The sequence below is a fragment of the Tinamus guttatus genome, unplaced genomic scaffold (genome assembly GCF_059628265.1).
Source record: "Tinamus guttatus ecotype Peru unplaced genomic scaffold, ASM5962826v1 Tinamus_guttatus_pri_ptg000753l, whole genome shotgun sequence".
Taxonomy (NCBI): domain Eukaryota; kingdom Metazoa; phylum Chordata; class Aves; order Tinamiformes; family Tinamidae; genus Tinamus; species Tinamus guttatus.
This window is the reverse complement of record NW_028289287.1, coordinates 117,349-261,527: the sequence shown is the minus strand read 5'-3', so window position 1 is coordinate 261,527 and position 144,179 is coordinate 117,349. Positions and strand designations below refer to the sequence as shown.

Sequence of the window (144,179 nt, the reverse complement as noted above, 5' to 3'; positions counted from 1 at the left end):
TTCCTTTTGCCAGCTGAGGATTTTTCTGCCACTCTAGCATCTACACTAGGTGAGACAAACTGACTCTTCTCTGTGGTAATATTAATGCGTCGTTACTTGCTCTGCAACATCAGAGATTAAACTGAAACATTCCAATGCTAAAAAGAGTTGGTAAATGCACGATGTATTATATACAACTGTATTTTTTCATTAGGAAAGCAGCAGGCTGATGTGCCCATCCTTTTCAGTGAAAATAAAATATATGCTATTTCTTTAGACAATTACTTACCAGCAGCTATTAAAGTTAAATGTATTTTTATCTACAAGAATAGACAATTTGTAATCAAAAATATTAAAACAATTGGCCACTGAGATCCTAAACCACTTTTTGTATTGTTTTTAAGAAAGATTAGAACATCAGAAAAATGTAACACATTGAAAAAAAACAGTCATTGATATTAGTTAAGAAGTCAGTTGGGGCAAAAATAAGAAGGTGAGACTGACATTGACCTTAGGCTATGGGATACTATCCATAAAGAAGAAACTGTAATATCAAGATGAAATATATGTCATGTTAAAAGCTTGTTTATTACTATTATTTTTATTTCCTTTCTTTTCAAGACAACAAATTTGAGGATAAAAATACAAAGAAATGTTATTTAGAAATAGCATTTTTAGCACTCTGTAAAGCATTTGATGTAGTCCTGTGTAGCATTCCAAAAGGAAAAAGAAATAAGTAATGGTAGAAAAAATGATCATCAGTGCAGCTCATGTTAAATATATCAAACGTTAAGAGATTACAGCAATTAAATGTATCCAACGGTGTTCATCGTACAGAGCTGTTTCTACTCTCATCCCATAGGCTTTTCTTTCTGGCTGAATGCTGTTTAGTATCTTTTTCAAGGATCTCAAAGGGTATATGACAAGCAATAGGTAGTAAAATTTAAAAATAATATTAAAAACTATTGGAACTGATGTATTGTCAGGGAGAAGTCATATTAAACCGGATCCAAATCGTTAGATCTCATGGTGAAATGGACTTAAAACTTCTGAAGAAATGGACACCATGACTATAAAATGAGAAAGTGGGGTTGCAAAGTAGCAGCTCTTAAAAAAACATTGTGGATTATTGCATCTGGTGAGATGTTATGACTGTCATGGTAGACATAATGTTAGGTTACAAATATTAAGTGGCAAAAGAACATGAATATTATCCCTGTATCTGGGACCAAGGAAAGCATTCATGCTGCCACCTATCGAGTCTGATATCTACACCTCCAAATTACTGTTAAAAAACTGAAAAGCGCTGAAAGAGCTAAAAAAAAATACCTGATACTGCAAATACATGGCTCACAGTGTGAGACTGGTTTAGATCGGGATGAAAATAATTTCTGAATATCAATAGTTTTCTAATCTAACAAATGAAAGTACAAATAAGATTCTGTGACTGGAAGTCAGTTAGTCACAGTCATGTAATCCAAATTAGGTGTAAGCAAACATGTTCTTTCTCTATCAGTTGGACTCTTGAAATCAAATCTAGATTTAGACACATAGAATCAGCCAGCTGCAGCTCTGGGACTGGGGTAAGAATATCTGAGTAAGATGCTATACGGATGAGTAAGAGTTAGGCTAGATTATAATTGTGCTACCTGGTTTTAGAAATGTGTGAAAAACTCAGTTCTCTTGTTATGGAAAACTGGTTGTATATTTCCATGTCTCCATACTGAAATTCAGTCTGCAGACTTAGAGATGCAAAATACTTAAGGGAGAAAGGTGCACCACTGGATTGCTTATATTCACTCTATCTGTGGCAGACCTAAAAGAGGTTTTAATGTGCTTTAAAATTATTGCCTAGGCAGTTACATACTGTGAAGTTAAAACATTTCCTTTCTTCCACCTCTCTGCCCCCCGAGTCCTACGGTTTTCATTTACAGTAGAAAAATGGAGCCAGTAAATCTATACTGTTCTATAAACAGGGCAGAACAATGTCTGTTAAAATTCTGTGCAATTTCTTGTAATCATATCTACTTAAGTAAAATTTATATGAATATTATGAGCTGCTCTTGGGCAATGACTCTTTGTCAGTCTATAGTGATTAGCTCTGCCATTGGCATTGCCAGGACAAAATTCTGTCAGCACCACAGGGAAGAATTTCTTTAGATTTCTTTTTAAAAGGACTTGACTCACAAATCATACTGACCCTGCAGCCTAATTCTTTTTTTTAATCTTCTGTCCAGCCGTGCAGTTTGACTCTCCAGATGGAAATTAAAACAATTTCAAGAATGAAGAGTTTTTAGCCTGTTTCTAAAAATAGCCCTGATCTTCAGCAGGGGATGTGATTCCTCAGCCATGTGCAAAAAAGATGGCCTCTTTGTCAGGTCTAGCCTGCAGCAGGAGGTGTCTGCTCCTGGTCTACTTTTACATTGGTTCGAAAATAAACATCAAGTTCCTCTGGCTGGCCTCCCTCACCAAATGCAGACATGGAACATTCTGTACAAGGACACACTCACAATCATTTGAGAGGCCAACTCTAATGAAGTTAATTGATGTGTCAACAACGTGTGCTAAATATTAATGCTTTTCTAATGTTCATGAGTTGTACAGCTATAGATTATGTTATTGCACAGTAAACATAGTACGGTGCATTTGAGATATCCTACAGACGTGAGCTGAAAGAGAATGCATTTATTTTTGCAAAATAGAGTCTTTGTGCTCAGATCTGAAACTTATGTAACATGCCAGGGACAGCAGAATATATCACCTGCTTCTCTAAAAGCAGTTGAATAAACCGGAAATGTGCATAATATTTTACAGCAAAAATTATACCAATAAACAAAAAGTCACTTGAGTTCTATATGAATTACATCTTTTAGAAAAACAAAAATAGGAAAGGGAAACAAATTAAAGCTGAAGCAACATGAAAGTCATTAAAATGTGGGCATATGTTGAAAACCAACCACTGTTTTAACTATCATCTTATATATCCAGGAATTATAAAAGCTACATCGCAGTGCAAGGATATTCAAAGAATTAACTACCAGGTAAAGAATAGGCTCTCATTTCCAGCAATGTTAAAGTGTTAAGATGGGAATAAAACAAAAGTGTACACTAAGATGTGTTTTTCTCTGCGAGACAACTGTGCAGGATTGTTAGGATAAGAATTTAGACCTATATCTTTGACCTTGAAATAGCACAGACAACAGGGAAATGAATGAAGTTGCAAGGACTGCACACAATTCACCCTGTTCCAGCTATATTACCATGTAGTGATTAATGCTTTGAAACACATGGCATAACACTTCTGATAATGCCTTGGCTGGAGTGATCATTTGGGTTTAGGAGAGTAATATCAGAAGATTTGCAGTGCAGTGTCTCTCTGAAATTGTATTCCTCTGCGACAAGATATCAGCAGTTTAGATATGTCCTCCATATAATGGTCTCCATCTCACTGGGCGAAGAGACGAAGTTATTTGGGACATAGAGCAGGATCTAAAATCACAGTAGCAGCTCATACATTGGGCCATTTGTTTGGGCTTCTAGCTGCTTTAAAACAAATGGTAGCACTAAAAATTTGTTTAGTTCTTATTGTTATGCTGCAGGGAAATTGTTTCCATACACTCAGAGGAGCAGAGTGAAACAGTTTGGGAAACCCAAACACCTCACCCCAGCTACTCCCGGACCCATCACTAGGGTGCGCTCAGCTCATCAAGACTCATCTCTGCATCAGGCACAACAGAAGGTGAGGGAACCCAATAACCCACTTAGAGACATGGGACACAGGAATATATAACTTAGTGGCCATGAACCTCATGTGCACAGTCTGTCCTGACTTCTTGTTAAACTCTCTTTCTGAAGGTCTCTCTATTCTGCGTGTGTGTGTATATGGAGGTCAGGGTGCCAGCACCTGGAGCTGAGACTACAGGTCTTGGGGCTTGTGTATTTCTGGTGACAGCAAAAAGAGTGAGTGAGAGTGCCACATGTCAGTATGTGATTGCTAGTGAATATCAAGCTGGACTACCCAGCATGTAGGTCAAGTGGCCTAAGAGTCAAGCCTGTGTATGTGTATGGAAAATATGGGGTGGGTGGAAGAATTTTGGCTCCCAGAATATAATTTCACCTAAAGATTAAAATTTCCACCTGATTTGGGACTGTGCAGTTGTGAGACCCCTCTTCAAGCTCATCTCTGCATTCATAAAATGGAATTAATGATGTTAAATTCTTTGCGCAGCACTAAATGGATGTCACCATGATCACTGTGTTATGACTTCCCTGTAGGTTACTGCAGAAGAAACTAGCCCAGGAGTAATAGAGACCTTTAAAAAGCAGCATGACATTTTGGTAGCAGAAAACCTGGAAAATGTATGTCTTGAAGAAGCTTTTTTAAATTCTGGCTTGACCTTCTGTGCAAATCCCTGTGTAGTGATGACGTAGGGCCAGGTTTTCATGCTGTCTCTTTAGCTGCAGGCATATAAATATTCTAACTTTGAGATCTTAATGTACTAATGATTCTAAAGTGTGAGGTTTCATAGTGAATAAGACAACTACAGTGACATCTAAGCTCTGAATTTGGATGTGGAAAAAATAACAAAGCAGAAGTGAAAACAAAGAAAAGAAACGAAGTCAGTGCTAGAGCCTTCCTAAAAATCAATGCAAGAATACAGGATAGAGTTCTGGAGGCTATTCATTCCTAGCACAAGCAGCAGATAGATGAGTGGCTTGGAAATATAAAGAGTAAATGCATTAGAGAAAGTGCCAGACTACCAGCTAGGATTTCAGTTGTTTGTGATAAATAATGCTTCCTATCTTTTTTTTTTTTTTTTGGTCTGGCCTGTGTGCTGCCTTAGAGACTTTAAATGGAAACTTAAGGACCAAACATTTTAGGACTAGTAATGAACACATTTTCCATCCAGTAAGCCTCTTGAGATTTGTGATCATCACTGGATGAAAAAAACATGCCTTCAGGACAAACCATTCTCTCTTCACCAAAAGATATATAGCAGGCAGACCATAATATTAACAAAGGGAGAAACAGCTTCCAATTTTTCTTGCAAATGTTATTCAGTTCTCCTCAGCCTTAACTTCTTCATGTTTTTGTTCTGGGAAAATACTCCTTTCATGTATCTCATTCTGCATTCCCTTTTTTTTGCCCTTTTCCCAGCTGCTAATGCCAACACCCTCAGCCTCCCCATCATATTATCTAAGTAAACATTTTATGTTTTGATGGTCACTTTCAACCTGTGAAATTCAGCCCAGGCTTGTCCAAGCAGTTTAACTTCCTTCTTTTCCTGTTTTACTGTGACTGATTATTATGTAAGGGGACAGTGTTTGCTACTTCTCTAAAAGAAAATGCTGTAAAATTGCAGCTGTGAACATGTGTGGCCAGGCTTTTGTGGACAAAAGTGTTGGTTTCCCATTCTCAAAGTTCTTGGAGTGCTGAATAAAAAGCATGAAAGACCAAAATGACAATGTTTATGCTAAGCAAATCATTTCAATTGTTTTGTTTGTCAGATGCATTGACTCAGTAACAGACTATTTTTCTTACATGGCCAAAGAGATGACCTACAGCCACCATCTGAGAGATAATCATGATGCCACACTTTCTTTCTCTGCTCTGTGGAATAGCTAATACTGCTCCCTTAGACTATGAAAACCTAATTTACTCATCCCTTGCTACACATTTTGTGCCAGTCTGTCAGCATTACAATATGGTCTGGAATGAATTATTTGCTTTTCTGACTTGCAACAGAACCTGAATTTACTCAGTAAGTGACCTTAAGCTTATGCTTTTTAATCTGTTCAAATACATATATCATCTGCTCAGAAACTTTTAGCAAGTGGGAAGCACCAAAAAGGGGAAGGTTTCCCAGATGTTGGAATGATGATCTGGAGCCTTAAGGGGAAAAAAAAAAAAAAAAAAAAAAAAAGGTTATTTAGGCCTGAATATGTATTGCAGATGTCATTTTGTTGTATAGGTTTGATTCAAAACCCACTGAAGTCAAAGAGAATCTTTATATTGTCTTGGATGGGGTTTGGATGAAACCTATGGCTATAGAGGGATCTTGAGTGACAGTTAGCCTGAGTAGAAATGGTAGTAAGCCACTGGAAATTGACTATTATGTAAAGGAGATTTTTAAGCAGAATATTCATGAAAATGTTGTGCATCTATACTTATGCCACAGGTTAATATGTGAACTACTCCAGAATGGTGCACAGCACTCTGTTCCTTTTATTGCTCTTACGTGAGCAACAAGCTGGATAGGGAGAAAAGCCCTTTTCCGGTTGGATTTCCCCTTTAGCACAGCTTTATGTGCTTCTATAATATGAAACAGTCTTTTCTATTTCTGTTAAAGCTCTGGAGGCTTGGATTTCCCCCAGAAATTTTGATTAACAGCTGAGCCTAAATCAGAGATGCCTGGGTCTCCTTTGCCTTACTGACACATCGTAATATCCTTTCATCTGCTATTCCAAGCCAGTTCCTTGTTCTCTCAAACAGCTCACCCCTCTGAGAGAGAGCATGTCAATCCCTCTTTCTTGCTGTTACAGCTTTACTGAGCTGTTTCAAAGCTGGACTTCCAACACTGTGGGGAAAACCTCTTTGTTTGACTGAAAACTGGACTGCAAAGGCCACTAGAATGGGTTGCAGGACAGAAGATGGATTATGCTAAAGGTGATCAGCTTCTGTTTACTTGGGCCCACTTTGAGTTTTACACAAGTTGTTCAAACCATGAAATATGAAACCATCCCCAAGCTAACTGAATCACAACGTTTTTTTTTTTCTATTTCTTGTGACTTAGTATAGTTTGACTGAACTTAAAATGTAAATGGCAAAAATGATAAATGGTAAAAATGGCAAGATTGCAAGTGCATTTTCTGTACAAGTAGGAGTGCAGTCAGGAAAGCCAAAGTTTAGCTGGAGTTGAGGCTAGCCAGGGAGGCAAAGGACAGGGAGAAAGGTTTCTGTAGGTTCACTGTTAGAAAAAGAAAGGCTAAGGAGACAGACCCATCATAGGCATGGGAGTTAGTCACAAGCAACAGGGAAAAAGATGAGGCACTCAATACCTCTATTTTACCTCAGTTTTCACAGGTATGGTTTGTCCTGAGGCCTTCCAGGTCCCCAAGCTGCCTAGAGATGTCTGTGAGAGTGCCCACAGCATAAGTTTACCCATTTGGACAGTACACAAGTCCGTAGGAGCAGATGGGATGTGTCTAAGGGTGCTGAAGGAGCTGGGCAGTGTCTTCATAAGGACCATCTATATTGTCTTTGAAAGCTTAGACAGTCAGGGGAGGTCTCTAGGGAGAGGAAAAAAAATCAGATACTGCACCCGTCTCCAGGAAGGGCAAGAAGGATAATCCATGGAACGGCATGTTGATCAAATTAACCTTAGTCCCTGGGAAGTCCCATGAAACAAATCCTCTTAGAATCCATTTTTAAGCACATGAAGGACAAGAAAATGATTGTGAGTAGTCAGTATGGATTTATCAAGGGCAAAGTATATCTCATCAACCTCAGTCACTGTTTTCTTTGATGAGGTGTTGTGGACAAGGGGAGGGCAGTAGATGTTGAATATCTTAATTTTAACAAGATCTTTGGCATTGTCTTCCATTATCACCAAATTGGTGAGATATGGGCTGGATAAATGGAGTGGAGATTCAACAAGAGCAAGTACAAAGTCTTGCCTCTGGGATGCAATAACCCTGTTAAGTGACACAGTTAAATGTTACAGGCTGATCGTCTAGAAAGCAGTTCTGCAGAAGAGCATCAGGGGGTCCAAGTGGGCAACAGGTTCAACACCATTGAGCAGTGTGCCCTTGCAGCAGAGAAGGCCAACCACATCCTGTGTTTTATTAGGAGGAGGGTAGCCAGCAGGTCCAGAGAAGCGATCCTCCCCTTCTATTCAGTATTTATGGGACTGCACCTGGAGTACTGTGTCTCCAGTAACAGAAGTATGTTGACACCTTGGTGAAGTGGAGGGTTGCTAAGCCGGTCATGGAGCTGCAGCACATGGCATATGAGGAGGAGCTGTGGGTGCAGAGCTGGTTCTTTGCAGCCTGGAGGAGGGAAGGAGAAGGGGGGATCTTACGGCCTTTTTGCAACTATCTGAATGTAGATAGAGTTGGACTTTTCTTGGAGGACGATAGGAAACAGGAACAAATTGGATCCTGGAAAATTCCAATTAGGTATTAGGAAATGATATTTTTATCACGAGGCTGCCCAGATACATGAACACATGCCCAGAGAGGAGGTGGAAATAGCTAACCTCTTGGGGGTCCCTTCCAAGCTATGCTATGATTCTATGATTCTGTTACCCTGAAATTGACTATTCCTGCACAATTTTTCTTCATAATAGTTCTGTGGACCACAGAACTTAACTTTTCTAGGTTCTTATTCTGAGGATTACTGGGCATAGAGCCCATGACCTTCTCTTTTAAGTGAAGAAGATTGTTTAATATACATTGATATCAACAGTTATTCACCATGCAAGATTTAACTTTGTATAACTAGGGTATGTTCATCTAAATCTTATCTTATATGCTGCTTATTTTTGTTTCAAGTGTGCAAAAATATAAAGAAGCTGATCTTGTTCTAAGTGCCATGCAATTTGCTGTCTCGTTTTAGAAAAAAGTAGAAAGAAGGCTTTGAAATTTAAATCCCAGGGGTTATCTCCGTATTCATTTTGAATAAGTGTGTGTAATGCTATAACTTCAGGTTTATACTCTGTTGACATTCTCAGGAGACTCTCACTCCTTTGTAATAACTCACTGTTATTACAGTGATGTTTAATCAGACTAAGGAAAGACTCTCTTCCTCTGAAAAAAGAGCAGGATTTTCAAGCGTCATACTTCTTGCACTGTTGCTAAGGCTAAATCCATAATTCTTCTTCAGCTCTCATTTGCTCTTTCCAAAACCCCCCTCCATAGTAATTACTGACAAATATCTACTGGCTTTTAATAATATTATCCAAAGTCTTTTATTTTTCCACTTTTTTGGCAATATTTTGTGTATTTTTCACCTGATAGATAAATCTCATAGACAAATTATGGAGATATTTGTGAGTTACAGCTGAACATGAAATTTAAGTAAGTAAGCTTCTACTATTCTCTTTAGCTTTTATATATATATATATATATATATATATATATCAGATATCAGATATCAGATATCAGATATCACATATCAGATATCAGATATCATATCAGATGCTGACAGTTCCTTGAACAACATACCAGAAAAGTTCCCTTTGTGCTGCTCATCTCTGAGGGACAAAATGGACAGTGAACGCTCTAAGGAAAGCGAAGACCTTCACAAATATAGAGCCATTATAGAAAATCTACTGAATATGTCACCCATTATAGAAAATCTGCTGAATATGTCACCCAGATGAAGTGACCTGGATACAACAGTGGGTAAGACTGGAAACAGAAGAAGGGATTTAAAGTGTGTGGACCACTTATTATCATCAGTGAAGAGACTGATTTGAAAGACCGCTTGTGCCAAAATAATTTAGTAAAGCGTTGAAGCCACTTTAAAAGTCTCCCAAACTGAACCCTGTATCCTTTTAAGTACCAGTTGAAGTGGGGAAACATGAAGATGAAGCGGAACTACCTTCCTTCCTCTCTAACATCTCAAGCTCTGTCTTGAGTACAACTCAGTCAATCCCAGAACTGTTATCTCCATTGCATGGAGATATGTCGGGTTAATGTTTTCAATGATGCTCCCCACATTTTCTGGCATTTTTACTTACGTATACATAAGCTAATAAAAATCCTGCAGCATATCTTTCCATCTTTCTCTGGTGACTCTTGGAAGCTTCAGGGATTTCATTAATAAATCTGTAATTTATAATTATACTTTTCCATTTAGACAAAAAAAACATTATGAGGTAACTGACTTCAACCATCATATAGCTCAAATTATCTGGAATGTAAACAATGGAGACAGGGGACAAAACTGCGGAGAGGAAGAGTGGGACATTACTGTAGTCTTAAATTTTGCCTGAGTATGTAAACAAAAACTTTTTTTTAAGAAAAAGTTTGACTTCTCACTTCCTATTTAATACTTCTATTGCATAATGTAAATATGTCAAAACATTGCCAGATTCCTTCATGTTGAAAATCACGTTATTCTTAAACAAAGTTTGTGTGTGTCCTTCTCTGGCAGCTACCGATTAAACGTCACTATTTTAAACACCATTTCTAGAACCTGCTTATATACTTTACCAGATGAAGTCACAAATGCTTCCTGTTAGAGCTAGGGATTTAACTCAACTACAGAATTGATGGTACATGAGTTTTCTGCTCTTTGTTTAATTGCTTGATCTAAAAAAAATATGTGTGTGTGTGTGGGGAGAAGGGGAGTCAGAGACACTGATCATGGGAAATGGAAATGGTCAACATTTTAAGCAGTCCCTGCAACATAAGACAATTTCAGTCATATGCATCCCCTCGCCATATGACCTGCATTACTGCCGGGGGAGCCATGTGTCCCCATCCTGTCAGGGCTTCCACACCCAATTACTGATGCTTTCCATTTTTTTTTCCCCCACAAGGCAGGAATAGAGGAACATGAGGACCCTTCTGCTTGTTCTCTCTAGACTTTCCATGTAAACCAACACTACCTCATGACCTCTTGTAACACAGGCAGCTAATAACTTTGACAGGCGCAGGAATGAACACCACAAGATCATTGACCAGCTGAACCAGCTGATGTCCTGCATCAATCCCACATTGTAACTCTGACTATGTATTGTAACTCTGGTCAAATAAGATACTGGACTCTGCCACACCTGCAAAAGTTGTCACAATGCTTTAAATAATTTGAGCCATCAAGATCAGATGCTAGATCAGTGGGGTAAAGGAGAAATAGCACTTTAAAAGACACAATAAAAGCAAATCTTTTAAAGAAATTTAGAAGAATGCATCGCTTTCACTAAAAATGTACCAATTATTTCCCTAGTACTTTACTATCTGAAAAGGACAGTTAATCAAAGCACGCTTCCTTGTACAAAGTACAAATCCAGACTTCTCTAAAAGCAGTCATCATGAGATCAAGTCATTCTATATGCAAAATAACATGAAATAATCTCCAAGTGAAAGCTGTTTAAGTCAGGAAATGAATGGAGATAGCACAAATTATTTTGGTGACCACTTAATCCAAATCAGTCTAACCATACCCTATCGTGGAGACAGATGGCCTCCTATCCTGCATTTTTGCAAGTGTCATGCATATTCTTCCAAAATCTTAATGGTACCATTGCTCAGCATCAGCCTCTGTCTTTCAGTAGCAGAGCCTTGATTGCATTCTCCTTCATTCTTTTTATAACTTGTGGTCTTTGCAAGAATAAGGTGAAGGAGCTTTTTAAGTAAACAAAAAAAATGAATCATTTTTTTTTTGCCATGATGCATAGCAGTACTTTTCCTCTTCATAGCCTCCTGAACACCTTTGCAGTAAATTAATCATCTTTCCAAAACTAGATTTAAGATCAGATGCAAGACCAAAACCAGCAACCACATCTAAGACTTCACACCTTGAAGAAGAGGTTGTGAATCCAATCTCACTCTGAAGCTTAGAAATAAATATTGCTTTGTATGACTACAACAGGCAGTTCTTTAATCCCTAGCCCATCCAACAGGCAGTCAGGCATACAAGATAATCTTTCACAGGAGGGATCTAGGTCTTTAAGAAACTACCAGCTGATTAAGGACAATTCCTACCTCTGCAGATGTCAAAGAGGTCTTAGGGTTTGATGCCTCTCATGCTGCTGAAACTCTTCTCTTCCTCAGGTCAAATGGACACTGCACCAGCACAAGCCCCAGCTCACTGTCACCACAGGATTTGTTTATCACATGGCACTCCTAAGTTTTACGTGAAACACATCATCACCATGTTCCTTCTAATTCCTTGTTAGTTTCCAGATGCACAGTGTTTGTGGCAGGTGTACACTGATTATTTAAGGACCACATCTAGATGGCTATGTATAGATATAGCAGGTTATAAATCAGATTAACCTTCTTTGCCTTAGATATGTCCCAGGGTTTTCAAAACTGTACTACAACACATCGTGTATCTGGGATTTTGGGAATAAAAGGGATTCCCATGTCAAAGTCCTTCACTAACTGCCTATCATTACAGCATTTCCTATGTTAGAAGGTCTCACTAACCCCTTTCTGTGAGCAATCATTAGAAATTTAGATTCCCTTCACTTTCTCACATAGCCTGTGGTCATACTGGAAAAAAATATATATATATATATTCTAAATATAGTTGCCTTGAATTTTTCTTCCTCACTTCATTGGCATTTATATCTGGCCCTGAATGCCCCTTGGAGGCATATGCACCGACAGTGTGACTGAAGGAAACACCCCTGCTTGTCTGAACATCTGCTAGATGTGAGCAAAAAAACCCCAGAAAGTTCAGATTACCCTTCTTAAAAATATGACAGATATGAGTAAGAGGTACCGCTCATTAGACACCTCTATGGAGTAAACATTTTGGAATAATATTCCAGGCAACAACTACAGAGGCTCTAACAACAGATTAACCCACCATTTATTACATTTCAAACAAAGTGACTCAAAGGAAAATGTTCTAAACAAGCACCACTGGGCATTAGACTCAGCCCAAGCAATACTTTAACTGTTGCTCAGCCAAGAAGAGAGTGTGACTTCTCTAAACTATGTGCTGGTAGCCACTTTTGAATAAATGAATAGCATATTTGACCTTTTATTTAATTAATTAATTTATTTATTTTCCCCCTCTAACCTTTTAAAGGGAGAAGCCATTGCAGGGTTCTGCTTTTTCCTCGCTGTGCGTAATTGCTTAGATCATTACAAACATTTTCTCCTCCTTAAAAAACATTAGTTTTTTTGGGCTAGCTGAAGGCCTAAAAGCTGTTTTTAATTTAAATATAAATAATATCCTGAGTGACTGCATGATTGTTCTAAAAATAGATTGTTTTCCATCCCTCCTAAATATTTTGATGATCTTAAGTAGAATTGGAACTGGCAGAAGACAGGATATCCAGGTCTGTTTTAGGCCGGGGGTGCCTCATACCGGTGGCATGCTGACTCCAGAGAGACTGGTGATGTCTGACAGACCAGTAGTTTAACTAGAAGTGTATTTATGATACTTCACTACCAACAAGTTTATTCAGAATGTGGCTCAGAAATCACAACGGGAAGTCCCACACTGTTAAGACTAAACATTAATGAGCGAGCCTCAGTTATGACAAGTTCAGCAGCAGAGACTGAGGTCAGCCCAATTATTGAAATTTTCCAAAAAAAAAAAAGCAAACAGGTTGCTGCAGGAAGAAATTCATACCTTCATGATTTATAACAGTAGGAGTTGGTCCATAAAGCAGGATAAACCCAGTGAACCCACAGTCATAGGCCACCCATGTGCTTCAGTATTGCCTTCAATGTCTTAGCTTATTCTAAGTGGTCCATAACAATCAGTTTGGACCTCCTTTGTTCTTAGGAGTGTGCAATATTCAGCAACTTCTTTTGTCTTAAAGGCTGCTGCTGCGTTTCAGTGTGAGTTAGCATCAATAGGAGTAAAAGTATAGGGAACCTATTTACAGCCTACTGGCAGCAGACAGGTAGAAAAAGGAATTACCCCTCCAAAATCAATGTTTGCTTTACAGAGAGGGCCTCCCTAGGTGTACACTGGAAACAATTCTGTCTTCCACCACAGTTAAGTCTCCCTACAGTTCGGTGTGCCAGTCAGTAGTAGTTAGCAATCCAGAATCAACAGGTTTCTGCTGTTGAGCAGTACCAGACCCTATGGCCAAAAGCAGATGGAAAATATTATATGTGACACAGCATCTGATGAATGATTGTAATGAACAAAAACTATAGTGGGGACCAGTGGGGATCTCCTTTTCCTCCTGCTTGTGACATGCTATAGCAGTCAGCACCACTGATGGGAGAAATATTTTTAGAAGTGGGCTCCTCCTCCTATCTAGCACTAGCCAGCCCTCTTGTTCCTTCTCATCATCTAAGCTCAGTCCAAAAGGGGTCACATCATGCACCTGCTTCTTTAGTCAGTGGCATATGTAGATTCATTAAATCCTGTGAAAAGTTGCTATAAAACACAACTGCTGAGAACTCTCAATTAATTTCCTCTGATAGGAGCACCCTTACCCCTACTGTTATGACTGGTCACACAGTGCACAGAGCAATGAGAAGAAAGTGCAGCCACTGAAAGCACCTTGAAAGCAGGGCCCATGAAATTTGCCAGCTTTCTGACTATCCTTTCTATGTGTAGTTCTCTGTGCGTTGGTCTCTGCAAGGAAATTTTTTTACTATACGTTGTTCCCAGTCCAGAAACTTGGTGCTACTAAGTCACTTATCCTGACATTCTGATTTAAAACTAAAGCTGTTCCCCTTCTCTTCACCATTTCATGTAAAATAATAGTGACTCAAGTCTTACATAATCATTCTAATGGGTACTAAGTGCCAATGAAAAGGCACTATTAAAGTCTTTGCTACAGGGTTCCAGTTTTCCTTATTATGTCAGTGGAGTGGCACTTTCAAACCATGAACTCTGCTGTATCACGGTTACTGCTTGACTTTTCAATCAGCAGATAGAAAATGTTTCTCAAAGATACTACTGTAACAACACAGACAAGCACAGCAACCCTGGTGGCTAGCAGAATGCTGTGAACCAGCAAGGTGCTTGAGAACCAAACAGATGGATGATGTCAAAGGTGGTGTGTTATCTGCTGCAGGCCTTGGTGCAATTATGTGCCATTGTTATTCAAAAGCATGCATGTAAAAAATATACAACGTTCTATGCAATGTAGTTCATGAAACCAAGGAGAACTGGGCAATGAAAGTAAATACTGGTTTTGACTGATGCAATTTCATCAAAAGCAAAAGAAAATACTAACTTGCTACCTAAAAGCTTTTTTGCTAGCATTAGTTTCTTGTCCTAGAGGCTACCCTAGAGCTAGTGACTTTGTGCACTTTATAGTCTGACTAAAGTCAATGGGACTCTACTTTTGTACAAATCCATCCTAAGGCAGATTGAATTGCAGGATCAGGCTAAAAGAAGGTGTTAGTGCCAGCAGAGTTCAGTGCAGGAGACTGAAACATAAATTTCTTGAGTGAGAAATACTCCAAAAACTGCAGGTTGCTTTTAGTGGTATTGTCCTCCACTATAAAGAAATTCTGCCTTAAAATGTACCGCCAAAGAAGCAAAAACACACTCCTGTAGATAGAGATGTTGCGCTGATTGTTACTTCATCTTTTGCTCACTGTGGGCACTGCACCCACCCCCAGTGTTCTGCAAGAGCTGCTGCTAACAAATCACATGCACTTCAGGGCCTAACCGCCTGGAGGCTTGCCAGGTCCTCCAAGGTCATGTTTACACACTTGGCATATACTTCAACGAGACACACCGGAGCAGGCAGCTTTGTAGTAGTTTTGCTCCTGAAAAACAACAGAAAGGTTATATTGCAGTTCTTGTCCTATCATAGCCATACCATATCCAACCCATATTCAAATCTTATGTAAAGAATCTGCATATCTCTGATAACCATTTTTAGTTGTCATAATTATATCCTGAATAGAATGTGAAATGTACTTTTCCACATGATTTACTCTTTTCCTGTGATTCTTGAAACCTCTTTTTTGCATGAGTAATTGGTCACTTCTTGTTTATATATCTCCATGGTACTCAGCAGCCCCCTCCACCCCCCCCAAAAAGACACAAAACTAACATTTAATCATTACATCCACACCTCCTTCCCTTGAACTCCTTCCTTTTTATGTACCCCCAGAAGGTGCAGAATTTCTGACAGTGGAAATGTTTCCTAAAAAAGATTCTGACAGTTTTACCTTTTTTAACATTCATTAGTTAATTGTTTTGCTTCATGCTTGTTTTGTGCTTCACATTAAAAAAAAAAAAAAAAAAAAAGTGCCAGAAGTAGCAATGCTTTGGGCACACTGTTGTCTGGAATGGCATCTTTCCAAAAACAAATTTGTTTATATTTGGGGTAGATGGTCACAGTTCTGCTATTGATAAATACTCATCTGAATTAGAAAGCACATTAGAAAGCATATCAGCTTGTTTCCAGAATACTGTTCCAGCCTTGAAACACTTTGGAGATCACCAAGGGGCACATGATATACTTTTGGCAGTCAAGTAAACTGAGGCACAAATTACTTTATTTACAAGACCACTCACCGAATCACTGCTCAACTGACTTTGACTTTTTGATATCTAGAGCTTCTATTCTGCCTTCAGCTACAGCTTCCCAAACAGATTGCGTGATTAGCTGACATCTACCATAGATTAATGTGTATCGCTTTATGCGTGTGTATATAGCTAACACTTCCTGCCTTTAAATCTGAGGGCAAAATTGCAAAGTATTTTGAGAGTAAATAAAAAAGAAATCAAACAAACAATTTTATTTATGCTTGAAAGCATTGTACTGTGTTGATCCAAAAATATGTCAGAAAACAGAAGTAAGCAGGAACACTTAAGAACATTGGAAAAAACATCTTGGCTTAATACCAACTACCAATCTCATCCAGTAGGCTGTCTCTAGTAGTGGTCAGAACTGATACAAAAATTGAATGCAAAAGAAAAAGAAAATGTTTGTTATAGGGAAGACACAAGGACATTAATCTCCTTTTTACCACAAACCCAAAGCAATATACGGTTTTAAAACTGGGGGGAGAAAAAAAGCAAAAAATCTGAGTGTTTTTTTAGCTCATATAGACATGAGTCAAAACCAAAGCCTCAAAATCTGATCATATTAGAAAAAAAAAGGGGGACAAGCCGTGAGGCATTTTCTTTTTTTTGGCAATGAGTAGAGACAGAAGGGAGTGAAACTCCAGCAAACGGTAGAGGTTAGGACAGTGGAAGGAGAGAAAAGGCAAAGGAGAGAGAAAAACAGCTGCTTGGAGTCTAATACTATGATTCAAACACACCTTAGCAGCACTGGTTGGAAAGCAGTCTCAAAAACAGAAAGAACTTTTGGGCCTCAATCAAGATTACAGAAATAATTCAATTTTTGCTCGACCATAATCTAACGAGAAGGCTTGTGAGAATTTGATATTCCAAAACTAGAACCTTAAAACTGATTTGGACCAGAACTACGGTTGGCTTGAAAATGCTTTACTTCTTCCTGTGGAAAAAAAAGCCCCCAAAATGGAAAAAAGATTCAGCCAAACCCAAAGTGCCCACACTCATTACATGCTCAGGAAATCAGCTCTATTTAAATCTCTTTCAACACCGCTGTCCAACTTTAATAGTGTGTGTGGAAGCAACAGTTACACAGAAGCTCATCCTCCCCTCCTGATTTCTCTCTCTCTCCCACTCTAACCTCAACTCTTTTTCTCTAAATGGTCAATGTTTGCATTTTTTTCTTTCTGATGAGTCTTTTTAAGGTTTTTTTTTTCTCATTAACCACTGTTTTCATTCTTTTTAGCATCACTCACTCCACTACCTCTATCTGTGATACTCGTTATCTCACCCTTCCAGCGTGATGTTTAGTTCAGTCCTGATTTTGGTAACTTCTTTGTGACAAATTTGGGGTTGGCTCCCAATGTCACTGCTTCCTCTTTTCTTGGCTGCCTCTACTCTCCCAACCCCCCTCTTATTGTCTTCCTCTCTCATCCAGTCTTCTAACTCTTGGAATGCAGAAAATGTTTTTATGACACCAGCATCTAAAGTGCTAAATGAGTTCACCCAACTTTCTGCCGTAATCTTACCTTATGCTGCTGGGACTCCCGTAAGCAAGTGTACCCTTGGGAAGGTAGGACTTCTTTATCCCATGTCTGTTGTTTCCTATCCTATGAACACCAGTTTCTTTCTCTAGATTATTTTCTCTTCCCCTGCTATGACGCAGTATTATGCTTCTAGCTGTTGTTAACAATTAGCAAGTTGTGAGGTGAAGAAAGACCTCCAGGAGATTTGCACTTTTTTTCTGGACCCATTTACAAGGTTGGAGTGGGCCACTTTTAGACAAGTTCTGTCACTGTAAGTCCAAATTCAGTATTGAATTCTATCTATCCCTTTTGTTTGCATTTACTGCCATTACAAAAATGTTCACAGAATTACAGAATGACTGACGTTGGAAGACACCTCTAGAGTGGTGTCTAGTCCAAGCCCCCTGCTCAAGCAGGCACACCTAGAGCATGTTGCACAGGATCACACATTGGACTTATTTTTAACAGTGAGGGTGACAGAGCACTGGAACAGGCTGCCCAGAGAGGTTGTGGAGTCTCCTTCTCTGGAGATCTTCAAAACCCGCTTGGATGCAGTCCTGTGCCACGTGCTCTAGGTGACTCTGCGTGTGCAGGGGAGTTGGTCTACATGACCTCTAGAGGTCCCTTCCAACCTTAAGCATTCTATGATTCTATGGTTCTATGATTCTATATCTCAGATTTTTGTAGGTTCAGGTGAGTACTTTCTAGAGGATTTAGAAACTAGCTTCTGTGTATTACTTATCCAAACTTGTCATCCTTCTGTTCTGTGAAACCATCTCTTTTCTTTCTCTTTATATACATCAGATAAAATAATGTTCAAACCATGAAAGCATACTTACCTATTCTTTTTCACCAAGTCCATTCCAATTCATAAGTGGTTCACAGAACTCTAATTTTTTTGGCATGTAGAGAATGTATCTTTCTTCTAACACCCTTCTCTTCAGTAGCAACTTTGTGAAGAAAATTAATTCCATTATAATTGCTCCTTCTCTACGCTGTCAGCTATATGTGGTCATCATGATCATAACGATGTTCCCTTTGCCCTAGACCACGGAACATGAGACAAATATAGAAAAACAAAAAATGAACCATAAGGACACAAGAGTTTGACAATTGCACATGGGCAGATTTCTGAAATAATCATGCTTTCCGGTGTCAATGATACCATTTCAAACAGACTCGGTGCAGTGCTGCCGCCTGCAGACAGAGCACCTGTTGAAAGCCTTGAGTGCTGAGACTCCAGGAGAGATTTTTGTCCTGTTCCATATAATAACCCATAAAATAGAAATGTTTTTATTTACATGATCTATCGACCCTGGGAGATTTGTTGATTCTTAATTAGGATTTTTATCAAAAGACATCCAAGTGTAAAGCTCGCAGATGGCTTATATTTGCAGAAGATACAGCATTCACGAATGTCCACATGTTCCTTGCCAAGAAAAACTAATAATCAAAGGGACATATAAAAAAAATGCTAGTATCTTATATTTGCATTCATGTTTTCCACCCATGACAAGCGTGATGCTAAAATGAAGTAATTTGCACCTTTATGATGGTGACTTCACTGACACGTCTAAATGTGTATGTGTGGTTTTTTTTTTCCTAGACTTTTCAGCAGGGGATAATACAGAGATGCTATTAGTTCTGGTGTATTGATGGAAAAGCAGCTTATTTCAGCAAATATATGAAAATTCTTAGCAGTAGTTTAACATTATTGAGACACAGATATAACCTCATCAAGGTTTCAGCTCTTCCCCATCCCCAGGAATGGAACAAATGCATTTTTTCTTAAAAAAAAAATCAAAAAATCTGCTCTTGACAGAACTTCAAATCAACCCAGTTTCTGTGCACATTTCTGACCCCACACAGAGCTGTGTATGTTACATCCGCTACAGATGCAGTCACAAAACATGTGAGGAAGGGTGAAATCTTGAGCTGGAAATAACCAACAGCAGAACTCTTGTTGACTTCATTAGAAGCAGAATTGCACAATCACTGTTGAAATATGTAATCTATGTTCACAGTGAAAGAGCAGGATGCTTAGTGATGGAATTTGTAAAATTACTGCAACAAAAATAGAGACTGGACTTGTATCATGGTGATGGGCTATCATTTAGAAAATTTATATACGGAGATAGATTTGAAGTCTTAGCTGATGTTCTAATTTAGTATTAATAAAGAAACTTGCAAGTATCTTGCAAAGTTAATGCATCAAAACATTCTTCTGATAAAGGTTAAAAGGCTTCTAACATTATGCTATACAGGGAATCAGTTAAAACCAACTTCTTTCTAAAGTCAGATTCCTTTATATGTGTGAGAAGAACACAAAATATTTGAATAACTTGAAAAAAAAAAGAGGATCTCAATGACCTGCAATCTGATGGGGAGCTACATTTATTGTTATAGATTTATGGTCAAATTCGAAAAGAAATATGTGAAAAACTGTAGCATTTCACTGATAATTGTATTTTAAGGAAATGTACTAAGAAATGTCCTTTTTCATTTTTTTAACTTGTTTTTTATCTTTAGCTGTCAACCTGTTTAAAAATGCCATCAATAAAAAGCAGAAAAGGCTGAATGTTTATTCAATAATCCTTTCTTTGTGTATCACATTATTCATGCCAGACAATGGAAAACATCTAAAAAATGTTTATAAGCCTGAAATGTGAGGATTATAGGCAACATAAACAAATGTGAATCTCTGACGCATATTAAAATAGTTATAATTAGCCTGAGAGTATGTGAGACATGGATGCAATACCAATACCATGTCTCTCACAGGAAATTATTGTCTTGAGAGGTGATGTAGCAAGTTTAAAATACACACTTTACGATAAACAAGATCAAAAGGAAAAACAAAAAAGAATCATTTTTATTTTGACTTGCCAAATACCATTCTGTCATTGGTATCTCCACTGTCACCACTTTCAGGACATTATGGCATGTCTTTATGAAGTAATGCTAGCAATGCTTCCCACAGAAATGTAATTAATAATGTACCAAGTGTTTCTTTGGCAAATGGCAAAAAGCAAGACCGACCTTTTGCTCCATGTACGAGGGAGCCTGATGAGGGCATTTTTAGCTACTACATCATTGTGGCAAGACTTCTTAGCTAAAGCCTGCAATTAGAAGTCAACACACCTCAGTTCTTTGCTTTCACTAGTGAAACATGCTTTCAAAGGCAACTACAAACCTTGAGCCAGAGTGCAACTCTGCTCATTTCTCTAAGAAGCTAAACTTCTTTGGACTACATGGGTCCCTAACTGCTATTCAGAAACAACTATATTAATTTAATGTAGGCTTAAAAAAAATACAAAAATGTGTTCTTAGCTCTACTAACGTTGATTCTTCAAGCCTTAGAACAGTATTACTGGACAGATCACAGCAAAGACAGTATTTGATTAGCCTGCTCCTGAAAGCACATGGACTTAAATTATACTCTGGTAAAAAGTGTTTCATACACCAGTGTTTCTTTAGCACATTTATGATCTATTGATGAAAAGGGAGTGTTACGAAATCTTTTCAGATGATATTTGGAACTACCATGTGTGTTTTTTAATAGCAATCTTGTGTACTAGTTACTTGCTGCTGCAACAAAGCTTTCAGTATCTAAAGTACTTAACGCACATTACGTATTTCAGGTAGCTTAATGTGGGCTGTCATGCTGCTCATGAAGCAGGGACATACAGACGGGAAGGTGGAACATGCTGGGCTCTGCATTTTAACATCTATCGCTCTGTCATAAAGAAAGTGACCTACTGGAAGCAAGATGGATTATATTATACCTGTTATAAATTGAGTCTCTCTATACGTCTCTATATATTGACTATAGTTGAACTTTCAGAGCCCATTTTATATTTGCACTGTTTGATATTGCATTGACATTGTACATGATCTGAACATGAGTATAAATTATATTGGTTTATGAATAATTTATAATCAGTGGGTATTCCCCGTTAGGAGAGAAGGTGAAATCTTGTCACAGACTCTTTCTGTCCAAGGGGAGAGGTCAAATTTTTAGCTCAAGTCTTTGGCGTATAAAATAACGAGGGGAGGAGAAGGGTCTAGATAGCTAAAAGAGAGTTTCAGTGTGAACAAGAATTAGGCCCTTTCAGGTCATGTCTACATGTGTAACTACAGACAGTCAGGAATTAATATTGCCATTTACTGAGGAAGTCGGACATGAGGCAATGTTTGACCAGAAGCCAATGTAAAGATGTACAAAAATCTCAAAACACTAATACAACCTCACCCTCTAGAGCAACTACTGCATTTTCTGTTTGGCCTTCCTATGATACAGACAAGGAATTCAAAGATTTGTTAATAAAGATGTTATTTGTCAATGACATTTCTAAAACAAAACAAATATTCAAGTATTTCCTCACTGATCTCAATTTTGGAAAGTGTATAGAAAGTGTGTGACAAATGATTTCTTCTTTATTAAAACCTTCTACATAAATAGGTTCAGTGCTAACTTAGAATTTTGTAATGGAAGCCAACAGAATCATATGGAAATATAATACAAATAAGTTTGACTATATGATAGCATGGCACCCAAAATTCCACAAATTGCACTGTCCTGTAGTTATGCAGAAATAATGTAAAATAAAAACAAGCTCTAAAGCTTTGACTGGAATGTGGAAAAGCAAGATATTATTGCATATGGCAAAGCCTGCATACTGAATAGCTTTTTCTGCTGGATAACAGAATTTCTTCTCAGAGATTTGAGGTTTGAATACAATCTGATTTTCTATGACTGTGGTCTAATTCTCTTTTATTGTCACCACTTTAAGTAGCAGACACTAAATCAGCAGTTTTACTCAGAGTGTAGAGAGAAAGATTAAGGGATCTGTCAAAGCAAAAAAAGGAAAACAAAACAAAACCCACCCTTTACAGCTTTCTGTGATAATCATAATATTCAAGAATTGACATTAAACAACACACAATGCTAATGGGAAAGATATACAGTAGTATAAATCTTATCCGGTGAGATCTTCTTCTCACCAATCACCCATCAGAACCCATCAAACACCCATCACCCACAAAAACTTCTGTAACAACTGCTTTTGCATATTATTGCAATTCAAAACGTAAAATGCTTCAGTACAAAAATGCTGGTAACACACTAGGGCTGTAGCTTTTGTTGCAGAACTTTTGTCGCAGTCTATCGCAGAAAGGTATACTGTTCCATGTATGGTCCTAGAAATAAAAAAAAGTGATGGAAAGAAATAAAAAAGATGGCTGAAGTTCATCTAGAAATCTATTCATATCACATCAACATGATTAAACACAGAATGTGAGACAGCAATATACAATAATCAACTTTATTTTACACCAACTCTGTTTCTCAAATGAGTAATGTGTAGAGCAGTGCCATCCTAACTGCAATTGATGAAGACATGAATTACACTTGCTTGGGACCTTTAAGCAAATGAAAGCCTGCAATCTGCAGGACAAGACCTGGAGATGAAAAATACTCAAATTCTCCATAACTGCATAGCCTTGAAACAAAACAAGACTTACATACCAAAACTGAGTGACAGAGTGGGAAAGACAGTCAAAAGAGAATCAAAATTATCCAGACGATCCTTTGTCTGTTCTCTGCAGGTAAAAAACATCAATTGTTCTGCCAGAAGAAATAGAATGTATCAGTCAAACAAGGTAGTATAAAAAGAAGACTGATTTTTCATTCATTAGTTGTGAGAGGTCCTTGTATAGTAAAACCTAGATTTACTTCTTCAGTGAATCTTTACAGTCATGCAGAAGATAAAAGAATTCATTTTTGACTACAAAACTGAAGCATTTAAAAAGGTTTAAACAAAACACCCTAATATACCCTAAATATGCTGTAATACCCATTTTATTTTGCAGAATACATTCACACCATTTGGAATTCCTTTACTGATGCAAGAAAGGGCATTATGTATGAAGAGTAACCCCAATGTAAAAAAAATCCAACCCTAAACACCAAATGATAAGCGTGTCTGCACTATAAAATGTCCATGAGTCCCCACTCAATCACAAGCCCAATACAAGAATATCATTGTCAATTTATTTACATTCATAAGCATGAATAATATTTTTATTTCCCCTTATTTCATTCAGAACTCTAAACTAAGGCTCCAAATCTACAATCAGTAGAGTGTAGGCACACTGCCATTAGCAAGACTGGATAGCCCTAATGATCCAAACCCAATACAATCAGTGGGGAATATTTCTACTTTCTTCAGTAGATTTAGAAAGGGCGTATGAGGTCAGCATCCTGCACTCATCCTGTCAGAAATTCCACTGAAGCAGTACAGTATCAGTCTCCACATAATTACATGCATCTTTTTACTGAAACTGAAGTCAGTCACATTAGTCCTACTTTCTTGAGAAAAAGATTTTTGGAATCAGACTTGCTTAAAAAAAAAAAAAAGAAAAAAAGCATATACCATACATTAGTTATTACAACAGAACACTTCTCAAATGCTTTGCTCTACTGTAAAAAGATGCAGTGTTTAGTTTTTAAACTTTTCTATTACTAGAGTTGTTTTTAAATGATTAAGGAAATGGCAGTCAATGCTCTAAAAATTCAGTATTTATCTTCTGTTATAAATCCAAAGTAATAGAAGGTAATAAGCTCTTCAGGCTCACTTGAGGCAATGCACTTGGGCATATACTTAGGAAATACACGTAGACTTGCACAAATACTTAATTAAATCTTTTCCTCTATTTAAAAAGAAATATCGAAACCATGAAAAAATTACTGAGACACATGATACCACTGTTTAAATAGTCGTAATAGGGAAATGTTTTCATTATTGCTTCAGTTACACAGAATATCAATCATGGACTACTAGGAAATGCAAAGAAACCACAATCATAAATAAAAACATACGTTTTTTTCAGTAATTTTCTTATTCTTTATTTTCTAATCTAATAACGGTAGCTAAAAGAAAAAAAAATCCAAGAACAAACATTCATAAATATTTCTATCAGCGATAGCTTCAAATCAATATTGAAATGATGATAAAATCTCAAATGATTACAAATGACGAAATTTGTCATTTGCTACATTGAGATTTGCTGCTCCACAAAACACACTGTATGGGTGCACTCAGAACGTCACTCTGTTTTTTCTTCAGAAGGCTGAAGTCCATCTTCCTTTATTAAAGTGTTTAATTGTTTCTGTGCACATGAGAGGAAGAGTTCCAAACTCAACAGATTTCTCTGACGGACAACTTGATCAAGCTGTTGAAACAGAAGAAGAAAGATCAATTTTAAGAAAACCTGAAGATAAATGCCAGAACTTGTCAGCAAAAATTCAACCACTGAACAAAAAATCCCAAATAACTTACATGAGTGCAATTAAGTAACATTTTTACTTAAGCATTTCTGATTCTCAAGAATGAAACACATGCAAGTTTAAAAATAATTTTTCAACACCTGCCAAATCCCACAAAAGTGTGGTAACAAGAAATTTGAAAAACATTGACAACACATTTTGTACTTTTTACCTTATAGACACTGGTGCAAAGAATTAAGCCAGTGTCATTGCTGTTTATCCTCCTTTGACCAGTTAGCCAAAGCATATGTTGTACATATTCTGATATGGTTATCAATAAAAGGGATAGGACTTTTAACCAATTCTAACAGAACACTATTTTCCCAACAAACCCATTAGAAAATATGTGGATACTAGTACGGAGAGGGAGATTATAACATGCGATAAAACCACAGCTCTGCGAAGTCTCTGCTATTTGGTATCCAGCAAAAAAGGGAGTTTTAGTTCCAAGGTTCACCTCGGAGGAACAGGCAAGGCTTTCGAAGGCTGTTTTATGAGAAATTTTTGCTCATAGGTAGCCAGCTGTTTTTGTCCTTCATTAATTGGCTGAATTTGCTCCACTACGCAGCAGCTATTTAATTTGATTTACAAAAATCACAAGGGCAACTGGTGCACTGGGTGAAATATTACAGGGGTATAGACTCTGGGACATGAAGATTTCCATGTTGGAGATGCATTCATTACAGCAATAACATATATTTGCTTGCAGGTTTTACACTTGCTACTCAGGAATAGCCTGACCCAATCCCACACATTACAGATAGAATTTGCTTCTGATAATAAATTTAGCAAGATTAGGGGTGGGTGAATTTGAACTCTAAAAATACATGCTACCTTTATCTACAAACCTCCCTATGGACACATAGTTTATGTGAACTGATTTCCAAAGCATCACGACGAATTCAATTTTTAGCTTTTATTAGCTGTATTCCTGATTGCATTTCCTACCCACAGCATGTACGCATTATTCTCAGGTGAGTGAAGTACTGAATAATCTGAGCAACATAATTCCTTCTGTTAATTTTGAGTGTCCTCATTACAATACTTCCTTTATAAGGATGCACGAAACCCTTAGATAGTATTTGTTAACTGCTTTTATATCAAGGAAAATGTAGTTTACTCAGCTCAGAATATGTCCTCATATTTTTTACTTAAATCTCATATTGATTTCCTAACTTCCCACTTAAAAATGTTTATTTGTTTATTTATTTATTATCTATTCTAAATAGAATCCAAATATAAATAGGTAACTAAAGAAGGTGAATGGAGCATTAATATCCTGGGGGACCAAGTAAGGTCAAAGGAATGTTCCCACTGCATTCAAAGCAGCAAAAAGTCCAGCTGTAAAAAAAACAGATCTTTATAAACCCTGTTCTCCATAGAATGAAATTTGAATTGAGCTGCATTCACCTATATGCAAAAAAGTAGATCAATTCAACTGAAAAGAAATGAAGGGAAAAAAATGAGTTGGATTGGCTAGTACTATCAGAAAAATATTAATATAAATTACTTTTCCTAAAGGAGTGATTTTCTGATTTATTTCATCAAACATTTTGTTCTTTCAGTTGTTGTTAGAATCTCGTATGGTAAGGAATTGTGAACTAAATACTTCCGGTAAAGGAAATGCACCCCATTCTTCTCCTCCCCCTCAAAAAAGATAACCGAACAATATGAATGACATAAAAACATAGTTAGGAAAAGGTATTTGAAGCTGCTTAATGCCATAATATTAGTATACAAAACATACAATAGCCTCCCTTTCACTTTAATTGAGTTCAAATGTCAAGTAAATATCACAGCAGAATGATTTTTTGAATCCTTTGAATCCTCTCCTTTGGTCAGCTACAGATACAACTGAATGTATATACAATAAAAACATAGGGTGAGACTGAGAGGTATAGGTACGCCACTCCTGAAAGTAAGTAATGGAATTTGGAAGCAGTCTAGCTTTGCACCACTGCAGTGCACTGCAAACTGTAGCATACCAGTGACTAACCAAGGTCTGGAATTCCTTAAATATAAGCAAAACAGCAGTGTGAGGCCACACAGCCATACAAGACCTACAGTGTCCAGCATCTGCAAATAGCCATGGTTTTTGAAAGCATGTTACATGTCCCATTTATAGAGAATTTGTGCTTTCATCAAAAACTGCTCTTGCAGTATGTTTAAACATATATAAGGACATAGTCCACCATTCGGCAGTTCCCATAATGCCCTAGCAACCATTTGAGTGGATATCCTGCCCTGTAAGAGAGATCCACTTTTTAGAATCAATACAACATGCAGTGCAAAGTTGGTTATACCTTCCCACTTCTCCTTGAAGATGCTATGTTTAAATGCATTTAAAAGAAGAACAAATTGATTACGAAAATAGAAACAAATCCTGTGAAGATTTGTTATGTAATATATTGTTTAACAAAGTGTTATCAACACAGTCAGATGAATGCTTTTGAATAGTGCCTTGATATGGCTGCATTTCTGCTTGCATAATGTACTATTAGACATGAAAATATTTAAGTAAGGCATACATGAAAATATTTAAGTAAGGCATTTTAAACTATTTTTCTCAACAGTGTTCTCTCTATTTTTAGGTCCTGTTCACTTCATGGAATGATCTCATTATTTAAACAAACATAAATGGACATCTGGCAAATTCAAAGTGAATATGACTCATATGCAAATGTGATCACTATGAATAACACATATTAGGAATGGAGCATTCATGCAACCAGGCCCAACTGTGCAAATTCTATAGATACTTAAAAATGCACTGTGCTAATCACATTAAAGGGAGATTTTTCTATCTCAGATCATCACTATTTTTATTACTAATCAATGTTTTTCTACCTCTATGTGAAATCCAGTTCAAAGTTGCCAGATTTGAAGACTGTATCCTATTGGCATAGATTAAATTAGCACAAAGTTTTAATGCTCCTGGTTTTCTGAACTCTGCATTATTTTAAGATGTTTAGTATCTTAAGACACTTAATGCCTTTTAAAATTCTCCAACATTTTTTTGAAGAACCAGAAGGTGTCTTTCTATGCACTTGTGTCGCACCTACTGAGGAACTGAATATACAACATATGGAAAAGCAGTTCCCAAACTGAGCAAGTGTCTATGTCATTCTTGCAGTTTCCACAGCTATAGAGAGCCATTCATTTTCCAAAAATGAGCTGATTACTGCATGGCATTCTAATTCTGAAATGATGTTTTATTCACTTGTGTTTAAAACTTCTGTCTTCTTTTGTGATCTAAGTGTAATTCTACCATTATTCTGGCCAAAGACGCCTGAATGAAACTCCCTGTGGGACCCAATCTCAGTCACGTCCTTAGGCCCTAACCCTAACTCCCCTCACCCAAATATGACAAGAGAGGCATGTCCTGAAGAGAGACACAGAACTGGAATTGCTGGAAGTGAGAATTTCATCCAAGAAATAAAACTAAAGATTCAGACATAACAATGCAGAATACTGCCACCAGATCATCGTTTTAATTCCAGGCTGCTCTATTTTATGTCATTTCTTTTTTCTCATTAAATACAATTTATGTTATTCACAGATCAAACTAAACTTAAGAATTATCTTTCTTAGGTCCTCATTTTCCTCAGTGTATATAATTAAGTTCAATGTTTCTGTAGAATGGAATGAAATCTACTGATGCCTCAAATAGAAAATACTCTGTTTCCTACAGAGATAGCTGAGCTTACACATCTTTAACATTTTCCCTTCTAACATAATTGACCACAAATAAAGGTATTCTTGTGACATGAATTTTTAGCTTCCTCTATTCACCATTCTCCACGCCTTTGGACATCTAAAATTGATTATAGAAAAAGTCACAGATCTATAAGTAATTTACATTTTACATTTGGACATTGAGGGTTGAAATTCTGATCTCAAAGTGAAGACAACTTTTGTTATTAATGTCCATGTAGCATGAACTTCATACATACAAGTGAAGACATGAAAGTTAATATTACACATGGAAGGTTAATGCCACCTTTCCTTTGAACATAAAGACTTATTTTTTGTCCACACTTTCCCAGGGAACATCATTTTCTACACCTTGAAATACAAATGTGTATTGAACAATTTATCTGGAACTTCAAATAACGATAAGACATTTCAACTCACAATTTTGGCTATTTAATACTAAGAGGAGTGGAAGATGTAATGCTCTTCATGGGGTTCAACAAATACAATCACCAGAGAATGAAAAGAGCAAAGTTGTGTAAAGTTATTGAGTAAAAAGTTGATAAATTTTACTTTTATTAGTGGTATTTTTTTATAGTTGACTATGTTTAAATAAAATCATGACATTTTCATTTGTTAATAAAGGAAAAAGAATTTTCCTTAAATATTATGAAATCAAAAATCAGCTTTTGAGTTGTCCAGATTTTTTATGAAACTCACAAAAAGAATTATATCATAAATCATTTTGTCCTGATGATCATAAATATCACAGAATGCTTAAGGTTGGAAGGGACCTCCAGAAGTCATCTAGTCCAACACCCCGGACACACAGGGTCACCTAGAGCATGTGGCACAGGATTGCGTCCAAGCGGGTTTTGAAGATCTCCAGAGAAGGAGACTCCACAACCTCTCTGGGCTGCGTGTTCCAGTGCTCCGTCACCCTCACTGTTAAGAATTTTTTCCTTAAGTTCCTGTGGAACTTTTGGTGCTTTAGTTTCTCTAGTTCTATCAGTGGCCACCACTAAAAAGAAGCCAGCACCATCCTCCTCACTGCCTCCCTTGAGGTACTAATACACACTGATCAGGTCTCCTCTCAGCCTTCTCTTCTCCAGGCTGAACGGGCCCAGCTCTTTCAGTCTTTCTATATCTTTTGATGTATATGTTTATATGCATCCATAAAGTAAAATAATAAGAAGTGGACTACAAATCCTGAAATGTATGCTTTATTGTTCATTTGAAATAATTATGTCCTTTCAAAGATGGAGCATTGATAATTTCAAGCCCAAACTTAATGGTTTAAGGAAATGAAAACATGGAGTTTGATGTATAAGAATGCATTAGGAAGCTTGAGTTTGGCATATCTAAGTTTGTGAAGCTGATATAAGAGATTTATATTATCTTACTCTTTACAAATAGCTGCTGGTTAACTGTTGGTAGAATTCATAAACCAGTTAATTCTTTCAAGTTGAATATTGAGCTGCCACAGAAAATTATAGACATTATCACAGAACAAATGCACACATTTTTTTCAAAGTCATTAGTACCAATAGAAATCCTACATATTTCAACATCTTTCTGTTTCTATCCAAGTAATTTTCAGCTGAAATATCCTAATCTTTGTAAAAAACGAAGCAATAAGCTTGCAATGAAGTGAAATGATATATTTTTTTCTGTGAAAAGACTGCTATAATTTTTCCTTTTACTCTACATTCCTAACATAAGACAGTCAAGAGTTAGGTGAATATCTCTAAAAAGAATATAATGCTTGTGAAATGCACTGACGATAACAGACTGCTTCTTCTAAATACCTACATATGTACTTATCAAATAAAGACTAGAGGGAAAAAACAATTAAGCTCTGCAGAAATCACTGGAATCAGGAATATACTTAAAGTTCAGTATAAGGAAGAACTTATTATGGCTCTTAATTTGTCCATGTACATATATGGTTTACAGAAAAAGTCTTCCAGTTGTACTCTTTCCTCTGTGCAGGAGCTTATGCTATCCAATCAACATGATATTAAAGAGTTGCTCATGTTGCAGTTTCTCCAGCTTATAGTCTTAGATTCTTGTAATTCTTGCAAATAAATTCACATTTAGGTATTTTCATTCTGTCCTACAAGTACATGCATAAATGTACTTAATAATGTTAAAAAGAATATTTTGGCATCAGTCTGCATTGTGACATACAGGTCAAGCTTGTTCTGAAGGACAGACTGAACTTCAGTGCTAAGTAGATTTTAGATCTGTTTCAACCTTAGCCACTTCTCAAATATTTTTTTGAAAAACTCAAGTTGTGGGCAGCACATTTCTGGAAGATTACAGGCTTTCTGGTGTGATTACATTTTTAACTTTTAGAGCTCCCCCCAGCATCCCCCAGTGTAGGTCCCCCTGAAAAGCACAGATGGAAATTGCTGTTCAAGTCTTTTTGCACATGCCATAGAGTATATTGGCTGATGAATCCATGATTCTCAGCAGAATATGATAGTGTAATTACAGAGCCATAAGTGTGTTTTCAGATTTACCTCTTGGAGGAAAAATCAAAGATGAGGGAGTTGTTTGGTAGAATTTTTATTAAGTTTTTTCCCACAACTAATCCACAATAACAAATGAGTTTGTCACGATTCTGAAAAATTCCATAGTTGCATAGGTTCAGCTATATCATTATACTTTCTAGTAAAAATACAGGGTCAGAAAGCTTTCAGGAAGTGCTGATCCTCTCCCCAAAGATTCAACAGAAGGCTTTAAAAAACCACCCAGCACATTAAACAGAACATATAAAAATTGTTACCTTGAGGAACCTGCAAATCTGTGAGTTGGATGAGAAAACAATGACCTACTTCCTCTCATTTCTATAATGGATGAAAAGGAAAACAGATCCATATGGTACATATGGGTAACAGAGTTTATTTTTGAGTTAATCCCACAGCAGGACATTTTTGTCTGTCCACCTGTGAATTTCTACTATTGATAACACTTACTAAGTATATAAAAACAAGATTCTTCATGGCTGCCATTTATACAGTATCTGCTGGTGTTCAAGACCGAACCTCTAGGAAAGAGTGATGTTTAATAAATTATATCACCATGTGAAAATGTTTGTTTCTCCTTAAATAAATAATGCTGCAACCTCTAAAACTTTAAGGTTTTTTTGCTCTGAACTTGATCAGTGAAACTAATAAAATAATACCATGTTGGACATGTCTTTAAAACAGATCTACCTGGTCTGCTGAAGGTGGTGGGAAAACACCCTGTCAACCCTCTCAGAATCTCTGCTGCCTCCCAGCTGGACACAGGAATGTAAGAAAACACCAACCTTCCTTCTTCATATAAATAAAACAAGAAATTTGCTTTCAATTAAGGAAGCTAAATTGAGTGAAAAAGGAACTAAAAATTGTTGTACCCTAGAATACTGTGAAAAGTGGAAAATGGGTATTATCCGAAAGCACACAAAAATAATAACGGAAACATTAATCAGAGGAGATATATGAGCAACCTATTTAATGACCTACCCACATACTAGATCAGAAATACGTGACTTCTTTACTATTTGTATTACTGACACACATTAAATACATAATTATTACCAGCATTTTCAACATACTTAAGACTGCATTCAGTGCACAATATATCTAAATAACTGTCTGAATATCTTGCATAATCTTACAAATTGAGGCTCCAAAAACAGCTTTAGGACACAGGTGGAACTTTGTGAACAGGATTGCTTGCACTGTTGAAGCACTCATGGATATAGTACAAACATACATCTCTGATATTTTTAAGGTTTCCAAAAAAAAAAATAATAAAAAAAAAAGTTTTCTCCAAACCTGTCTAACTTGCAGAAAATAAGTGCTTTGTTTACAGCTTACTGATGAGACATAAAAATGAAGTCAGATTTCTTTTATACTGAGGTTATATAGACTCTAAGCTGTATATGGAAAAGATTTTGTCTTACAAATGACAATAACATAATTCAAAAGAAAATGACTGATATCACACCTTTTTATTGTTGTAAGCTACAAGCAGTGCATCTATTTGTTGTATATTCTTTTCCAATCAATACTGGAGTTTTACCTGTTAGTATATGATGGGAAACTTCCTTGTAAAAAGCAGCCTCTGATGCTCTACCTTGCTACGAAACAGGCACAGTACCACCTAACTTAAAGAGAATTCATCAAGTGTTAGCAAGATGGAATTATCGTGTAAAGATATCGTGTTTTTGCCTATGCATGAGGCAATATTGGTTCATAGTTTTATGTCTATGAAACTTAATCTACAGGATTTAGCAACAGTCAACAGCAGCATTTGAACTTTCAAAGGATCACCTTTAAATATTGAGTACATATCAGTAGGAAAATCGCAAAAACAGGCAATCAAAACCTCACAGTGATGTTGGCAGCACCTTTCTCTACTATTACCATCTTAGGTAGATGGTAATCAAGGTAGAACTTGGGATTCAAAGAGTTCATTCATATTGTTAGAGAGAGATATTTCTGACCCTGGATATCAAATCTACAAGAACTTGATCTGAATTGCAATATCACAAATTTTGTGATTCTACCTTCTAACTTTTCAGTTTCAGCACATGATGATGATCTCTGAGTGTAATTCAGGATTCATTAGGGCCCACTGGAATTTTGTCACTAGCTTAACGTATATCAGGATTTTTTCCCAAAGTGTTGCTGGGGCAAGCATAGCAACAGCAAACCTGATCTTCCCCTTCCTCCTCACTGCTGAGGACTGGCGTTCTATTGCATATCTATCAATCACGCATCAGCCTTTGACTTTGACTGCTTACACAGCCTTTCCAAGAACACAGGATTTTATAACAGTGACATGAAAGCTTCTGAAGCTGTTAAATTGTTAATTTGTTTCAATTTATAGGCACTGAAACAAAGTGAGTTCTGCCTAAGTATCTATCCCTTTAGGAAGAAACCTCTACTAAAACACGCTGATACCTTCAGGGTATTTTCTGCTTATTTTTCACACATAGAAAAGAAAAAGCTCAATTTCTCAGCCTGTGTTTTTGAAGAACCATCTAGCTGTCCTAACAAAAAATTCTCTAAATCATTTCCTTTCTCCTTCTTGTTAAACAGACTACATACAAATTAGGTAATGAAAAAATCAATTCCACTGCAACAACAACCATTAATTTAAATTTGGCACTTGCATGTTACATGAAAAATGCATGCATTTGTATTAAACTGAACTGTAGAAACAAAAATTATTTTGCAGAATAGCTGTTGGTGTCGGAACGATGTTTGAGTAACACTGTCTTAGACTGGGATGTTTTGATAAACATGACTCTCGCATGGTACACCAGTGAAGAACAATTCATATTTTCCTTTGGGCACAATATTTTCCTCTATCTTTGAGAAGGCAAAAATCTTTTTAAAATATTTTATCATACTAAATGGAATTAATTTGTGCTGATACAAACCATGAATAAAGATGCTTATCATCACATTTATAAATATTTTTATATTGCCCTTGTTGCTGCTGCACTTAACTCATATGATATTTCTGAGTATGATTATGACCATTTTACAATTGGACATGTGAGAATATATGTACTGTGTATATTCCTGAGTTAAACTTGGCTTTACCCACCATGGAGGTGAGCATAGTTTTTAAAACCTCTAAAAGAAGAATGGTAAATTAACTCACATCTGGTTCTGTCAAGTAGCTGTATCTTGTGTTCTACACTAAATTACCATCTCTGAACTGCAGGCACAAAGTAGAAGACCAATAAAAGGATCAAAATCATCAGACCACCTCTTCTGGTATATAAAACAACTAAACAAAAGAGTTACAAATACTTCAGGCTACTTTCTATTCAGTCTTGTCAGACTCTGGGTCCTTACATAGAATGTAGAGGACTTTAGTGGTTTTCTGCCTTGAGCCATTTATATACACTGATTAGATCCCCTCTCAGCCTTCTCTTCTCCAGGCTGACCAGGCCCAGCTCCCTCAGTCTCTCCTCATAGGCCCCTGATCATCCTTGTAGCCCTGCGCTGGACTCTCTCCAATAGATCTACATCTCTCTTGTACTGGTGGGCAATAACCTTCCCCGCAGTCAAGCCAAAAGGATTAAAAAAATAATGCACAGCCTTTAACTGTCTTTCCCAAATAATGTAAGTCAGTAGTCAAGATGGTGATAGTAATAACAATATTATATATATGTATAGGCAGCTCACTAAAGCATCATGCTAATTCTCCAGTATTTGGAAAGAGATTAAGTTCTCTTGTGAATGCCTAGTACAACAGTGATGAGCTGGAACAAAGTGATTAATTCCACATATCAAATTAATAAATTTGAATTTTCCTTCTGTTTAATCTCAAAATAGACTTCCAGAAAGTTGTACAGAATGCCGAACAGCCCAACTGATAACCAGCTCATTCTCTAAAATATAATATTCCCTCCTGAACCTCAAAACAAATGATGTGGTTACAACTCAGAAGCACAATTTAAATACAGTTGAATTCTCAAACAAGGATAGATCAGGAATAATAGTAGTTTGTTTGACAGTTGTTATAGGCAGGAGACTTACAGGGCCCTCCTCTCCCATAGACTTTTCTCACAGGCAACAGAAAAAAAAAATGAAGGCCCCTCTATTTCTAAATCAAGAACATGCAGAATAGAGGGAAAGCATTGGCACAGTAACAGAGAAAGTAGGGGGAAAAAAAGGGAATCTTCCTAAATACACCATTTCCTTGGACTGCAGGTGTTGCTTATCACCCAGGGGTGGGCAAAATTCCAATACATGCTCATGGATACATACACACGGATGACTAACACTGCAAATTGTTATCAATGTGAACAGTTTGTATCTAGATGTTTGTTGCATGATTATGGGACTGCAGAGCAAAGCCAAAGTTTAGGTAGCTCTTAGAGTAATTATATCGAGGCACGTTGGATTTAAAAGACCATGTATATAAATAGCAAGAGAAGTTTTAAATATAACAACCAGTTACCTCATTGTCAACCATTACCAATGACCCTCTCCTCCTGTTCCTCCCCACTCTCCCCAATTCTTTTGGCTTTGATACTGCAATCTTTTCGCAGCAATAACACCCCTTGATTTCAGTTTCAGAAGGAATTCTGCCTGAGTAAAGAGTACAGGCATAATCTCAGATTTTGTAGATTTATGCAGTGAGACACACAAAAGAATATGAAATAGCTTTAAGTAACAAATTTCAAACTCTTGTAATTTGACTCTAGAGTAATTTTAAAATACATCTATAGGCTATATATGCAGTTTCAACTGAAGTCCTTTCATCAACATAAATGATTACACAAGTAGTCTGAAAACTTCAATTTGGGATATTTAATCAGGCTTTTTGTATTTTAATGAACCTATGTAAGTGATAGAGAATTGTATTCCTCTCTTTCCATTTTTAAATCCGGAGTACTACAATTTCCAGGAAACTTAAAATTCTCTTAAGTGCATGATGCTTCTGTACTGAAATGTGGCATAAAAGTGCCTGAGAAGCCTCTAAAGAAAAATGACTAATAAGATGTTTAGAATGAAATTCTACATGCCTCCATCAGAAACTATCATTTAATTTTAATATTTAGAAAGGATAATTTCAGAATTACAGAGACTTTACAGTTCAAAGGAACACCAAGCTCATTTCAGTATCATACGGAGTACACTGTTTCAGTCTGCTTTATTCACAGAAAAAAACGGACAGCCAGGTGCACCAACTCATCTTACACTACAACTTTACATAAATCCCCCACTTAATCCCTTGGATTTATACCGCTCTTTGAATTGGGTTAAGGAGCAGTGTAAAAATGCTCCTAAAGCCTCAATGTAAATGTTTCTTTAATCCTATTAAAGCCACAAAACAGGCCCAGCTGAATGAGTAGGAAACTGAGCTAAGGAACTCTCTGTGACCCCATCATTACTGTCTCTCTTGGCACTGACCCTCTGGTCACAAGTTCATCCTGGGCATGCTGTGGATGTACTGACATTGGACTGATAAACAACATCAGTATCTGGCCCCTTGGAATATATACATACATATCAGATGGCAGTATGTTTTGTAACTTAACAAAGTAACTTAAAGCTGAATTATTAAAACAGTTGATACAGACATAGTAGATGTAATTAAGTGCTTTCAAATGCAGCTTTATAGAATTACACAGATCTTTATGAAAATTTGGCACTGAATTTGGCCAAAATGATACAGCTTTTGTGCTTTTCTTTTTAAGTCAGAAGATGGGGTAAAAGTTAAAAGAAAAACATTCAAGGTGACACCACATTTTAAAAACTGGGAAACTGGTCTGTTAAAACATGTTGGTGGTAACATTTAGGGTTTGGACTCTCATTAATGCGGCCCCAGGGAAAATATAAACACTCTTTCTGAAATTAAATCTTGAGTTTGCCCACCACAGTTTTGTTTTCAGCTTCAGCTACTGGCACTTCAGCCTGCAATTGAGGCCTTGCATCAGATGCCAAGCCAAACATTCAGGAACAAGAATGGTAATGACACCCTATTTTGTTCTAGGTCACATTAAAATATAGTAAGTATTTGAAATTATTCATTTAAAAGAAATTGATTTTCTTAGTCTCTTCCACTTGCACTTGCCTTTAAGAAACCTTTGAAAGAAAATTGTTCTTGACTCTTGAAATTGAGCACACTTATAAGACAACAGTGAACTTCAAAATTCTGATATCCATTGAATAATACAGATGATCATGAGCTTTACCTACAGGAGCTCAGAAGTGAAGTCTCCGTTTTTAGGTGCATGATGTTGCAAATGAACAGATCAGTAAATCAAAGTCAGCAATCTGCAACATAAGCTTTTCAAGAAGAATTCTTCCTATTTTTTCCTATTTTTCCTATTTATTTTCCTATTTTCCTGTTCTTTCAGTCTGGAGAAGAGAAGGCTGACAGGGGACCTGATCAGTGTATATAAATGCCTCAAAGGAGGGAGTGAAGAGGATGGGGCCGGCTTCTTTTCAGTGGTGGCCACTGATAAGACTAGAGGTAACGGCCACAAATTGAAACACCAAAAGCTCCACAGGAACTTAAGGAAAAAATTCTCGACAGTGAGAGTGACAGAGCACTGGAACAGGTTGCTAAGAGAGGTTGTAGAGTCTCCTTCTCTCAAGATCTTCAAAACCCGCTTGGACGTTGTGTTGTGCCACATGCTGTAGGTGACCCTGTGTGTGCAGGGGCGGGGTTGGACTAGGTGATCTCTAGAGGTCCTTTCCAACCTTAACGATTCTATCATTCTATGACAGAACTATTCACAACAGTGGGGTATACTAATATTGTAACTCTACAAATAAAACATTTCATATGAAAAGCCATATAAGTTCTTCTCAGTCCTTCCTTCTGTTGCTTAATACACTACTTACAAACTTAGTGTGCTGCTCCAGCTATTCACTTCTTTTCTCTCTCTCTTTTCGACCTTCTGTAATCAAAAACAAGGTAAGTGAATCAAGAGTACCAGACAAAATGTCTGATGTAGCCCTGCCCCAGGTAAAGGCACTGGGATTTTCTGCATGAAAAGAAAATGACCAGTCTTGCTAACCTTCCTCCAAGCTTCTGTATTCCACTTGCACTATCCCCTGTAAGAGGAAAAGTTACAGTCTGGATCTAAGTGGGATGTATGGAATATCTTATGTAACAGTTCTCTAATACATTTTACTTTCAGGTAAAGGGAATCTGGGTTACAAATTAATCTATATCTTATCACTTCAGATCATTCTGATTAAAAGCAGTTACTAAACAGAGTTAACCTGCCACTGGAGAAATGGAAAACTAGAAAGATGTGGATAAAAAAAGAAAGAGGGGGACAGGACTTTAATAAAGTCTTAGTAAAGCCACTGCTAGAATTGCAAAACTGTTTAATGCAATGAGGGGAGCCATGCAGAAGTCTCTTGAATGAAACTAACATATACTCTACAGTTCTATCTAATATATTGAGAGAATATACTCAGGCACAGTCCTTCTTGCCTTTATTTTAAGGCGTAATTCATTAAAATCAACCCTGAGGTGCCAACTCACAATCTAGCCTATGTTGTCAGCTATAGAAACTTTCATTTTTATTTTAGAGTACCTTTATTTAGGTCTGGATGCACCAGGAAAGCAGATGCTGAATGCTTGCTGTGCCTTTCCTGAAGCAAATAACTGCAGAAAAGGCAGAGTGTTATATTGTTTAAACTACAGCTGAAATAGATATCAGCAGACATTTTCTGTGTGCAAGAACAGCAAATGACGTCTGTGCTCTTCTTGGAACAATAAAGTCAAGTATACATTTTAAAAATGGCAGACTATGCATGTTTTGTCTAGCTACTAAAAAGTTACAGGATGAGCTTGTGATAAAAAATATTTTCCATTCAGACTCAGGCATTAATAGGTAATTAAGAAGCACTTTCAAAGCACTTCATTCCACATTGACATACAGTACCTATTTCAGAAGGTGCTTCCACTCATTGTCATGCCAACTGCTGCATAAACATATATTTTACTAGAAATAGTAAATAGTTTTGCAAATTTAGTTAAGTGTAAAAAAAATATTGGATGGGCACAGCTGGGCAATAATAAAAATGAAATGAATGTTTAATCTAAATGCAATTATCATTCCAAGAATCTGAGCTCTTACAGTGTAATTATCTTGGATTTAAAACTATATAAAGATTCAAATTTCAAGTTTAGATTTTACTAAATTGCAGAAAATTGCTTTAGCCAATAGATGTATCACCAAAGTAGATACATAATGTCTAGAAGCACAGAGAGGAAAGCCAAGGTACAGTCTATGAGAAGATTGTGGAATTCCAAAAATAGAAGCTAAAATGAACATTACCTACATAAATGTCTAGAAGGCAACCAATTTAATAATTTCAAGGATGCAATACTGATAAAGCAACAGTTGAACTCTGTGTCAACTGTTGGCCAGAGCTAAACCAACCAGCTAAAATGTTATTAAAATTGTTTTAACTACAGTGTGCCACAAATATGTTAACAAGCTTGATGATTGATGCTTGTGTAAAATAAAAATGGCTCCAAGTGTTGTGACATTTGCTTGGTGGCACAAATACCAATTACATAAAATTACAAAATAATCTCACTGAAACTCGCAAATGGATTACTTCAAGAAACAGCGGAGTAACAGGTGACCCTACGTAAACGTGTATTATCAAATGCTTGTATTTTTCGAATATTTTTCCAATAGTAAATAACCCAGTCTTACTGTCCTAGTACACACCAATTCCTTGCCATCTCTCCAACTGCCCCAAGTTGAACAGAACTGCAGAGAAAGCACCTGGATGTTAAGGAGCAAATGGGACTGGAAGTCTAGCTTCCAAAAGTAATGGCATTACTACCAAACTAAAAAACCCCACTTTCTCTACAAAAAGACAGAGGAGAAACATTTCAGCTTGTTCTTCACTTTACAGTAAAACAGAGCTGGTTTACACCAGGTTGCCAGTGATTTTTGCCCTTAGCTTCTATGATATTAAAAAACAACAACAACAACAAAACCCACTAACTCCCTCTAGTCCCCTCAAGATCTGTTAAAAAACAAAACAAACAAAAAATCATTTGGATATTCACAATTTTAAAATGTGCACTTATATCTTGGTAAATATTAGTCAGAGAAATGCGGTGATTAGTTATGCTGTCTACTAAAGGTTATGAAGCACAGCTGCACAAATCATACGGGAACACACAGTAGTACCGTTCACTAACAATGATTATATCTTGCTCCCAGATTGTGTCACTTAAAACTAGATGGGAGTGCATTTATGATGAGAATATTTGTATGTCAAGGAGATACAGATTGAGCAAATACAAGTCTTTCATTCAAATGATTACTCAAGTCCTGACATATAAGCTAACTCATTTCCCCTCTAGGCCAAAATATGCCCTTTGAAAGAAAGGAGTGCTGCGTGCATGTATCAGAACAAAACTCACTGCCTTAATATAACTTGCTTTGTTGTCAGAAAACAAGCAGTAAATTTTCTTGAAAGAAGATGAAAGTCAATATAAAAATGAAAAGCTTGAATTTCCTAGCTGACGAGTATGAACTATAAACATAAAAACAAACAAACAAAAAATACACCCACACACGCTTACTTCTAGGTATTTCCATCATGAAGTAAATTTTTGTCATTTAAAATTTTATTTAGATGACATATTCAGCATGAACAGATTTAATTTGTAGAAAACTCTCTCTGTGGTGGCTTACTTCTGTAGATACTAAGTACAAGAATTATTTCATTTTTCCCTACCTACTGATATCCTCAAAAAAATTAAAAGTATATAAACAATAGAAAATGTCCTATTGCATTGTGCTTTTGCCTGCTGTACACACACGAACCATAACATATTAAAAGAATATTTTATGATACACTCAAAAGTGAATAGGCAATAATTTACTCAACTACGAACCGGACAACAGAATAACTTTATATATTTCCATTCTATAAAACTTCCTAACATTTGTAAGATCTTAAGAGTTGAGAGTATCAGATTTTGAATAAAAGGCAAAAAACATCTACAGATTATGTAGAAGCCTGAATATTGCACATGCTTTGAAGGAATCTTTTTGCTCTGCTTTATATTTCTGACCTTTGAAAACAACAAATAATTGCAAGCAGATCTTAGTTTGAAATACATTAGTGAGCAATTAACTTCTTTGAAGATTAAATCTTTTATAAGACATTTGCAAATATTTTGGGTTTTTTTCTTTGTTTTATGGAGTTTAGCCTGAGTCCATTTCTGGACAGTTTAAAAGGACACCATCAACACAGAAAAATAAAAAAAGTACATTTCTGTCTGTAAATTCCCTACCTACCTATAAAAAGTGACCCCTAAACTAAAAATTAGTTTAATTTTTAAACTAACTTGACTAAAAATGAAGGACGTTCGTAAGAACAACTAAAACACCACACTACTACTGTCAGTTTGTTTCTTCACTCCTGTTCAGAAAGTAACAGGAAATGGGTGACTGAAAGGTCATTTGTCTTTCTTTACCAAGATCAATGCGAGGCAGAAGAATGTCTGACTTCTGAAAAATATATAATAAAATATAATACCCAAGACTTTCCTGGTCTACGTACTCACTGAGGAGACAATGGCATTTTAGATGTAGAGAGACCTCACTTTCTGTGTAGTAGCCACTGGTAGCCCACTAAAGGGGCAAGTGTGCACACAAGAGGTAGCAAGCAGCTATGATGCTGACATTCTTGAAGCTTCCCATACAACAGACAGTGACAGAGATTAGAAGGAACTAAAGCACCACCATGTATTCTCTGATGATATTCAAGTTCATGCATGTCTCATCTGGAAAAGAGATGCTTAATTGCTTGCGTCAGTATTACAGGCACTTCATACTGAAACATTTAAATGGTGTGATGCAAGTTAGGAAAATAGCCTGGAATGCCTGACTGCATGAAACGGCACTCTTTAGGGGAAGATCTTATTTGGAAGCACAAATATTCCAAGGCTATTGAGTCTATTTCCTGTGGTCTTAATAAAATAATTCTTTTATTTTTTCCTTTCTTCAAATAGCGCTATGCAGAACTGCATGTGTTCTCTTGAGTAAGGCTGCCTTTTATGCAAGCAACTTATGTATCTCAGAAAGCCATAAACATTTTGTCAGTTTTAGCACTAATTGATAATGAAAGTATTTTGAAAACGGATTCTGGAGACCTTTTTCCCCTCCAAGAAATATTTCTCCTTACTTTCCATTAGAAAAATAACACACAACAACTACATAGCTTGACTAGAGAACTTAACAGGGGTAAAATATACCAAATATCTACTTGCTCCTGTGGCCAAAGAGTAAAAGAGAAAAGATGCAAATGTGTGGTATGCTGAGGCTGGCAGCTTAGAATAATACTCAGTATGTTTGTTCTCCAAGGAACCAAACCATCTTGCTATGTCTTTGTATCTTTTATTGAAAATATCTACAGAGTAAAATTTGTTATTGTATACACAGACATACTTGCAGTAATACTTCTGAACACTAATTCCTAAAAGTGGACAGATCTTCTGTTTGAAACTCACTCACACTGCCTGACAATCTTGTACTCTATACTATACTTCATGAAAAATAGTATTGCAGGAAAAAAAACAATATCTAAAATGGGCTGCCAAAATGATAAGCTTTTGCCATCATGTTATTTTGAATCCTAAAAATGCTTACACAGCAATGCTTTAAAGTAACATTTGATTCTCTTGAGGCATGTGATGTACCGAAGGTATGCATATTACCATAAGTTTTTACTTTTAAAAAACAGGTTATTAATTTTAATTTCTTTTTAAAAAAGTATCTTTTATTTATGTACTAAAAGAATGAAATCGATGCATGTGACATGAAAACATCATCGTGACATGAAAACATACTGGATTTAAGAGCTAGACTCTCACAAGTGTCTAAAGACAATTAAAGCAGAAATATTCGAAATTATACCATGACTCATAATTTAACTTTTTACCATCCTACCACTTTCCACAATTCGTTTTTTTTTTGTTCTTGTTGCTGTTGTAAATGCAGAAGTATTGATCATGCATACGCAAAAATAAAAATCCAAATCAGAAACGTCCATATTTACTGCTGAGACAACACATTATGTATGTGTCACAGATAGGTTCTGTGAATGTGGCAGTAGCAGCAGCAGCTATCAAACTTACTGCCCCCCTTGAGGAAATCGGAAACCACCAGGTACATCATTTTGCACATGCACGTATCACAGCATACAGCCAATGCATTTGGCTTTTCTTCTAGATATGACTTTGTTTTTCTGAAACTAGCTACTGGTCTGTGAATTCCTTTTCACTACCAGTACAGTTTCTTTACCTAACAGGAACACAACAAGAAGCTGTACTCCACATGTTACTACAATGACAGACCAATGTCCAGCCAGCCCAGCATCTATCTTTAACAGAGGCAAATAGTGAGTACCTAGTAAAGAAAAGAATATAACAGAAGTAGCACTGTAATATCCCAAAAAAGTCAGCTACTTGAACCAGAGAAGCAACTGCTTTATTCAATAGCCCTTCATGGATTTTCCTTTCATAAACAAAAACAAAACTCTACTTCAAACTAAAACCTTACTTTAAAAACAAAACAAAGGGGAGGAAAACAAAACAAGGGGGGAAAAGTCCCCACGCATTTAACTTTTTTAGCATCTATGACGTCTGGCAGGTATCCTACTGCTTATTTTGAATTTTGTCTGATCCAGGTACAGTTAGATCATAACTGTACTTGATCACTTTATACTCATTAATGTCTTTTTTTGCTCAGAATCATTACTTGCAGACTTCCATGAGTCAGTGGTAGGCTGCAGTGTTCAAACACAAACTTCTGTCAGAAATAGTTGCCTGCTAAGAAGGCAACTCTACTGAGTTACTCTAACTTACTCTACTGAATAAGTTAGAAGCTACCAATTTTGAGGCTTCCACTAAGACAAAATCATAGATCTCTTGGAACAGAAATGTCTACAACAAGTTATGGATAGAAATATTTCTGAAGCTTTGCGTTAAAATATGATATCTTTTATCTAAACAAAAGCCATTAACAATGTAAAAGAACATTCAACCATTTCCACAAAATAAGTGAAAAAATTGACGACATTACTTAAGTGCAGTTTCAGCTGCACAAAGGATCAAGTCAAACACAGACTTGAGAGAAACATGGAGAAAACATGAAGATATTTGAAACTAGTGGAAAATACTAAACCAACTTATGGAAGTGACCTAAAATCTATTTGAAAGAAATCCCTTCTTTAATAATTAAAAACAAGGATTTTTCATTTAACATGAAGTCATAAAAGTACAGAGAGTACCCAGATGTTGTAGGACAGTTATGTGAACACAGTGCTTGTTTTAACAGTGTATCTTTAAACATAAAGACCAAAAACAAGCAAGAAAAGTAATTGCTTGATCAGCATTTTATAAGTAATTTGAGAAGCATAAACTGAGAAATACAAACACCCATGTTTAATAAAAGAAATAGCAGTGGTCAAACTTCAATCCATTTAAAAACGTATCATACTTGAATTTGAGCGATTTCTTGCACTGAGCCTCTCATGCTTGTTTTTCTTCTTTTCATGCCATGGTGATTCATATGATCAAACGGGTTTGAAAAGGAAGTGAAAAGTGTATTTGAACAATTGGAGTATTACATACAACTATATCAAATTGCTTTTAGAAACTGTAGAAAGAGTAAATAGAACAAAGCATCCAAAACAAATACATTTGCAGATCTGTAGTTAATACTAATTAAGTTACAAAACTGGGAGGAGTAGCTTGATATCTCAGAGGGCTGCGCTGCCATCCAGAGGGACCTGGGCAGACTGGACAACTGGGCAGTGAAAAACCTCATGCAATTCAACAAGGCTAAGTGCAAGGTCGTGTACCTGGGAAGAAATAACCGCAGGCACCAGTACAGGCTGGGGACTGACCTTCTGGAGAGCAGCTCTGCAGAGAAGGACCTGGGTGTCACGGTGGATGACAAGTTGACCATGAGGCAGCAGTGTGCTCTTGTGGCCAAGAAGGCCAAAGGCATCCTGGGGTGCTTTAAGAAGAGCATCTCCAGCAGGTTGAGGGAGGTGATCCTGCCCCTCTACTCAGCCCTGGTGAGGCCACATCTAGAGCACTGTGTCCAGTTCTGGGCTCCAGAGTACAAGAGGGATGTGGAGTTGCTGGAGAGAGCTCAGGGCTACGAGGACGATCAGGGGCCTGGAACATCTGCCATATGAGGAGAGACTGAGAGAGCTGAGCCTGTTCAGCCTGGAGAAGAGAAGGCTGGGAAGAGACCTGATCAGTGTCTATAAATACCTCAAGGGAGGGAGTGTAGAGGATGGGGCCAGGTGCTTTTCGGTAGTGGCCACTGAAAAGACTACAGGTAATGGCCACAAACTGAAACACCAAAAAGTTCCACAGGAACCTAAGGAAAAAATTCTTAGCAGTGAGAGTTCCAGTGCTCTGTCACAGGTTCTCCAAAGAGATTGTGGAGTCTCCTTCTCTGGAGATCTTCAAAATCTGCTTGGATGCAGTCTTGTGCCATGTGCTCTAGGTGACCCTGCGTGTGCAGGGGGGTTGAACTAGATGGCCTCTAGAGGTCCCTTCCAACCTTAATGATTCTATGATTCTATGCACATGATTTGCGTGCTGATGGCAAGGTGAAAGTTACAAAGTCATCCATGGACTTAATTCATTCTTCTTAGCTTATTTCAAAAATGTAATTTCATGAATTAATTACTTGAATCATTTTCCATTCAGCTGGAGACTAATATTTTTAATGGTATATATTGAAGAACAGAATCTGTTAATATTCTTTAATTTGTCTTCAGCTACATTAAATATTTAGCATTGTTACCCTACTGCATGGTTCTGGGTTTGTAGAACTCTTTATGGCTTCAGAAAAATATCGAAAATTTATAAAGGATGAACCATTAGCATTTTATGTCATAAGCAGAAGAAGCTAAATATCAATCACAAAGTCTAAAACCATGTTAATAACCAAACATGTGACCAGAAGTCATTGAGAATTTTTTTCCAAAGATAAAAAAAATAGAAAGATCAAAAAAAAAAAATCAGATAAACTAATGACGTATGGACAGAGCTACCAAAATTAGAAGACCATTTCAGGGGAATTATTAAATTCGGGGGAATTATTTTAAATTCCTTTCAATATAAAAGGGATCATAGTAAGACATGTGCTCCCACCTAAGCAGAACTGAAGTGCAACAGTGCACGTGTTCTATCATGTCTCCTCCATGCTCTGTCCACCAATTTCAGCCTTTAGTTTCTAACACATCAAATCCGGCAGATTTTTATACCCATTTCAATTAGCCAAAATTCCCCAAGTGAAACTTTACTATAAAATTCAAATATTGCTCCAGATAATGCTATATTTTTTTCAAAAGTTTTATTCTGTTTTGGATCTAGACTGAACATAGTGCACTCTTCTTCCCACCTTGGCTTAATTTTTGCAATAAAGGAAAACGGTTTTGTACAAATTATAAATGAAAAACTAACAGAAAAGATGCCATAAATCTGTAAAATACAGGAAATAAACATTTTTGCACCACAAAATTATTTCAGATCACTAAAACACTATTTCTATTCCAAATATTGTTCAAGTCACCATTTCAGAACACAGTCCAATTACACATTTAGCAGTACTGGAAATAATTATTTTGAAATACACAATGCACAGTTCTGTGAACATTAAAAACTGAATCACAAGAATGAAAAAAAAAGAAAAGCACAAAGGAAAGGAAAAGGGTACACAGTACAAAAATGGCTTGTATAAATGATCATAAAGAGAACCTCCTCCTGAGTAATTTAATTACTTAAAATGTCTAATGCACCTACAGTCAAAACCCCAAGATATAAAAGCTGAAGTAATTAGAATTTCTGTTAAATAACTGGGAAAACTAAAATTCTACATTCCCAGAAAAAGATGACATTTTTGAGGCAATGATACCCAAATTCAAATCAAATAGAAAGTTGGATATTAACTTAATCAGGTATTGGATCAAGCTCCACATGCAAAAAAAGATCACAAAATGCCTGATGAATGAACATAAAACTCTTTGGCGATGACTGAACAAAATCTCAAAACAAATCCATATGCAAAACTAATAAATAATTTTGCTAAGATCCCATGACAGCATTCCTATAAATTCAGAACACCCAGCTAACAATGGAAATCAGAGAGAACATAAAATAAAGATAAAAGTTGCTTGTCAGAATATAGTTTAATTTCTGAAACATGACCAAGCGATTCAGGTAAGACAAATTATAAATTATGGCCAAAAATGCACAATGCTTTGATTATGAGCTACAAAAAATTCTGAGGTTCTGCTGTAAATCCACTATACAAATGCTAGTGTTTCAGGATATAGACCAAGTGAATTTTAATTTCACTCTGAATTTTAAGTCTTTTAAATACAAGGAAAGAATTTTTCTAAAATACACTCCCTTGATATGAATTTCTTGGATACAATCTGCTTCAGACAAGACAGCAGAGACAAAAATTCTAATAGGGAATAAGCACCTTGTTTGGAAAATATACAGAAGTTTAAAGACATCTTTAGAAAAGTAGCAATATACATCTGGAGAAGATGTTGTTAGAACAGGCAGCAGTATAAGCTGGGAAATAAGAATCAAAATAAAATATTATATGTCACCATAGCACTTCAAAATGCAAGAAAAAGAATGGGAAACTGAGAAAAAAAAAAGCTATTTGCATCAAAGGCAAAATAGGATCTGTTACTGTAAAGCACATACAATATAAAATAAAACTAAAAGCACTTCACTAAAAGAGCATTTACAGAAGCAGCCAAACCTCTAAGAGCAAAACCTTTTTAACTTCAGCAAAGATGACACAGAATGACCATGCCTTTTAATGGCTCTGCCTGGATTCAGAACAAAGCAACACAAAAGTTTGTTTAATGTTCTGGAACTTTTATAGATAAATGCAATGAAGAGAATTCGGAACTACTAGGAAAGCAATAATCCACATTGCTGTGTTTCAATGACTGTCTATTAAAGTAGAGAAGAAGCAGAAGTGGGAAGTGTTTGACCTTGTGAGCAGACGAGTAGGCTAGAAAACATATCAGATTAAGACAAAGTACAGACTGCCAAGAGTTAGCCTGGCCCTTAAAACAACACAGTTGGAAAGCAGAAGTCATAAACTGTTTTCTAACACTGCTTATGCCATCAATCGGAATAGGATTTCTTGTAAGCACGACCCTTCTCTGACCACTTTAGGAAGGAATATACACTATGTCTAAAGACTAGATTTGATAAACCAAGAGGTCCACTCCAGTCCTATATCCTATTTCTATTCCAGAAAGTCTAGATATAAATGAAAGTGGTTTCATGAGCTAATGTGATCACAAAAAAGAGAGGATCTGACACAGAGTGAACAGAAAGATACTTCTGTACATTGACATTATTAAATATATTTGGACATATGCGATCATCACTATCTTTTAAACAATCCTTCAACCTACAAAATATATTATATTTAATAGCTACTAATTTGCTGTTGCAGTTGGGTATAGCAAATCTGTGAATTCTTGCTTCAGTTTTCATTGATGAACGACAAATGAGAGATTCTGATGGAAAATTCACGTTCTCCTTTGAATCCTTAGATGCAGCATGTTATGCTATCCAATTTATCCCTTCCAGAACAAAGAAGTTTGAATGTGACCCTAAAATATTTTACATTTCCTACTGTTCCTCCACTCTCCTAAAAGATGTTGAGTTTACTAATCTGTCAGATTTTTTTTAAAAACTAAAGAAAAAAGAAATTAATAGATTTATACTTGCAATAGTTTTACTGCATTTTTTTTTCCATGGACTCATTTTTTATTCTTTTAAACGCACAGTACTGCCAGACAAGAGAAATGTGTCTGTATTTTAGTTGTCAAGGTTAAAATGCAATGCGCCCTCCTGAAAATTTGTCAAGTTACCTATAATTATAACATATCTACATACAAAACCATAGCTAATATTCTCCTGGAAGTCCCCAAATTTACATCCAAGGTATGAGACAGGAACTGAAAGCACCATTCCTCACAGTAAACATATAGAGCAGCGAACTGAGTGCCAAGCCATTTCTATGTTTCCTTTGTCTGACATTGAAATCAATTTTCTGCCAAAATTATACAGTGCAAGCCAGCTGAAGTAAACAGGACAAATTACAATACATAAAACGTGCATGCATACTTTTGCAGAATCAGGCCCGCAGGGATCTTTTCCTCTACCAGGATCCACTTAAACAACTACACCAGAGAGTACAGAGACTAACTGTTATCCTGCTTTTCTTTCACATTGATTGCAGGGGACTACAGCATGAGTTTTTTCTTTCCCCTAGGTATTGTACAGCAGTCTTTCTCAGAATTTTATTGTCTAACGATGCTAGCATATAGAACCAACAAGAAAGGAAACCGTGAAATAAAATCACACAGTAGCTAAATGTTAATAGCATACTGAATGCCTACTATAATCTTAATTCCATATTCAATTAAGACATTTAAAGCTTCAAAAAATTAGTAAAGGAATGCATTTTCCATATTATTTACTTCCCAGGATTTGTTTCTCAGTTCCTAGAATGAATCTGATTCTATGCAGCATTTCATTGGCTATAAATACAAAACAGTGTGTGACAACTCAGTTACAAAATTTTCAAAAATCCCCACTCCTATTAACTTATTAGTTGTTACCACTGAAAATCTGAATTTGTCCAAAAAGACTTCACAGTCTGAAATTCACCATTTTTGGTCTTTTGAGAATTTAAAATTTATTTTAATATTGTTTTAAAGTTTATTTTCTCATTTCCATATGCAAAGTAATACAAAATCATCTCATCTGGTGGTCTTAATATAAAATGCAACTTTCATGGATTGACTTTACGGAACAGCAGGCACTAAACTTGGCATATTAAAAAAAAAATCTCTGGTTCTATATTGTGCGTACAGAGATAAGGTCAGAACCTGGTGTTTAGAAATGCTTTTACTCATTACTTCAATAATGACTTCACTGAGATATCACTTTCCTGCCACCACATATTTTATTTTCAAGTTTATATCTTTTTCAGAAATTAACTTTTACTTCTGTAATTCTGCTGATTTGGTTTCTCTCAGGCCAATAGATTCTCACTTGACTAACTTGCAACAACAGCTGTTTTCTACTCTGCTGTTTCACAGATGCTGCATCTGCTACAGTGAGCATCAGGTTTCCTTCACATGTTGGATCACTGAATGAAGACAAAGTACAAGGAAACCAGTAGGGCAAGTATGTCCTTAAATGATTACTTCAGGCCTCAAGCTAATATATTTCTCGTATTCTTTCCATTTTATTATATATATGATGTTTATATATATTGTATTGTCTACAACACATATAAATGTATATATACATACACACTTATACATGTACTTACATACAGACATGGAAATGTCCATAAGGATGCTAGGTGGCATTTTTGCAAAGCAGACCAAAAGAAAAACAAAGAAAAACAACAAAAAACAAACAAACAAAAATAAAGTTGCTTCACCTAACAATGGGGAAGCCCTTGAAATATAGTCAGTATGAAAAAAAGCCTGGAATTTTTAAAGACATATAGTTCAACCAGGGTAGGAGGGAGGAATGGAAATCTGCAGAGACAAAAAAAAAACTTGCTTTAGAGAAAATGCCACAGTTGACAAGGGCAGATACTTGTATGCATTCAGTTCCTTTATTAGATTTAACAAAAAAAATCATTATGTTAATCAGTTAAACAATGCAAAGGAAATAGGTAGTCAGCAAGAAGGGACAAAAAAGTACAAACTTGAATTAGAACACAAAACCAGTATGTCTATAGAATTTATGGTTATCAGTATCTGGTATACTGATTGTAGTTTTGGAATTGGAACTGAAATGGTGTTTTATCAAAAATGCTCTGCCCACTTTTAACAAAGTGTTTCCCTGTACTGACTGCGTAAGATCCCCATGGAATTCAGTGAAGCTTTTTTTTCACGTGAAGGGCATGGGTAAGAATATTCTGTGGATGGCTACAATATGTCATATTTTGGGACGAGTCCATACAGATTCCACTGATTTTGATAGTTCTGTTGTGGGAGGCAGCAATCTGTGTGCAGATTTGCAGACAGACTGTATGTGTGTTGCTCCAGCAAAGTCCAGATCAAATATCAAATCTATGTTAACCATTCAATAACACTGAAAGTTTAAAAAAAAAAAATCTGATACAACAATGATACATGTACCAAAACAACAAGTTATTAGAAACATCCTACGGCATTTAAATGACAGCAGCACAGTATTTATTAAAGTATAGATAAAACTTTAGTGAAGTCTGAAAAGAAGTCTTTTCTCTTTGCCAGTAGAAGATTTAAATCAATTCTGAGGATATTTATGCCATAATTTTCTGAACAGAGTAGATGGAATTGAAATATTTGATGTCAGATATTGGGTTTTCTGCAATACTAAAGTACTAATACACTGTATTATACATTGCTGAGTAGCTGATAACACTTACTATTATGATTTGCCTGATTTTTTACAATTCCTTTCACAAGAACTGAAAACAAGCAACAGTTGTCAAAAAATGCTATTTCATACAGAATGTGAGCAGTAAGACATTCAGAAAAAAAATGACATGGTGTATTCTAAAAAGCACAACTAAATGTGTGTATTTTTCCTTTATTCCTTTGTATTGCAATATCTTCATATAGTTATTACAAACTTGAATAATCATGTTACTATCATTACAAAAGGAACTATTTCTATAATCAATTAGAAGCAAGTCAACATTAAAAAACAATTAAGTTATTTTTAATAGAAAAAAGCACAGGAAGTTTCCATTTAAATGCAAATTAAAGGAAAAAAGGTTCTCAGTTTTGGGGAATCTTTTGTCTCTCAAAGAAAATGATACTAAAACTATGTTAAAATTACTATGTAAATTCTCACAAATTTGAGAACAAACGACTGCAGAGACAGTCTGCTTTTATCTCATTAAAGCAGATTGATACAAAGATTTTAAAAAACCAAATCAATTCACACAAATGTGTAAAATGGAATTTTATTTGTGCACATTACATAAAGGTTATGAGAATTAAGTGATTTGGTCACATATCGAATGCACTGCTCCTCAGGGATAAAATTCTTTAGATAGTTCATTTATGACTCACACCAGCAAATGTCACAAAGTAATTCTGCTACTAGCCATTTTTGTTTGGACAATTGTAGTAATCAGGATATATGTATTTTTAGCATATCCATATGGATTACAGACATTCCTTTATGGTTAGGTATGGTTTTGTCATTCATTTCCAGTTCAAAATGCAGTAATGATAATGGATCACACTACCACCAAAAGGAACGGTGCAGTGCCTGATTTGACCCGCAAGGAGAAAAGAAGGGGGACAACCCTTTCCGGGGTATTACTGTGCACATGATGAGCTTAGTTAGTCATTTGGGGACACTGTCTTTCTTAACTCAATTGGATTTTTCCATTTGTTTGCATGAGCAGCAAATGAGCTCCACAAAGAAAAGTGATGAAAAGCAAACCTCCAGGAAACAACAGGTTTAGCTGAGATAAAACACAGTTTTGCTTTTTCCAGTACAATCAGTACAGCAAGCCTGAATGGCTTATGTGATCTGTTGAAATGTGGGACGTTTAGTATGGGGGGATCTGTCACAATACCAGCTGCTTTCAAAATAGTCGGCTGACCAAAGGCTAAAGTGCACAACTCTGGCAAATGAGTTAGTAAAGCTTAGGTTAGAAGGGATAGAGACCTTGAATATTCACTGACAAGTGTCTCTTGGCTTCACTCAGAAAAGCATCTCTGACTAATAACTGTAGCGAGTGCATTTAAATGCTATTTCAAGGTTTGCTGAAGTTTTATATGAGCTTCCAGAAGCCTGAGAACTCTGGAAGATGCCTTTGAACAGAGGTCTTGCTGAATTTCAGCTATGAAGCACATAGCACACTGTCACATAGGTGACAGTGAAATATTAAAAGGTCAAATTACTTCCTTCACATCTTAGATAGCCAGATTTGCAAGATCTTATTTGTGACAACGAAAAATTATTTTTATAGTATTAGGTTCTTTATTTAATATTCCAGAGAAAATAGAACTACGATAGCAGCATATAAGCCAAACTGTTTCCAATATACTCCTATATAACCTTAAAAACTTGACTTTTTAATTGAAGTATGAAAATGAGGTAACCACAGAGCATTGTCTATCTTTCATTTACTGCATAAAAATAAACATTACCCATACTGTTTTTTTCCTTCAATTTGAGGTTTCCTTTAATCAAAGGCAAAGGATTGCCCATGTAAGACTTCATTAATTTTAGACATGAGTATGTGAGATATGCAACAGTAAAAAGATTGGAAACAATATGCTTATTACTTAAAAGCTTCCTATTTGTTTCTACCTCTAATAGGCCTATGTATAAGTGACTCCTCAAAAAGCTAAAGAACCTAAAATAGAAGAATGGGAAGCTAAAGATTACTCAAGTTATCTAGTCTACTGCGAAGATATGGAGAGAAATATATTTCTTATCTTGGGCATTTTAGTATAAGGTAGCATTATTATCCATTTCCCCTATTAAAAATTAATCTTCTCAACCTTTTGCACATGAAAAAATATGCAAAGACTTTGCATTTCTCTGTTACTGAATGCAACTTATTTATGTATAAAAAAGTCAAAGATGTATCATGTGAAAAGTTTCTCAGTTTAATTTCAAATTATTTCACTGGGAAAAGCTCTAAAATAAGATCTTTAAAGATTCACTTTCAGTATGGATGAATGTTATGCATGTGTCCTTAAATTATTTACTAAAGAATCTGATCAAAGGCAGAACACTTAGTTCTCTCAGCTCTAAAGAATTCACAGTAAAAGAAAACAGTAAAGAACAGTGAAGAAAAGAGTTGAAAGATATGAGTGAGGACAAAGGATCCTTAACTTTTATCTCTTTGCTGGCAAACAAATGAAGTATGACTAACTGCCAATTTTGGACATAAGTATTCTAAAGCACACTACTTGCACTGTCCACGCCCTAGCAGGATAGACTCTAACTCAAGAAAGAAGTAGCAGTATAAGGGATCTTGATATAAATTGAAACTCATTTTGAAGTTCAAGAAGGAAAAGAAGATTCAATTCTAAAAGTCACCGTGAGTCTTCAAAGACATACTTACTGGCTTGTGACAGGTATGGAACAGTTTAAGAGCTAAGCATAGGACATGAAGTATAGTTAATGTTATAAGGAGGGTTACAGGATATAGAGAAAATTTTCATGAGATATAGAATTAACTTACACAAATGCTACACTCCTGGAAAAACTGTGTCTTGAAATATAAGCATAAACTAGATTACTGCCTACAAAAAAAAATCCTGCCCTAAAAGAAAGTAAATATAACAAAACAATGCCATAAGTTCACAAGAAGGATGGACTGATCAAAGACAGATCTTGTTCAAGCCCATTCCAAACAACTCTGACAAACAGAAACACATAAAAGAGACTTCAGAATACTTATTCCAATGAGGAAAGAAACCCCACAAATATAATGCTTAATAAGTATCTCAGATAAAGAAAGAGCAGCCATATGCCTGCATATTCATCAAAAGCCCTGGTGGTTGCAAAAAATACAGTAAGTTAAAGAGAGGAGGAAGAACTTTATATATTTGAATGGATTAAAATGAAAATGTTCTACAGAAAGCTGTCTTAAAAGAGCTTCTCCGTTCTAAAGCAAATTTTCTTGGACCATCATTGAAAAGCTTCTACATCTACACTGTGGCCTGTTGATATGCATGCTGGATCAAGCACTCTAACAATACCGGACTTCAAATCTGCTGAAGAGTATTCAGAAGGTTTAGGAATGGTTCTGGACTGATGGATGAACTGACACGGCTGGCCCCCCAGTTCTGGGTAGGTTGAAAAACTTCATTCTAGTTCAAGGCCATCAGACATTACAAACCACAACAGTTTCCTCCAATGGGAACATGTCAAGGGATGTGATGTTTCCTGTCTCCTCTTTGGAAAAAACACAAAATTGATTAAATTTACTATTAACTTCAATACAGGTGGTATTACATTGGCTAGTGTGCACTGAGAGTAAGCTACTTTCTTAGTTTTGCATCTTCTTAAAGCTAGGAGTATTTTATTATACTGAGCCTTTTACTTTTTAGGAAAAGCTTGAGAAATAGGTTTACTACTGGATTGTACAGAAGAAAGTAATTGAAAAGACTCGACAGCATCTCAGAAACATTGTTTTCCTTTGATTGGAGAGGATGAAAAGTCAGATTATTCAGAACATAGGACGAAAACCCAGTATTCAATACCCCAAATAAGATTTTTTAGTAACAACAACAAAATATTACTTTTTTTCAGGTTTCCCTTAATAATAATAATTATTAATTATTAATAATTAATAGTAATGAAATAATAATAGTAATTAATAACAATTACTAATTATAATCACTAACAATCTAAATTATTTTTAAAAATAAAATTTAATTAATTAAATTAATAATTGATAATTAATGCAAATAAATATTTAACAATATTTAAATAATTTAAATGTGTGTTAAATATAACACATATAACGTAGCACCTGGAGTGTTTTGTCCAGTTCGGGATTCCCCAGTAAAAGAGGGACATGAACAATTTGGTGTAGAGGAACAAAAAATGATTAAGGGACTGGAGCATCTGTTCAGTGAAGAAAGGCTGAGAGAGCTGGGCCTATTAAGCCTGTGGAGGGGGAGACTGGATTTTATCAGTGTATACACTGATAAAGTGTATACAAATACCTTATGAAAGAGGTGTCAAGAGAATGGGGCCAGACTGTTTTCAGTGGTTGGTAGTGCTGCAACAGAAGGCAATGGCCACAAAGTGAAATGCAGGAAGTTCCACCTGATTTTGACATAACACTGAAATTAACCTATATATATAACACAGGTTGAGAGGAGCGCTATTGTGTACATGCAGACTGCACAACAAAGATCATTTGTGAACATAAAGTAGCAACTACTATTGATACCGAAATGGCTTCAGTAAACTGAACTCAGATCAAGTGACTTTGATGGAGAGCATGTATTCTCTTTAAATTACTGGAATAATACTATGGATTTAAAACAATGCATTCATTTCTATTCCTGATTTTAGGGTTGTGATAAACCCACAGTTGTGTAAATTTGCATGAATAAACCTAGTAACAGAAATCATTTGGAAAAAATGAGTGACAAATCTGAAGAAATAACTCCTGACGCTGTTTTCTGTGCATTTTGATTGTCTTAAAATTTAAGGATTAAATAAACTTCATAAGTTTCTCCCTAAACAGAACTGAAACCCATTAAAGACTGGAAACTCACCCTTTTCTGTTCATTAATATATTCCATCAATTCCTCTCTTGTCCTTTTCACAGCTTCTTCGACTGCCTTTTGATTTCGTTTTTGTTCCTCCATTAATGCTTCCTTAACAATTTCCTACGTAAAAGGAAAACATGTAAGTCTAGATATTAAAGTATTTTATAAACACTGTGCAAGTCAATGCTTTTTCTAAAATTGTATCTTGGCCACATTCTTTGCAATAACAGATTTCCTAAAAGTGTCTTCACGCAAACCTTATAAATTCAGTATTACAGTCACTAAGGTGCTTAAAAGGAGAGGAAAAAAACAGTTCAAAACTGTATTAATAGATGCATGATGTTCACTGAGAGCAGAAGAAAGGATGCTAGAAACACACAACAGCACAGAAAGCTGTGAATGATTCCTTAAAACACCACTGCCAGCTCAAACACAACTTATTTACATAAGTTACCAGCCTAAGAAACATATTCTCGGCCCCAACTCACTTCTCATGGCCCAGTCTCCCGAAGTCACTCAAATAAGGAAAAACATTTAGCTAAAAGTTTGTTTTTCAGAATTCAGAAACATTGAGGTGACATATATAAAAGTTTCCTGAAAAAGAAACATACAAAAGTATGTTTCAGGAAACATACATTCCTGAAAAGAAACATACAACATAATATTAGTCAGAAAATCATATTGAATTCAATAAAAATAATAACACAGTATGCATAATTTAAACCAAAAAGAAAAAGATGATTTTTTTAAATGAACCATTCAGAAAAACTCATGTGTTATATTTGCAAATGTGGATAAAAACAAGCTATATGAAATAGTAGTGGACTTCCACTGCAATCTCATGCCTACCTCAGATGAGCACACAAAATAAGTACTGTATCTGTTGTCCAACACATTTGGAGCGATATAACTTAGGAAAGCCACTGACACAAATCTTTCTACCACAGTCCTTATCGTGGTAGGATTATGAACCAATATGAAAGATTTTTAAATTCTGACTCCACTGACTCTACTTGGTACTTACACATATCTGGTCAGTGTATGTGCTGACTTTTCCACTCATCTTCATCTTTGCTCTTTCCATGATTAAATCTGTCCTAATTTTGTTGTTGTTGTTGCAAAGATAAAAAAAGGGCCCTAATCTCATCTCTGGCTAAAAGGGAATGACACTATTAAATACCATAAGTGACAGTTTAAGTGTCTTTTTAACTCATTCAAGAAACTGGGAAAGTCTATTTTTCACAAAACCACTGAGAAAGAACATTCTATTCTACCTATCAAAAAGATGGTAGGTTTTCCTGTTTTTCCTTCCTTTTTTTTTCCCTCCTCTCTCTCACATAGAGGGCTATTAGAGTCAAAATAAGCCTTTTTGTGGATGCATGCTTGACAACAGTTGACAACCAGAATGGTTAACATTATTTAAGTACTTAATTGAGAAATCATATTCAAACATAAATTAGCAATCAAAATGTAAAAATATTTATATACACAGGAAGCCAGAAAGAAAAAAGAGTGTGCTGTGCATACCAGGTCACTCCACTCAGTATTCTAAAAACAATAAGCTATACGACGCTTTGCAATTTTCCAGTAAAATTCTTTTCTTTCCACAGAAATATCAGGTGGCAGTACTGAATTTTATCTAGGAAATGCAACCACAGACAGCAATGTGAACGGTTATTCAGAAAATAGTAACCCTCAAATTATAGTGTCTGCGGTTATAAACTATTGCAAAGCACTACTGAATTCAGACACGTTTAAAGTCTGCATGCAATGGACTACTCATTTTCCAGACTTTGTAAGTATATTAAAAATAAACTGATCTAATGACAGAGATCTCACTCACTACTATTAAGATGTGTGCTTCCTTATGCACTGTTCAGAGAACATTTAATTAAATGAAAAATGCTTTTCCATATCCTTCTGAAATCACTGTAAGTACTGGACATATTGCTTCTGTGAGAAGGTAGAAAAACAGAAAGAAAGTAAAACTGAAAATTACTTCTAAAATATTTGTCATTTCAGGTTTTCATTACAAAATTTTTCTAACTTATTAGTAACTTAAATTGAGATGCTACATGTCATAAAAAACAAAACAATGTTTTTAGTGTAGGTAGAAATAGTACTCAAAGTGGGGAAGAAGGAAAAAAGTGAGTTAGGCTTCCAAATTCCATGGTAGTTAAGAGGTAATCTTGCACTGGCAGCATAAAGCAGCTACCTAATCACACACAGGCAACAGTTCCTGTTCCTGCTAAAAGACTGTAACACCAGAAACCACCAAAACCACCAAAAACTACTGTCAAGCAGGTACGCAATGGTATCTTGACTCTGCAAAAACATAGCGGTTCCCGAACTACCCCATCTGCAGCCTTGCCAAAATTACTGGATCAGCTGTCACTTGTTCCTCTGTGAAGCAAGTTCTGTGATCTGTTCCAGGCAGAAATAATTGGAATATAGTTCATAAAAAAATAGAATATGTGTAGAATATCATTATATCACATAGCCCATCACTCAGCAGAAGAAGCAGATGTTTTGCACCATAATCATGGGAATATCAGTTGAATCCATCTTCACAGGTAAACTGTTAAGGAGATGAAATAGATGATCAGACAGGGCAGGAAGAGTTTACAGAAGAATAGATGAGAAAACACTTCTCCCAAGGACAACACTGAAAACAACTGTGCAAAACTGAATAGGTGAAACAGGGTGAAATGTATTCAAATTTCAAAATCAGGAAGTGGGCATGCCTTCCCTTGCAACATTTTCTATTTTTAAGAGAAATATGGAGATTGTGCTGCCAGTCCCTCTCAAAGTTTTGACACCTAAAGAAGGGAAATTGTTTGCTAAAACCAATAAAATGTTTTTAATCCAATAAAATGGACAACAAAATGGTAAGATGAATGTATAGTCCCAAGTATTTCAGAGCAACAAAGATGACGAAGGGACTGGAGCATCTATCGTATGAGGGCGAGCTGGGCCTGTTTAGCCTAGAGAAGAGAAAATTAAGGGGAGATCTAATCAATATGTATAGGTACCTGAGGTGAGAATGTAGGAAGGATGGGGTCAAACTCTTCTCGGTGGTGACCAGTGATAGGACAAGGGGTAATGGGTGCACGTTGAAACACAAGAACTCCCACCTCCATTGAGGAAGAACTTCTTTACTCAGAGGGTGACAGAGCCCTGGAACAGGCTGCCCGAAGAGGTTGTGGAGTCTCCTTCTCTGGAGATCTTCCAAACTCGCCTGGTTGCAACCCTGTGCCCCATGCTCTAGGTGCATCTATGTACATTAGACTAGATGAACTCTAGGGGTCCCTTCCAACCTTAACCATTCTGTAATTCTTTGATTTTATGCTCTCCTCATTATCATCTACCAAAACACATTAATTTGAATTACCATCAAAAATAGATGATTGAGAGATTTTTCTAGCTTACAGGACTATACAATTAACAAATCTGACCAGGCATCAGAGTGCAAAATCACTTTTTAGACATTTTTTTTATTTATTAGTTTTTTAAACTTCTCATATACCAGGTTTCAAGAAAAAAAAATACATGCAAAGTCATTCTCAGCAAATATGTTACGGTTAAGTTAAGCAATAAGCGGAAACAAAAGTCATCCCTTAAGTATATAGCCAACAACTTCATATATTCAGTTACATATCTTTTCTTCACTTATACACTACTGGGTGTAGAAATACTTAAGACATTCAATGCAAAATTAATTAATGCTTGCCAAAGCTGTCTGAAGAAGCACTCCCTCAAGCATAGAGCCTGAATACCAGAAAGGTTTTACTAATGTAGCAGGAAAGTAACCTTCCATTTCTCAAGATTAAACACTGTATGTTCTAGGCTTTTTACTTTTATCTTTTCAGCAATGATATTACACTGGCATCCGTAAACCGATAGAAAAATATTAAATATATTTTAAAGTACATACAGTACCAACAGAAGAATTAATCAAGATCCTTTCAACCATTTAGATGTTTGTCATTAAAAATTATATTAGACATTCTAAACTAATAAATTATAAATCACAGTTCTTCAAAGAACACTAGAACTCTCAGGAGTGTGAACAAATTCAATTGTTTTGAATGCTTAGACACTTACTGGGCAAAGAATCCATGGAAGTTCACATTTTTTCCATAAGTTTTTTACTTAATCTTTTCTTCCAAAAACACTTTTTCTTTGTATATCTCAATATATCTCCATTGTGGCTTGGCTGAATGAAATACTGTAGCCTCAGTTTTCCTGAAATACTTTCCCATTGGTAAGATCATTTTGCCTCAAAGCTTTTCCTAATGTCCAAGAAGCAGCAGATTTTATGTTAACTCTTTTAATAATTTAAAGTTTTTTTCCCCCCCTTTCTAATTATTTGCAGTCTTCGGAACAATTATAGCTTTTAATGTATCTGCTATGTGGATTATGGCAATGATGTATTCAAGCTCTCTAGCTTGAGAGCCAGAATAAAACACACAATACTTTAAATTTAACTTTAAGCCTTCAGGAAATGACGAAGGTGATTCTTTGCTTTAAGTGCTTTAGGAGGCTTACTGTCAAGCTGTGACATGGACCCAAATTTCAAGGGCTTATCCCTCAACTGCCAGATTTCATTCTGCTTTTTATTAAATTTTCTTTCAAACCAAAATTGTTGCAAATAAATTATCTCTTACTTCATCATCTACTTCTCTAAGTTTTCACCTTGTTTACGTACTTAAGAATAGCTTTGTAAAATACTAGCTCCCATGCTCACATTATAGTTATTCTGCTTTTCTCACTAATTAGAAATGGATTACAACATCCTTTCTATTTTATCTAAACATTAATGGCCTTCCTTATCCTACAGCCTCAAAATATTTTTTAGGTGCTCAAGAGTAAAAATAAGAGGAAAAGACGACAAGCCTTTGAAACCATGGAGTGTACTGCCTATTCTCTTTTGGATTAAGGCCTTAGTTTTCACCCTAGGAGCTTCACTCTAAATTTTTGGGGAAAAGTTTCAGCTTCGGTCAAATCACCTATTACAGTTTCTCTCTAGCTAGAGGGCAACCACTAATTTATTTGAAAGAAAATGTTCTAGAAAAATAGTCCCGTGGGAGTTTTTTCTATTCCAACAGGTACTCCCCTCAACATTGAAAACTGCTACCTACTACTCTCTGCTTAACAAAAATAGAACAACGGTAACAAAAAACTAGACCTGTTAGCATAAATTTAGTCTGCTGAGCATACCAGTTCCTCATCTATAACAACTTTTCAACATGCAGAAAGATCATGAGGCTACTGTGCAAAGTCACAAAATGTTCAAAGATTTCTTTTCAAAGAGAGATTATTCTCCCCAATTCATAGGACAACACCAATCTTCCCAAAATAAACAATCCTTTTTTGAATAAAATAAATCTCTTTTATAAAAGCACCAAGCACATGGATCACACATGTATAGAAGCTGGAGATGCTACCATACTATACTAAAAGGAAAAGAAAACAGTCTCTTCGACTAATACCTTATGCTGTCTTGAGAGAGCACTCAAGGAATTTGCTTTTGCCTTGGTCATGTAATTTATCTCATTTACCCCAATCGAACTGTCAGGCTTCAAAGAATAAAATCTTCACTTTAGCTGGAAACCTGTGATTTTTAATTAAAGACCCCAAACCATTGGATCATTCAAGGATTTCATGAAAATTAACATAATGTTACTCTAATCTTTTAATTCCTTTAAAAAAAGGGGAAGGGGAGCATAAAAGGGTTGCTCCATCAAGTTGAAATGCAGACTCGTAACATCTTAGTTTTTATGAAGTTACTTGAATTATAAGCTTTTCTTTACTTTGCTCTTCCATAACTAAATGCTTTTCATGACCAAATAATTCATGCTGATCATGAACTGTTTATCAAACTGTTCCCAAATGCCCCCCACTTTTTTTTTCTCCAGCTAAATTAAAGATTAAATTAATAACATAAACCTTACAACGAAATAGCACCTCCTTATCTGCACACTCGCCACCTTACTGAGGACAAACATTTTTTTTATGGTAAAGGTCTGTCAATAATGCAGTAAAGTGAAAGCAATCTGCATCAAGTTTCCATTGTGGCTCTTCTGCCCAGCCATTTTTCAATGACAAACAATAGAAAAACCACACACCAAAACCAAACTCCTCCTCTGCCAACTCCACAAATACAAGGTTCCATCTCATCTGCACATGGCAGATGTTAAGCTTTTCTTCTTTCAAATAATTTTTTAGAACATGAAATGAAATCATACCACTTCATTCAGCAAAAGCTAAGATCTTCAAAGCTTTATTGCTTCTATACCAAAAACGAATGGCTGAAGAAATTAATTGGCATATGTTAAGATTCTTCCTATAATTTTCTCCAATTCAACAAACTTCTATGAAGTTCCACTTAATATGCTTAAAGAATAATGAAATAACTAATACCTTTTATTTCCTAAGTAAAAGGAAATAATAAATTCCTGCTTTTAAACAAACAAAAGGATAATAAAATTAAACCTATTTTCTGATATAGAAGGCTTATTTTCACTCATTTTCACTGCTTAAACATTTTACAGATAAACAATTTCCTCAATTCCTACAATTTCAGGATACTGTATCTTTCACATCTGACTTATCAACTTTTGGCCACTGAAGAAGTCAATGTTCTTTTTGCTATAAACAATCTTTCATATTTTCATATTTTCTTCAATATTTAACATTCATATACATATACATATTCATATACATATAAAGAAAGTTGACAGTAATATTTTTTTTGGTCTAGGGTTAGGATTAGGGTTAAGGTTAGGGGTTAGGGTTAAGGGTTAGGTTTAAGGGTTGGGTTAGGGTCAGGGTCAGGTTAGGGTTAGGGCTAGGGCAGAGTTAGGGCAGGGTTAGGTTTAGGGTTAGGGCTAGGGGCAGCATTAGGGGCGGGGCTAGGGTTAGGGTTAGTGTCAGGATCAGGATAGGGCTAGGGGCAGGGGCAGGACAGGGTAAGGGCTAGGGTTAGGCCTAGGGCTAGGGGCAGGGTAGGGTTAGGGTTAGAGTAGGCTTAGGGTCAGGGTTAGGGGTAGGGGTAGGGGTAGGGTCAGGGTCAGGATCAAGGTCAGGACAGGGCTTGGGTTAGGGCTAGGGTTACAATAAGGGGTAGGGCGTAGGGCTAGGGTGTAGGGCGGGGTCTGGACTAGGACAGGGTGGCGTCAGGATCAGCGTCAGGGCCAGGGTTAGGGTTAGGGCCAGGGTTAGGGTTATGGCCAGGGCCAGGGCAGGGTCAAGGTCAGGGGCAGGGTGAGGGCGAGGGTCAGGGCGAGGGGTCAGGGTTAGGGCGAGGGTCAGGGTTTAGGTTATGCTTAGGGTCAGTGTCATGGCCAGGGCTTAGGGTTAGGTTTGGGTTAGGGCCAGGTCCAGGGCCTAGGGTTAGAGTGAGGGTTAGGGCCTAGGGTTAGGGCCAGGCCTAGGGCTAGGGTCAGCATCAGGGTCTGAGCCAAGGTTAGGGTTAGGGCTAGGGCCAGGGCTACGGTTAGGGTTAGGGCCAGGGCTTAGGGTCAGGGCCAGGGTTAGGGTCAGGGCCTAGGGTTAGGGCTAGGGTTAGGATTAGGGTCAGGGCCAGGGTTAGGGCCAGGGCTAGGGTTAGGGTTAGGCAGGGCCAGGGTTAGGGTTAGGGCTAGGCAGGGCCAGGGTTAGGGTTAGGGCTAGGCAGGGCCAGGCCTTAGGGCCAGGGCCAGGGTTAGGGTCAGGATTAGTGCCATGGCCAGGGGTAGGGTTAGGGTTAGGGCTAGGGCTTAGGGTCAGGGCCTAGGGTTAGGACCAGGGCTTAGGGCTAGGGTTAGGATTAGGGTCAGGGCCAGGGTTAGGGCTAGGCAGGGCCAGGGTTAGGGTTAGGGCCAGGGCTTAGGGTTAGGGCTAGGCAGGGCCAGGCCTTAGGGCCAGGGCCGGGGTTAGGGTCAGGATTAGTGCCATGGCCAGGGTTAGGGTTAGGGCTAGGGCCAGGGCCAGGGCTACGGTTAGGGTTAGGGCCAGGGCTTAGGGTCAGGGCCTAGGGTTAGGACCAGGGCTTAGGGCTAGGGTTAGGGCTAGGCAGGGCCAGGGTTAGGGTTAGGGCCAGGGCTTAGGGTTAGGGCTAGGCAGGCCCAGGCCTTAGGGCCAGGGCCGGGGTTAGGGTCAGGATTAGTGCCATGGCCAGGGGTAGGGTTAGGGCTAGGGCCAGGGCCAGGGTTAAGGTTAGGTCTAGAGCCAGGGCCAAGGTTAAGGTTAGGTCTAGAGCTGGGGTTTAGGGGCCAGGGTTTAGGGGCCAGGGGTAGGGTGGGGAGACAAATTAAAACAAGATCTCAAGTCTTGGTTATGATTTTTAGTGTCCACTACACTAAATCCTAGTTTCTACCAAATTCACAATTTTCTTGAGCTCCTGTTTAGCTGTGATATTTGAGGCCAACTCAGACCTAGACGAAAACAAATTTCAGCTGCATAGGTAATAAAATGCATTTTCATCTTTAAACAGACAATGAAAATAAGAATGTCCCCAGAGTTAACTTCTCTGGACCATAACCAGAAGCCATTTTGCCTCACCTACTTGCAGAAGCCTACAGTGACCTTTTCCTGATTTTTCTCATTTCTCTTTTCTGATTTTTTTTCTTAAAATAACTGGCAGAGGGAAGTTCTACCTCTTTAATATTATGATTATTTTCTGTTTTTTTTTAGTCATAATCTGTAAATCTCCTCAAATTAATTTACAGCACTATAAAAAATTCATTTTTGTTTACATTTTTATGACAATCACTAGTGTAATATGAGCCTTAGTTACAGAATCATGGGTTAGTCAGAAAGTACTCTCTCCTGAATTTAACAATATTGCTCTCAAGGACATTTTTATACAGCTGATAACAAAGGAGACTACTTATTCACTACTGCATATTCACTTACATCTACAGTCAGTAGCATCATTAACAGGTACTAAGCATAATAGTTCTATAAGTTGATGATTCTGAAACAGGACAATCTAACTGTAAAGAAGTGATATTATACAATGCAACATAAAAAAAAAATGAGAACAAGAGTTATTACATATGTTGCCGCAATATCACATTTCATTGTCTAAAATGCCAGACTATATTTTACTGTTGGCCCTTACAGACTTGAAAGATTAAATCATGTAAACATAATTGCAAGAAGGTCGATATTTCAACTACACTTCTCGAAGGAAAAACCTTAAAGAAAAAATGCAAATGAGAATCATGTCTGAGTGGAAGATTATACACAAAAAATCAATGTCAGCAAATTGCCTACCTGCAGTTCCAAGTGTTTTTCATCACTAAACCTGAGTAACATCTGACATGTAAGCGGTCATTTGTAATTCCTATTATCTAGTAAAATCTGATGCTGTGGATTTCCCTCTCAATTTAAGTAACATAAAACTATCCTTAGAGGAGGACATTTCCAGCTTATTACTGTTACAGATTACCAATACTAATAATCCTTTTTCTATTTATGTTGTATCTGTTCTACTTTTTGTCTTTAAAAAATCTTTTTACTAAGATAGGGAGTGTAATTTCAGCACTATAAGGATCTCATCTGCTCTGTATTTATTAAAAAGAAAATCATTCAACCTTTCTACAATACAAATACCTGTATCTGAGCTGTATCTTGGCTTACTTTTGAACCCAACTCTAGGGGTACAGGGAGTTACAGGGCATAATTAATCTCACTTCAGTATGCATGCCTGAAAAAGTCACATGAATTGTATTTTAAATGTACCAAATTGTCTCCATACACAAAATACAGATGAAAATAATGAGATTTTTGTGCATTTCAAATATCAGGTAGGTGCAGTAATAAATTATATTTTAAAAGAGAAATTACCACAGCATTGCAAAGATATTCAAAAGAGAAAATGAAACATACAAAGCAGGTCCACAAAAGGGTAAAACATGCTAACCTGATTATGTTTTCTTTGCTCTTGCATGGCTTCCAAAACAGCCTGGGCAATCTTCTCTTTGTGTGTGTCACGTTCTGCTTCCCACATTTTTCTTTCTTCTGCATGAATCTTCTCCATATTTCTTCTTTCCTCCTCTACTGCTTTCAGAATAGCCTCCTGCACTGCTACTTTTTCAGCCTTTGAAACATATCAAGTACAAATAAATGAACAAAATAACAAACATGGGTGCGTAATGCATAAGTATTACTTCTTTTAATGACACATGTGACCTGACAGGATACAAGAAATATTTTTACTTCTAAACTAAGAGCTAAAATTTTTCTTAAGGTGTTACTAATCAACCGGACATTGATTTTTACAGGTACAATAGACTTGGACCTGTCCACAAGTCTGAAGCTGGAGCAACAAAGACAATACATAGCTTTATATATGCTGAGCTACACAACTATCAGTAAGAAAATCTGGTATTGTGTATGTCCCAATAGATAATAGCATGCTGAAGTTCAAGACAGGCAAGCATTGCCTGGCAAAAAAGGGATTTTAATGAGGTTAGCAATGTCCTTTAGTGTCAATTATGGAACTGCTCAAGTAAGATTGAAATAAATGGAAATAAATGCTATTTTTCTCAAATACCTGCAATTAGAAGAAAAGCTTTTTACTGCAATTCCTTGAATTCTATCTTTTAAATTTTAGACATCTGTGAAACATAATAAATACTTGACACCATAAAATGGTATCATTAACATTTGCTGTTTTTTTTATGAAGTTTTCTTGTGGGTTTTTATAAAATAATATATTAGAAAATTAACTATTTAATTCTATCCTCTAACACAAAAGATCCTGACTTCTTGGTATAAATTCAGAGCTTATCTTAAAGAGAAGTAAGCAAGCTACATCTCCTGAATGGTTAGGGTATCTTTATGAAGGCCTAAGCTACTGTAGATCTATTTATAATTTACAGATTATATATGAATGAGAACATAATTTTGACACATCTAGTAAAGAAATAAGAATCAACTGCTGAATTTGGCATTCCTAATGACACAGAGAATCTACCCGGTAAAGGCAGAATTTACAAGAAATACCTTTGCCACAGCTGCCAGAGCCTCCTTACTTCTTTTCCTTTCTTCATCCAAACATTTGTCAAGTATTTCCTGCAAATGTTATGAAAAATTAAATTGCATTACACAATAGATAAATAGCTAAAAATAATTTCAAACACTCAAAGTTTTTGCCAAGACTTCATTTCTTCCCTCCAATGACTAAGACAGGATTATTCCTTATGAACTCTATGCTACAGTTCAGACTTCTCTCTTTTTTTTTTTTTTTTTTGTAAATACAAACATTACCTTATGTTTTTGTGATTGTTGCAGCAAAGCTTGTTCTGTCTTTTCTGATAACACTTCCTTCTCTGCTTCCAAAATGCCAAGAAGTCTCTGATGCTACTGGAAGAAAAAATCTATATTGTAACTACATTCTGCTAGTAGAACAGTCAAAAACAACTCACGCAACGTAGTTAGGTTTGTCCTTTGCTTATTAGATGAGTTAGAATCTAGATTTGATTAAACATAAGCACTGCTCCTTTAACTGCTTTGATGTTAAGAGAAACTCATGTGAAACATTTAGCATTCATCACACTCTCTCATGTTCTCTAGATCTGAAGAGAATAACAGAGATATGTGGAAAAAATACTATATAGAGCAACACTCTTTACAAAATTTATGTAGATGGTCAAAGCAACATCATACTTCAAAGAATTAAACAGCTGTGTAAGTTGAAATATGTCTATACTACCTTTCATTTCATAACTTTAAAATAGAAAGTATAATATCAATACACTATAATATTCCAGAAGATTGCCAAAAAGTATTGCACTGTGGCTTTAAGAATAAAAGTATATGTACAACGAACATAAAACTTTGACGTAAAATCTTAATCAGGCAAATACACTTTTAACTAGCGTTTCTAAGAAACTGCCATTTCTGTTTCATGAATTTTATTATGTTTTAATTATAAGTGTCTTTAACATCAGCAAGAAACATATTACCAAACTGCAATACTATGTTCTGAAAAACATTTTTATATTTGAAGAACAGAATAGTAAGCTTTTAGACTGCTTTATAAAATAAAACACCTATCTGTCTTTCCAGGATAAACATGCAAAGAGGTATTTCCTCGTGAATTTACTTAAAATAGGTCTGAATGGAGCAGACAAATTCTAATGGAAAACACTTGTGCAAGGAGTGGTTATGCTTAATGATGTATTACTAAGTTTTTTTGTGGACTCGGTATCTTCAATCATTAGCTTTAACTATCAGTGCAGCTACATATTTCCCCCTCGTACCTCCACTAACTCAAACAAAAGTAAAACAATAAACGGATGTTTATTGCTTATATAATCCTTCACTTAACTGACTGTGGAAAAGCTGCAAACTGGCATCTGTTAATCCATGTTCATTTGAAATACTGATTGATGCAATAACAGGCAAATATACTTAAACACCGAATCAGATACATTCCACAAATCAAAGTTGAATAATGTCAATCAGCTTTAGATAATAATTGCAGAGGGATTTTCTAAGGTATGATTATCAGAAAATCAGAAGTATGAAAATCAGATCTTTATAATATCTATATAATATCCTCAGCTTTATAATATCTATAATATAATCCTGCAGAACAATTTGATTGCCATTCTATTTTTTAGAAGAACAGTTACAGGCAATTATCTGCAGTTTGATGCCAACCACCGGCTTTCTAGGTTGGATAAGAAAACCGTGTGTGTGCGTTTAAAGTTGTCATGTTGGATCGGTTATTATATGTATTTTACAATATTCTCTGTGGGATCACTAATTTCAGTCTTTAATTTTCACAACAGGTTTAGAAACTTAACTTACGGGTATAAGAAAACAGATAAGTCCATCCTGAAAATTCTAAATTAGATTTTAAAATTCTAATTTACATTAATTCAACAAAGAACATGTCTACATAGACCATTGAAACAATCAATGTCCATTTTACCTGAAGCTGAAATACACATCTTCGTGACTACAGCCTTCCATGTGAACCTAACCTCACTACACAGCAGGTTTTATTTATTTAATTTTCAAAAAAACATATAGACCTGCAATCCTGGAAGAAAAAGTTAAAAAAAAAAAGAAAAAAAAAAGGGGTACCAAAATATTTTGAGCTTAAGGAAGAATGCAGCGTTCTGATTTTGAACATATCTCAAGTAAAAATGTACATCCTTCCCTGCCAAGAAGAGAGTATAACTAGGTCCAGAAAATAAGTATTTTGTAGAATACAAAACAATTTTATGCCCCCTTAGTGTTACTGTGAGGAAGTACATATTTGCTGAATTCAAATAACTCGATTGAGATACATTGTGATAACCTGAAAGTCTTTTTGCTTCTTCTGAAAGCAAAAAAGGAAGCTTTAAAATACAGTATACTACTTTTGACTACAAAATAATTGTCTAATGAGTAAACAGTTATGATAAATGTGAAGGTTTCTCTAAGTGCAGTTTACAGTATGATCACTTTAATCTAACTCAGGATCTCTTATTTCCTTGGCTGATTAGAAAAAAATATGTGCTATTATATTTTGAACTGTATGGAATTCAAAAAAACTTATATTAAACACATTATTTCTTTGTATAACTATATAGCAGTTTTTATTTTTAGAGATACTGTAAGCAAACACTAGCCACAAAGATATTTACAGTGTTTCCAAAATATAAGCTAATCACTCCTGGAACACTTCAAAGCAGTATCTATTACATTATGTACCTTTGCATGAGAAATAAGGATGCTAAAATTCCTAATTTCATCCAGACTGTAAGCTTCTTGTGACTATCTTGACATGCCCTTTCCTATTATAATCTAAATGTTTATTCATGTCAAATAATGGTTTAGCTTCATATCCAAACTTCCAGAACTTCATATATGATCACAAATGTTGCAACAGCTGTCCATACAACTGAGTAGAGCATATTCTCTTGTATTATAGCTAAAGAAATACCTTGAAGAATTGTTCATTTGGCTTCAGAATTTATATCCGTCCAACTAGATTTCTTTTTCAGAGAAAAATGCACTTTCAGCTATTACATCACATAGATTATTTAAAAAGAAATAAGTAACTGGAAACAGACGAAGCAGAATCAAACAGTGTGAGTCACTTCTCCCCAGAACAAGTCACGGGAAGCCTGTACTTCATTGTCGGCACAGATGTAATATGAAAAGATGTAAACTGGTACTTTGAATTTAATTAACATGGTTACTCATTAAGAACTAATGTTTTTCCACAGCAGTGTACTTCATTAGTCCTTATATGGTACAATGGAATCTCCTTGAAAACTGTGCTTACTAAAATGAGCTAAAGTGAGCTCAGTGATACCAATGATCCATTCCATCTCCCTCCACCTTTTCCACCAAAGCACAGATCTTTCAAAAGGCATACTATGCTAAGGGTTTTTGGAAGATGTGAACAAGTCCTCATATTACGCATAAACCTTGAGCATTAAAGGTCACATATGCTGAGATGGGTCTATAGGTCAGCAAGTTTCCCTCAATATCGCTTATTTTCCTCATTAGAAAGAAAAAATACAAATAGGGTCTGAACTGAATGAATCTCATGCAACGTTTCCTTTTTCCCATGGATAGTCATGAACATGTTCCTCTTTGATAGACACAGTTAAAAGAGCAAATGAAGAGCCTCAAGACTGCTCTGAGCTATCTGTATGTGGAGTTTAACTTTCCGGGCACTGTAGATGCTGCTTTATATAAAGTTTGTTTACATGCCAAAGCTAGGGTTCTGAGGGCAACTTTATTTGCCAAAAAGACATTCCCAGTTCCTTAACAAACAAACCTAATATGAGCTTTCAAGAAAGAATGGCTGGTCTCCTATAAGCAGTATAATGAATTCAGACTTAGCAGTCCTATTCAGAAAACTACAGAGACTACCCCAGTGCTCTGAAATTTATGATGGAGAACTACAACGGAATCTTAAATTGGGAAAAAAAACAAAGTATCCAATCTGTGTAGACTGCAAGAGATGAAGTTTATTTTGGAAGCTGAAGTGAGATTTTTTTCCTTAACTGATCAACAATTCAAAGATCAGAAAAAAACCCAGAACATTATAAAAATGTTGAGGCTTTGTATGTAGTTATCCAGCTACTCATAAAGAAACATACCTAACAGGATTTCAAGACTAAAGGGTAAAATGAGTGCAAATTTATGACTAAGTTAATTTGGAAATTAAATAAATAAAGGCATGAACTCATAGTATGATGCATAAATTAGCATGAAGCCAAAAGAAATAGCACTTTAGTGGAACAAGAAAATTTTCAGCCAGCATAAGTTTGCTGCAAATTAACACAGCACATGTAAACTGCAAGGCACAGTAAGAAAACTATGCAGAGATATTAAGTCAGTTCTGAATATCTTAAACTTAGGTGCCACAAGTAATATGTACATAAATTTTCATACAGTCTAGAGAAGTTTATGCATTACTTTGTCTGAACTATTTTATTGAGCCTAACTACTCCCTCTCCAACTAAACCATCATTTGTTCCCTTTAATTCCTTTGTCAGGGAGTATAGAGGATAGAGTAAAACAAATCTTGAATGCAAAAATACCGAAAAGCAGCGGTTTGAAAGTGTTCTGCCATCAAAAAAAAAAGTATATACACAGATATTCTAAAAAAAAAAAAAAAAAAGTGTATTTCAAATTTGGGAGTAATAGTAGCATTTCCAAACTCTTTTATGGAAAGCAGTAAGAGACAGGGTCAAGAAGAGTCAAAAAAAATCAACTTAAAACAAAAGGCATTCAAAATAGGTTATGTTTTTCTCCCTGAAAGAAGTTCTTTAGACAACAGTTCCAACTGAAAAATGTTTGATGTAGATTCAAATATAAATACAGAGGTCCTGTGGTTTTCCTTGATTCCTGTAAAAAATAAATCAAAAATCTTTTTTTTTTTCCAGGAATGTGAGTCAGAGAAGATATTGTAAACACATTTAATCACAATAGCAATTTGTCTCTTTTTTTCTTTTTTTTTTGGTTATTTTTATAGATTAAATTTATTTCTGAAAAATCTTGACAGTTTTACTTCAGGTATGCATCTTTTGAAGGACTACATTGTATATATTCTAAATAACCTGTAGAGTGAATTAAGTGGCTGAAGATTCTTTTGAGTTATTTGGCAGTTAATATGCTATATTAAAGCTATCAATAAACTATCTCTAATTTAAGACAGTTATAGTCCTCGCATATTCCTATTAGTCCTAAAATTAAAATTTAAAGAAAAACAGAAAATAGGATGTCCAAAACAAACTGAAAGTAATTTTTAAAATATGGATTGTTTCTCATTGGGCTCTGTACAGTTTCATCTGAAAGGGAATAGATACAGAAATTCTAAGGTACAATTCTTTTGCTATAGCTGATATATATTCAGTTTAATGTTTCTACGGTGATTGATAATCTAAGTACTTTTACATAACCTATGAATAGCAGCTAAAAAAATCTTGCTGAGCTGGTAAGTTGCTCAGTTCTCAGAATTATCTGTCCAAAAGAATAAAGTACATATACTACTACTAAAGAGAAAAAAAGTTTGCTTTATATGCAGCATCACTGTAACTGGTAATGATAGTTTGCGCCTTCAAAACACCTCTCATTTGAAGAAAAAAAAGCTCACACACTAGTGAAATGACATTTAGAAGCATCCTGCAATAGCCCCATTCTGAAAACTAAAATACTGAGGCACAAAATATATGTATTTCTGAATTCACACCCCAGTGAATCATCAATTTTTCTTGTAACAAAATTTATTATATTTGTGTTTTTTTCCCTCCTGTTAAATCACTGACACAGTAAGACTTCACCTCTCACCTTCATATACTTTTTTTTTTAATGCCCTTATTGCATACGGATGTAAGAGCAACCCCTAGTCCTCATTTTCAAGATCTGGGAAAAATATCCACAGAGGGAGGTAGCAAATATTCCAGTCCTCTATTCATCAGCAGGAACATTTAAACAAGAAAACTCCTTAACCCACCAAGTTTTACTTCACTTTCTCATAACAGAATCTAGCAATAGTAAAAAATAAACAAAGGTCATGGAAAAATCTCATTATTTTTATTTGAGATGGGTACAGCATAAGAAAAAAAAATTAAAGTATCATGGTTCTGTCTGGTTCAAAGAAAATTAGGTAAGTACTTCAGGATGCCGACCTAACAGTTATTAAATATTGATCAGAACAGAATTTTAACTGCCATGTACAAGCCTGAGGTAATATTATTAAAATATGTCTATTTCTACATCTTATTCAAAATATTAGATTGAGGAAAAGGCAGCATCAGTAAAATAATAGTAATACTTCTGCGGTCTTGTAGAAAGGCTAGATATATTTAACATCACAATACTTTATACGGCATCCTATTGCACCATGTCTATGTCTAAGTCACATGTCAGATTAAAAGATCAGGTAGTCACAACCAGTTCCCACAGTCCTACACTGTCCTCACTACCTGTGGCATTGGAGTGCTTGGCAATATAAGGTGGAAAAATCTGTGTGAAGAATTCCAACATCTGCTACATATTTCCACTTCCTCAAATTATAACTTATTATTGCATGTTGTCAGTTTAAGGTCCAAGTCGCCAAGAAGAGAGCAAATTTTCTTTAAGGGAAAGCTCAGGAAACAGCAAAACATTATTCAAGAAGAAAAGTTAAACCAATCAAAATTTGAAGAAAAACTATAATAAGAGTAGTAAAATAACTAAGTTTACTACTTCATCTCAAAGTTCCAGCCAGCTGTATACTGAAGAATGTGTATAACCCAAGGAATATGAGAGATTTAATTTAAAGCAAATCCCCTGCTGTCAGACTTCAAATAGTTTGCCACATTTGTTTTATTGTTCATAAATAAGTTACTTTGATCAGGATAGAGAGCCAAATTCTGCATTTTGGAGTAAAGAGATAAAATTACAAGAGAAGTCTCTAAGTACCTTTTTTTTTTTTTTTTCCCTAGTCAAGAACTGCCATCGAATCAAGAAGTTCTGAGCAGTCTAATTTCCACCACAACAGAGCAGACAGACCTAGTACAGGTACTTACTGCTCTCACTGAAAAAAAATACTCCTGTCTCCTTAAAATGCATATATTCCAAATTCTCTAATTGCATAGCCCCCTAATAAGGCATGAAAGCAGTTTCTCAATCATAACTCTTAAAAGGGAAAGAAGCACAGCATCAACAGGGAAGCACAAAAATCAAACATCATCTCTGGACTAAACATTATTACATAAAGATACTGCATGTTACAAGTAGGTATTTTAAAAATTGAAATAGAAAATGATTTCTTATCGCAGAACTAGGTTACTGAAACAGATACACATTTTCTCTAGCATATAGACATTCAATTATTATACAATACAGATGTAACTGGCATTCCAGAAAATGCAGGTGTACAGAAAGAGATTACTGAAAATGCAAAACACATTCAGCTGTGTCTTCCAAACACCGGAGAAGGTAAGGCACCTAGCACATTCCAGATTATTACCTTTGCCACACCAAATTTCTGCTTGCCTGCAAGTTCACATATAAGCCATTTTTACACCATTCATATATTTGAAAGAAGTGAGTTCCAGCAAGTGGAGCTTGCTTGGAATGACCTTTCAGGAAATTGTTTTTAAAACAAAGCTTTTTTTTTTTTTCTTTGATCATGTACCAGAAAAATGCTGCAAAATTTCATGTACCACCAAACAGATTTTGAATAACTGTTTATCAAACTAGAACCATGAATACAAAGTACTTTTCCAGCAACATCATGATATAGACAGGAAAAGTATTAAGGACACAAGGTTAACTCAGCTTAGCTCAAAATGCTGTTGCCTTTACAAATGTAAAAATTCTTTCATATATTTCATAGTTTCATATAAAATCATCACAAAAATGTCAACAGGTGAAAGCACAGAGAGATCTTTTAACTCTTTTTTTTTGTGTGTGTGTGTGTGACACTGTTTTAGTACAGTTACTTCTCATCAATTACCTTAGTAGCTGCTACTTTCGCAAGTAGTTCCATTGGAGCTACTTGAACTTTGCGGGGGGGGGGCGGGGAGGAGAAAAAAAAAAGAAAAAAGAAAAAAAAAACCCTTTATAACAATATATGCTATAAAAAGAAAACTGCAGCCTTACAGAATTTTGCAAAGGATGGCAGATGTGGTAGAAAAGTATGTATGCACTTGAAATACAAAATTAAAGACTTTTTTCTTTCTTTATTCTATCATATGAATCAAAATGTCACATATCCAGATTAATAAAATTAAGACATGTAATCTCTGATTCATGCCTCAAGAAGGCATTGAAAAAAAGGGGGATATTGCCAAGTCAGAATTTAGTGACCATGCCATCTGAATCTAATTTCACATGTACCTTCATCTCTCTCACTCCATGAATGCCTGCTTCCCTTCACCTTGCTTAGAAGACAGTAAGGAAGGCGAACATTAAGAAAGGACCAAATTGCTTAGTATAGAAAACACCTTCAAAGACAAAGTCAAAGTTAGTGTTCATTTTCACAAGACAATATCAAAGAAGTTTGTGTCTCAGAAAAAAATGTAACAGTGAAATGCATTATTTCCTCGCTTACATTAAGCTGACGCATTTAACATTGAAGTCTTCTCTGATAATAAGTCCTATAAAAGCACAATTGATACACATGCCTTTCCCAAACATTCATTACATAACCTGACTGCTTCCTGCCATAATAGGCTGTTCTTGCTGTCCCGTTCAGCGGTGAAGCACTATGAACTTGCTGATCATGGAGACAGCCTGAGAATGTCTAGAACGTTTTGTGAAATGTTGATTTGAAAATACACTTACTTGAAAACCCAAAAGCCATAATACATTCCCCCATTTAAACCAACTAGTGTTCACTTTAGTGGTCAATGACATTTGAGGGAACTTGGCCTTTCAGCCCACTCCAGAAGCAGTCTTCCTATAGGAACTGTCACTTCCACAAAGAACATGCGGCCTAGGATACTGAAAACAAATGACATTACAGGACTCAAAAAAAGGATACATATAGAAGTAAGCTGGCATCTGTGGATAAGAACTGTTAGGGCCTGCTGCTGTAGCTGACCTTTCAAGTTGTTGTAGCAAAAGTAATGGATAGCAATAAATCAGTACAGAGGGACACTTTTTTTTGAAAGGCAGTTCCAGTTCAGCATAACTATGTTGGAAAGTACTTTATACAATGCCACTCAAGAAGATCTTGGAATAACCACGCAAACTGCCTTAGGAGGTCTTGAAAACCTCAAAATCTGCAATCTACAGAAGGCTTCTAATACTCATGGGAAGAAAGAGTATTGTATGCTGGTCGAACATGAATTTCAGAAAGAGAAAACACAACATAGGCCAGAACTTTCTAACTTTAGAATGAGTAGTGAAGGCTTTAGTCAGAAGGAAAACAATTAAAAACAGCCAATTTCACCTTGGAGAATTTTCTACAATTTTAGCAAGGTCCTAAATTGTTGATGGAGGATGGAATTGAGAGGAGAGCTCAGAAAAAGAGGCCTGAAACAAGATACATAGTCAAAGACAACTTGTGATGACGAGATGATGGTTTCACCTTGGAGAAGAGGAAAAAGGAAGGAGAAGCCAATTATGCTCTAAATAGCTAATCAGTTTGGTGGAAAATACTGCCTGTAATGAAGATTAATTTACAGCTTGAATACCAAAAACTTGAATCAAATCTAATGACTACTTAAATACTAGCAGAGAAAAATAGCATTTTCTCTTTTCCAAAGAACCATTTTAGGAACATAAAGAGCAGGATACTGTTAAGGTGGGAGTGGGGTTAGAAGAAAGCATAACAATGGAATTATGAAACTACATGAGACAAGGAACTCCAAATAAAATAGAAGAAAAATCACTAAGCTTTTTTTTAGATCATAATTTTACTGTGTTATTAGTGCTATGGCATAAAGCCTCTTGAAACTAAGATGGATACTTGTAGTTCTCAATGTAAGTGTTCATATGCCTACACAATAACGTAATACAGAATATTAATCAAATTGCTGTATATTCATTAGTTACCATGTCAATAATATCAATTATTAACAGAGAATAAACCCCTTGGAGAAAAACAAATGCTAAAACATGCATAAGTAAATAATGTATTTAAAAACAGATGTATTAAAAAAAAATCATAATATGTATTACAAAGTTAAAATCTGCATTTATAAAATTTGTAAATATATATTTTTTAATACAACTGATAATTCTATCATAAACAAGCATAGTTTTTATCTACTTGCTTAGGCTTCAAAAACCCATAGTCTAATATTACCTTAGGGATAGTAAACCTTGACTGAGTTGAATGAAGAATGAGAAGAAATGACTTGGAAATTTGTAAACACAAAAGGTAAATCTTTTCTAGGCCCAAATGTCATAGTATGTTACAATAAACACAACCATGATGTGAACTGGTTCCTGTGTTATGGCAAAGTATTCTTCTGTCCGACAACGAAGAGCAGGCCCCTCAAATTCATGAGCTCTACTGAAAAAAATAGTGTCATGTAAATTTGAACTTTTTGAACATTTTTGCATATTTCTGTCCTCACCTTGTGGTTTGAGATGTTTCATATCATCAAACAGTATTTTTGCTAAATTTGAAAATGCACTCCCAGAAAATCATTCTATTATTCTTATGAATTTCATGAGATTTGCTCATTTTTAATATTGAGAAGGTTATATAAAATTAGTACACAGGAAAAACAAAACATTTTATAAAAATCCATTTTTACTTTCTTTTTAGGCATTGATATAGAGCATGTATAGAGCAACTGTGTAGCTCTGTGTAGTATGCTCCTCTTACAAGAACGAACTGATTTCCCCAAGCTCTTACGCCTCTCTCTGTTACACTATTTATACAGATGCTTATATATTTGCAATAAACTTTAATTGATACAATAACAGTCAGATATCCACAAAATACTGTTGAAGATGGTGGAATATTTCAAGTGGATTTTTGCTGTGTTTAGGTCTAATTTGCCACAGGAAAGTTACAGTGATAAACAAACTATTATTTTCCCATTTTTAGGACAATTATTGCTAATGGAAGTTGCTAAGTAACTGTTACTATGTAAAAGTACTTACTTGGAATGCTACTAGAAAATCAGTGGCTTGAAAAAATTTATCACAGCTAATAAAAATTATAATCACAGATATTATTCTGATCCATAAATTATACTCAAATCAAATGAAGATATTTTCAAAAACCAGTCAGGTTTACACTGTTCAGATACTCATTAATAATTATTGTGACTTCAAGTACCATTGTGCCTTTAACAATCAAGCAATGTGAAGCTGTAAAGGTACACGTTACATGTGAGGAATTACATAAAATTCATACATTAACTTTTCTACTTTTATGCAAGATATCTGTGAAAGAAGAACAGGTTTTCTAATAGATGAATTAGTCTATTTACATGTTTTATTACATGTTGTCTCCAGGACTACAGGAAATGACAGTCACTAAAGGAGTATGCGCTAAGCTGCTCTATGATTCCTCCTCCTCTGGGCTACACTATTCTTGAATTTTTGCTAAGTGGGTTTAAATGTCATAAAATACCTTGGATCCCAACAAAGAAGGAGTTGCATTGTTTGTTGCTTGTTTTTGAATATCTACGTTTACGGTTACGCTCAATCACATAAGGTGAACAACTGATTATTTAGTCCATTCATATTTTCTCCAAACAAATGTAAAAGATCTGAAACTAAAACCATGAAGCTTTTTGTATTGCATACACAGATAACGACACGTATGGGATAAAGAGATAGTCTATGTGTATATGTGTGTTTGCACATCCATACCTGAGCATTAAGAAGTTCTTCACATTTGTGAGAGTGTTTTTCAATTGTCAGTATATACTGCTTTTCAATAGCTGCTTCTCGCTGTTGAACTGTAGACTGCAGCAATGCCTGCAAAAAGAAAGCACAGAAAAACTCAATAAAAATTTAACTGGTGTGTTTATCAGAAACTGGAAATCAGCTATATACTTGTATATAATCAGAACACAGAACGCTGTTATAAATTCAGAAAGTACTACCGAAATAACTTTCTAGGTAACACCACTTTGTTTTTAGATTTATATCTTCTTATAGCCAGGATTAAAAATTTTTGGATCTCAGATTTCCTACCTATAGTCTCTTTAAAAAGAGCAATTCACAGAAGATAGAGAGTATTTCTGTTAAATATACTCAGTTTAGTGAGACCACACAAGAAGAGAAGCATGAGAGCTGCTGAAGAGAGGGGAAAAAAAAAAAAAAAAGCCAGACATATTTCACTGGCTGACAAAACTCCACATCCTCTCGGCACACTGTAGGATCCCATGGGCCAAGCATGATCTTCATGACCACAAGTCAAGTAAAAGCAGATGGAAATTCTGAGCAATTTAAAACATATAAGATCTCCCCCCTAGGAAGTTCACACTTGAATGTGAAGCAGTGGAAGCCAAAACGTGGAAAGTTAAAGTACCAAGACAGTAGCAAGAAGAATATAAAATTAGAAATTTTGTGTACATGCATGCATGTGTTTGTGCACATGTGTACAGGCATACATGTACCTGACAACACTGAAGAAATTACAGCATCTACATGCATTAAAAAAAACCATCGAATATATGAAAAAAACAAATCACCATATAAAAGGAATTGCAATCTGATTTTCTTAAAATAATCCTAATATTTTTGTCCAGGAGTTTCTTAGCTAATGTGCTATGCAAGTTTCCCCCTCTCCCAATATTATAAAATATTTATGTCACTTTCTAAAATTCACTGGACTATTCATATGCACTATAGCAAACTATTTTTAACTAAAACTGAACATAGCAAACTAGTTGAAATTACTGTGCAAGTTAAAACAGACATTAAATTTTATAGAAAACAGACCGTTGGCCCAAATAGAAAAAACAACAACAATGCCAAATTATATAAAAAGTCCCATCTTTTAAATAATCTTTGTTTTGCAGATATACTTATTTGATGGAACATAACACATAGAAAATGGATTTTTGAGGAAAAAAATACATAGAAATGACTTTTGCCAGTTTTTGAACTATCTTCCCACATTTTCCACTACTTAGCCTGTTTTGCCAGAATAAGGGTTCTTCGGGATACCATTGGTGCTACAGCACAGCTGTATTTTCAACACAGGCTCAGAAAGGTTTGAAAGTTAACACAGATCAACTTTAATTGAAGAACAGGTTTGCTGGCCTTTGCTGGGTATTTAACTAGTCACAAGCTTACTTTCATATAAGCCAATTTCTTTCATACTATTTTTAGATCTTGTATCATATAAATTCAGACAATCACTAAAATTTAATTTGCAAAGGAGTATAATTTCGACATGTGAAGCTGAATTCTACTATTTGTACACTGGAAACTGCCAGGTATCACTGGCAAAAAAACCTCTCTACTTTATGGAGAAAAAAAAAAAAGAAAAAGAAATTAAATCTAGTGTGACCAGAATAGTTCCACTATTAAAAAAAAAAAAGCACAAAAGGAAAAACATTCTGCTATCAGCCCAGAAAAACAGTAATAGAACAGTTACTAAGTTGCAATGTAGTTTCTTAAATTGTTTCTTCTTGCTCACATCAAGCCACAGACTTTATTATGTGAGCTTAACTAGTAACTGTTATATTGCTATTGAATAGTAGCAAGAACTTTCTGCTTTGTAGGGAATAAGTACTAACCATTAAATGGGATAGGTGATTAAAACTTGTCCTTTATTTTAATATATATTTTTTCATCATCTAAACTACTAACACTGCTCAAACAGTAACATAAAATTGACCCTGTGTTTGAGTATTCCACTAGATGATACAGAGATAAATTACGATCTGTCACACACATCTGGCTTCCATCGTGTGCCATGAAAGCTAGCTAGACATAAGCCTTTATTTTCTATGGAGAGATGCAGACCAATCAAAGAGACAGGCAGTTAAAATACAGAATATACAGAGTGAAAATAATGTATTTTGATGGAGCTCCAAATCTTAAGGGACTTAAAACAAAATCATTTTGTATAAAATAATATTTCCTCTTTCAAGGATAATTTCAAGATTCTCTGGTCCTATGATTTTAAGACATGCTTTAGAATCAAACACCACCACCAAATTAACTGTTTTTATTTATTATTTTATTATGCATTAAAGCATAGACAGTTTTTATTATCATGAGGGAAAATGCATTTGTGAATAAGCTTTTATGCTCGGAACTGATGATAGTTACCAATACCAAAAGATAAGAAGCTTCTATAAAATATAAATTCTACCCTCAAGTATGAGAAGTGTCACAGAATACTGGCACTGCTTGACAAATATAGCTGTATCTTGCCCTTTAAACCCTTTTATTATTCTTCATTTTTTATTATTAAATCCATATCCCAAGCTTTATATAAATTATCAAAAAGAAAACTTTTTAAAAATATGTCAGATTTAACATAATTTCATTTGATTCTTATTTACTTATTTACTAGGTGCCTAGCCTACATCTGTCTGTCTCTAGTTGACAACAGAAAATGGGGATGCCATGAGAGATGCCTGAACATAATGATGCCATAAAAGATTATCTTACCAAATAATAAAAAATAGGATATTTTACTCTTTAAGGTCTCTGGGTGTGGTCAACACAATAGAGACATGCGGTAACCAATGCTTTGGAGAATTTCAGACTGATCAACTGCTTATGTTATTAAAGAGTTGCATCCATTTGTCTATTCAGTGATAGCATGTGCTCTTAACATGCTTTATTCAGTACAAGGAAACAGAACTGGTACTCTGGGCAGCTACTTGTGACTGCTCAAACATCACTTCTCAAACTAGTAACACATTATCCAAATGGGCTCATTGATGTTGCATAAATCTGTGGTCACTGATCTAATATCAACACGGTATTCCTGAAGCAACAGCCATTCTTCAATAGATTGTGGGTGAAAGAGCCCTAGAACTGGCTGCCTAGAGAAGTCATGGAGTCTCCTCCTTCTCTGGAGATCTTCCAGTCCTGCCTGGATGCGACCCTGTGCCACGTGCTCTAGGTGTCCCAGCTTGAGCACAGGGGTTGGTCAAGATGGTCCCTTCCAATCTCAACCATTCTGTGATCTGTTTGAATAAGATTAGAGCAGAATGTAACATATGGTATCTCTAACATAAAGTCCAGGAATGAGATTACAATATAGGTATTCTTGGCAATCTCCTTCTCTATCACTACACCGCACAAAGGATCAACTTGTACCAACAACCGATTTCAGGACTATGATGACACGGGTCATCAGTCTCTGTTGTGCATATGTTGCTATACTCCTACCATATTTATTATCTAAAACAATGCTTGTGATAGTAGTACTTGTAGAAGTAGCGATAGTTTTAGTTCCTTGGGATTTCTTCACATAAGTCAAATGTGCTCTCCTCATTTTCAGTTTTCATAGAATCATAGAACCCTTAAGGTTGGAAGGTACCTCCAGAGGTCATCTAGTCCAATCCCCCTGCATACGCAGGGTCACCGAGAGCACGTGGCACAGGACTGCATCCAAGCAGGTTTTGAAGATCTCCAGAGAAGGAGACTCAACAGCCTCTCTGGGCAACCTGTTCCAGGGCTCTGTCACCCTCACTGTCAAGAAAATTTTTCCTTAGGTTCCTGTGGAACTTTTGGTGCTTCAGTTTGTGACCATTACCTCTAGTTCTATCAGTGGCCACCACTGAAAAGTGGCCAGCACCATCCTCTACACTGCCTCCCTTGAGGTACTTATAGACACTGATTAGATCCCCTCTCAGCCTTCTCTTCAGGCTGAACAGGCCCAGCTCCCTCAGCCTCTCCTCGTAGGGCAGATGTTCCAGGCCCTTGATCATACTTGAAGCCCTGCGCTGGACTCTCTCCAGCAGCTCCACATCCCTCTTGTACTGGGGAGCCCAGAACTGGACACAATACTCCAAATGTGGCCTCACCAGGGCTGAGTAGAGGGGCAGGATCACCTCCCTTGACCTGCTGGAGACGCTCTTCTTAATGGATCCCAGGATCCCATTGGCCTTCTTGGCTATGAGGGCACACTGCTGCCTCATGGTCAACTTGTCGTCCACCATGACACCCAGGTCCTTCTCTGCAGAGCTGCTCACAGTCCTAGTTAGACTTTCCCTAACTTTAACAAAAACTGAGCTTGTACTTCAGACCCAGGCAAACAGTGGTACTGTTCAGGGTGTTACTTGATTTTTTTTTTGCCTGTGGCTCTCAAAAGATCTTTTCCCTCAACTCACAAAAGTTATTGTATCTAAAGACTCCACAGTCCTTTACGGAACTACTTTAAAACACTTTATTTAAAACTAGAAGCCATGTGTGAAGGCAACCTCTATTCACCATAGAAATAGTTTTGATCATAACTTCTAACTGCTTTTTGAAATGATGCTTTTTCACTAAACAAAACAGACTTTACAAGGACTATGCACTGAATAATCAAAGTATATTTATGTACCTTGAGAATCACATCTTTACTCAGACTTCTGAAATTAAAACAATAATATCACCACTACAGTTCCAAGTAACAAGCAATCATCTATGTTTGTTTCAATTTACTTTGAATCTTATATTCTTGGCCTTTTAACATTTTCTTCTTCCTGGTATCACATTATTTTACCATGACTAAAACAAACAAACACACACAACCAAAAAAGAAACGCCAAAAGAATGAGAAAACCAAGGATTAATGTCAAACTGATAACATTGTACTAGATTTGATTCAGAGGCATCATTCATTTCCAGCTTGACACAATCTTCTTAGCTAGTTTAAGATTTAATTCATCCAAGTTTTAAGTCTCAGAGTCCGATCTATAAATACCTTGGTTTGCAAATCAGAAAAAGATATGTAGGATGTAGGATGTAGGATATGTATGTTTTGTCTTGTTTTTAAAAAACTCCGATTAACATTCCAGTTATTCAAATGTATTTACATTTTGTATGTAAGAAGAAAATGTCTTCTCTTAAACAACCCGAAGGGAGAAGTTATAGGGGGAGGGAAGGAAAGAAGGGTAGGAGACTGCCATCTGCAGCTTGAAACATAATGAAGTCATAAAAAAGTCCAAAGAAAGAAGCATTGACACAGTAAAGTACACATGTTGCAAAACAAATCCAAGCTATTATATATGCCAAGCGTTCTGATAAATTTGATGAAGGACATAAGCGTTACAATTGAATTCTATTATTTCACCTATTTTTGTGACAATTTATTTTGCTCCTGCTTCATTTTTTGCCCCTCAACTTTACTATTTTTTTTTCAGGATAGGAAACAGGAGACAGAAAAAAAATCATATTAAAATAAAAAGTCTCATAAGTTGTTTCATAAGTCAACAGCATGTTTGAGCAGTACCCTTCTGGATTGTAAAAGTTAATTCCTAATAACATGGGGTTCACTGGTGAACAAATCTTGGCATCTTTTTTGAGGTTTCTGTTTTTACCTCTGTCTGTGAACTTGTGATGTTGCTCATCCACAAGCTCTCAAAAATCAAGCAAGTTTGATATAACAAACTTGCCAGAAGCAAATTAAGAAGAAGCAAATCCAGAAGTAAATTAAGTAGAAGTATACATATCATTTAAAAGCCCTTTTTAAGAACTGAACAGCATTCTGAACAAACTGCAAATTCTTGCAGATATTTACAAATCATGCTAATTGTTTCATGACAGATGAAAATAAATTGTCCCATAAGCAACAAAATAAAGACTGAGAGCATATTAAAAAAACACACACACACACACATGTCCTCTAGATATCCTGCCCACTTCTTTCCACCTCTTTTGAGAGATAAAGATAGCAATTAGATTGTGGATTTTTCATCTTTTCCAGAAGAAAAAAATTAGGTAGTCATCCAATTTACGTAGCAAAAGCATCAAAGGGTGCTCAGTGTTTACATTTTAAAAGCCCATAATACATATTTGCGAATACCATCGGTTCAAATTGTCTTCACTTACTTTCACAAGAAAAGACAAATTATTTTTTAGTTCAGTTCATTTGTAGATGCACATTTCCTTTGAATTATACTTACATGAATGGAACAACTCTACAACAAACTAACAGTACACCTGCTATGTCATTGCTTATTCTATTCCCCAATCCATACTCCAGCCTTGAAGCTTATAAAACCCAACACAACCCTTGATTTGAACTGAAACTGATGAATGTTTGGTGGGGGAGGGGGGGAAGGCATTTTTGCCTTCATTTGCCTGCATTTTTTTTGGGGGGGGGAGGGAGGAAAAAAAAACCAAGAAAACAAACAAACACACAGAAAACAAGAAAACAAGACAAAGCTGCAGCAATCAATATCCTCTATCACTTCCCAAAAGAGTATAAAAGTTGTTCTAAACCCTGCAAGAAACAGATTTCTCAATTGCAACATTGCCTGAAAATGTTAAAAATAGACTAACTCACATGAAACATTACTGTGAGATGCCCAACATGACACAGAGGCTGCTGAATTAACCCATATATGAGATTACTTAACCCAAGCCTTCTGAAGTCCTCTTCTGTTTCTTCCAAACACTCAGGCATCATTAACTTGCTTTGGTAATTAAACATAAACCAGTACATCAAATATCTGCTTTAGTATAAAATTGCAACATCGGCATGGTCAAACAAGCTCTGTTTTAAAAATAAAAGCACCTATGGAAATCAAGCATATAATACTTCAAATATGTGAATAATAATGGATGTTAGCATTAATTTCAGCTGCAGAACATAATAATTGCTATGTTACTACATGTATTGTGTGCATATATGCATAGCAATATATTGATACGTATTGGCATTAAACAATGGTTCATCTACTAACATATTCCATCTCCACCAGTACCTAGTTCCTGATACTTTGAAATCAAAATATTAGATAATGTGCCTAACAAATTATTGAATTATTATTCAATAACAGTAAGGATGAGAAAGATAATCTTTTCATGACCTTTGAGATGATACACTATTTCAACAAAGCACAATATTTGACTGTGGAACAGTCAAATGGAACAACACAGTTTCCAGCTCGCAATATAATGAATTAAAGTATTTCAAAGCTTCTCCAAAAACATCCTTTTCAAAGGAATCCAAAACGATGCATATTTTTATTATCAGGCTATTGTCAGATGAGCCTTCCTTGAGTGGAAGAGACAGATTGCAAAATATACATTATATATATTTTCTTACAAAAGAAAATTAAACAAACATTGACGCAGTTAAATTCTTGCTTGGGTCAGGCTGAATTTTCGATTTACAATAAAGTGGACTCTCAATGAAATAAAATAAAAATGTTGTGTCAATTTTCCTGGATCCTTTCTACTCATGACAGAATGTTACCAAAGCTTAAATGGAGCTGTTGTTTTGAAATTTTACATATCAAGCTGAACATTATTTCATTTGAAAAATTCTTTTCAGGAGTTATACTTGACAGAAAATCAACTAGTCAGGATAAGAAAAAGCTTTGCAGCATCACTAACCACTCTTCTATTTACAGTGTAGACTATTAGTCAGATGTTTCAAAGACCTACTGTAACAGATATCTGAATCAAATACAAGAATAAGCTAATATAATTTTATAAAGCGGCATAACAAAATTTAGTTATTTTTACAGTTGCTTTAGTAGACTGGCAATAACAATAACAGTTTGAATACCTGTTTAGCTACACCTCTCACTTTAACTGCTCTGTGCGTTAAATGGATTTGTTTTCCACAAAATATATAGTTTTCCCAAATTGTACAAAAAAACAAACAAAAACAAAACAAAAACAAAAAACAACACACACATTTAATCAAAACATTCAAATATTATCATAACTTTGTTAATATTCTATAATTGCAATCTCAAGAAATATTATTAGCAAAAAAGGAGGAATACAGAAAGTTTTCTTGTCAATTTACGACGGAAATATGGTGCTTTAACATTAGAATGTATTTTTAGCCAGATCCTTAGGAAGACTGAAACTGGTAGAAATCTTTCTTTTATCACAATTCTGTAGAAAATATTTATCAATATTTTTACAATAGTTCCAGTGCTGCTGTATTTGAATATTGTTCAATGCACAAATGACAAGGAACAGCTTGCCTTCTTTTCTAGGCATGAGTTTTTCCATGACAAAAGACTATATTATATTCATAGCCTACAGTGAAAGTATGCTACAATAAACTGTCTTATAGAACAACTAAAGAGTGTGAATTCCTAATGTTTTAAAAGTCTACAGCAGCTACTGCTCTTGACAAATGAACAGAAGGCAGATACAGTTATTCTCAGTAGAAAGGAAAAAGAATACTGAAAAATGATAGAGTAGTTTTCACAGCATGATTTGTAGATGATTACATCTGGTAATCTGGTGGTATGTCCAAGATGTGCATTACTCCAGATGCATGCAGCAAGGAATTGACAAATAATGGTAAAATTTTTAATAGTGCTGTAGTCTGAGTCATTAATGTCTACAGTCATGAAGTGGTAGACTGCATTTGAATGGAGAATGACATTTACAGCCACTGCTGGAATTAAGAAGCCATTTTCAGCAAGCTTTCAATGAATTCTTTGCTATATAAACTATAAAAGTATAAATTCACAATTTACTCCTACGAGAAGGATAAACTAATAAGTGTTATTACAATTTGCACTGATTTCATGCATTTTCAAACAAGTACTTTTAATGCCCCTGATGGTGGAAGAAACACACATTCTACACTCATAACCATCATTGACAGAGAAGCTTAAAAAGGATAAATCTAAGTAGCAACAGGATAAAAGCACTTACAAAAATTATTACAGCATATCCTAAGAATTTGCTGCCACAAAGAGTTACAAAAAGAATGGATATATTAAAAGATACTTTCTGCAGAAGAATTCTTAAGGAAAGCAGACAATACTGGAATTAGTTCCCCTCTTACATTTTCGTGATGGTTGAAATTACTAATAATCATTAAAAAAAAAGTGTAAAAGTGTAGACGGTAATTGTCTAAACAAAATTCTGAAAGACTTGGGCTGCACTGTATTACTTATTTGATGTTTTTATTTGATGTCTTATATTTCAGACAAAAACTCTTCATAGGAACAAGCTAACTCATTGGTGAAATATGGTTGAAGTCTATTGGTCCATAGCAGATTTAGAACAGCTGCTTTATGAAATCTTATATATCTGAAACTCACATAATGAGGAACAGTCTAAAAGAGCAGTTTAACTTCTGCACAGAAAGCCATAATCTCAAAACAGATTTTACAATAAAATTTCAAACATACCAGTAAATTTAAACCATAAAGTATAACATACAATTTTTCAGTAAATTATTTCACGTTGAACTAATGCTTGAATTACTAACATGTGTATCCTTCTTATGATCTTTATTTTAAAATTAGAGAAGATTACACAATCATAAGGACAGTTGGCAGCAGAACCGAAAGCATTACAGCTTTCTGACTGACAATCTTAATAACTGAAATAGGGACCTTTGGATTTAACTTTCTGTCACCAGATGACTACAGATCAGGAAAGGGAGCTTTCTATTTGCTATTCAGTTAGATTCTAAGAATTTTTTATTCTCAAGTGTCACAGTCCTAATTGTCACAAGCAAAAAAGTAGTTTAGAATATTGGTCAATTTAGAACAGATCAAAAAACAGGCTTTTCTTAAAACAGGAAGACTGAAAACTGAACAGTAGTTGGAGACTATGAAATGCAAAAACCAATAGCTTTTTGAATTTTGGATCATCACATGCATCAACTGTCAATAAATTGCCTGCCTTATGGATTGAGTAGAAAAGAAGAATGGATCCAGATAGTAACAGTCAAAAACAATTGAATGCTAAGAAAAAAGGATTAAATAAAGACAAAAACTGTGACACAGATTTTCTGTAAGATGCCTTTACCCAGTTTAATATTTTTTTCTTCAATATCACTCCTTTTGCATCCTGCTCATACAAACTCCTTCTGACACACTAGCACACGTTTGAAGGCCAAAGTTGCTTATCACTCTCCTGTTAATTCTTTGACAACTTGCACACAGACCAGCTCAGAAGTTTTAAGTGAAATACAAACACCTGCGTTTAAGCAAAATGCATTCACCTGCATTGAATTTAACACTGTCATCTTGAGTCAAGCCTTTCTTGCCAAGGGTGTCATCTAGAAAATGGAATAAAGCAATCTGTGGAGTTTCAGAAAAGCAGCTGAGATCTGGTTAACTCCCTCATGCAGGCTCATGGCTAACACAAACCAACAAACAAACAAAAGCACACACCTGGGCAGTCCTAGGCCCTTACATACAGTCTGTCTATTCATTCTTGCATTCTGGGTAATAAATACAACAAAACAAAACAAAAAGACATTCCATAAAAGGAACCACCCATCGAATTCGTGCAAGCTGTTTTACAGAAGACTAATAATTGCATAAAATAATCCAAGGAAATAAATACAACAAAATAAACACACCTGTCTGTAAGCTCATATCCTTTAAAGCCTGCACTAAAGGATATTTCATACCGCGAAAAATATGAGCAAAACAGATTAAAAATCTTAACTTGTCTATTTACAGAACTATGATCATTTTAGAACAAGAGCTTGATTAAACAAGCAAAGGAAAAATTCTTATGGTGCTTGTGGTAAGTATCTTACGATGTGACATGATACTACAAGCATCATTTCCAAGATCTACATTTCCTTATCTTCAATGTAGCTAATATGAGGAATAAAAGTTTAAAAAATAGTGATGTGAAAGGCAGAAATTAAACAAAATTAAGTAAACACCTGAAGGGGATACCTGACCTACACAGTCCACTACATTCATTTTTAATTTGTTTCCCCATGTTTTTTAACAAAAATTGTTTTGACTTGTCCCCCAGTGCATTATAGATGGTTTATCTGTTAAAATGAACAGAAAAATGTTTAAGTGTGTTAAGTGTGTTAAATATAAATAAGATAAACTTCATATGTTAACCAAAGTTTTTTGAAGGTTTGTGCTGCAATGTGTTTAACAGGATCTTTTACTGATTTTCCCAGCACATCTGGTGAGCTAATATATTCCAAAATATATATATTCCAAAAATAAATGGAATAATTTCAGTACTTCAAGTTATTAAATAAGCTGTTTTCTACAGTGTTACCAATCTAAAAAGGACCAATTACAACAAGGTCAGAAATTGAAAATGTTTGGTTTTAAGTATAACTTCTTGGATTGTTCAAGACTAACATATAAAGGAAAGATTAATGTGCAGAAAAAATTTTCTTTTCAGAACAAATAATTCCCCAATATAAGGGGAGTGGTCAATCAGAAAATATGTCATTTTTAAGCAGAAAAAGATATAACAGAAACAAGGTTGGTGTAGTAAATCTACAAAGAGTAAGAGTCTGCTCTAAGCATATGCAAACTGTAAATATGAGCTTTTTGATTACTAAGTTATATGATGTTAACCTGTCGGCTATATCTATCTATATGTACACATACACACATATGAACAGTTGCATTATTTTCAAATCATTCTATATAAAATATATTTTTATTCTAAAGATATTACAAGTATTGTCATAGTTGAACACAGATTGCCAAATATTCTTAACTTCCAGGGGCAGGATGAATCCCATTTAAACCTTTCTATTAAGTTCTGATCGAGTTTCCTCTAAACCTTGTAAGCGAGGTGCCTAATTCATTGTGTCCGCAGTCCACAAGATAGCTATATCCCTCCCCGAAGAAAAAATATTTTTGAGATGTCTACCATGCCTTAACGAACAATATCTCTTATAAGAAAATGCGATACAAAGAGCAGATAAAGAGCTACACTTTTTTTTTTCCCCAGAAATGTAATTCTCTTATATTTGAGATCTTCTTTTTGTATATGTCCCACTCATCAGAAAGACTGTAGGCACGGGCAAAAGGAAAAAGCCACTTTTCCTTTGCAATCCTAAACAAAGTCCCTCTCACAAACTTACTAGTAAGAACACTTTTCCTTCCAAGAGCATGGAAAAATTAGTTAAGACAAGTAATCAACTCTTTTTTAGTGTTTCAGTATCAAAACATGGAGTTTTGATACCTAATCTAGGAAAACAGTCATTCCGGAATATTCTCTGAGGCAACTGAATATTGTCTCTTTTATATACTTTGGTTATCACCAAACACCTGGCATTACATTCACTCATGTTGGAGCTCTGCTTGAGATGGCACCAAATAATGACAACTGTGTCATATCAGAGGGATTTCATTATTGCAATAGAACCTAATTTGGGCCATGAGTACGCATTTGATTGGAATAATCTGTATTGCTTTACTAAAACTCAAGAAACACAAAGAGGTCTGTACACACTGTAAGATACCTTTTAAACGATACCTTTTAAACGATTAAACGATTCAGTAGACTTGTTCAGGTGATCAACAATACAGGTACTGTAGAGACTAATTAGTTAATACTTATAAATCTACTGAAAAATTTAAATCTACTGAAAATGAAAATCACTTCCCGATATAAAATATGAGTGTTATTGTAACACAGTCTTTAACCCTGAAAATGTCATATATCAAGACAATATTATCTGTGCCTAAGCGTAAGTGTAATAAGTTTATGTTTCACCAAAATGGCTAACGACATTTTCCTTCTTTCTTAAATTGCACAAATCCTATACAAATCCTTTAATCCTGAGTTATCTGGCTGCTAATGTAACAGTGGTCAGGTCTGCTGCATGTAACAAAATAAATTCAGACAGGAGTACAAAAAATGTAGACTATTGTTTTCATTAAAAAAGGCACATGATTTGTCTACTTGCAAAAGAAAAGTTAATTCTTAACCTATATTCTATATTGAAATAGTAACCATGAATTAACCAGAGTAACCATTTTAAAGAGAACCCATCTAATTCGTTTCCCTCAAAAAAGTATAAACTGAGGTAATATGTCATGTAAAATATCAGGCCAGTCTATATTAGAAGCAAGTGAAAAGAAAGTCTTATAATGAGAAGAGACTGACCAAGGACAGGCACTAAAGATTACCTGAATGTATACTCACATACTACTACACTAAGCTCGTTTGGATTTACCTTGAATTCTTCAACAATAATGCTCAAGGCTTCATGTCCAGCTTTTCTCATGTCTTCTAACTCCAGTTTATGTTTTTCCTGCACATAAATAAGGAAATATTACATAACACACAGGCACCACGCATACCACGTTACTTAAACTAAGACCTTTTTTTTTTTTTTTTTGATTTTTTGTCTTCTGTGGAAAAATGCACACATCTTTTTTTTTTTTTTTTTTTTTTTTTTTGCATATTATATGTACGCTCAAATCAAGTTATTCCTAAGCTTATCTATCTTTTTAAGTACAGATAGCAGCCTTCCAATTCTTGCCTTTCCTTGCCTGTTTTGTGATCAGAATTAGCAACTTGAATATCTCCTTGGACTGACATCAGTATTTCACAAGGAGTAGCACTGCTCTTTTTTCAAACTATCATGAATAAGAGGCTGAAAAAGAGGCTCTTCCCTCATTCTCTTTATCCATGATCTCTTCTTAAATCAGCTGGTTGTACGTTTTACACACACTGGGAAAATTGGTGCAGAACTGCAGAAAGGTATTCATCATGAACCTCATCTTGCAGCAATTATGCAGCAATTATGCAGCAATTATGCAGGATATCTCTTTATGCAAACTACACGGCATATCTTTGGCTTTCTGGATGGAATTTAATTTGGAATATATTAAGTTTTCTAAGTTCTATACAGTTGAAAAAAAAAGCAAAATCTAATATATAAGCATGTTCATTTACATTATGAATGGCTATACAGCATTATTAAAAACAAATTCAGCTGCCTAACTATTATATCAGAAGAGAGATTTCTGCACTGCCATTCAGTTCTTTTCTACCAAAAAGAGCATTTCAGCAAAACATTTCAAATTATAGTTATTCATCCTGTATATCTTTGGGTCGGACAGAGGGAGATACTGAGATTTGAATATAACTGGTTTTCAGGAAAGTGTGGAGCTCCACAAAAACAGCTGATACAAAGCTGAACTGAACATGGAAATATTTGTAAATGTAAGCAAACTACTATTTCAGGTAACATGCCATCTGGATACATCAGTCAAGTTACATTGGTGAAGGGCAGATATCCCTGACAAACTAGCTAAATTAAAATGTTTTGTATAAAAACATGCTTTGAAATAGGCAGGCTTTTGCAGGTAAAGAACTACAGAAGAGTAGATAGGAGAAAAATATGATCTGGTGCTTAACTTAAAAAGTTCACAAAAGTTAATAAATTAAGTTACCTGTGAAAATTAAACATTGAAAAAAATAAGAAATCAGTCATTTTAAAGCATTCCAGATTAACGGGGCAGGGCGGGGCGGGGGGGGAGAGGCTTTAAATCAGAGGGGTTGAAAAAATAAGGTGCCAGAGATCTTTTGGATCTATTAGTGAGAAACAATGCATCAATTATGTTGAAGGAGGAAATAACATACTTCAACCCAATAAAAAAGTGGGACACCCCTTGCTAGCATTACCTGGCAAATCAGGATGTAAAAGGAAAAAGCACAGATTTTCTTCTGAGATTAAATTTCGAGTTTTACAGAATTAGCAACTTACACACAGTCACATACCAAATGTGAACTGGAAACATAAGATGAAGCCTTACCTGAAGATAAATACCAACACCAAAGTATAATTACTAACATGGAAATTCTGTTTGTCAAAGAAATGGATTGCTAAACCTAATCAATTTAGGAATAATAATAACAAAAAAGAGTATTTACTTTAAGCATTCCCTTAAGAAGAAAAAATAATCTTATTTGTGAGAAATCACTGGTAAGGCATAAGCCGTTTAGGATTGATCAGGCCTAGCAATCTGTTTCTATGACACAGTTGACAGAAACGAAGAAAAGGCATTATTACAAGTACAGAGAAGATAAGTTTTAATGTCACACCATGATACACCATGCAAGGAAAGACTTTTTAAATATTCCAAAATTCCAAAGACTGGATGAACTGCATTACATTGCTTGTAGCATATGTCTATTTTCAAGATATTTCAGCTAATACAGTAGACCTGTAAGTTTACTTCTTTTAACTTGTAAAAGTGTACAATCAGACCTCCCACAAATTGGCTAATTCAGATGTGAAAAATCATAATTAAAACATGTTCTTCTCCTTCAGAGCGGCTTCTCTCTTCAGACTGGCATAAAAATTGCTTACAGGAAGGTTCTGGACTAAAAGCTTTTTCAAAAAGAGGAGGCAAACCCTTCTGAAGTGCAGCCTTCCTGAATAGGACGCATCCAGATTTATTAAGCAGATGTGAAGACATTTAGAAGATTAGAAGCCCCATTAAAAAACTGAAAAAGTGCAACAGATTAAAAATACATGATTATTTTAACCATTAATCAGGCTCAGATTTGCAGATTTATAAGTAAAACTTCATTATAATATTTACTTCTGGCAATAAACATTTACCAACCTATGCTAACCATTCTAAATAAACACTTGTTTGAGGTAAGGTGAATTTGTGACTTAATTCCAAAATCAAAATACTGCTTGTCTAGCAATAAGTTTAAATCATATGCTTGTAGGAAATTGCACAGGACAACAAAAACATCAGTTATTTTATACCAGTACCGCTCAGGTTTAGGATTATATATATTATTAATAGTATGTTATAACGAATATATAATGTGCTGTTCATAATATGCAATATGTAACATAATAATGCAATGTATTCTGTTAATGTTATATACATTAAGATATTATCATTAATATATAATATATAATATTATTAATACTATTATATACAGTATATATAATTATGTGTTATATACATCAATATATTAATGCATTATATTATATATAAATGATAATTTAATAACAAACTAAAACTGGAACTGTTTTCCAATATCAGGAGCTTCACAGAAATGATTCATTATCCCTTGGCAGTATGTGGCTACATAACCGGTTTTTTGAAAATAAGATGCCACTCATTTTACCTGTGTGTAAAAGGTTTCAGCAACTGCACTACTCGAGTAAAAATAAACAAAATTTTAGAGATTATTAGGATTTTTCATGTTTGATACAGAATGTATAAATCATTTTCCACATGCGATTCACCCCAGATCTTCTTAATTAAGCATGTTACAGTGTATGAATTTGTTAGATTGGAATTCATTTACACCATTTAGCACTCACAAATGATATTTATATATGATATATACATATTTCAATTGATCAATCTGTTACAACACAAATATTGTACTAAATATAGAAATAAAATGAAATACAATAAAATGAAATAACGTTTAACCAATACTCTAACGGGACAATAAAATATCATCCAATGGAGCATGGCATTCACCCAAGTATGTAATGACCAGAACTTATGCATGGACTATTATCAAAATAAGATGATTTAGCAATTAAGGAGAGATTGACAAAACATCACCCTAATATTTGCTATTCATCTCGTTTCACCCAAATGCATAATCATGAAAAAAAACAGAGATACTGACTAATCTTGATTACTGCTGACAAAGATCTAATATTTCAATAGTCAGCAATGATTAACTATAACCACATTAGCTGTGTCAGATACTTGAGAATGAATACAGATAGGAAATCAGTGGATCTAGCAATACAGACCTCCTTTCCACTAGTGCTGTTTCTCACATTTTTGAGAAACTGCATGCCAAATAACTGCTAACAATCTTACAAGAATTCTTACAATTGTTCAATCATGCAAGGTCTACTCTATGTGAGTCTTATTATTTTGAGTATCCTTTTTTTCCTACAAAAGCTATGTTCAATGAAAAAAATGATAAAATAATCTCAATGGGACACAGCTCCAACTTGTCAGTTCTGCACATTTTAAAAGGGTCTTAAGTAAGATTTTCCCTATGAAAAACAAACAAACAAAAAAGCATCACTGAATACACTTACTATGAATACACAAATAAAAATGTGTGGTTGCTGTGGTTTACTTGTGGCAACCCAAACTTAAGCTAGCCAATTCAGTTCAAACAGATCTTGGAGGCAGGCATAAAACAGGTAAGAACAGTTAGAAACTGGTCAGACTGGAATGATTTTTGCACTTATATGCTTAAAAAAAGAAAAGTTGTCTAAGTACAATTTCTTTTCTAAATTCATACAATCAATGGAGGTAAATAATTAAAAAAATTCTTCATAAAGAAAATTAGCATCTTAGGTCTAATATCACTTTTCCAAATTAACCATTTTGAAATAAGGATATAAAATAACTCATAAAATGTCATTTTAATGGAAATTTTAAAGGAATAAAGAAGAAAACAAAAGGCATTTTTTTTTAAAGAGAAATATGTTTTTTTCCATACTGTGCATAAATAATTTAGAGGAATGAAGGCATCAAAATTGGAAAAAAAAATATACAGGCCAAAAGATAAACAACTCCGAAATGATTCATTAAAAAAGAGACTTTAAGGGAAAATAAGTGTCAGAAGGAAGAGTATAAGAGTACATAAAAAAAAAAACTTTTTTAAAAGGTGAAGAAATAAACGTGAGGTCTCTGGCACACACTTGAAACAGGTGGGTAAAGGATATTACCACATCCATAAATACCTTTAACTGTTCAGCAAAAAGATACATCGCTGTCTATGAAAGTGCCTTTTCTGAATTCTCCAATTTTCACAGTGTTTGTAATTTTAAACTCAGCTATGCCCTGTGAAATTTCCTGGAATCTCATCTATAAATTTAGTTGCAGGTACAGTAGATAACTTTTTTTTTAACACCTATTTTTCATTATTAGTATTCTGTCTCCTGCATGTCTGCACCTAAAACCAACCTAAATATTTTCTTAGAAGATGGTATTTAACAGGATGTAAGTCATATATTAGTTTTGTAAGAAAACATACATTTTTAGTACTCTAGCCACAGAAAGCACCAACCTCCAAAACCTGCTTCCAGTCTCTTGCAAAACACCTTCGGAGTCATAAATGCATAGAATGAAATATATACCTTTAGATGGAATATTTCTTTTTGAACACAATTATTCTGAGAAAAGTAGTTTTCAAACTAAGAACTTATACATAAAGAAATAAAGAGCTTACTACAAAGCACTATAGCAAAAATATAACACTGACTTATCTAGCAAATGCCATCAACATGTTTTCTTTGAGTTACTCCAACGTTTTCATTGGTGTTCACTAATTACAAAACCACGATTTTCATTCAGGAGTTCTTTTTTGCTGATATTGTAGTCCTAAGTAGTATCACTCGTACCATCACATGTGATGTCATCGACCGCAAACAAGAGTCTGAAACAACTTAAGCCTCCAGTCTCCATTTAGAAAAAAAGAATTATCATTTTCAAATTTGAGACATTTATGAAAAATCACACATGAACTGGATATTCAAATCCTATTTAAAATACTAGAGAAAAATGCATTAAAACTGCCCAGATTATTTCGAATTTCAACACATCGTAAAATTGAAGTTGCTCAGCTAGCATGCAAGCACAGTAGTGGTTTTGCTAGGCCTACTTCAGCAATCAGTTCAGGAATACAAACAGGAAAGACAGAAAATATTTTTCCTGTTTGTATGATCTAGATATGTCAGTCATCCCTACATCTCCAGTGCTGGTGAAGAGGAGGAACTGTGTTTCATATTCCAACTTCTTGGTAAGAGGAAAGTTAATTAACCAGCTCTGTTATGGCTGAAATATATTCAGTAGGGTTGAGTCCTTATTTTCAACTCTCCTTCCCAAATCTGAACCGAAGGTACTTAAAAAATAATTAAAATTAAAAATAATACTTAAAAAATAATAAAACAGGCTACAGCTATAGGTCGTTTGTTGTTTTACTAAAAGCTTACTGAAACATGGCAGTAAGCTTTTCCCAACAACAACTTTTCCCTTACAAGATATAAAAGGGGGGGGGGGGAAAAAACTCAGCAAAGCATTAATTATTTCCTTTTAGGTACCAAGACCACAGATTTGTTCATCTTGTGGCCAGAAGCCAATCCATCAGTCAACAGTAATATGGAAATAACCTGCTAGAATAATATGAAATTATTTTTATAATTGAACTATAGTTTGAAGGAAAATATGATTCCTAATGCTGTTTCAAATAATCACAATAGGCAAATTTTTTGATGCTTAGGTCCACCAGTAGAGCATTCCTTTCAAGACCTATTCTTCCAAATTCTGTCTAATTTTGATCATTGTTCATTCATAAGCTCTGGTCACTATATACTTGGGTGAATACCTTACTCCATTTGTGGATATTTTATTTTCTGATTTCAGTATTGGTTAAATGCTATTCCATATTTTCCCAAATATAATGGAAAATAATAAACTGGCAGATGACAAGAACTGTTCCTCTATGAACACAGGCAAATTTATGTGTATTGGATGCTACTAAGATTCATATTAAGCACTCACGTAAACTATGAGGTCATGAAATTCCATGTTTGCACAATTCTACTTGAACAACATTGTATGATCATTCTAACATTACAGAAAATTTTCATTTTTGTATTCCATACCAAGAATGCTTTAAGGTTTGGAAACGTCATTTCCAAATCCAAGAGATGTGATCAAGTACGCATTCTGTATGAATGCATGTGATATATATGTGCAATATAAAAAGAAAACAAAATTTTCTGGGAATTTTCATCAGAAAAAAAATTTAAACTCACAAAACAGTACTCGGAATTATAAGGGATGAACATGCACCCCAAAATCTTAAATTTACCCTAACCTACCTTTACTTAAGCACCCTTAATAGAAACTTCACAATTTGAATGACACTTTTAACAGTTAACCAGTAAAAAGATCCCCAAACAACAACAGTCACTACAACAGATAGATAAAATTATTGACAGCAGTAATTGTGCTTAAATTGTTATGAGGTTTAATCTCATTAGGTGCCACAACATAAGCTGCTGGCATTTCTAAGAAAATTTTCAGCACCATTATGTACTGATCTATGAACGTTTCCTATAGTACAAGCTTCCTTTCCAAAATGAAATCATTGTACAAAACATTTATTTTTAATCACAACTTTTTGCATCAATTTGAATATTGTTAAATAAGCACAAAGTCATTTTTCAAAAACAACAAAGACGCTCCCTATATAAAAGGGAGCAACAGAAACATAGGATTTTGAACAAGAACTTTGTTTACCACTATTTTGCCACTTAGAACAAAAGGTATCAGCTGCCAAAAGAAAAAGATTGCAGCAAAATGATTATACAGTTTTATGGAAAAAAGAACACCCTTCACTCCTAGAAAAGGTTAATGACAGCAAAAATGTGTAAAATTTCCAGAATTTTCAGATAGTAATGCAGTACAAGATCAAATATAACTATGTGGTAAACCAAAGAAATGACAGGGGAAAACAATTGTTGAATTCATAGTGAATCATGAAATGCAGTTGTCTGCTGATAGAATAAACATCGGAATTTTTTATTAGATAAATATCTTATTGAAAAAAATAGGATCCAATGCAGGGTGCTAGAACCCAGGCATTTTTTTAAAAAAAAAAGAGTTTTAAAAGTTAAAGTGAATATATATGCATCTATTTCCTTAAGTTCACATGGAACTTTTGGTGCTTCAGTTTGTGGCCATTTCCTCTAGTTCTGTCGGTGGCCATTTGACTGCAAAAAGACATATTTGCATCTGCAGCCTTCTATTCCAAATGAATAGAATTATGAGGCTAAAGCTGTGTTTGTGCAATTTTGTTTTCAACAATGAACACAATTGAAAAAATTAAAAGTTACACTTCCCATAGCAATTTTAGCTCAGTTACATTTTGTATGCAAAGATGTTACAGTATTTTTTCTGCCTCTTAAAATACTACAAATATCAAAGTGGGAATCAAAACTCATATTCTACCCATCTGCATGCATAAAAGATCTCAAAAGGACAACTTCATCAAACATTCCAATGACTTTACTAATTTATTTCATTTATGAACCTGCTGCTGCCCCTTTACTGTCTCTGGTCATGGTAGTAACATATAGAAAAAATGCTAAGAACACAAAAATACTACAAGTTCTGCTTAAACTTCTTTTTGTTAACATTAATTTTATCTAAATGAAACACAGAACTTTTTAAAAGAATAAATGTGACAGCACTGCATTGCCATGTATTAACTCAATAAAACAGAGTCTGAATTCTGGTACCAGTGATCGGAATTACTGATTACCAGCCCCTTCCCTTCAATTCTTCCATTTGTAGTATTAACTGAGGCATTTTTGCAGAAAAACAACAATAAAATCAAAACAAAACAAGCAAACAAAAATAACCCCTGAGCTAACAGAGTTGTCACTCTTGCTTGAGGAAGAAAATATCAGGAAAAGAAGAGTAACCACTTCCTTTGGACAGTAAACAGCAGGAATCTGCCTACTATCTGATGGAAGCCTTGGGCATATTATTTACTAAAGAAAATCAGAAATGGATTATTAGGAAGCCAGAGTACTACTCCTAAATTTGGAAAACAGAAAACCTGCCTCAGAAAAAGGAATATGAGTGATAAAAATTAAGAAATTATTCAATTCAAAAGTAGTAATGCTATTAAAAATTAAATATAATGAGATTAAGTCTCATTTACACTTTTCTGCTTTTCATTGCTGCCAATTGAACAAGGAATCTGTGGTTTATTCGTTCAACCAGCACTTTGTTTCTAGCAGCAGATCTTATATTCTTACATATATATTTTCAAGGTAATTAAAAAAAAAACCACCTGGAATACAAAAACTTGCTGAAAATAATCTAGTTGTATCTTCTCATACAAACAATCCAGTTGTTTTACAGTCACATAGATAGCTATATGAAAGTTCTGAACTGTCACATTTATAAGAACAAATCAGATGACAACAACAAAACAAAGGAGCTTTTAGCTTTTAATATCTATCCAACAAGAAACGTTTCAGAGAACGAAGTAATAAAATTGTTTCTAATAAAAAAAAATTAACTCTCTATTCCCCAATTTTGTTATCTATTTTAAAATTCTTATTTTTTTATTTACATTTTGATACTTTCTATTCTTTACCAAGAAACACAGCAAAAAAATCCACAAAAGTGCAGAAAAGTCTTAAGAACATGTGACTTCGAACATTACTGACCTGCAAAGCCTTCAGTCAGACTGCTAATCTGACAGAAGATTATTTTATTTACAAGAAAGTGTTCAGAAACACATGGCTAGGAGAAAGCAGTAAGATACGTTCCAACAACAGTAAGGTTTATATCACTTTAAGTGTTATGCCGTACTGTCAAAGTCAGCCTCTGTTGTGCTGATAAAACAGTTTGCATGGAAATGATCTATTGAAAGAAGACCTGGAAAAAGAGATGGATTACTACGAAATATTTAAAAGTTAAGACTAACAAGGTAAAATGGTCTATATAATCACCAATTTAAATTGGTCAGAACACTTTCCAGTACCCGATAAGTCACAGAGCATTTAAAGTTCAGGAAAACTGGCTTAGCTGACAAAGTCAAACTGAGCACAATAACTTCATAAAAAAGAAAAGGTCTGTTTACCTAAATATTATCCTTTTCGAGGATTTGGCTGGGTCTTTGGATCTATTACCTCCAAAACCAGCTTTTGAGAATGCCACAAATGTCAGGAGCCTATTAATTAAGGCATGTAAAATAATACATGTTCACCTAAAAAGCCCAACAGACCTATCTCATGAGACATTTGTTTTCTATATTAACTCAAACATTAGAATAAATAGAATTTCTTTTAACAAGAATTAACGCAATGCAAAACTAGTGCTTGGGAGTCACAATGAGTTCTGTTGAAAGTCTTAACATAAGAATTCCCAAAGTTAATCCAGAGTCACCAGGCACAGTCTGCTTTTACTCTTCTCAGTTTAACAGCAAATAGCCATCTGTTTCTGCTGGGAAAAGATCTAGACCCCTGTACTCGGCAGCTGCCAAATTTACCCATTGTGTGGCCAAAGGGGCTGACCTTCATGCTTAGAAGCCAAACAGGAAAATCAAAGAGGAAATACAAATGAAATAGGCATTAAAAGCTCCAGTAACAATTGCAGTTCAATAAAGTTATAATAAAGTAATTTTAATTGTTAGCGCAACTTACTTCTGATTTGATTCTGATTATACACAGAAGACTACAAGCCGAACTACTTGAATCTTTCTACAAAATAAAGATTATATCCTTTAATCTGGCATGCTTGAAAACTGTTGAATCTGTACCTCAAAAAGTTACAATATAGTCAAAAACTTGCAAAACTCATATATGTTCCCACTACCTAAAAGCTTCTGCTTAAATAGCATCACGAAAATATTAAAAAATAACATCAATAGTACTATTGGATGGACTTTACGAGGTGATCACTTTAGCCCACCAATAGTGGGCTACCCTTCATATATCTGAAGGCTTTTAAGCAAAATTTGTTTTTACAATATAGCTAGCAAACATTTATTTGTTTGAGCAAGGTAATACACAGATAAACGCTGAAACAATAAGACACTGAAAAAGAAACAATATTACCTGAAGCATTTTGTAATCGTCTTGATGTGAAATGACTTTTTCTTTTTTTCCCTTCAAGAAATCCACTTCTAGATTACTATATTTCTCCAATAAATATTCTAATTCCTGTTAGGATTACAAAATAAAATACAGGAAGTTAAACCTGTCTGAACTGCAAAAACACAAGTTCTGTGAATCATTCAATCTAGTTTCATTTCTGACACCTTTCCAAACCAAAGAAAGAAGCAAAAAAATTACCATGTTTGACAACTGTTTACAATAAATTCAGTCCATTACAAAAAAAAAAAAAGTAAAAAAAGAAAAACATCCCCCTTGCCCCTCCTCCTCACAGCCTCTGTACCCTGGGGTCACCCTACACCCAGGGTGTCATCCCAATATAAATATACAATAGAGCTGAACTATTTATAGTGCCTTCTCTCTCTCTCTTTATCTTGAGCAGAGATGAAGGGTATTGCTACAAAATGCTGATTGTATTTTTTAGATTGAGAGATGTTCAAGATGTACAAACTCAGGTAAATAAAATATTTCTGTATTTTTAATGGCTTGTTTTGTCATTCTATGTTTTAAGAACATATTAAACTCTTTTAAAAATATATAACTAGAATTACAAATTAATAATTCCTACAGGCCTAATGATTTCCTATACAGTCCAATAATGACTAGAACACTGGAATACTCAGCAGTCATTTGGCTATTCACTAACAGTCAACCTAGTACTTCCACTACACTATTTGATTTAAAAAAAAAAATGCTATCCACAGAACTAGAGACCTTTTGTTAATTTTTAAGTGGCTGTTGCCCCTACCAAACTCATTCCTACTATACATAAGACACTGGCAATTATCTCTGCACAGAGAGTTTAGAATGAGCTGACCTGCTGGTTCGCTGTACACCTATTCAACAGAGGCACAACTGAAGGGGTCATAGGGAGGACAGAAGGAATAGGTCTGCTTAATTCAACCCTACTCTTTGAAGAAATATTAAAGCTAGTTCCTGAGACTCAAATCCTTGGATTCATTTGTAAAGACAGACACATATTTTGTAACCATTCTTCACTCAGCCTAGCTCTTAATCTCCTCTTGGTCTGTGCACATTCTTACATCTTGCCTCTATACTCTTCACTCATACTGATCCACCACAGACTTTTCTCTATCCTTCGCTGTAACCAATCACCCTCATTTGCATTTCTAACAAGCCAACTCCTTCTTCATGAGCACATCCTGACAGCTATCAGGAATAACAGCATTAAAAATACAAGAAATAAAGCTTTTTCTTTCTCTTATTCTCCAGGGCCCTCAGTGACAAATTCAGTCACATAATTACAAAGCCCTGTCAGCTACCCTACTGTACGAAGGCACCTTCTACTTCAGGAAACACATTTGCTTTAAAAGCATGGGAGAACCACTTCTACATCTTCTAACCACACAGCTGTATGCTAAAGAAAATTTGTCTCTCTCTTCAACCTCTCCCTTTCTCCCCATTTTTTTTTCAAAGTAGGCCAAATCATTTTTAACGAAACAATAGAAAAATGCAGCCTGAAACAGACACCGAACTGAAAAAATATATATATTTTGGCTAATTTTAGCTGTTTTTTCTTTAAACTTTTGAAATTTTCCATGTTTTTATAGAAATTAGCCATGAATATAACTGATGAATCCTGATATATTTAAATTCTGTGCAAATATCAAATATTTTTCTATGAGAAAAGTAGTTATACCTTCTTAATGATATTTTTTTCTTCTTCAGCAGTGCCAGGTTTAATTTCTAAGCTCACAATAGTCTGTTGCAGGTCATTCTTTAATTCTTTTGTTCTCTGTATCTCAGCATCATCCAGTGCAATGGCTGCTGTGACTATTGACTTGTCTTCAATTAAACTTGAAGAGGCAACTGGAATATCTACTTGAACCTAATTCGCAAGAGAAACAAAATAGTAAAGAAAATATTAAAGGGAATATAACATTCCAGTTAAAGGGAATATAACATTCCGTACAAGTTGAAATTTATTTCCAGATGAAATTACAGAATTTAAGAACTGTGCTAACACTAAGATTACTTACTTATAACCACAATTCTCTGGCCATGCATGTTCTTATATGTAGGATGGTGATAGCCAAAAATAATTTCTAACAATGAAACAAGAGCTATTAACTCTTGATGCATTCACATCCATCATTCCAACTTCCTTTACTGCTTTTCAAGAACACTTTAAGAGAAGTCTTTAAGAAGGAGAACAGAGATTTGCCAGTTTCCACTGCTTTCTGAAAAGAAAGTACTTAAAGAAGTGACAGGAGATGGGAAGGAAACAGAATAACTCATCTCAAGGCACTATGCTTACAAGAAAATATCCTTAAACTCTCTTTGGATTAGTCACTTCATGTTTTTAAACATTACAGACTGCAAAACCTTGGAAAAGCTAAATTTCTGTGCTAAAATAAACATCTGATCCTGAAGTTCGACCAATAGAACAAAAGTAATTGGACATGTCTACAAAATTTAGCTAATGCTGTTCTAGTGAATTTTAGAAGTATAGAAACTGAAACTGAGGCTTCTTAACACACAGTCTAACACAGATGGGACATAAATGATCAAGCCTATACTTCCAGCAAAGCATAAAGATAAATTAGGACAGATTCAAAATATTTTGTGGTATAAATCACAGAATCACAAAGTTCCTTTCTTTAAAATAAAAAAGAAAAAAAAAGCTTATATAATAAAGAAGTAACTTCAAACATAAACTTAATAAGTTATATTCGGCTGCTGCTTTTTGGCAACAACTTTTCCAAAAGCCCACAGCACTTGAGAGCTGGAAAGAGTGGTAGATGGAACATCTCAGTATATTTTTCAAAACAAGTATGTCTAATTTAATCTGTGCCCTTAGGTCCTTTTATTCCTAGCAGATGCTCACATAATGAATTGGCCTTTTGATTACTAGATGAGCATCTTTGGATTCAAATAAACATAAAAACAGCCATTTAAGACGTCATGAGTGTACATGCATACATAGATCCAGCAGACAAAGCAGGCAAAAAGCAAGCGGAAACTTGTGCTCTGAATTTCCCTCCCATGAGAAGCAAAGAGAAGCTGTACACTGTAATTCTACCTTCGAGTACCACTCTTATCTTGAGCCTTGTACTGTCAATAACGATGTTGGACTTGGAAGAGAGGCTCTGCAGATGCAAAAACTGAAGAATATGGTTAATATGAGAAGGCTTTAAAGAAGGCTTTAAACTGGATTCAGTGGGGGAGGAGGGAATCATCAGGGAAGCTGGTGATAAGGTAGGGGATGAAATACCATGCCATTCACACCAGCCTAATTCCACAACCAGCAAAGGATGCCTGAAGCTTAGAGAGGGAAAGCAGCAAAATACGACAACTACTGAAGGCTCACATAGTCAAGTTACAGCTGCCTCAGCTAGGAAGAGAGGCACATCAGCAGCCCAGCTAAAATGCCTCTATGTAAACCCATGCCACATGGGGAATAAACAAGGGAATGGGAGATGCGTGTGCAATTGCAAGGCCATGATCTCACTGCAATTACTGAGACATCCTGTGCTGCCAGCAGGTCAAGGCAGGAAATCCTGCCCCTCTACTCAGCTCTGGTGAGGCTGCGCCTGGAGTGTTGTGTGCAGGACAAGAGGGAGGTGGAACTTCTAGGGCAACGTAGAGCAACGAAGATGACTAAGGGACTCAAGCATCTATCTTATGAGGAAAGACTGAGCAAGCCGGGCCTGTTTAGCCTGGAGAAGACTGAGAGGGGATCTTATCACCACGTACAAATACATGAAGGGAGAATGTAAAAAAGGGGCCAAATCCTTCTCGGTGGTGGCCAGTGATAGGACAAGGGGTAATGGGTACAAGTTGAAACACAGGAAGTTCCATCTCCATATACGGAAGAATTTCTTTACTGTGAGGGTGACAGAGCCCTGGAACAGGCTGCCCGGAGATGTTGTGGAGACTCCTTCTTTGGAGATCTTCAGAACCTGTGTGGATTAGAGCATGCCCTAGGTGTCCCTGCCTGAGAAGAGGGGTTGGACTAGATGATCTAAATGCCTTTTCCTTATCTGCCATTTCCCTTGGAAATGTTTGCTAATGTTATACTCCTTAGTTTATGGAACTATGTTTATGGATTCTTGTGTTTATGGAGCTATGGGTCAGTCAGTAGCTTGTTAGAATTAAAGAAAAAAGAATCTACTGTGGATGAAGACATGCAGATGTTGATTATCCTCCTAGTTTAAAAAAATGCTTATTAAAATAATGTCAGAGAAGGAGAGAAAGCACTTTCTATATGGAAAGTATCTTGACTGTTATGAGTCAAAACAAAACAAAAAACAAACAAAAACACATTTCGATTTCTATGAATTCATAAGCACTGTTTGCTTTTGGGTATAGTTCTTCACTTCTTATAGACTTTCCTCAGGCTGGAAAAAATATACAAAAGGGGATCTGAAAGGTGACTAAGATTAAAATAGTGGAGTTGTGTTAGCCCCATTCCTTTTGCAACTGTGAACATGTGAAGACTGCTTAGTTTAAGCAAAACAAGTTATTTTGCCCAAGATGTCTAAAAAACTCTAGCAAAAAAATACATGAAACAAGCTTTATTCTGAAATACATAGCTTTTGAAAATGTTAGATTATTTAAAACTGAAACGTAAATTTGTAAGTTCACCATGAGCAGTAAACAGTTTCAGTAAACATTCAGTTTTCACAGCAGGCTACATTAACTGAATTTTTGTCTGCAGCAGTCTTGCATTTTTCTGCTGATCTCCATACAGAAATTCTTTTCCCTCTCTTGCCCAACAGCTTATCTGGTAAAAATAAGCCTCTATTCTCCAACCATCTACATCCCCTGCACCCCTTAAGCCCCTCAAAACACCAGTTCTCAGAACTATTGAAACAGCAAAGAGATCATACAAACACAACTAGGCCTGTAGCAGATCAGGAGAGAGGATGAAAAATAAAAACGCAGTAAGAAAGAAGGGCGAGTAAAAACCTTATGTAAAGAAGAAATTAATACAATTAAAGTTAATTAAAGATTTTTTACTTCTAAAATCTTGAGAAAATATACAAGTATGAGGGTCTTTACCAATATAATCTTTGCAGCTTTAAAATCAATAAATTTTCTTGGAGAACTTTCTGGCTGCTGTCTCCTACTTTTATCCATTTTGCATCAGTATGCCTTTAACGTATTAATCATTAGCTACACTTTAATACACTTCTCTTATAGACCATATGAAACATGGTGTCTTACAGTTATTACTGATTTTTGCATTATTCTCCTTCATGTTCCACAGTCTTTAAAAAATGAAAATATACTGCATTTTGAAGTCAAAAAATCTCAGAAATCATTCAAGATCCAGCTTTTGCTCTTACAAGGCAAGGTAATCTAGATTTGGTAAGAAAAGGTACAATGCTGTGGTATTTAATACATCAACCTCTCACTATAAAACAGAGGAACTGTGATTTTACCTGTTCTTTAAGTACAGTTGCATTTAAAACACTGCTAGCAGTTTGAACAGCTGTTGCCACATTATCACTTGATAAAGTGAATGAGTCAGAAGGAACAAGGCAGGAAGAAGGCACAGAGTGCTCCAGAAGTACATCAGCGGCCACATTTTGAGATGCACGGACTTCAGATGCTAATGTAAGAAATAAAAAAAAACATAAGAATAAAGCATGCTAAGATTGATCTGAAGAGCAGTATCTGAAAAGCTAAATCTAGCAAAAATCAGCATACCAGCAAATATAAATAAGCTATCTAAAGAATAAGTCTTAGCAAAGTTATCATAACTTTGAAAACTATCAATCTAAGGAAATTTTAAGTTGCTCAGAGAGTAGCTGCATTAAGTTTACTTTGCAACTTACAAAGATCTCATAAGATAATGGCAGTCAGCAGCAGTCCTGTCTTTCAGCTTCAACATCATCTTTAACCAGGCTAAGACAACTGCAAAACCATACATGTATGATCCTAATTTTCTTAAATTTTTAAGATTAAAAAAGAAGTCCTCACTGTGCCTTAGAGGACATATACTAAATATCAAAAAATATGATAAACCTGATTAAAACATTTGTCACTTTATAACAGAGATCAAAATAAGTAACACTACAGTTAATGAAACAATATAAGTATAATTAATATCAGAGAGTGACAAAGTATAAGGATGCCAAGTACTGCAAAGATGGATTTGGACATATGGGGGAAAACAAAAACAAAAACAAAACCCACATCTGAGTAGAAAATGAAAAGCCTGGAGGATGGCATTTCAGCAATGGGATAGGCACCAATTTGGGTAATCAGGAAAGAATAAGACTAGGATACTAGAGCACCTCAACAGTAAACTCTTCTCTAGAATCTGAAATGGGAATTTTTAGGCTTCCTTTACTTACAAGATGTTACCTTTGGAACCCACTGTCAGAGTATCCTGTTTGTCTTTTCCCTCCCCTTAAAAATGTTTGTTCACAAAGAAAATGCAGATTTATATAGGCATTACCTGCTGTGCTATTTCAAATGATAGAAATGGGAACAGGGAGAAAGCGCCGTTTAATTAAAAGACCAATATTATTACACTTTTAAAGGCAAATGTTCAAAGCAGAGAAATATTATAGGATTTCTCACACATATTTTTTTGTCAAGTAAATTCATTAATGATGTGCCTCAAATAAGTGATAAAGCCTCACTTACATAAGAATACTATCTTTTAATACATTGAATTTCAGTTTGAGTTCTCCGGCCCACGGAAAACCAACCAAAATAACTACAATAACCAGGTAATTCTGACTATTTCTCTTAGTAGTAATGTTAAATCACAGAAAGATACCTACCTTGACAAAGAACCTCATGGAGTTATTGTTCACCCTTTGGTGATGATCACTATAGCATAAGTATAGTTCATATATAATTATCACTAGAAGTCCCATAAACTAAAACTTAGTTTTTATGAGAATATAGTTTTATATGCAACCTTCTACAATCAAACTGAGCTGTCAACCATTTCAGTTTACCATTTTGAGGGAGAATAAAACAAACAAACAAACAAAAAAATCTAAGATGTCAAAATAAAGTCTAAGAAAGAAGGAGCAACTGATGACCACCTCTGAATACAGTAGTTTAAAATCATTTGACTAAACATAAGACCCTGCAAAAGACCACAAGAGGAGAAGACACTCTCCAAGTCATTTTTCAACCATCTTAATTATAAAACCTTCCTTTCTCTTTTGACTATATTAAGGATTCATAAATTAGTAAATATAATTTAATGAAAGTCTATGTCAGCAATTTCAGACAAGTTTCAGAATAGTGAATGAGATTTGACTGTACTTCAGTAGCTCATGGACATTCAAGTCCAAAGGGCTGGGCTAGAGCTAGCCTGAAGCACAGCTCCTGAAACGCATCCAGCAAAGATAATGATTCTACAGTACAGCTTTTTGGATCCTTTCTTACTCTCAACTGCACAGCCACCTGCTATGATAAACACAGACATTCTGATACGATCTTTAAGAACAAACTGTTTTTCCACACTATGTTGCCCTCATTCAATATAAATCCTTTAACTCCTTCAAGTAAGTGGGGCAGGAATTCCACAACTATTGATGAATTTCCAAAGAAAAATGGTGTTCACTGATCAAAGCTACAATGCTTTGAAGAAAAGCAGAGCAGAGCTATATCAAAAGCCACATATCTAAGAAGCTGAAATAGAATGCAGATATGAATTATAGCCAGAATTTTACTTACAGATATATTTCATAAGAGCCATGTAGTCTTGTGTTTTAGAAGGAAGATGTGGGATCTCAAATATATGAGAAGTAAAAGGAGCGAAAACAGAAAAGAAAGGAAAAAAATAAAAAAGCAAAAGAGTGAGAAGAAAAAAATTCCCATATACACTTGTCCTCTACTTCCCTTAACACAGTTCATTGGCCCTTTACATTTTACAGCACTTTAAATGGTATTACGCTGAGGACTTTTAACTTAAAAGTAACCTTCAGACTCTGTGTGTGTGTGTGTGTGTGTACATACTCTTTAAATCACAATCCCACAGACGGATGTTAGGCACAACTCAAGAGACAATACTATGCTGAAAGGCAGCATTTTTTATAACCCATAACGTCAGACAGAGTATAGGTAACTACAGTCTCCTTAATGTTTAATAAGCAAAAAATAAATTAAAAAATAAATAAATGTATATATAAAGTCATTTGGAAATTACTGTATATATAATCAACGAATACACACGTTCCAATACACAGCAAACTAGCATACAATATGTCAAATAAAATCTCAAATAAATAAATACCAAATGCCCTACATTTCTCCTACCACTGCCAGTGGAAAGCAATTTAAATTTATGAAAGAAAAATAAAATTATTCCTAAAGCCTTTATTTTCCTTCCCATCTAAACAAACAGGATCATCTCATATATCTGATTCAAAATAGGCCAAGTATTTCCTGTATTTTTACACTGGTTATAACATATAAATGAATAGCCATTAGAAAGAGTTACATTTTCTAAAGATTAAGTTAAGGAATACTTTAATAAGTACTAACACTATATCCAATATGCTCATAATAAATAGTCTCAGATGACACGAATAGTGTTCTGTAATGCTGTAAGACTTTTACTGGTTTGCTTACCAATTTTCTCCTTCCCAAAACAAATTTAAATCATATTTTTAGATTCACGAGATGAGGATTCATTCTCATATATGCAGGAGAATACAGACTTTAAATATGAGCAAGCAGGTATTTGTGTATTGCTTCTAAAAGTGTATCTAGAACTAGAGTCAACTGGTAAAGGCCAACACTGATGGTGATGTCAGCTCCTCCATTAATTACAGGTTGCATAAATGTCCTCCTGTCAATAGGAACCGCTTGGCTGCTTCTCCACACATACCAATTCACAACAGTAGTACCAAAATATAAACAAGAAGAAATACCCTCTACTGTGTTTCAAAATTAATTCTTAATATTCCCAGCAAAAGGCTCTTATCCACATATTATTCATCCAAAGGCAAAGTATTCTAGAAAATAAACAATTACATATGTCATTCCAGCATCTGAAATTTTGATATCGAACATAATAGAAATCATATTTTTTATACCAACAGTTAGGCAATTTCCTAGAAAAAAAGCTTAACTTAATTGAATTTCAATAAAATAATTACAACTGCATTCACATGAACACAATCTCTCTCTCCCTCTCTGTCTGGAAATAAAACAAAGTGAATTATTTAAAGCCACTCTTCAGAAATAGGCATTTTCGACTTTATTTTAAGAGGGATCATCAATCTGGAAGCAAAAAATGCTAACACACTCCAAAGATATGGCAATATCATTCACATGATTCTTACCATTCGACTAAATCAAGTGCTTAGAGCAATTTCTTAAAATTGTGCCAGACCCACTCCTGCAAATTATTAAACAGCTATTTCTCTTTTTTTTTTTTCTGCCAACTGGTACAGAGAAAAATGTACTGCTACTTTTCCAAATGTGATAGCAAGCTTTTCCATAATGTATCCTACTGCAGAAAACAATCCTTAACCTGAATTATGTCTCTATTACTGAACTTCTCTCAGATTGCTAGTTGAAATGAAGAAAAATGCATTTATATGATTCCTTTTTCTGTGTGTCATTCATTCCTTAACAAGGATGGCAGTTTTATCACTGTAAAAATACCTCACCTTAAAAATAAGCTAGTTATTTTTAAGACTGGAATAAAATCCCCTAAATGTACTACAACAAATGCCTTTTATGCAAATATAACATCACTAAAATTCTGGAATTTCTCACATAATTGCAAACTATGCTCAGTTTATCCATGCTCATGATGTCAACTTCCATGTATCAAGTGAGGACATTTCATCTTATTATTTTGTTTGATGAATCTCTGAGATATTTCATAATTCACAGGTCAACACCACAGCGTGTTAATACTTTCTCCAATGCCCAAATACATGCAGAAAATGAGCTGAGGCAACAGGTTTACAGCAAAGTGCCAAAAATATTCAGTTAATTTCACTGTCTTTTAAAGCAGTTTATCAACTGCAAGGAAGGGAAAAAGGAGGGTGTAATCTAATAAGCATGTAGCATGTATATGTATATTCTAGATATTTAAATCTTAAAAGATATTTTACTCTTGTTTCAAAGCCAAATATCCCAGGTAACAGCAACGCCAACAAATGAAAAGTTGTTCATTCCACAGTTAAATGCTGATGCATACCACTATCCACTGAACCTTGTCCAAACTTTACAATAGATGGAAACTATTCCTGAGGGATATCTTAATTTTTTACTACTTTATTTTTCATTTTTCTCCCATGCCATTATGCTAGATGCAGCAAAACCTAAAACATATAATGAAAAGAATCAGCTGAAAACCAAGTTAATACAAAAGTTGAAAACAACACCTTTCAAGCTAAGCAGATGCCTGCTACACATCTACAAACTAATGTGATTACCCTACCTCATGTTGCTTAAATTTCAAAATATCTGTTCTTTCAATATCACAAAAAAAAAATCAGAAATACTGAATTCATAACAGAAATGTGGGAAGTAGGCTTTGCATTCACACAACACATGTGCATTTTCACGGAATGAAAGACTATTAAAACAAGGAGAAAAGTCTCTTTCAGGAATGTGGAGTACTCTATTTTTGAGTAGATATTTGGAGGAGTCGGTATCACACCAAACACAAAATGTGAAGCAACAGCTTTAAAAGGTAGCTACAAGCTAAATCTTCTTACGAAAAGCTTTTGAACATAACACAAAGAAAGCATAGAAAAGATTCCCAAAATAATAAAAGAGAGTTCCTCTGACATACTTTTGCTCTAAAAAGTACAGAAATAATACCATATAGTAATGTCTTATAAATAAAAACAATAGTAGGAAATACAGAAAGGAGGTTACATATTAAAATAAATATACAAATAAATCAATATTTTTTTTCTAGTATATGTTACCACAGGACAAAAGCAAGCTTAGAAAAAAAGTTGTACTCTGTAAACAGCCTAATTAATGGAACTGGGTAGTGTGATAGGGCTTCACATTAAGGTACAAACTTAAGATGTCTATGTGTTCGTTCCAGATAGCAGAAACCTATTCAGTACAAATGGCAGACACAAGAAAGCCACTCAGCTCACCCTAAAAGCTGAATTTAGGCAGGTTTTGGTCAGCTGAAGAGCTTTCCTCTTCGTTAAAAGAACTGACTAGATTTCCATTAAGCAAATGAGACATAAAACACCAATATTAAGATCTTTATACTTTAGTACTGGTCTCCATTCAGTTGTGTTCTTGTAGTTCTTCCGTCTCCTATGGTAGTAAGTTATAGCTATAACATTTGTGCTATAGCTTTCGTAAACCTGCAAACATGTGTAATGACAAGGCATCTTTTATATGACATAGCATACGGTGGCTAGATCCAACCATCCTTTCATTTAGTGAGGCATTACCTCTATCATTACCCACTTGTTGACTAGGGGAAAAAGAAACAAAAACAAAAAACACTCAACATACATACACCCTGGAGAAATGTAATTTAGACACTTTCCAAGTTTAGCTGAAACTAGCCAACAAAACCTATAATGGAGGAACAGGAACTGAAAGCAATAGCATAAGCTTCACCTCCTCAGGAAACCAGGCTAAAGAAAATAAATACAGCCACGTCACCTGCACCCAGCACCACTGCATCTCAACTAACTCTTGCAACTGTTTTGAATTCATACTGCTTAGAATTCACTGGAAAAGCATCATCTGACCCCTCCCTTTTTTTTTTTTTTTTTTTTTTTTTAAAGGGTGTCTTCATTTTAGCAGGCAGAATCTATAGAGGACCAGATTCATTGGGCTCCAAGTCAGAACAGTTTCTCTCTGGTGAGGATGGATGCACAATGCTTTTCTTTTTTGCTTTCTATTCCCATATATTCGCCCCTAGAATCAAAGAGATGCTGCTAAACAAAACACTTGACATACTGTGCAGACACACAGATTTTGTTGCTGCCATTCACCATTAGTGACGAATTATTTGTAAGCTTAGAAACACAGAGACGACACCAAAAGCAGTTGACATGCAAGCACAGTGCTAAATTTCAAGTTTCTCCTTACAGACATAAAGGTACCCAGCTTGGTATCTACAGAAGTGCAAGAAAAATTACTAGTTTTCACTTATTTTCAGGGAAAAAAAAACGCAAGGAAACCACAAAGTGGTCATTTCTAGCATGTCAGAAAACCACAACTACAAAAAAAATTAACCCTACAGCTATTTGGTTTTATTAAATTGCATAGAAATGAAGTTCTATTACTAAGTATCTGAAGAAGAAATACAGCAAAATTAAATTAAGAATAATTATTTATTTCATTGATGTGTCTTGCTTTTCAATTAAAAGGTTTAAAATTCTGGAGAATTACTTTCTTAAATAAGAAAGTGTATCAAATTGTCTCCAGAAACCTCTTTAAAGTCAGCAGAAACATATTAGCAGTTCCACCACTACGGTAGAGAGAACAGATTATGTCTTCATGCTTAATATTAATAAATTAAATTTCAGAACAGCATTAACTGTTGCCATTTCTTCAGTTAAAAAAAAAAAAGTTTATGAATTCAAATGATAAAAAAAACATCTTGCAACAAAAAACCAAGACAAAGACAGGACGTCGTAACACTTAATAAAATCAGCCCCTTTGAAGCTCTACTAAAAATCAGAAGCATTGGGTATAAGGCAGTAGAACATCTCTAACTTATTTTAGAGTTCCAAGTGTTTTTAATTCTTTTCAATTGTATTAACTGCTTATAAACATAAGATTTAAAACTTCATTTTAATGAAGTCTCAGCTTTCTAAAGCACAATTTAATTTCAATCTGAATTGTTTTTAGAGATATCCCTCTTTCAGCCTTACAAACACTTTAATGATCCATGGTAAGAAAATGCTGACGTTTTGAGTAGCGACACCTCATGTTCCTCCACAGTCCAGACATCGGTCATGCCGTAAAGATTCTTTTTAGTACTTCCCCACATTAGGGCTAGAAAGGAGAAAGGGAATCTATAACATGTACAACAACACCAGACTAGAAGTACTGCTTCCATCTACTTCACTTAGAACAGCCAGAAGGAACGGACTTGGTACAGCTGGCTGTTTTGCAAGCTTTGCTAACAAAAGTATCAGACACCTCTAAGTATCATCAGATATATAAGACTGCACAAAGGTAATAAAGTTTTTTCTTTCACTCCTTACTCATTCCTTCCTTTTTATGTTGCATACTTTGCTCTCTGGAGCTCGCTGTCCCCATTTGCTATCTTAATGTTTACACACCACCAGTATGATGGATACTTGACTGAAAGTTACAACCACGAGAGACAAAAGTCTGTTCTCACTTTAGAGTAAGAACCTTATTTGACTTCACTGCTAGAGAACCCCACCATGGAAAGAGATACACGTTCTTTCAGTTGCCTGCCTCTTGTAAGAATTCATATTTTTCTCCTTTTCTGAACCAGTACCCACAAGTAACAAACATTTGGAGATCTATTTTATCATATGGTAAATCCACTGACAAAGTGAAATCCATGTACAGAAACACAGTGAGAAACCCAAGTGAAATTTGAAGGGCAAAATTACTCACTGTAATCAACACTGGGGCATTACAAATCAGTTATAACTTCTTCTAGACATGATTATCCAATGTGCTAAACTTGCACACTAAGAAAAAATAAAACTGCTTTCAATGTTTAGCTTTATACCTTTTCATAGCAAATGAATGTCAGATACACAGGAAATTGATGAGATCTGTAACGTACATCTCCTTCATAAAGTTCAGTGATTCTTGGGTTTTTAAAATAAAATCACATCCCAAATTTATCAAAATCATCTTGACAACACCATAATACATTTCAATTTCAAACTCTTTCAGCAAAACTTATGACTGATAACTTTATAGAGTTAGGAAAGGACAACGTTGTATAAAAAATATGGAGCATGCAAATCGGTGATTTATCTCTTTAAAAGTGTTAACTTGCAAGTCAATGCCTAACAAGCATTTTTATCAGTCTCAGTAAAATAATGCCGGTTCTAGAAAGTTACTCTATTGAAAGCAACATTCCCATGCATGCAAAAAGTTTAAATTAGTAATGTTATCTACATACATGGGTTTTTCTTTTAAGATTAAAATGCTTAAAATATCTTGCTGTAATCTACTCCGAAAAATTCAGTGTCATCTTCAAATTACATAATACATTTCAATGCTACATACTGCCATCTGGTATATAATATATAATATATAAATAATAGAGATGTATTAGATTTGATTTGGCAAAATTAAATACATTCAAATACCCTAATTAATCTAAGGAACTACCTTGGATAGCATTAAAATGACATGATTAATAAAAAGATATTTCTTAAAAGTATGCTAGTATGCTTTCCTTGTTTTTTTTTGTTTGTTTCAATGACCAATAAAACAAATCATAACAGCTGAAATGCAGCAGTGCTTGAAATATTTTTTAAAAAATAGAAGAGAATCGATTCTGCCTAATCTTGCTAAAGTGATTTTTTTTCTTTTGTCATCTGAGAAATTGAAACTAATTTCCAGAAACCAAATTTGTTTCTTAATCTACTGTCCTACTGATATCATAGGAGAAGACCATAGTAATCTGGGGACATGTGCGAAGACAGGAGGAAGTACTTGAAAATGTTTTGACATACAGAATACATATATTATTCAGTTGCTGTCCCAGAGATTCTGCAACATAATATACATATACAAATCTGTTTGTTGCTTCACAAAGGGACATTTGCTCACAACAGTTCTCAAATGCAGGAATTGATGGTAACATTCAAAGGTATAAGTTTCTTTACGTTGTAAATATCTTTACAGACTAAATTGCTAAACTCGCATATGCAAGTTGGTATACATTACTAGAATTTTTATTCACAGCTGTTTACAATCTACCTGTATTTTGATTAAATACATGTGTGTATGTGCTTGTATTAATATAAAAATCACAGATTTATGAACTATGACACATTGAATGTAATTGCCTTTCCCACCCCAACAGTACTCTTGCTTTCAAACACTGCTTACATTCCCTCCATATCTCTAAGATACTGCCTGTAAGCAAGCTCAGAAATAAATGTGCACACACAATCAATCTACTCTAACTTCCCATCATGATATTCTGAGTATACAAGTGCAATGCAGCTATTAAATTATACAGTACTTAACATTAAGAATTTGTGAAGCACACTTTTTTATAGTTTAGAAAATGTTAAATGTAAGCAAACATTAAGCAATTTACTTCCTTTTTGTCTTTTATTCTGAGGCTATCACCAGTAAAAATTTAGTTTGTTTTACAAAAGTGTACAAGTCTGAAAGCAGAACAACTTGTAAGTACCAGATTAGATAGAAAATATTAGACTGTGCCAATGCAAGGAAAAGATTCTCTGTATTTTCCAAAGAGAGTGACAACATTCATTTCTAAGTTCAGCATATCTATAGACTTTACAGTGCAATTAATAGAGAGATTTTGAGAACTATTTAAAAGTCTCTTTTACGTTTCCTTTCCTTCAGGATTGTGTATATTGGAACTTTAAAATGTAATAATGGTTAATTTGCACAGCAATGTTTTTAATCAAGAGAAAAAAAAAATCTAACACATCAGACATTCCAAAATTCAGTCTGGGTGGTAGGCAAAGAATAAACATGCATCTAGAACACCCTGTAATAATTCAACTTTATTTAGCTACAAATAGTGCATTTTTTAAAAATTAGCTAGGTTTTGCAAAATAACAGCAGATTTGATCATAACATATTCTAGCTATTCTTGCTTTAGAAGGCTTACCATTTGTAACAGACCCTCTATATTTAAGAATAGGAATAACCTTTGACTGAAAAGGTTCCTTTTTCTTCTTCTCATGAGATGCCAGTCAGCCTTTGAATTGGATAAACTGTTCTTCAGCAACACATGAAAAGAATGTTAGCATTGTTACTATTCATACCTGTAGGAAATGCTGCCCAAGGAATAGCAGGGGATGTAGTCTGCGTTTCACCATTTCCACTCTCATAGGACTCTGCTGCCTAGAAACATTGGAAAGCGATTTTATAGCACGTTTGACAAAACATTTTATAAGTCTATTTAACAAACATTTCAAAATATTTATTTACCAACTCCTCAACTATATTTTGCAATGTAAAATAGAAGGGTAATTTTATATATATTACTTATAAATACCATTATATATTATTTTATTGTATTTTATAAGCAATAAAGCAATTGTGGTGTATTTACTATGTCTGTAAGTTAAAATATAAAGTTATTTATCTAACTATATTGACCATACATATCTTATTTGTCAGAATAGTACAGAGAGATAGAAGTCAAGTTTAAACTGTATTCATCTACAGAGCCCAAACAAGAAAGGCCCCAGTTAGAATGATAGTACTAAGCACTTTCACAGACAGCCGTGCAACTGAGTTTCAGAGCAATGACACAACAGAAATTTAGAGACTAGATGTCTGATATACATAGAGATGTGCAAGATAACTTTATAGGATATTTATTACTCGACAAATGTCAGCTATGCGTAGTACTAAAATCTATTTTTAAAAAAATACAGAATTATGATACTCTGATACTTAGACACTTAAAGAAGGACTCTAAGATATTTATCACCCTTTGTTTTATCTAAGAAAAGATACTAATCCCAATTAGTTAAGTATACAACTGTTTGATTCATAAGAGTGTCAAAATTTTTGAGGATATAATAGGAGGGTGCAATAATTTCTTGAGACGAACAATCAAAACCATTTTCTTTAATAATAGTTAAATTTCGAGGTTTAGTCAAAGTAACATACCTCAAATCCTCCAAAGTCGTCATCATCCATCTTTCAACTGGTACTAAAATATAAAAAAAAACAAAAAACACATCCTAAACTGTTATATACAGATTACTGATAAAACATCAACTAAAAAAAAAAAAAGTGTCAAACAGAAGCTGTGGGGTTAATTTTAAATTATAGATCTAGCTAGAAGTTGGTATTGCAGCCAAGTCTTAAAGCTTGCATGAAGTAATACAACACTGCAGTAATACAACATTGCAGGAAAATTCGCACATTGCATTGGCCACGCTCCTAAGCGAGGTCTATTGATTTCATGATCAACTAGGAGTCTAAAAACAAAGTGACATAGGTATCTGTACATCAGTCAGATGGCAGGTGAATAACTTCTGATATAACTGCTTCCTACCTTGCTTGTGTGTTCTGCCTAACCCCATCACACCCCCGTCTGGGTTGGAGAGTCTGCCTGCCACCCACTACTTATGTCCAGAGACTGTCTCTTCTTTCAAAGAACACACTTGCATAGATGATAGGATAGCAAAGTGCCCTTTTCGTTTTTTTACTGACCAAGACAAGTTAGTGACCAGGATAAGTAAAAATTTTTAGGATGGAACTCCAAAAATCTTCAAGGGAAAAGATAAGCACTGCCCAGTCTCAGAGATACTTTTCATATAGGAATGTAGAAAAAGTTCTTAAGGACAGGAAAATAAGGAGACACTTTAAAAGCTGCCTGTTGCTATTAAGTTTTAACAATCAAGTCCCCAGTGCCTGAAGAAACAGTGCTGAACAGTAGGCAACCCAGGCACTTGGATATTAAAAAAGATAAGTAAATAAAGTCTGAGTAGCAGGATTCCTGACATAATAACAGATTCAAAAAAAAAAAAGAAGAATTTTCTTAATTAGTAACGAACATAATATCTGATCCATTTATATAATTTAACAGAATATAACATATACAATGTACTCTGTAGATTTATGTTCACGAGTTAACACTAGAAAATATTTTTGTATTTTAAGCTGCTTTTCCAAATCAACACTGTGATTAAAATCTAAAAAGGTTTCCTGCTTTTCCCATCTCAGTTGTCTGGCAACATTAGTACAAATTGCCACTCAGAAAAAGACTGTGGTGCATTTCTGGAAATTTTTGTGTACCACAGAAGTTCTTCCTTAGTTTTCATGGAGTGACTGATTCAGATTTTTAAATCTGATCAGCATTTTGAGTTGTAGCCCTGACTCTTGTGGCATTTGGATATATTTTAGTTAGACACTGCTGTTCATTTTGCAAATCTGCAAGATTACTTAGCTAATGAAGGTAATTCAAGCTACACACGGGTGCCCAAGAAAGGGTAAATATTAAATACTGAAAAAAATTATTCCCAATACATGAATGGAAGATGGTCCAAAAAAAAATTGGTGTTTATGAAAATGACAAAAGTCTGGAAAAGTTGTATCGACTTCAGTTTAAGTAGACTACAGACCAGGGAAACTTTTATTAGCAAGAGAAAAAATCTAGAGAAAATGTCTGAATTAAAGTATTAGAGCAAGTTATAGGTGGACACATTCAGTTAATGCCCACTGAGGAAAAGCATTGCCCATGTGCAACTCAGATACACATTTTACAGCATTTAACAAAGTTATTTCCAAGATCATATTGGTAATTTTAGATTAAATCACCACTGTCAAAGTGTAAGTGGACAGATCAGATTAGATAAAATAAAAATATTTTCCATTACCCATATGTGATATAATAACAAAGTATCTATTCAGGCACTACAAAAGTGTTCTTTTTTGGAGGCAAAAAAAAATATCCAATGTTATCCTATGTTATTACTGCCCAAACATTCATGCATTAAGTTAACGTTCATAACTTCAAAATAGTACTCAAAAATATAACATACTACATCAATGGAAACTATAGAACACCAGTGCTGAAGCGGAGAGCAATGCACAAACAACTCAGAATGCCAACATATTTGCACTGCCAACTATTAGGTGGCATCCAAAACACAAACTAGACAACTATGTAAATATTGCAAAATTTAACCTAGATTTGAAATTCTAGCAACAGCTTGGGAGTTCCTAATTTTTTCTTCTTCCTTATTCAGAAAGCCTTTAAGTTACAGGAGTACTTCTCTCAGTTTTAAGAGAGCTCTGTTGCAGGGAAGAATATAAATAATTATATTTATGCAACTACTTTACCATCAGATTCTACCTAATTAAAATAAATATTAGCAATGGATTTTCAACATTAACAATTAATGCATTCCTAGTTTCATTAAGTCCTTCACATAACATGATTTACTTCATATCATTTACTTTTTTCTGAATTTACTTAAACTCATGCTTGATCCAGATAGCAGAATTATTTGTGAGAACAGCTGAAATTACTTTCCTCGCTCTTCTTTCTGTATAGATGCTTGAAAAACCCCAATCTAAAGCACTTTAGAATAAATACAGTCCTAAAATATGCACATAAGTCTAATACAAGAACCTTTAATACCACTGAGTAAGAGTAGCCCAAACCTATACATTAAAAAAACACAGCATTGAAGTAGCAATCACAGCATTTCTGTTTGAGCTTTACAAAGAAAAACAGGAATTTTACCCAAACAATACGATGAACAGCTAGAAACCTAGAAAGCCGATGCCATGAGAACAGGCCGCACAGACTCTAAGAGAAATCATAGAATCACAGAATGCTTAAGGTTGGAAGGGACCTCTAGAGATCATCTAGTCCGACCACCCTGCACAGGCAGGGTCACCTAGAGCACGTGGCACAGGACTGCATCCAAGCGGGTTTTGAAGATCTCCAGAGAAGGAGACTCCACAACCTCTCTGGGCAACCTGTTCCAGTGCTCTGTCATCCTCACTGTTAAGAAAATTTTTCCTTAAGTTCCTGTGGAACTTTTGGTGTTTCAGTTTGTGGCCATTTCCTCAAGTTCTGTCTGCGGCCACCACTGAAAAGAGGCCAGCACCATCCTCCACACTGCCTCCCTTGAGGTACTTATAGAGACTGCTCAGGTCTCCTCTCAGCCTTCTCTTCTCCAGGCTGAACAGGTCCAGCTCCCTCAGCCTCTCCTCATAGGGCAGATGTTCCAGGCCCTTGATCATACTTGAAGCCCTGCGCTGGACCCTCCAGCAGCTCCACATCCCTCTTGTACTGTGGAGCCCAGAACTGGACACAATACTCCAGATGCGGCCTCACCAGGGCAGAGTAGAGAGGCAGGATCACCTCCCTCAACCTGCTGGAGACGCTCTCTTTAATGCACCCCAAGGTCCCTCTGGCCTTCTTGGCTACAAGGGCACACTGCTGCCTCATGGTCAACTTGTCATCCACCATGACATCCAGGTCTTTCTCTGCAGAGTTGCTCTCCAGAACGTCAGTCCCCACACTGTACTGGTGTCTGGGGTTATTTCTCCCCAGGTGCAAGACCTTGCACTTGGCCTTGTTGAATTTCATGAGGTTTCTCTCTGCCCAGTTGTCCAGTCTCTCCAGGTCCCTCTGGATGGCAGCACAGCCCTCTGGGGTATCGGCTACTCCTCCCAGTTTGGTGTCATCAGCAAACTTGCTGAGGGAACACTCTGTGCCTTCACCCAGCTCATTGATGAACAAATTGAACAGGACTGGACGAGGACTGACCCCTGGGGGACACTGCTAGCTACAGGCCTCCAACTAGACTCTGCACCACTGATCACCACCCTCTGGGCTCTGCCATCCAGCCAGTTCCTAATCTACCTCACGGTTCACTCATCTATCCCATACTTGGTCATTCCGTCATAGAAGGCTATCAGGTTAGTCAAGCATGATTTCCCCTTGGTGAATCCACTCTGACTACTCTTGAGCATCTTCTTGTCCTTCATGTGTCTGGAGACAATGGCCAGTATGAGCCGTTCCATCACTTTTCTGGGGACAGAGGTGAGGCTGCCTGGCCCGTAACTGCCTGGGTCCTCCTTCTTGCCTTTTTTGAAGACTGGCGTGATCTTGGCTTTCTTAATTTCTTCAAGCACCACACTATGAAATGCAGAATTTCTCTTAAAACATCATCAGATATTATTCCCTTCTCAGAAACGTTTGGGTATCTGCTGGGCGAAGTAAATTCTATATTCAACACTGTTTTTTAAAAAGCGACTGAACAAGCTCAGAGGTGTGCAACAGACGTTAAAACAATATTGGAAAGGCAAGCTAAAATTTATAAACAGTTTTTTTTCCTCTTTTTTAAAAGGAAAATGCAAGCAGGCATAACTATGAAATATAAAACATGAAAAAAGAACAATTATAACAGTTATAATTATTACAGCAGAGACATGAAATATTAATGTCAAAAAGAAAAAAAAATAAAGGCTCCTGGAGGGGTTTGGGGGGAAGAGAGAAGAGAGATTAAATATAAAATGTGTTTATTAAATACTAGGATTCTCTAAAAGACAACGTAACAAACCACTAAAAGAAAATTTCTAAGAATCCATTAAAACATAAAACGGATGTTAATTTTGATACTGATACCCCTTGGTGTAGGGCAGAAGAAAGAAAGGAAGAGCAGAAAAACAAGCTCTCACTGAATCCATTACCCTTGCTATACTATATGTGCTATTCTTAATTCAGGTAAAAATAATCCTGTGAATACCAAAGTTTATTTACTCTACAAACTTTAATACAGGCGTTTCATGACTACAACAGCATTAGCACTGTGTAAACTATGTCTCGCATCATATTTAAATGGAACCAAAGAGAAATAGTGCCCAAGGAAGTCTCAGAAATATCAATGGTGTTCTTAGGAGATGTCACAGGTGAGTAATGCTGAACCAGACAGGAACGATCATCTGCTATTTGTGTATGTGTAATATACTTACATCTCTTTTTTCAAACACAAAGGTAAAAGTCTTTAGTCTTGCCAAAAATAAATCCTTGATTTGCTTACATGTTTTGTTTCCTGTAGGAGGAAAAAAAAAAAAAAAAAAACGAAAAAAAAAACGTAAATAGAAAGCACAGGTAAGTCCTATGGGACTTGTACATAGGACATTTAAACCCAGCAGCTGTTAAGTCTCTCTTTCCAAAAAGAGTATTAAGGAGCCAAGAGCTACTGCTGAGAGATGCTCTCTCTGAAGAGATGTTGCAGAGAGAGAAGCGACTTTTCCAAAGCTACTTTTATTTAGGAGACTTTTATAAATCTCAAAAGTAAACAAATATTTAGTGCCAAAGAATCTTTGAATAACAACTGATAAGAATTCTAAAAATATTACTAAGTATGCCATTTCTGAATTCCACCTCTTTTTTTAGCGATAGAAATAGGTTTCAGTTATAAATGAAGAGCAGTATTGGCCTAAGACTCGACAAAGAATTACAGTAATTTTGATAACAGACTTTTTTAATTAATCAACTGTTTTAAAATGTGTGATCAAACTTTTCTTTCTTCACAGACAGGAATATTTGTGGTATCAGAACAGGAAAGAATACATTAAGTGCTGACAATCTAGAGAAGGATTTAAAATGAAAACAAAAACCCACGCAGCACCATGACTAAATCTCTTAAAACATGCCTGATACTGGAGTCAAGCAACTGTAAAACTAGGCAAGAAAAAGTTGACCTCAAAATTATACATTCATAGAAACTGTGGTTGGACAAGACACAGCAGGTCATCTAGTCCAGGCCATTTTCAAAATGTTGCAGTTCTCCGGACAATCATCTCCTATAAGGCTTAGGAAGCTCCCTGGCCTCATACTCCTATGGAAAGGAGATAACTACACATTGCATTTTCACCAAAGAGTAGATTCTATGAAGATTATATTTATACAGTAATAGAGAAATCGAGATCAACTGGGACCTTAGCAAGTCACACAGTGCAACCTGCTGCTCAAAGCAGAGTCAACAGCGTATTCAGGCAAGGCTGAACAGGGTTTTATTCTCCAATAACAACACACACTAAATGGACTGAACTACAGACAGAATGGTTTCAGAAAGAATAATGTTTATTTCATATTGCATGCCTGTTTGAGATATAAGCACTAAAAATTATACTTAGATCATAAACAGAGGAATATGCTATATTTGTTACGGTAAGGAATTCAGTGGAATAAAAGACACTAAGAACAAAGACAAGAATTCAAAACAAGAATTAATTAACAGCAGAATTTTTTTGAGGTTGAGAAATTCTAAGTTCCACTTCATAGAAGGCTAAAAATTTCTGCTTGTAAAAAACGTCTGAGATCCATTTCTACAAATGGCAGATATAAAAAAAGCACTCAAATACATGTGGTTTTTATTTTTTTTCTTCAGAAAGAATCAAATGATAGTATATAGTAATTCTCAATCCTGGACATCACTGAAGAGTTCAATGCTTTTAAAGATTTACTTTGTAGTTTGAGATGTCTACTTTATCTCAAAGCAGTTATGTTATTTGCAACAAAAATAGGTCAATTATTATACAGTAAAATTGCATGAAAATAATTATTACAAAGAAACAATGAATCATGCAGTTAACATCAAGTTGGTGGTTTGTTATTTATTGATGTAGTTAACATCAAGTTCACAGTCTTGTTACAGAAATTCTGTATTGCTTAACATAAAAGCATTTTACCATTTCTAAATTCTGCATTGATTTCTCCAGCATTTTTCCCCTATATCTAACAACTGATCAGAAACTAACATCAAAAGGAGCCATGAAACCAGAGGGAATTTTAGGATTGTTCTTCAATTCAAGTTAGCATTGCATTAGCAATTTCAATAAATGTGATCTTAGCATCTTAGAAGTAACAAATCTTACACAAGTCTTCCATTAAGAAGTTATGAATTTGTGACAAAAATATAATAAACAAATTAGAAAATGAGGCTGAGATCACAGATGCAAACCTTGATTTAGCACTACATTAAAAAAAGAAACTCCATTTTTTTTTCTTAGATCAGAGCATACAGACCCATGGAGGTATGCAACCTTCTATCTGCACATACCAGTTCATAAAGAAGGTGATTAGGGAACAGGACTGAAAATCTGTAAAATCAAAGAGGCAATGCTGAAATTGCAACAAGTGCATTTTACTCCTTTACTCAATGATCTGCTCTCTTATTTTTCAAGCAAATGAACAGCTTCCTACGAGGCTGTATCAAACAAGAACTCTAAATCCCACCCCCTATCTGGAGATAGTGAAAAACAGATCATGTCAGCAAAATGCAAACATTCTCCATTACGTGACAGGTATGTATATGATAGGCATGAAAGGACATGGAAGAATTCCCAGGCCCATGAAATAGTAACACCTATATTCACACCACAGAAGCATGTTTAATTACATAATAAAGGAAAAGTCCTCAAGACCATAGGGAGAAAGAAAAGAGTACATTATATATAGTATATCTCGTCCCTGATCTGAACCCTGTGCATATTCAAGAGGCCTCAGGGAAAGAAGATAGTACAGAACATGCCACATAAATATATTCTCTTGAGAATAAAGGTGCATTTCAGTCCAGGCATTGCCTTAATAAGTATTTCACTAAACCAGTTTTTAAGAGAAAATTAATTATTTAACAGACATAGTTGTTTTCATTACAACTGATTCTCCTGAAACCTAGGTAACTTTTAAGAAAGTAGGAGGATTTGTGCCTACAAAACCAATTCTGGGAGGCACCTCAGAAGGACACACGATGCAATCTTAGACACTACATCAGGTTGGTTTAAAGTCACATACAGTTAAGTCTAAAATATCTCCAAGGACAGAGATTCCACAGTCCCTTTCGACACCTGATGCAGTGTTTGACTACTGTCACCATTGGAATTCTATTTTCACACTCCTCTTTTTCATATATTCTTTGATCCTTTTGTTCTAGCGACTCCAAAAGTTTATACAGCTTAAAGATAAAAATATCACATTAAAAGATGAAAAAATAAAAGGCAAACATTGACATTTACATAGATTATGTGAAATAAAATCCTGTAGCTAAAACTTATTTATCCATTCCTGAATTTAACTTAACATTTAATCCATATCTAGCATCCAAGAACAAAAAACTTTTTACTCCTTACTTCTTTTTCAGGTCTAGATCCTATAATAAGTAAATGAGATTCCATATCATATAAAATGAGATTTTATAACTATCTTCAGGACTAATTTTGAAAATTCAATATTCAACACTGTGTTTGTATGTAATAAGTAGTAGCAACAAAACGTGTAGCATTCACACCAGTTTCACGTAACAAGAACGTCTTAGGCAATCTGCAAGACATACAGCTTCCTCCTATGCCTTTCACACTTACATTTAAAAGAGCACTTTTAGAAGAAAAATAAATCACCTTTATCATTAAAACCAACAATAAGGTGGCAAAATTTGAAACAGATATATCCAATCATGAACAACACCTGAATAATTCCTTCCTAAATAAATCAGAATAAAAATATTACCTAAGAAACATTAATCTCAAAGGAACTAAAAGGCGCCAAAATCGCCAAACTTCCACAAGGGTGAATCTGCAGAAACAAAGTAACAGGAATTGAAGGTTAGAATTTGCGGGCACTTTTCTCCAGCTTGGACCATTATAAAGAGTCCAAGCTTAAAGAGGTGAGGGGGAAAACATTAACATGCAAATTCCAAGTAAATTTTACCCTCCTAAATCAGATATAGCTTCAGGAAAAAAAAAAAAAAAAAAGTTCAGCTTTTACCCTGAAGCCCTGAAGAAGAAAAGAGGGTCCATAATAAAGGCATTGGCTTTCTAAGACCACAGAGGAAAAAAACACCACTGCCTTATGTGGAAAATGCATTCAAGAATTGACATTTCCTTACAGATAACCTAAAGCAAATTAACATACAAGAACTAACAAAATTGTCTTCTGTGAAAGCTGATTTCCAGACAGCTATTAAGAAACGGATTTTTTAAAAGTGTAGTGCACTAAAGTAATTTGAAAGAGTATTCTGTGAGTGACAAAGAACAAAGTAAAGGACTGAAAGCAAAAGAGATCATTAGTGCAAAGAAAATGTGCAATATTTGAAGCTGCATGACTTTCACTTGGCTGCTCCCCAACCATACATATATGTAAAACCACCACATATATGATACAGGCAGAAGGAACAAAAGTACTTTCAATATCACCAGACCAATAAAGAGCTGTGAACTATAGGCCAATGCCTAGAAAACTTTTCTGCTTGTGATGCAGAAACCATTGCAGAGTTTGAGGACAGAGCATTTCCTGAGGCGGCTGCAACACATTCAGAAATATAACACTAACTACCTGCAGCTGTCTGCATGCATGTACCATTTTCATACCAGACCACAACCCGTAATCTGCACGTGGATTTCATGTGCAACTTAGAAGATAGCATCATTCAGATAAACAGATACTGCAAGTACCAAATTGGTATTTTTTGAACATATTTTCATCTAAAAGGCCCAAGAGAGAAAAGGTCTGTACAGTTTGGCTTCCAAAGGTTTTGATCATTGATATCTATTTATGGTCAATAAAAAAAATAAAAACAAAAAAGCCTTCAGCTGTAAGCTTACTTTCTGCTAAATGCATAACCTTGCTACTCGGAAGCACAGAAATGAACAGTACAGTAATATACATGGTTAAGATTTGGAAATGTAGGGTGTACAGTAGTCTTTCTTTTATAGTGCAGGTTAGATATACTTAGAAAATAGTGGTTTTAGAAGAAAAAAAAATGTCATATGCATCTACCTGCATTACCAAATTAGAAAGTTCCAACAAATGCTTAGATCTAGGTGTCCCTGCTGGAGCAGGGGGGTTGGACTAGGTGATCTCTGGAAGTCCCTACCAATCTCAACCTTCCTGTGATTAACAATTGAAATATCTGTGTTTCCCCATTCCTTTCTATTAACATCCAAAGTTCCTAAATGCTGGCAAATCTTCACTGAAAAATCAAAGACGTATTTTTACTAAACACAGATGTCCATATGATGAAGGGAAAAGCTTCCTAGGAGTAAAACCCAGCAAGTTCCACCTCAAGGAAACTTTGTCACAGAATTAAATCTCTGAAAATAGGTTTGCCACAATCTTAGTAACAGAACGTCATAGCAACAATGTAGTAAGACAATAGGTCTTTGCAGTCTATTGTCATATAGATGTGTGGTTACTTGTAGAAATAAACACCATTAATGGTAACATAATTTAAAAGCTCAAGTTCTTACATATTAAAGATGTAAAGAATTTAAAGAATCATAAAGTAAGTGGAGAGATTTGGACTGCTTGACTGAGAAAAAATCTTTTTACAATAAACAGGATAAAACTAGATTTTTGGCATGACACATCATCTAGGAAAATTTGGAGGTGAGTGAATCACTGATTCTAAAAACTATCTTTACTACCACCACAGGGGAAAGAAAAAAAAAAGTTTCATGTAAAAACATGAGCTTAAATAACCACTACATCACCAGGACATGGACTGCAAAATACTGACATTCCTCTCTACAGAGTGAAGAGGGAATAAAAGTCAAAATATAGAGGATGCTTAGCAAACCTGACAGTAGAATATTATGAAAAGTGCATTGCTTCAAATTAGCTTGTGTGTAGATAGCTTACAAAACCTACAGAGTGGAAGTCTTCAGAGAAGATAACTATTTTGTTTTTGTACTAGATCATCTGACAGATGGTTAAATAAATGATAATAACTATAAATAATAAAGAAAATCACAGTACACAGTAGCTTTTCATAATAGGCATCATTTATTTTTCCTAAGAGACTGAAATAAACATTTTTCCAATAAATGAAGCTCCTCTCTGCTTTCTCTAACCCTTAGAAGTGCTGTACTTCTCAAAAGACATGGAACAAACTTGAGAAATTTTTTAGAGGTTCTAGTTCTCTACCACAAGAGATGACCAATTATTAGAAAACTAAGAAATTATGGCTAATATTTTCAAGTTTAGTGATTTTACATGACTGCTGTAGTCTTGAAATTAAACACCTTCAAAACAAACAAACAAACAAAAAAAACAAACTCTGCTTTCCCCTCAAAAACCTACAGGAAGTTCAGGTTCCACAAAAGTAGAAATTAATCTAAGCACTGAAATAAAAGATAATTAATATTTTTTAAAACTTCTGTTTCTCTGCTTTGCAAGCTCTAAAACAGGTATAATTCTCTCCACATGGAAAGAAAATACATAACCATTGTGCCTTTCCCCTGCTTTACTGATACTGAAAAAGATCACTGTTATATTAATAAAAACTTACAAAGTAAGCATATGAACTTGATTTTACCTACTTTAAGTTTGGTTCATGTAAAATCTACATAATTAAATTTAGATTAATTGCCATACAATTCTTATAAGGCAAACTGAAAAGGTTTCATATTAGTCAAATTTGTCAAAACAAAAATGCTAATTTGCTTTCTAACAGAAAACATAATTGCCAGAATATCTATGCACATTTTCCTTCCTTTTTCAGCACACTCCTAAGCACATCACACAACTTTTATCATGTAACCTTTGACCAAATGCTGTACTTGTACAGTCTCTTCTGTGGCGAAGAAAAAATTATTAAGCTATCATGAAAAACGTTGATCACCATCAATCCATTCACAAAAACATATTAACAGGATTGCACCCTTTATAATGAGATGACATTCAGGAGCAAACCTCACAAATTAGGCCAGAAAATAAATGGACTTAGGCCTCAATACCCAAGTCCTTTTCTTTGCTATTGAAGCATAATGATTTACCATAATTCCTTTCTATAACTGTACACATTACACCTACCCGGCATCTCTATCAAACTTCTCTTCACTAGTCCCAAAGCCTTCAACAAAGATAAGTAAGTTCTATTGATGCCCTTTTGGAAAGATTGGAGCAAACTACTAAAAGGACCCATATACAAAGTTAGAAGCATTTTAAGTACCAAGTATGTGAGAAAGGCATTGGTAGTATTTTTTTATTATTATTTTATCAATAAATTACTAATAAAAATAAAACAAAAGCAAGCTGAAGGACAAACCCTTTCCCCCCCTCATTCCAAGGAAATAAATCAACCTAGTTCCTTTGATCACCTTTCTTAGCCTAAAATCCTTGGCAGGGCACATATGAGGTTCACTGCTCTGGAAAAAACACACCCTAACTTCTTTCCCAAGATGTCGCATCTGAAGTATTGTGCCCAGTTCTGGGCTTGGGTTTGACCATGAGGCAGCAGTGTGCTCTTGTGGCCAAGAAGGCCAATGGGATCCTGGGGTGCATTAAGAAGAGCGTCTCCAGCAGGTCGAGGGAGGTGATCCTGCCCCTCTACTCAGCCCTGGTGAGGCCGCATCTGGAGTATTGTGTCCAGTTCTGGGCTCCACAGTACAAGAGGGATGTGGAGCTGCTGGAGAGAGTCCAGCACAGGGCTTCAAGTATGATCAAGGGCCTGGAACATCTGCCCTATGAGGAGAGGCTGAGGGAGCTGGGCCTGTTCAGCATGGAGAAGAGAAGGCTGAGAGGGGATCTAATCAGTGTATATAAATACCTCAAGGGAGGGAGTGCAGAGGACGGTGATGGTCTCTTTTCAGTGGTGGCCACTGATAGGACTAGAGGAAATGGCCGGAAACTGAAACACCAAAAATTCCACAGGAACTTAAGGAAAAATTTCTTAACAGTGAGGGTGACAGAGCACTGGAACGGGCTGCCCAGAGAGATTTTGGAGTCTCCTTCTTCAAAATCTGCTTGGACACAGTGTTGTGCCACGTGCTTTAGGTGACACTGCGTATGCAGGGGAGTTGGACTAGATGATCTCTAGAGGTCCCTTCCAACCCTAAGCATTCTACGATTCTATTCTACAAGTACCTCAAGGGAGGCAGCGAGGAGGATGGTGCTGGCCTCTTTTCAGTGGTGACCACCAACAGAACTAGAGGTAATGGCCACAAACTGAAACACCAAAAATTCCACAGGAATTTAAGGAAAAAAATCTTGACAGTGAGAGTGACGGAGCACTGGAACACGCTGCCCAGAGAGGCTATGGAGTCTCCTTCTGTGGAGATCTTCAAAACCCGCTGGGATGCAGTCCTGTGCCACGTGCTCTAGGTGACCCTGCGTGTGCAGGGGGTTGGACTAGATGATCTCTAGAGGTCCCTTCCAACCTCAAGCATTCTGATTCTGTAATTCTATGTCCACAAGTCCTCCTAAGTTCTACTAGTGGATAAGTGCTTATCACCCAGTTAAATTGTCACCCGTGATGAGATGAATCATCATCAGTAGATGACGGCATTTTGGCAATGTGCTATTAAAGAAGTAAGGATTTCCATTCTTATACTATACTAGCAAACATGCACATAAAAATGCAGAATAAATGGGATGCACAGTTTATAAACCACATGCAATATATGCAGAGAAGACTCTCTCATTCTGCACAGTGTGTGCCTAATTTGAAGTACTCCAGAACTTTCAGGCTGATGGAAAAGTAGTTGCTCTTTCTCCAGTGCATTTCAGATCACAATTTTGTATATCCTCCAAGATCTTCATTAAATTGCAATTCTCTTGAAAATAAATGAATGTCAAATGTGCATCCATCCTAAAGTATAAAGCCACCATATACGTAAAATCATGTATTATATACACACAAGAGTAAAAACAACAACAAAAATTATAGTGGATGTTTATTTTTATGAGTCATGTAAGTTCACAAATATCTTACCTAAGTATCATATACCTAGTGAACATGAACATGAACTGAATATGTCTGCATATATACTTTTTTGTGTGTGTATATATATATATGTGTGTGTGTATAAATATATATATATACATATATATATATAAGCACAGCCTAATAGTTGTAATAGCTTTTGAAACAGTTATATGGTGTTTAAAGGGAACCACTGAGATTTATTCAATAAAATATCCTGCAAAAGTGATACCTTTTGGCAAAGCTAAGGAAACAAATATTCAAGTTCCAACTATCAGTAGAGTGATATATTTTAACTACATGAATTACTGGGCAATTATGGAGTCTTTAGTCAGCAAAATTCACAATGAAGACAAAAATTTGGTTGTATAAGGACAGCAAGAAAATGCCTGAATATTTCATCAATAACCACTAATACCCTGTGCTTATGTTCAATAATAACAAAAAAATGACACATTCAACAAGTTATAAGTAATTACAATAGGCTTCTATAAAGACTTTAATAAAAAGCTTATTTAAATAGAGAAACTCAGCTACGCCATTAATTATCTAAAATACTATATTGTTCAAAAAATATTAACAAAAAAATCACAGTTTCTTTTCTTCATTCATAATGAGTATTACTGCAAGCTATTTCTATACTCACACTATCATACTATCTTCTTTGGACTAATACTGCTGAGAGCACAACTTACATGCAAACCTAAAATCCAAATGAATTAAGAAAGGACAAAGAAAATACATATTTTTTTTTAATCCATGTATCCCATGAAATTCAAATCCAGTGCACTTAACAAGAGCAGCTCACAATGTAGCCTGGCTGGCTGTCACCAGGATACTGAATGGGAGCTGCAAGCTGCCGGCAGACTCAAACTAAGTTCAATTGAGCACACTGTTGCTCTTTTTTTTTGCGCTTCGTCCAGCTTTTTAAGTGTGTGGTTCTGTAATTCAAACCTACTGGAGGAACAAAGAATGGATTAATAAGCAAGAACTGCACAGTAGTCCCCCCTGCAAAAAAAAAAAAAAAAAAAAAAAAGAAAAAAGAAAAAAAAGACATTGGCAGTGCTCTATCCTTCATCAGTTTTACTAAATCCAGATGTTTCATAGTCAGAGTCCAACCAAGAGGTTTGTGCTTCTACAGAATCCAGTGTTGACACACTTTAAACATACTTTCATATTATTTTAAAATAAAAATCTGTCATTTACTATGCAGACTTCTAAAGAAGGCACTACAATCAAATCACATGATGTTTTATAAAGATTTGTGTGAAGAACTAAAGTACAGCTGCTACTTGATGAAGATCTTTCAACTTAAAAATGTATTTTATGATACAACCTTATTAGAATCTGTAGTTATTTTATAAAAATGGCTCAGATGTCTTTTAGAAAGCCAATTACTTCTCCGAGTTTGCTTTATATATCCCATGTAGAATAGCAGGAATAAAATGTCATTTCTATATTCCTTCCTGTATTTTGCACACTCTCAGTACTTTTTACGATGTGATATGCATCCACCTTACTAAAACATCGTTATCATAATTCACATTTCAAAATGATGTGCAAATGAAATCTCTAAATCGCTCCAAAATGTACTCTGTAATACATTAATGTAAACTGGCAGGTTTAAACTTGTAAAAAACTTTATGAAAATTTTTATTGATAAATCTATTTTCTGAAAGTATTACCATGAAACATTTCAAATGCACTAAAAACCAGATTTAATTCTAAAATTTAATTGTGCGCACTGGAAACATTTGCATAACATACTTAATACCCAACATGAGAAAGTATTATTTAAAATTAAAAATGTACCTGTTCAACCCTGTGTGTGCATGTGTATGTACACCACTGGGGAATTACACAGTACCATGATTAAAAAAAAAGTCTTATAACGTATTGTGCCTATTACCAGATGGTAAAACAAAAAGGATTTATGCATGCTAAAGGCTTAAGGAGACACTGGCCCTCATATAATAATTTTGAAGCATAATCTCCCTCCCTTCATTTGTTTTTTTAAAAAAATAAATGGTTCTCCCATCAATATTACTCTTATGATCCTAAAAAATGACAATTTCGACCTTTTCATAAGAATGAAAATCTGTTTGTGCATATATTTACAAGTAGAAACCCATCTTCAGTAACAAGAGATACCTACGTACCCATATCACACACTAGAGAGAGTGTGTCTTCCTTCACTAAAGAGAAGGAAGGATTCACAAAACCCCTGAAAGGGAAGGGTTTTTTTTTTTAATCTTCTAATAATAAAATTAATATTCTCCTGTGGGGAAAGGGAACTTCCTTGCTGAATCAATGTCTTATTTGGTCTTTCACTGTACAATAATTTAGATTTCCATATGAAACATTTTAAGTGGACTGTAAATTTTAAATAAAGTTTTTTTTAAAATCCATTTTCTGACATCCTTCTTGCAGATAATTCTACAATATTACTATACACCAGTTGTACACAGCCTGCAAGAACAATAAATAAAAAAGTAAAACCTTGACCTTTGTCTTAAAAATCTTTGGCACATTGTTTCCTAGTAAGCATATTAAAAAAATAAATTTTTTAAAAACTAAAAAAGCTAGAAGTTATAAAGGCATGAGAAACATGCTTTTGAGGATACAGAACAGCCCTATAAATATTATACCCATTCCTTTAGTCCTGTTTTCAAGGCTTGAAAAGATTACTAGCCAAGATCTCCTCAAATATGATCATCATTACAAAACTGAAAATTATATTCAAACCGATTACAGGCAGGTAGAACCCACCACATCTCTCTTCTGAGAAACCAAAGATTGAGAGTTTTATAAAACATTGTTACTGAAGTCTGCTTAAAAATCATCATTTTAACAAACAATAAAATACAACAAACTAAAGCATATTTATTTTTATTCAAAATGTCCTCTATGGTGGCTGGAAAATAAATGTATGCATACACAGTTCTGCTTCTCCAAACATATCCTACAATAGATTTTACATATTTAAGTGTTGGTTTCAAATAAAGAGCAAACAAACTAAACTTAATTCCAGCTACCCTGAAAATAAAGGAGTCAATTGAGCATTATAGGATAAAAAAAGCTTCTTGCGTCAGAAAAGTACACTCTTAACTTGTTCCTCTAAAAAAGAAGCACCACTCCTCAGTTCTGAACAGTAGGTATCACTACCTAAGGGACACACAAGGAATAACTAAGGCTATAGTAGCCATGATCAGAAAAGTTAAATCCAAGTTTAAAAAATTAAGGATCTGCTTTTATTAACACAAGGAAGGGCTATTATGACATAAATCTTAAAGCTTTAGAAAAAAAAATTCTGATGCCTTCTTATGATTTTTTATATATATACACACACATGTAGACATATGTACATATATATATGTGCGCAGGTATACATATATATAGGTAACAAAGTACATGAAGTGTTACATGTTAAAATACTATGTGTGAAAGCCACTTTGCAACATTTTTACATAGCCTACCCAGTGCAGGTTTTAGTCTTCACAACCTGAACTCTATTCTGCCTGCAAGCTGAAACTTCCACACTTTGGAAGAGACCTTTCACAAAACAAGTTTTAAATATAAAAAAAAAGAAAAAGTCTGGATTGGTATAAAAATAGTTTCTATCTCCACTATTAGTCAGAAATAGTTCTACGTAAGCAGACAGAACTTACTTATATGGGTATTTGAAAGACTCAAAAGCCTCACTTGTAATAGCAGATTGTAAGACACAGAGTACTAGATCACTGCAGAATGGGAAAAAAAAAAAACACCCTACACCTTATGAATGTGAATAGACTCAAATGAACATCTGAGGAGGGAAAAAAAAAAAAAAAGGAGGGGGCGAGGGGCTATATTTTAAATGTAAAGATTCATAGAAAGCTTGTTTCCATTGTTTCCATCATACCACAAACTTCTTCCATTTAGTGTTGCAAATCTTCTTGGAAATTGCTTAGAGAACACCAGAAGGAATCAAGCCAACTGCTCAGATAAGCACCATACTTAGATGTCTTAGGAGTTCTGTGAACTTTTGGAAAATGACAGCTATTGCCCTTACCACTACTATCCAATTGCTCCTACGGACCAGAAATATGCAATATAACACAACTGTATGGCACCTACAAATCAGTGTAGCTGTCATCATCCTGAACATCAGCCTGATAGGACATGAACAACTAGCCTTGTCTAGAAAACATATATTTATCTGGCAGTGTTACTTGAAAAGAAAGGTGTTGATCCAACAGCCCATGGTGTTCAAAGACAAGCAAGAAACAATCAAGGGACATGTAATTTAAATGAAAAAAGTTACGTAAGCTGCACTGAGGTTTCTAACCAGGCACACACTGATGGATACCCCTCAGAAGGGGTGTACATATGAACCATATAGGTTTGAACATGTCACACCAAGTATACTGCAGTTTTCAGTCATTCATATGAGTCATTTCTTGTAAGAAGTAATCCTTAAAAGTAGTTATAACAATGGTCAGAATAAAGTTTTGGATAATAACACGTCCAAAGTTATTTGGATAACAACACACCAATTTGGTTTGTACAAGATCCACTCACAGGCTACAAGTAAAAAAACATATCACCATTAAGGTAGAAGGAACCAGGAAGCTGAGATTCTGATGTCCTAAACTAACAGCAAAAGTTATTATTTGTGATATAATGACTCACAAATGTAGGCAAGCAAAGTTCAGGCAGGCAACACACACCTGGCTTTCTTTCATAATAGTCTAAAATAAATTTGCACTGGATTCCCAAGAAACTTTTAAAGAGGTTCCAAAGAAGGCTTTGGAATATCTGATGTGTCTCTTGAACATCCACCTCAACACTGTCAAGACTTTTTTTCTGCTTTTAAGTCATACCGGCCATGAAGTAAACTATCACCCTTACTAACAGACATGTTCTACCCTAAAAGCAATACTGGAAAATGAACAGCAGTCCACTTCCTGTATTAATGACAGAGAAATCAGCATTTTCCAAGAAAAAAAAAAAAAACAAAGCATAAAAAACAATCACCAACTGTTGCCTAGGGATTCAGACCATGGATGTAAAGGCACTCAGAACAAACACATAAGTTAAGAAGTTTATGCAGAAGACTAAAATCTCAAAGGCAAGATTGAATGGAGTGGGAAAGAACTGAGAAATACTAAGAAAAAAAAAAAAACAAAGCTAATTCTAAAGAAATAGGTGTTCAAGCACTCTGACAAGAACTACCCAAAGTCCCACTAAAATGCTGATAACAGGCACACTACACTGACTGACAAAAAAGAACTGCTGAGACAAGAAAGCATAATTGCTTATAAGATAAACCAAATCCTGATGAGAAGATACACTGCTGCAGATAGAGCTTATAAAAAAACAATCCCGGAGCAAATGGTCAAGTTCAGATGCTATAGGAGCATCAATCCTCTTCTGCAGATGAGAAACTCAGACTTAAAATACCTGACTCCATTTAAAGAGATATTTTAGATGCCTTAAGATTCAGAGGGATATATAAGTAGTTTCAAAGACATGTCAACAGCTACTTATATGAAAAAATATTATCCACACAAGTGCTTCTGAAAACCTTGTAAGATTGCTACCCATACCTTAAGATTCCCAAACACATTTGAAAATTGGTCATGTGCAGTTTGACCACAGCAGGACAGTGGCACAGAAGTCACATCTAAGACTAAACCCAAGATCAGACCTAAGACCTAAACTCTGTGCTACAGCACATCTCACAAGGCTCTCCTTTCCTATCGACAGGAACATTACTTTTCCAATGCAGGGAACAAAGGCTTCCGTTGCTACCATAAGCTATCAAATTACCTTTTGCAGCAACTCTTTAATCACAACACTCAGCTACCACAGGATATGAGTATCAATACTGGTGTGGCACTGGCAGGACCTGGAGCAGGAGTCAGGAAGCGCTGCGACAGGTAAAACTCGGGAGACAATCCTCGCTAAACAAATGCGCAAATGGAGTGACGTTGTACAGCTGTAGGAACCAGGCCAGCTCCGCACCCGGCGCCCTACGAGGGCAGAGGACGGCAAACGGGGTGGGAAGCCTGCGAGGCTTTTTCGTTGCCTACAAGCGGAATCGAAAAGGCAGGAGGTAAAACAGCTCCCCGCTTTGCGCCGGGGCCCACGGCGACTCTCGCCGGGCACGCGCCGCCATGCCACCCCGCCGCGCGCCCAGGGGCCGTTAGGACCGTTGGCGTTCTGGACGTCCCCTTACCTGCCGCGCGCTTTGCTCCAGTGCCCCGCCCACCCTGCGCGGAGGGGCGGGGCCCCGCGCGCGCGCACGTCACTCGAGACTGCCGCCACCCAGCACGCGGACGGAGTGTGCCGGCAGCGCACGCGGAGGCCTCACCCGGATGTGGATTTCACAACGCCCGCCCCCAAGCGCCGCGAGCCACGTGGTGCCAGCCCCGTGCTCCTCGCCGCCGTTGATTGGGTGCCGCGGAGGACGGGGGTGGCGCTGCTGCGGCGTGCGGCCGGCGGAGGGGCGCGCGCGCATGCGCGACGCTGTGGCAAAGGCCGTAACGGGCAGCGCCCCGGCGTAGGAGCCTTAGCTGGGCGGGCGCCCGCGGAATCTCGATCCCCCTCCTTAACGGGGCGGCCAGGGCGAGCCCTGCTCCACAGGAGGCCTTCGCCGCCGGAAGTGACTGGTGCTGGTTGCTCCTTTGCCCTTCGCTCCTCTGTCAAAAAGCGCTTCCTCACCCTGCTGCGTGGTGGCCTGAGACTTGCTGCTTGGAGCGTTGTCTGCAGGTGCTGGTGGTATTTTTACTACCAACTGCTACTCTTGCAGGTCATCACAGAGAATGGATCAAGAAGTGAGTGAGCAGTGGAGGTCAAACCGTCCCCCTCAATTCAGACATTTAAGCGGCCTTTGCCATGATGCTAAGGTGATGCACTGTAAGGCAGTAAGCAGAAAAAAAGGCACGTATTCCCAGTAGCCAAACCATGCTACAGTATTATAAATGGGGAAAGCAGCAGGCTGTTTTCACTACTGGACCTGTTTTGTCCAGTTAAAAAATTCACTCTCTAATAAAGCGATATTTTTTAAAATGATCATTAAAAGATAAGAGCTAAAAGATTTAGCACTATGTGACTGGAATGGTACACTGTGTAATTTTCATGTGCTGTGCTCTATGAAGGAAAGCATAAACCACTTTATTTTAGGCTATTACATTTAACAGGAATATTCACAAGTATTCTGACAACCTTTTAACAGTCTTTGTACAAGTTATAACATAGCAAATAAAACTGGAATGAAGACTTTTGTAAGTGTGTCTAAATTGCTATTTAATTGGAAGATTAGTGGACTGTTTTGAAACATTCATCCTTGATAGACAAAAATTGCAATTCTGATAGTTCTTGTTAACTGCATTAATAAACCACTGTTGTATTACCGCAGCTCAAGACCATTATGTAGGTCAGTCAGATGGTAGAGATACTTCCTGGATGTGTGAGAGAGAAAAATTCTAAAGTGAACTTTTTAAATGTTCTCCATTAATGTGTGGACATTCAAAGAGGTTATGACATTTTTGAAGTTTTAGTCAGAAGTTATCTCATTGTCACTGATTTCTGCAGTACTAGTGCAAATTTGGGTTCTCAGGACATTTTCAGAACAGTGTTCAAGCACACTCCCAAGCCAGAATGGCCTGTTCCTGTTTTGACAGTAAAGATGTCCCTTTTTGATTATCAGAGTATTATTCTTTGCACAGATTAACACAAAATTATTTTTCTGGTTGCTAGGAGTAAGATGTTTTGTTTAGAAGTGGCTTGCTCTGTTTTACTTTTCTGCAAACATTTGTTTTTTTCTTAAAAGTTTGCCATATTGTTTTTACAGAAGAAATAAGCATATTCTGGGCAAAAATCCAAGAATAAGTAGCTGTTACCAAAATAAACTGGGTGATTGCATTCTCAGGGTGTTTTTAAAGCACACCTGTGTCTTTCGGGTTGTGAGAATTGAGTATACGAAGTACTTCACTTTATACTTTTCATCATATGTAAGGGAAAACGCCTTTTCAAAATGCAGACTTGTCTAATTATCTATTTTGCTCCATTTTGAAAATCAGTAAATGTATTGCTTGTTGTAATTTTTAAAATTACATCTTTCCTGAATTTACAAAGTAGTAAATATTAGCAGATGTCTGTTACTATTTTCTGTGTCAGAAGGTAGGTAGAGGAGAAAAAATGTAAATCACTTCTATTTTGATTTTCCGTTATTAATAGGACTGAAGTGATTACCTTAGGGTTGTATCTCAACACTTTTTAATAATATTTTAATAACAGATCAAATAGAGCAGGGGAAAATGACGTATAGTTACTCCTGTTTTTTTCTGTGCCGGGAGAATGATACCAGTAATGCCATTTTCTTAGTAACTGAAGAATACTGATAAAATGGTATTATGATTTCTTTTGGTAGATACAGGGTAAGATCACAATGTCTTACACTGTTCCTGGAAAACCTGTAGGCTAGTCACCAATATTCTAAGATTGTTTTAGTCTGTATACAAATTGGGTATGCAACTTCTTTATGTATGTGCATTAAACCAATATGAATCTAAAAATAATTTTGTAACCTACTTATGTTTCTGTAATAAAAGCGGTCAGAAATTTTTGAAATAGTATGCAAAAAGTGTCTTCTAGCTTTCATTTATCTATCAACATCACAGAGGAGGAAAATGTAAAATCGTTCCAAAGTAGTCAGTATTTTTTTTTCGTATATGATAATGCTTGGCTTGTCCAAAAGCTCAGTTTCAACATCAACTCTGCCCAGTTTAGGTTTTCGTAACACAATCCTCTGTCTCTAGTTGTGTAGTTTCCCCAAATTAACTCAAGTGGGAAAAGATCTTTAAGTCTATAATTTTCTGATTTTTTTTTTGTATTTTATGGTTTCCTTACAGTCTGATATGGTATTGTTTTGATATTCATCTTCCCTGCTGGCTTGCCACAATGCAACATTGGAAAGAGTGAATCTGCTTCAATTTTTACTTAAGCTGACCTGTCCTGAGTCACTAGTCAATTAATTTTGAAAATCTGCCTGGATAATGTCCCCGGTTAACACCTCTGAGGTTGTAAGAGCACTTCCTGTTACAGTGCACCCAAGGAAATACAAAATAGAACAACAATTTGATTAACTTTGTGTCACTTCAGTTAAATAAATAGCCTAATCTTGTCAGACCAGCAGACATTTTTCCGAAGTAGTGCCCATTCTTGACAATCAGCAAATTCTGGGAAACTGGAGGACTGGAGGAGAAAGAAGGAAATTCATTTGCCTTCCTGTCAAACTCTTTTATTAAAGCCTGAAATGGACAATATAATAAATATAAATTCAGCTTGTAAAGAGGAGAAAACACTACAAGTTACATGCTGATTATGATTTTGAAAATTATTAAGGAGATAGGGTTCATGTAGGAGGCTTATATTTTGAATTAAGATTGAACATTTTTTAGCAAAAGGTTAGTTATTGTTTGCTCTCTGTATAATGTCTTCAAACTACAAATTTCTCTCTAGAGTTTTATGAAGTATGAAAAAGTACTTTTTATAATACTTGGATTACTAAAAAACAGAAAACAAGTATAATTACACCAAAAAATAATTATAACCAGTCTTTAACTCCCTAACCAGGGCTGTGGGTCTTCCAAATCAAACAGTGTTTGTAATGTTATTGGACTGAATGCTATTTTAAATCTTCTTTATAGAGAAATAATAAAAGTTGTGTTGTATAAGTAGTAATTATTAAAATGTAGATACGAATTAATTCAACACTATTAAATGTCATCATTAACCTAGAGAGCTTGCTTGCTTGCTGCTGAGCAAAGCTAGTGAAGTAACTATGTCAAGAAAATAAAGTATTCATGTTCCTTTGTTTTGAAAAAGGTTAGTAGGCCAGTAAACTGCTTTACATAAAACATTACCACCATGTTAAACTGTATACTAGGCCATTCGGTATTTTCAAATACAGTCAAGGCTGATAGCAAGCTACATTTTTTATCATTGGTTGTTTGGTGATCATCTGGAAAGAATGGGCTGAGTTTGGTTTGACAGAATTAAGCAGACTTAATACTGAAGACAGTATCAGAAAAGAGAGGCAAAGAGTTAAAATTTGAGTAGTCAGAAGAAAATGCTTTATCAGCCCTGAAACTAGCTATCCATTGTAATTTAATCTGTTTCATAAAAAAAAAACTAAACACTCTGCTTTCTCTCATATCCAGGTCATCCTGGAGCCAGGACTCATCATCATCTAGTTCAGTTCTCACCAGTATTACCACAACTGGCAATAAAGCAAACAGCATGTAGACTGCTAGATCACAATCTTCTGATTTGGCAGGTAAATTCTACCGTTTCTATTCAGGGAAAAAAAAATAAAAAGGAGAAAAAAAACATGTAGTGTTTAAAATTTGTTTTAAAAAAAGATATAAAACTTGTTTAGCTTTTCTGTCCTTATAGGAAAAAAATATCATGCTATATATACTAAAATTTCCTTTCAAGAAATTTGATAAAAAGTGGACATTTAAAAATTATCCCAAAACTCTGCAATTGAATACCATTTATTTCAATATATTTTGATTATTTCTCCTTTGGATGACAGCTGCAAAACACAGAGGACAAGTTCCATTTATAGTATCTGTCTATTGGTAAACTCTTTAGGAAGTTCTAGGGATAAATGTAAAGATTTCTTGAGGTTCTTCTGGCAGGCATTCTGTTAAAGTGTTGTGCTAATGTGAATTAATATCATGCACTTAGCTAACCTCCCCGATTGTTACAACTTTTATGTGTTTAAACAGACATTGTGCTAGGTAGATAGGTGTTTCTCTGGGTGAACT

General features: G+C 35.4%; 1 protein-coding gene across 3 annotated transcripts; it reads right to left on the bottom strand.

The window, feature by feature from the left end:
* Positions 1–23,732: 23,732 nt before the first annotated feature.
* On the bottom strand, positions 23,733–139,606 carry CCDC91 (coiled-coil domain containing 91). 3 transcript variants are annotated; one of them, XM_088537388.1, is made up of 13 exons: positions 139,580–139,606; positions 119,795–119,837; positions 118,939–119,017; positions 108,436–108,605; positions 104,688–104,876; positions 102,971–103,075; positions 92,546–92,623; positions 79,345–79,452; positions 67,831–67,923; positions 67,567–67,635; positions 66,482–66,658; positions 56,578–56,691; positions 23,733–24,927 (listed from the first exon to the last, which is right to left on the bottom strand). In XM_088537388.1, exons 2-13 carry the CDS (start codon positions 119,822–119,824, stop codon positions 24,802–24,804), a joined length of 1,338 nt encoding a protein of 445 aa, XP_088393514.1. In that variant the 5' UTR covers positions 119,825–119,837; positions 139,580–139,606; the 3' UTR covers positions 23,733–24,801. The 3 variants fall into 3 exon arrangements, with proteins under 3 accessions (XP_088393514.1, XP_088393513.1, XP_088393515.1); XM_088537387.1 differs by lacking the exon at positions 139,580–139,606 and having other exon boundaries at positions 119,795–119,913; XM_088537389.1 differs by lacking the exon at positions 139,580–139,606 and having other exon boundaries at positions 108,436–108,596; positions 119,795–119,913.
* Positions 139,607–144,179: the final 4,573 nt, after the last annotated feature.

Excerpts from the sequence above, each read along its gene's own strand:
- CCDC91 (XM_088537388.1), bottom strand. The coding sequence starts at position 119,824 with ATGGATGATGACGACTTTGGAGGATTTGAG. Across the intron at positions 67,636-67,830 it reads AACAATCACAAAAACATAAG|GAAATACTTGACAAATGTTT; the intron begins GTAATGTTTGTA and ends TAACATTTGCAG. Across the intron at positions 56,692-66,481 it reads AGCAAAGAAAACATAATCAG|GAAATTGTTAAGGAAGCATT; the intron begins GTTAGCATGTTT and ends CCTTTTACGTAG.